Source organism: Leucopleurus acutus (genome assembly GCF_964270905.1).
Source record: "Leucopleurus acutus genome assembly, chromosome: 1".
In the NCBI taxonomy this organism is placed as follows: Eukaryota; Metazoa; Chordata; class Mammalia; order Artiodactyla; family Delphinidae; genus Leucopleurus; species Leucopleurus acutus.
This window is the reverse complement of record NC_139142.1, coordinates 171,862,215-171,976,633: the sequence shown is the minus strand read 5'-3', so window position 1 is coordinate 171,976,633 and position 114,419 is coordinate 171,862,215. Positions and strand designations below refer to the sequence as shown.

The window sequence follows — 114,419 nt, the reverse complement described above, 5'->3', positions numbered from 1 at the left end:
GGCCCCGGCTTTCGCTCAAACTTCCGTGCCGACTGCCCCGCGGTTCCCCTGTCCCCGGGACAACCCCCTTGACGCTGCTCGCTAGTCCTCCAGCTCGCGCGACCAGTGTCGTTTTCCTTCTTCGGGAGGAGCCCGGGGCGGGGGAAGGGGACCCTGGAACCCTGGGCTCAGCCGGTCACGCTGTCTGCGGCCAGCGTGTGAGGGACGGGCACCGGGAAGGCGGCCCGGGGCAGCCGGCAGTGACTGGGATCAGGCGGTCAGCGCGGTGCCTTCAAGGTCGACACTGGGGGAGATTTTTCTCCCATCACACGGTTGTCTGTGCGGAAAGCTTTGAGACTGGGGTGTCCTGCTGCTGAATTCCACGGGGTGCTGAGGCTATTGACGGAGGACGTTGCCCGGCAACCCGGACTCCTCCATTTACTTTAACTTCTACCCTCTTTATTAAACTTTAATGTGGAAAAAGATATTAAGCAAATTACCTTCCTTTCTTTTCGTGCCTATCCTCACGTGTAAAAATACCAGTGAGCAGATAAATGATCAAAAGCCCAGCAAGAGTCAGGCCTTAGTGGTGTGGACCGAATAGGCTATGGACCGAATATCTGCCCGATAATTGCAAAGAACCGGCGAATTTCAGCATATCAAGCGCAGGGCATTTCTGAACTCTTTAGCATGTTTCCGAACTGGAGCAGCCTTTGGTAAGGGGGCTAGTGATGTTTCATTTTGGTAAATCTATTAGTTGAGACTAGATTTTTCTTATGCTTTGAAGAATAAATCCCTAATCCAGCATATTATAATTAATGTCACAGGGAAGCTCCAATGTGGACATATGAATCACAATCATACTGACAAGTGTTGCTAATGGAAACACTAAAGGATTTAAACAAAGATTCAAAAGGTACTTTTTTTTGGAAAATAATTTATCCTGGATCCAGAACCCCACTGATCTTTCTGGTTAACTTGTTTGAGTGCCATATGATTCCATTTTGACCGGAAACCACAATCATACTTTAAAATGTTAAGCCCATTGAGTTATAGATGCTAAAGATAGTGTTGTGCACATACATTTAACACCTTTTTATGAATAGTCCGTGTTTTCTCTACATTAAATGGATTAAAAAAAAAAACTCATAGAAAAAGATCAGATTTGTGGTTACCAGAGGCAGGGCATGGGAGGAAGGGGAATTGGAGGAAGGTGGTCAAAAGGTGCAAATTTCCAGTTAGGCGATAAGTAAGTACTAGGGATGTAATGTACAACATGATAAATATGATTAACACTGCTGTCTGTTATATAGGAAAGTTAGGAGAGTAAATCCTAAGCGTTTTTTTCTTTCTTTCTCTTTTTATTGTATTTGCATGAGATGATGAATGCCCGCTAAACTTATTGCGGTAATCATTCCACAATATATGCAAGTCAAACCATTAGACTGTACACCTTAAGCTGTATTTATACAGTGATGTATGTCAATTACATCTCAATAAAACTAGACAAAATTTATTTTTTTTCCACAAATACTCTTCAAGGAATATGTGGATCTTTATACTGAAACGACTTACTATAATTTGGCTTTTGCCATACAGGTTTTTTTAGGATCTACAACTCTAATAAGTGACCATACAGTCAAAAAGTGGAAAAACTCTGATTTTCAGATTTGTCCTGACTTACCCTGAATTTTAGGGCCTTTTCAGATATGTAATTGTATCAGTCTGCTTGGGTTGCCATAAGAAAATACCACAAACTAGGCGGCTTAAATAACGGAAATTTATTTCTCACAGTTCTGGAGGCTGGGAAGTCCAAGGTCAAGTATAGGCAAGATGGAATTCTGGTGCGAGCTCTCTGCCTGGCTTGCAGACAGTGGAGAGAGCTGAGGGAGGAGGGTTGGTGGTGGACGGGTGCAGGGTATTAGAGAGAGCACACTCTGGTGTTTCTTCTTATAGAGGCATTAATCCTGTTGGATTAGAACCCCACCACTTATGACCTCATTTAATTAATTACCTCCTAAAAGCCCTACCTCCAAATACAGTCACATTGGGGGTCAGGGCTTCAACGTCTGAATTTTGGGAGAATAAATGCAGTTCCTAGCACTAGTCCTGATATCCTTGATACTCTGTACATTCGAAATAGCTGACTGTCTCCTTCTTTGGTTCTGATGTCAGTATTTTGTCCCCTATTTTTCTGACTCTGTTTCCAGTATTGGTTCTCCTATCACGGGGGATAGTGGCATTCTGTACAGATCATTTCCTTTTCCCTGTGAAGAGGAAAAAAAGAGCTAACATTTCTTGAATATCTATTAGGTGCTAGGTAATTAATATATTCATTCAGTCAGTTACCAAATTTGTATTGATTGCTAACTCTGTGCTAAAAACGACTTGGGTCACTAAGAAGACAAAGTTTCTACTTTCCTGCACTTTCACTCCAGGTGGAAGGATATAAAAAATTTATATATAACAAGTGCCATGAAGAAAAACAAATGGGAAGAAGATGAGGGTTTTGTTTTTCAATGGGAGATGGGGTGTGGTCAGGGAAGGCCTTTCTGATAAGATGACGTTTGAGCAGAGATGGAAGGAAGTGAGGGAGCAAGCCAGGCGGAGATCAGGAGGAAGAGGGGTTAGCTGTGCAAATGCCCTGAGGTGCGAACCTGCCTGGTGTGTTCAGAGCAGCCTAATCTAGTGGAAGAAGAGGTCAGAGAAAAAGAAGCCAGATCACACAGGGCCTGAAAATTGAGAAGCTTCTGCAACATTTTGAGCTGAGAATGACGTGATCTGACATTTAAAAATAATCACTCCCCCTGCTGTACAGGTACAGCATGGTAGAAGCAGTGAGACTGAAATGGAGCAGGACCCTACTATGGTCTATGCACCCCATGCCCTCAGCCCGCCTTTTGTCTGCAGGAAAACTTCAGTCAAAGAATAAATTCGATCAGAGAAGTGAGAAAATGCAGAAGCAAAGGAAAACAATCAAACAGGACAAAATAGTAATAGTTTAGTCATTAAGCAAAGTCAAGGACCTTTAGTTCCTCCTCAAGGGCTATGGATAATATTCTGAGCCATATCCTGTGAGCTGTCTTATAACTACTGAAACCCACACCAGGTGGAAGAAGTTAACTACATGATGACCAGGCTGTAGCCATGACATAAGCTGCCACAATTCTGAGAGCTGCCCTCAGAGAAATGGGAACAAACCGACCCTGGAACTAAAGATTAACTGTACTGAAAGCCATCAAGATGACGCTGATCAGACCACCCCATGACCAATTTCAAGATGACTGTCAGAGCTGCCTGTGCTGTTTCTACATGTAGTCCCCTCCTTCGGCTTTTATAGCTCTCACCCCCACAGTGGGGGGGGGGTCGGCCTTTGAACAGGAGTCTGCCCTCTCCCCCAACCCCTGGTTGCTGGCCTCTGAAATCAAGCAAACTTTCCACCAACTTGCCCCCTTATTAGCTTTAGAGCAATGAGCAGCCAGACCCTACTTTCAGTAAAAAGACTAGTTGGGGGCTATCAGAAGAGTCCAGATAAAAGAAAGTGATGGTGGTAGCAGTGGGAGAAAGTGATAGTGTACAGTGGTTAAGTATCATGTCTACAAAACTATACCATTGCCTGAGTGTATGGTCCTGGAAGATGACTATTAAGTCATTTAAAAAATCTGTTTCTTGAGGGGGAATTCTGGGAAGATGACAACAGCAGCATAATTATTCAGTCTCCGCATGAAAATAGAGAAAGGAACTATAAAGCAAAACCAGAGGCCCATAGACAACGTTAACCACAAATCTAAATGGAATGGTATCCCTATGATTTCCAAAATATAGGCAAGTAGGAGCAAACCATAGTACTTACAAGACCTTTGTTATATCAGCAAAGGGAATCAATGAGGCATCTGAAGAATCCCCAAATAGCCAGAAGGTATTTACTGGCCCACCCAGTCAAGTTGAGAAGAGCAGGTGAAGTAGAAAGTGGTGTTTGAGAGTGCAAGGGCTCCTGGTGAGGTCTGAGGGGTGGAACAATATTGCTGTAGGAACTCTTGAAACTGACCTACCATGTCTTCCTTCAAGGAAAGGGACCCACACTGAAGACAAACTGCTTGGCATGGGAGCAAAATTGAGCCAAGGAGAGACAAAGGAAAGAGAGGGTCCAGGTAAAGATGGAGGATCAGGAAATCTCTGAAAGTAAGCTGACTTTACAAAATTTTAATGCTAGACTGTAACAATAAAAAAGGTTCTCTTGGGACTTCCCTGCTGGTCCAGTGGTTAAGACTCCAAGCTCCCAATGTAGGGAGCACAGGTTCGATCCCTGGTTGGGGTACTAAGATCCTGCATGCTGCATGGCGCAGCCAGAAAGTAAAAGGTTCTCTGCAAAGTTAGAAAAACTATCCTGACAACTGCCTCCTTCAAAAAGTTTGAGAAAACCAATTTCACATAAAAATAACCAAGGGAAAGTATGGAAGTCAAATCCTATAGAAAACTATTGTAATGAAAAAGAGAAGAACTGAACAGCACTCCTGTAGACAGTAAAAGCACATCAGAAAAACATGCCCTCAATGCAGATCAGAACCAACGCCCAGCATTTCAAAGAGCTAAAAGACACAAAGAAAATGATAGGAGACATGAATGAATTATGTAAATCAGAATTAGGAATATTTGGAATTAAATGAACAAATTCAGAAGAGAATTAGAAATAAGAGAAAGAATTATTTCAGAAATGAAGACTAAACCAAAAGAAACCCAAGGGTGAATAAACACAATTTGTTATGCCTTAAGAGAAGCAGAAGATTAAAAAGGAGAAAAAATTTTCAAAAATCAATAGAGATTAAAAAAGATTAGTGAGAAAGTGGCAAATATTGAGGATAAGCGGAGGAGATCCAGCCCTTGAAGAAACAATAAGAGCCTTTGTGGAAAAAGCAGGGGAGGAGATAAGGAGACAGACGAGATACTGCAAACTGTATTCAAGAGAACTTCCTTGAAATTAAAAAAAAAAGAGCTTTGAAACTATGCATTGAGAGAACACCCTGCAGGTGAGAACGTCAATCCAGAATTACCAACACTAAGACATATTCTTGTAAAACTATTGGAATTTAAAGAAAAAATAATGAAAATTTCTTTGGGTATCTAGACAAAAAGAACAAATGACTTCTAGGTGAAAAAAAATTAGATTATCATCAAACCTTTTGGAAACAATCCTTTATGTCAGAAGAAAATGGAGTAACAGGAATTCCCTGGCGGTCCAGTGGTAAGGGCTCAGCGTTCTCACTGCCAGGGGCCTGGGTTCAATCCCTAGTTGGGGAGCTAAGATCCCACAGTCTGTGCAGCGTGGCCAGAAAAAAAAAAAAAAGAAAATGGAGTAACATATTTAAGGTACTCAAGGAAAGAAATGTAAAAGGATAATAATTGCAATGGATTGAAACATATCACATGTTTCAGTTCATGCGATCATAATGGTGTGTGTATATATATATATATATATATATACATATATTTAAAAATCTATCAGTCACCTTTGGAAGATGATAAAAGCCAATTCATTATCTTGAAAACTGGCAAATAAATGGGAAAAGTCAATCATTATCCCTGCTGTACAGTATGAACTATACCACTGCATAATCAAATAGTAGGTGAAAGGAATCATCTCTTTATAAAGTATTCTAAATAATAAAAGAAAAAGAAATAATAGGATTCGAGTATTAAAATTTTCAACCTCCTATGAATGAAGGGATCCAGATATTGAGTATGAACAGCTACTGACATCACAAAAAGAGAGGCAAGTAGACATAGATGTGCCTCATGATGAAAGAAGCAACAACACCCAAGTAGCCTTGCCATCAGGATCGAACCTAAGCCTGAACAAGCCTCTCAATGCTCCTGCCAACTTGCAGGCAGAGTGGAACACATCTAACTGCATATGACTGTTCAACCAGTAAAATTTAGGCTGTGGGAAACTTTGCAAGTCAAATGACCCACGTTCTTCAACAGATGAACTATAAGAAGGAGAAACGGATAGAAGGGGAATCAGCAAATTAAAAAACAAAAAAGAGGGATGCTTAGCTATAGTGCTAAGGAACATTCAGGTGATAAAGCTATAATGAAATGCAAGTGTGGGGATTTTAAAGCATGTCTGCAAAATTTTCAACACGCCTCCCAAATATGACCCGCTTCCTTGAGTCTGGGCTGGCCTTACTGACTCACCTGTGACCAAGAGAATGCAGTGGAAGCGAGGTCATAAAAAACAATATTTCTGTCTTGCTCACTGGGACGTTCACTTTTGGAACCCTGAACTGATTCCTATGAGGCTGCCATACTGTGAGGAAGCCCAGGGCACACGGAAAGGCGATGCACAGGTGCTCTGGTGGATGGACTCTAGCTGAGATTTAGATCCCTGCTGACAGCCAGGATCAACTCCCAGACCTGTGAGGGAAGGTGCTTCTGGATGATTCCAGCCTCCAGACACTGAGTCTTCCCAGCTCAAACACTGTGGAGCAGAGACACTGATGTGCTGTAGCCAGTTTGTACTGGCTCACAGCAGCAAATTGTTAGCATTTTCCCCCAAATCCACATTCAGTGACGTCACACGAGTAGCTTGATGTTGGCCAGGGTAGGAATAGTTACACCTTGGAAATCAGCAGACACTACAAATCAGGGACATTCCTGCTATGCCTTGTCTGAATTCCTGACCCACAGGATCCATGAGCATAATAAAATAGGTGTTTCAAGCCACCCAGTTTTGGAGTCATTGTTTTACAGCAAGGAAGTGGTTACTATAAAAGGAGAGTGGTTATTTTTGTGGGGAGGAAGGTGGTTGACACAGGAACTTTTGGAACTTCTGGGGTGGCTGGCAAATTCTATGCAAACGGGTAGTGGTTATAAAGGATGTCCATCTGACAATAATTAAGACATATATTTGTTTTGTGTGATTTTCTGTATCTTTTATAATAAAAATTATCTTTAAAATTGCTTTTTTATGTAGGAGATAGTAAGACAATAATTTCATTTCTCTTTATTTCCAATTTATATCCAGTAAAATGCATTTTTGATATGGAATAACTATATGACAACATTAACGTTTAATTTTTAAATTTTGAAACCTAAATTATGGAAACCTGTAGAAGCCTTGTGGTGATGCAGTTGTATGTACAGAAAGTAGGCAATCATACAGTCTCAAAGGAGAGAGTCACTTATAACGAGGTCTTTGATAGTTCAATTCTTAATTCCCCTTGATAGAAATTTAAAAATGAGTTTTTAAACTTCATATCAAATATCACATCATAACTCATTTATGAGTGTGACAGAGTTTATGGGATATAAGAATAAAAGTCCTCATTATGTTTCTTATTAGGTTTTACATAGAACAGAAATATAATTCTAATTTACTAAGACAGTTCTATGCGAAATGATTTTTTAATAATTTTTATTTTTTTGTTGAAGTATAGTTGGCTTACAATGTTTCAGATGAACAGCAAAGTGATTCGGTTATGCATATATACATTTATTTTTTTCAGATTCTTTTCCATTATAGGTTATTACAAGATATTAAGTATAGTCCCCTGTGCTATACAGTAAGTCCTTGTTTATCTATTTTATATATAGTAGTGTGTATCTCTTAATCCCAAATTCCAAATTTATCCCTCCAGCCCAGTGAATTAATCTCTCTCTCTCTCTCCTCCCTCTGCCCCTTGCCAGTTTATGGCGATGCTGTATCTTTGAACTTACAAGTTGAAGCACACCTTGTGTTTTTAGCCACGAATCGTCTTTGTAGCTCTTGAGAATTCCCACCTTGAACATGTATGTATCCTTTAGGTTTTGGTCACAGCTTTACACCAACCATTGTGTAGACAGAAGTACAATTAATTTGTGTTTGCGATCAAGGACTAGATGACAGCAGGAAAATTCATGTGGGATACTTTATTTTTACACATTAACAAAACTCTTGGTCACCCTACCCTATTACAGTGTGACCTTTGATATAATCGTGGCCTTTTTTTTCCATCGTGTAATTTTAAAACATAAAGCATTAAAACATAAAATAAACAGAAACCCATAAAGAACATATGATGTTTACTTCCCCTTTCCAATTCTCACTTCTTGCACCTCATAGTTTTATTGCTTTTCCCCCACCCCTCCTTTTTTTTTTCATGTTTGCTTTGTCTTTCATTTCCCTTTCTTACATAGTTGCTTACCCCCTTAAGTAACCTACTGGTGTCACCCAAAGGCATTTCTTTGGCTATTCGGTTGCCCCCAGAAATAAAGAGATCGTAGGATCCTGTACACTGATGAAGCCACTTATCGTGACTAGAGCATTATCACTTTCATTGATCCTACTCCAACTAAAAAAGCTAAGTTTACTAACAGGTGCTAACAAAACATTAAGTTTAGTGCATTACATTTTAAATTGTAATGCACTAAAATTAAACTCTAAATTTTAAATAAGTCCAAATTGTCAAACGTTTTTAATGAAAATGATTTCAGAAATGGATGATGTTTAGATGACCAAGATGGGACTCATCAGGTGTTCTGACTGAAAAATCAAAGAAACAAAACTCATTAGCATTCAGTTTCTGAGGAATTTTTCTCTCACTTAACTTTCAGGTCTTCCGTTGTAATTCTGGACACAACTGCTAAGTTACTTACACTGCTGGCATGTCTAGATCTGTCTAAGGTGCCCTGAATGGCTTTAGCATTCCTAGGATGGCCGTGTAAACTTTTTGACCTTAAAGATGGGAATCCCAAAGTTTGGTGTGTTTTCACAGACAGTAAGTTTTCCTTGTCAGTTCTGTCAGTAACAGCTAGTGACAAACGGGAGATCTGAGGGCCTGTTTCAGAAACACAGTTTTCATCTTCGGTGTCTGTGAAATGCCCTTGATGCTCAGCCTGCACTGCCGTTTCAGACCCAAAGGAAGGGATATCCGTGCTCTGAGCACGCATAATCTTTTGAACTTGATACCTCCACTCTGTGGTCCATTGCTCAACCGTGGAGGGGCATGTTTGGTCCCCAACTACACTCCACTTGTTAACCTCGCCGACCAGCTTTCTTCCCCGGGAATATACAAAGCTTCTGGACTTCATTGCTTTACAAGCACTGAACGTCTCATCAGGGTAATAACGGGCCACTTTTGTTTCTTCCAGGGGATAAGAAATGGTGCCTTCTCTCTTCGTTGTTCCCACTGTTAGCTGAGTGCTTTGAAAATCCGAATTGTTCTGTCCATGCACAACATCTGTTTGACTGAAATTTGGGGAGCTCGTTTCTCCTCTCTTAGAGTCTGCCTGCCTTTCATCATCTTCAGCTGAAATCCCAACATCTGGACCTAATTTCGGCTCTGAGGTGCTCTTCACGCTGTCTGATGCAAGTCGATCGCCGTCTGGGGATGCTGGTGTGCTCGTGCTGGGTGGCAGGCGAAGGCTGCCCTGACGCTCTGGGACCAGGTGCGTTCTTTGGTCCTTCTCTTCCTTCACACGGAAGGAACCAACTTTTTTCCTGAACCCTGCCCCTGGTGGCATGCAGCGGGAAGTATCCTCATACAACTCCTCCCCGTTGAAAAGATACCTGTACATGCTGTAGCCATCGGCACTGTTGATGCTGCTTTGCCTTAGAAGGTATGTTGCATCGCACTCAGAAGAAGCCCGGGACCGGGTCTGTATCAGGTCGGACTTGTCGATTCCTGCGAGGTTTTCCAGCGCATTTACCATTCTGCTAGATAGTTCTTCCAGTTGGGAAAGGCGAAGGTCAACAGTCTGCAGGGAAGTTTTCATAAAGTTTTCTCTTTCGTTGATTTCTTCCAACCTCATGGACATATTTTCAACTCTGGCAGATACAAAGGGGTAGGTTTATTACACTGAGGTGAACTAAGGATTAAAACCAAAAATATAATGTTATTGTTGCTGTATGATTTTGCAGGCTTTTGGGAATCATGGGCTGATTGGGGCATATTTTTAAACTTCACACTCTCCTAATATAACTACTGAAAATTACAGTGAGGAGCATCAGAAAATAATAGAAATATGGTTAACGCATATGGTGCTATTTACTGTTCATTGCTCTAAATGCCTTATGTATTCATTAATACGTACTCACCGAGGTCCTATTCTAGGCTTGTTTAACCCTCACAACAGACCTATGAAGAAGGCACTATTATCACCATCCCCATTTTACAGATGAGGAAATCAAGTCACGGAGGGGGTAAGTAATTTGCCTACGGACGCACAGCTGGCAAAGAGTGTGGCACCAGCAGGGGCACCAGCTCTGGTCTCTCATCTGGTACATCACATTGCCTCTGATGATAAAGGGAGACACTAGCAGTTAGGTTTCTGAGTTTTGAGGATAGCTGTCAGCAATGAATGGTTATCATGAAAAAATAAATACAATAACATCCTTATTTGAAGTTCAGGGAATTCGGAAAATGAATTGTTAATAATTAAGTTCAGATTCATCGCTAATTATTAGAGAAATGCAAATCAAAACTATAATGAGATAGCATCTCATGCCAGTCAGAATGCCTATCATCAAAAAATCTATGAACAACAAATGCTGGAGAGGGTGTGGAGAAAAGGGAACCCTCCTACACTCTTGGTGGGAATGTAAATTGGTGCAGCCACTATGGAGAACAGTACGGAGGGTCCTCAAAACTAAACGTAGAGTTTCCATATGATCCAGCAATCCCACTCCTGGGCATATATCCAGAGAAAACTGTAATTTGAAAAGACCCCTATGTTCACAGCAGTACTATTCACAATAGCCAAGACATGGAAGCAACCTAAATGTCCATCAAGAGAGGAATGGATAAAGATGTGGTGTATATATATATACAATGGAATATTACTCAGCCACGAAAAGAATGAAATAAGGCCATTTACAGCAACATGGATGGATCTACAGAATATCATAACTAAGTTAAGTAAATCAGACTGAGAAAGACGAATACCATATGATACCACTTATATGTGGAATCTAATTATGACACAAATGAACTTATCTATGAAAGAGAAGCAGACCAACAGACATAGGGAACAGACTTGTGGTTGCCAAAGGGGAGGGAGGGTGGGGGAGGGATGGATTGCGAGTTTGGGATTAGCAGATGCAAACTGTTATATATAGGATGGATAAACAACAAGGTCCTACTGTATAGCACAGGGAACTACATCCAATATCCTGGATAAACCATAATGGAAAAGAATATATATATATATATATATATATATGTATAACTGAATCAATTTGCTGTAAGAAGAAATTAACACAACATTGTAAACTATACTTCAATGAAATAAATTTTAAAAACAAAAAATTAAGTTCAGATTATCAGATGGTTTACTTCAGAGACAAGAGGTCATTAAATCATCTGAAGAATACCAGTAACTTTAAATTGTTCGCTATATTTAATAATTGGTATTCCCTTATGGGGTTGTAAGAAAGAAAGATCATGACAGATTATAAATATCTGCTGTTAGATTTTTTTAACTCCTAGAAGATCAGGCAGTAGCCTATGAGACCATAGTGTTGCCTGAACTAAAGCCTGCTGGTGTAGACTATATTTTATATTTCAGGAATACATACAGTATGAATTCTTTCCATCGGCTTATGAAATTTAACTCTAAAAGGCAGCAAGTTATGTCCAGGACCTGGGACTACCTTCTAAAAGTTGAATTTGTCCTGGGGTAGCCAGGCAGAGGGGATCCTGGCTCCCACTGAGAGCCTCTGGACCCTCTGCACCCTGCAGTGTGGTGGTCTGTTCACAAGCTCATCCGTGGGTGAAGGCAAACACTTTGTACTTTCGTTATCTGTTGCTTCTTGCCCACCTTTTATCCTTCTGTGGAAATGTATAGGCAGACTTTAAGGTCACCCAGTTTGCTTCGAGTCTGTGTCTAATATGGCTTTGCTACCCTCTCTGCATATCCTTCTAAAATCCCTCACCTGCGCTTGCTTTCCTCTCCTCTACTTCCTGATTACCTGCTGCTCTTCTTGCACCGTTTCCACCCTCCGCCCGACTGCATCTCCTGTGCTCTCCCCACTCTGCTGCTTCTGCAGCTACCTTGTCCTACATTCTCCCAGAACTGCTTTTGCACATGTTCTACTTCTGTTGGCCACATTGACAGCTGCGCTCCGTTGTGTGGGAGGGTCCTTGGCTTCCATTCTTAACCCTTTTCATGGGGAGAGGACTATTTTTATGTCCCTTAGGAAATCACATCATCTGGTCAGGAAGGGTCTGGCTTCCTGGAAGTTTGCCACCAGGAGGACCAACTTCGCCAAATTCACCATGTATGAGGAGACGTGACTTCCTTCTTTAAAAGCTTCCCTACTGGGATTAACAGATGCACACTACTGTATTTAAAATAGATAATCAGGGGCTTCCCTGGTGGCGCAGTGGTTGAGTCCGCCTGCCGATGCAGGGGACACGGGTTTGTGCCCCGGTCCGGGAGGATCCCACGTGCCGTGGAGCGGCTAGGCCCGTGAGCCATGGCCGCTGAGCCTGCGCGTCCGGAGCCTGTGCTCCGCAACGGGAGAGGCCACAACAGTGAGAGGCCTGAGTACCGTAAAAATAATAATAATAAAATTAATTTAAAAAAATAGATAATCAACATGGACCTACTGTATAGCACAGGGAACACTACTCAATATTTTGTAATAAGCTATAAGGGAAAACATATATATGTGTATGTATAACTGAATCGCTTTGCTATACACCTGAAACCAACACAACATTGTGTTAGTTTGTAAATTAACTATACTTCAATAAATTAAAAAAAAAAAAAAAGCTTCCCTACCATAGGGAACCCGACAACAGGTTCTAAGTGTTCCCTGTCCTGTATTTCAGGCACCATCAGAAGAACTTTGCACTCTTAATTTTCCATGACTTCAAGTCCAACTTGGTTTTCTCTGTTAAATGTCATGTCTCCTTGCTCACTTCAAATCTACTGCCCCAAGGATTCATTCCTTTTGTGTTAAAAACCGCATTGCCTCTGGAACAGACTTGAAATCCTTTAACAAACACAACATTTAGAGATTAAAGCAGCTGTGCAAACTTTTAAAAATAAATAAGCTGGTAAAATATAGATACGTATCTTTCCTCTCAAATCTTTTATAATTCTCTGCCTGTTTTTTTCCCTGTGTGACCTAATCCAGATAACAGCATTGCTGGCCACTCACACAGAAAAAGGAAACCTCAAACTCATCTGATTCTGTCTCCTTTACACCTCCCTAACCTCCCTCCCCCCTGCGTTGAATAGGTTTTCAAGCTCCGTGTAGGACCCCTCTTTAGGTGTCCCGTAAATGTCCCATCCCTACTGCCACCCCCTTAGTTTGAAGCTGTGGAAGAAACAAAGCTTCACGATGTGGTTTAGGTTAAGAAAAATTGTCAGATGCTATTTCAAGCTCGTTGTAAACAGCAACCAGGTGGAGACAGCACATTTTAGACAGCTACGCCAAATCAAGGGAAGTCGTATTGAGTTTCTAGAGTATGTGTGAAAGAAGAAAGAAAAAAAAAACTGAGGTGAAGTTCACTTCGATCTGGAATGCTTAACAAAAAAGATGCATGAGGGGCTTCCCTGGTGGCGCAGTGGTTGGGAGTCCGCCTGCCGATGCAGGGGACACGGGTCCGTGCCCCGGTCCGGGAAGATCCCACATGCCGCGGAGCGGCTGGGCCCGTGAGCCATGGCCCCTGAGCCTGCGCGTCCGGAGCCTGTGCTCCGCAACGGGAGAGGCCGCAACAGTGAGAGGCCCGCGTACCGCAAAAAAAAAAAAAAAAAAAAAAAAAAAAAAGGATGCATGAGGAACTATCTCCCATGTCAGCCTTGTTCTGTGACTTCCCACAATGACTTGGACATGTTTCACAAACCTTGACATGACATCCGTAGATGGAAATCCAAGGAGAGATTTCCATTTCAGATGGGGAAAGAGAGGCTCTGTAGGAAACAATTTGACAAGAGCCCCATATCTATTGACACACTGAATGGCAGGAAAACATATAAGAGAAATTTATCATTTACAACAGAGCTCATAGTGAGATATGAGCTTTCCAAACTTGCGACATCTTTTTTTTTTTTCATTTATTTTTTATTTTTGGCTGCATTGGGCCATCGCTGCTGCTCATGGGCTTTCTGTAGTTGCGGTGGGTGGGGGCTACTCTTCATTGTGGTGTGCGGGCTTCTCATTGCAGTGGCTTCTCTTGTTGCGGAGCACGGGCTCTAGGCGCGTAGGCTTCAGTAGTTGTGGCTCACGGGCTTCAGTAGTTGTGGCTCGCAGGCTCTAGAGCACAGGCTCAGTAGTTGTGGCACATGGCCTTAGTTGCTGCACGGCATGTGGGATCTTCCCAGACCAGGGCTCAAACCCCTGTCCCCTGCATTGGCAGGTGGATACTTAACCACTGTGCCACCAGGGAAGTCCCTAACTTGTGACATCTTAATTCTGCTTTCCTTTAGGCACAGAATGAAATAATTTTTCAGCACAGAACAAAAAACTGTTCTAGGTCCAAAGCGATTTGTTTGGCTTTCCCATTAAATAAAGTTGATTTCGTCTAAATGACATATTTCTAATACGTCATATTTCTAACATCATGTTTTCTTTTTAAAACTGTCATACAGTAAATTGACTATTTTTTATTTTGGTGTACAGTTCTATGGATATTAACATGTATAAATTTCGATAACCAATGTCATGATCAGGATCCAGAGTAATTCTACCACCCCTCAAAACTCCCTTGTGCTAAATCTTTGTTGTCACACCCTCCCCTACCCTTAATCCTAGCAACACTGATCAGTTCTTCATCCCTATAGTTTTATATTTCTGAGAATGTCAAATAAAGAGAAACATACAGTAGGTAAATTTTTGAGACTGGCTTCTTTCTGCATAATGTCTTTGACATTCACGCAAGTTGTTGCATGTGTTGTTTGTTCCTTTTCATTGCTGAGTAGTATTACATGATATGGACGAACACTTAGGTTGTTTCTATATCTTGGCTCTTGTGAATAATGCTGCAATAAACATGGGGTGCATATGTCTCTTTGGTAACCTGTTTTCATTTCCTTTGGATAAATACCCAGAAGTGGGATTGCTAGATTGTAGGGTAGCTCTATCTTTAATTTTTTGAGGAAACTCCATACTGACTCCCAGAGTGGCTGAACCAATAAGTTTTCATTTCTCTGGGATAAATACCTAGGAGTGGTTCATATGATGAGCGTGTGTTTAACTTTCTAAGGAACTGCCAAATCAATGCTGGAGAGGGTGTGGAGAAAAGGGAGCCTCCTACACTGCTGGTGGGGATGTGAACTGGTGCAGCCACTGTGGAGAACAGTATGGAGGGTCCTCAAAAAACTAAAAGTAGAATTACCATATGACCCAGCATCCCACTCCTAAGCATATATCTGGAGAAAAATATAATTCAAGAAAATACACGCACCCCAGTGTTCATAGCAGCACTATTCACAATAGCCAAGACATGGAAGCAGCCTAAGTGTCCATCGACAGAGGAATGGATAAAGAAGATGTGGTATATATATATACAATGGAATATTACTCAGCCATAAAAAGAATGAAATCATGCCACTTGCAGCAACATGGATGGACCTAGAGATTATAATACTAAGCGAAGTACATCTGACAGAGAAAGACAAATATCACATGATATCACTTATATGTGGAATCTAAAATATGACACAAATGAACCTATCTTTGAAGCAGAAACAGACTCACAGACATAGAAAACAGACTTGTAGTTGCCAAAGCGGGGGGTGTGGGGGAGGGATGGATTGGGAGTTTGGGATTAGCAGATGCAAACTATAATATTACATATAGAATGGATAAGCACCAAGGTCTTACTGTATAGTGCAGGGAACTATATTCAATATCCTGAGATAAACCATAATGGAAAAGAATATAAAAAAAGAATGTGTATATATATATATATATATATATATATATATATATATATATATCTGAGTCTCTTTGCTGTACAGCAGAAATTAACACAACATTGTAAATCAATTAGACTTCAATAAAAAAAAGAAACTACCAGACCATTTTTCAGAATTTTATATTCCCATGAGCAGTATATGTGTACCAGCAGGTACTCAGTGTCATTTTGGCACTTGGTATTACTGATATTTAAAAATTTTAGCTACTGTGTGTGTAGAAGTATCTCATCATAGTTTTAACTTGCATTTTACTAATAACTAATAATGTTGAACATAGATTCATATACTTATTTGCCAAACTTATGTTTTCCCCGGTGTGTCTCTTCTAATCTTTGGCCCATTTTTCACTGGGTCACTTCCCCCTTATTATTGTTTTGAGAGTTCTTTAGATATTCTGTACCCAAGTCCTACAGCAAATGTATGATTTGCATATGTTTTCTCCCAGTCTGTACCTTGTTTTCCATTGTTCTAGCAGTGTCTTTTGTAGAGCGAAAGATTTTTATTTTGGTGAAATCCAGTTTATCATTTTTTATCTTTTATGGATGCTTTCTGTGGGCTGTGATTTCAGTTTCAGTTTAGTTTCAAAACCTTTTCAGTGAAAGTACTCCCTGAACTCCAGGTGCTGAACAGGTATAGAATGACGTGACCATATGAGTAGGGATGGTTACAAATCTTCAAATATTTTTTATCCGTATCTCAGTATATCTAGTACCTAGGGGTTTTGACTTTGAATCTTATACCACTAAACCTGAAAGGAGTTTAACTAAAATGCATTTTTGTTAAGGCACTGTGAATAATGTTTTCCATTCCATTCAAATAATAGGCACGACAATCTATAAAATTTGTGGAACTTCTGTAGTGACTTCCAAGAGAATATATGCCTATGTAGGGAATAACTTTATTGGACTTTCATAGACTCTAATCTATTAAATATAATGTCCAAATTCACATTCTCAAGGTAAGAGTCCTGTGTGTCTTTCCTAAGAACAGAACATAGATGTTGGGAGCTCTGTGGTAAGCCAGTTATTAAAACTTGTTTTATGTACAGTCATCTTGTCATGTGCAACGATCACCCTTTACCTGCCAGGCATCTCATAAATTACATGGGAACATTTCCTTAATGATAGAGTTAAAAGTTAACACAAAAACTTAATGTTAGTGGAGCAACAAGGTCCAGTTCATACTTGACGAAATCCATGTTTCAAGATCCCATGGTCGCCTATATTGAGTTTTAAGACTATTCCTACCCTGTCATTTAATTTCAGGATCATAAAGTTGTCTCATCCTGTCCAAATTCTACATTCAGCTATTTTAATTTCCATCTGCTTCTTCATATGGGGCTGCCTTTTAAGTTTAGTAATTGTAGAGAGAACAGCCAGGGTAGAACCTGGTTGTGCTTACTTACGGAGTTTTTATATGTGAAAGACTAAACAAAGAACAAGACTCAAGTCTTAAATCTTCTGTCCTCATTCTTTTTAGTAAGCAAAAGTCTGAGTAGTTGCTGAAAGAATATTAAGCTCTCTGGGATTCTACCTCTATGCTGCATCACTTATACACACCAACATTGCCACACCTCAGACCTCCTTGGTTTCTAGAATTCAGATCATCTAAATCATTAGCCTTTTCTGACTATGTTCTCTACTCTGGCCAGACTCGGGTCAGGCACTCAGTGAAGCTTTTGTTGATATATCCTGGGTTGTCTCTCCCTTACTTCCAACATAGTAGTGACAATCCCTAAGCCTTCATCTATCACGACTAGGACTCCAGGGCTGGGCAGGAATAAATGGTGGCTGGAGGCGATGTAATATGTTTATGCTGCCATTTGCAAACCCTGACATCACCATGGTACCCGCAAGGTCCCATCAACCTCCCTGTTGCTGTGCCTCATGCATCACTCATTTTCTGCATCCTTGCCCTTGGGCTATAGTATGTCACGGTCACCTATGAGAGTCACGGAGCCACACTGACTTGGCCCAATACAAAGTCACAGCTGGGTTGTTATTTATTCCCACCAGGCAATCTCTTGGCTAGCAACTTTCCTACTGCATTTTCCCTCGAGGTGAACTCAAATCCTCCCTACTGGCTTCAAGTCTGTCATGTTGCTGGGCGGGTTCCTTTCCACCATTCTTATTGCTGCTTCTTACGTGTCGGAATTTTCCATGACTGTAAAACTCCTGGCCTCTCTCCAGCGTTTCATTTAATCTGTGTACCGGCTTACTTAAGTGGTTTACTTTCTAATTGTGATTTTCTCTTTCGCATAGATTCTTACTTCTTTTCTATTTAGAGAAGACCTTTCAATATTTCCTGTAGGACAGGTTTGATATTGCTGTATTCTTTTAGTTTTTGCTTGTCAGAGAAATTCTTTCTCTCTCCTTCTATTCTAATTGATAATCTTGCTGGGTAGAGTATTCCTAGGTTGCAGAATTTTCCCTTTCAGGACTTTGAATATATCTTGCCACTCCCTTCTGGCCTGCAACGTTTCTGCAGAGAAATCAGCTGACAGCCTTATGGGGTTTCCCTTGTAATTAACTCTTTGTTTTTCTCTTTCTGCCTTTAGAATCCTCTCTTTATCTTTAACTTTTGCCATTTTTATTATAATATGTCTTGGTGCAGGTCTGTTTGGGTTTATCTTGTTAGGGACCTTCTGTGCTTGCTTTCTGTATCTGGATATCTGTTTCCTTCTTTAGGTTTTGGAAGTTTTCAGCCATAATTTTTTTATTTTTATTACACTTGTGGCTGTGGTTTATTGAAGTAAAAGGATAGAAATTAAAAGAGAGAAAAGGGAAAGATGTGTGGGGCATGATTTCCAGGAGAAACCAGGTGCAAGCTTCCAAAACTTCTTTCCCAGGGGAGTTGCGTGGATGTGCTTAATTCTCTGAGCAATGATTTGTGATAAGATGTGCAGCCAGGGAACTAGAGGAGCTCACCTGAGCCTTGGCGTCCAGGGTTTTTACTGGGGATCAGTCATGTAGACATGCAGTGCCAGCATGATTTATCTCAGCTGTTCAGACTCCAGATCCCCAGGAAAATATAGGCATTCACCATGAATCATATTGTTAGCATAAACTATTTGACCAAACTGTTACTGCTTGGCCCAAGGCCTCAGGCATACAACACTCTTACCAGGCAGAGTATTCTTTTTTTATTTTTTGTGTTGTCACATGCACTTTAGTAAAGATGCATCAGTCAGTCTGGCTACAGCTCAATCAGATCCATTTAACAAATGACAATAATTAGTGTACTCAGAGTCACACACTTGCTTTGTGTAGAAGGAAGGGCCTGTTCACTAGAACACAGAATGCAATCCCTGACAAAATCAACATTAATACATGTGAGAGCCCATAATTTCTTCAAATACATTTTCAATCCCCTTTTCTCTTCCTTCCAGGATCCCTATTATGTATAGATTGGCACGTTTTATATTATCCCATAGGTCTCTTATATTGCTTTCATTTTTTTTTTCATTTGGGTTTCATTTGGTCAATTGGCTGATTCAGCCTTTCATTTACTCTTTTTTTAAAAAATAAATTTATTTTTGGTTGTGTTGGGTCTTTGTTGCTGCGCGCGGGCTTTCTCTAGTTGCGGTGAGTGGGGGCTACCGTTTGTTGCGGTGCATGGGCTTCTCATTGCGGTGGCTTCTCTTGTCGGGGAGCACGGGCTCTAGACGTGCAGGCTTCAGTAGTTGTGGCATGTGGGCTCAGTAGTTGTAGTTCATGGGCTTAGTTGCTCCGCAGCATGTGGGATTTTCCCAGACCACGGCTCGAATCTGTGTCCCCTGCCTTGGCAGCGAATTCTTAACCACTGCGCCACCAGGGAAGTCCCTCATTTACTCTTGAGAGAATTAATTTTCTGGCTGGAGTTTGGGGACCAGGACATGAGTATGCTCTCTCTCTCTCTCTTTGGGAGCCAGCTGCCTGCAGGACGCATGGATTCTCACTTTGTCTAGGTCGAACGGTAAGCTTAGCAGGGAAGAAGGGAGGCCTGCAGGCTGCTGGTGCTGCCTGTGACTGGGTGGGGACATCTACGTCTGGGGTGTGCATTTGGCAAGAACTGGACCACACCCTCTAGCACAACATTTATTACTAATAAAGCTGAGATTTTAACCTCTGTCTGATGTCTGCGTCTTTCTCTGAATTGGCTTTCAGAGTCAGGTAAGGGACAAGATTGTCATTTACTAGGCATGTCAAAACTCCACCACTTCATCCCACCCCTCCCCCATCATCCAAGCACCCTTGACTCTTATTAATTTATAAGATTAAGGCATTCAGGTGAGCTCTTCCCCAACCTTCTCCATCCCTACGTGTGTGTCTTTGGACGGCTTTCTCTCCATCAGAGGAATCACCACCTCCTTTCAAAGACTGATCTTTCTTTCAGGTCTTTTTCTAATTACTGTCTTGTTTCTCTCCTTGTCTTTCTTGTCAGGGTCTTTCTTACCATAATCTTCTCTTCCTGGTCACTTGGAAAGAGGACACCAAAGAAGATCTCAAGATCAACTGCTGATTTCCCATCAAGCCGACAGGAAACCCAAGACCTTAACCCAGATCCACAAATATGACAAGAAATCACTTAACCCGGAGGGTTTTGGGGGAATCAGAGCCTGCTATTATAGGTTTGGCTACTCTACGACCTATAGCTCCTTAAGTATAGGACCAACTGCATTTAAAATGTGTGATTTATGAGTTATATCCTGCATACTTTGAAATATCAGACATAGAAAATAAATTTATGTAAATGTTATAAAATATATGAAAGAGTAGAGGAGATAAGGAGAGCAATATACACCACACATTCCCAAACCTTACAATAATACACTTGTTATAATTAAATATTAAGTTTGGTGCTAAGCTTCCTTGAAGCCATGAAAAAAGGTAAACACGCTGGATTACATAATTCTCATTGTTCGAGAAAAGGAAGCTGAATCTCTAACAAAGTTTTGTCAGAAAGGATTCTTTCCAACTCAATTGCTCTGGAACCTGTGGACCAGTGATGGGGATGCCAAAGCACAAAAAGAAAGGTGTGTTCGACAGTGGGTTTGCGAGAGACACAGAGGTGGGCTTCAAGCTCCAATTTGATAGGGATACTTGTTACCAGTTATTAAACTGGTGAGACGAGAATAGAATGTTTAGGTTGACCAGTTCTACCTTGGTCGTGCTGGGAAGTTATTTGTAAATGCTGTCCCCGCACCAGCCCTCTTGCTTATCTGATATTATGCCTTTGGGCAAAGAGACAACACGTACCAACACCAACTCTTGTTTTGATCTTACTGACCTGAAGGATCCTTCCTTTTACAGGGACCAGAATCATTTGCATACTGAGGTTGTTCCTCATCCCTAAGAGTAAAACCAAAGTTTTGAATCCAGAGGGAGCATCGTTGGTTTCCTATTTGATATTCCAGGAGGGAACTCATGGAGGACAGGACAGAAAGTTGCATTCAAATCAAGAGACAAACTTTGGAGTCATTCATTCATTCCCAAAAATCGGGCTCCTGCTAACGTGGCCATGTGCAGGCTCTGGGAACACCGTGGTGAGTGGAATTTGTAGCTGGTCCCTGCCTTCGTAGGGCTTAGACTCCAAGAGCCCTGACCTAGTCTACTAAGGTGGGAAGCGGTCAGGGAAGTTTGCCAGAAGGAATTGGCATTTGGGCAGAGTTCCAAAAGATGAGCAGGTGGAGGGAAGAGGATGTGCAAAGTCCCTGCGGCAGGAAGAAAGCAGTGGCTTTGAGGGGGTGGAAGAGGGCCAGCAAGACTGGAGGACTGAGCATGAGGGGCGGACAGTCCAGGGTGCGGCTGGACGGATGGCAGGGCCTCATGGGCCCAGGAGCAGTGGGAGCCACTGAGGGGGCTTTTCAGGCGAGCTGGTGATGGGGACTGTGGGGGCTGGTTAGAGTCTCTCTGGTATAAAATGGACTGAAAGACCAGGACTGAATTCCGAGGACTGATGTCTGAGGGGACAGCTGCAGGAACCCAAGTGAAAAATGATGCTGGCTTGTACTCAGGTGCTGAGGGTAGAGAAGGAAAGATGTGGGTGGACCATGATTTATACGTGAGGGTAAGTTATCCGACTTGGGGATTGTTAGTGCAGAAGCGGGAGGACTCCAAATGCTTTGCCAGTGACTGTCTTGCTGAATGAGATGGCAGTGGTGCTATTCATGGAGCTCCGGGGGGACGTTTTGGGAGGAAAAGCCTGAGGGCGGTGCCCTGAGACAGCTGAGTGGGCCGGTGGCTGGGGCTTTGGGTTAAATGCCCGGCTGCAACCAGCGCTGTGTTAGCTAAAAACTGAGTCACATGGTACATCTCTTCTTGAGGGACTGAATGTTGTAATTTACAAAATGTTGAAATTCTATTAAATGGTTAGTTTGGTAGAATTTTATATATACCTTTCCAAGCAATAGGGGAAAGCCATGAATTTGGTTCCTGAACCTAAGCCCTCAAAGCACCCTGCATGGAGGAGCACGACACGTATGTAAACTTCCGGTGTGAACACGTTTGCAAATCACTGGCCCAGGTTTTGCAAGGTGCCTGGACCACAGGGAGGTCAGGAAGGGAAAAACACCAACGGTGTTGATCACAGACGCTAACGCCTAACCAGACCCTGCGGTCCGCATGGTGCTGGGGCTGGTCCCACTGAGAGAAGAACAGGAAAATCATCAAATGGCAAATGGTGACACAGAAAATGAAAGCAAGCAAATCTATAAGGAAGATTAAAGAAGTGGCAGAAACATCTGAGTACTCAAAAATTTGATTTTAAAAGTAATCACTGATGGGAGGGATAACTTAAGTATTTGGGATTAACAGATACACATTATTATGTAGAGAATAGATAAGTGGCAAGCACCTACTATATAACATAGGGAACTATATTTGACATCTTGTAATAACCTATGAGGGAAAAGAATCTGAAAAAGAATTTATATATATATATATATGTATATATATGTATGATGGAACCACTATAACAGAACCAATTTGCTGTACACCCGAAACATTGTAGATCAACTATACTTCAATTAAAAAAAAAAGCGACTACAGAAAACGTAGATAAATTAGGAATTTGGGATTAACATATACACATTACTGTACATAAAACAGATAACCTACAAGGACCTACTTTATAGGACAGGGAACTCTACTCAATATTCTGTGATAACCTATATGGGAAAAGAATCTGAAAAAGAGTGGATATATATAGATGTATAACTGAATCACTTTGCTGTACACCTGAAACTAACACAACACTGTAAATCAACTATACTTCAATAAAAGAAAAGAAAAAAAAAGTCATCACTGGTGCCAACAGTTAGGTAGAAATAACTAATTCTTCCCATTCTCCCACCATCTCTTGCTCCCCAGAGGTCCTGGTTAGGGTGAAGGAAAGCTCCCTTTCCCGGACCTCCTCTTTCTGTCTCTGGCGTTCACCTATGATTCAGCCAAGAAAGCGTCAACAAAGGGAACCGGAGGGGCGGGAATGTGCTCCCGTCGCCCCCGGGGAGCTCGGCCAAGGCAAACGGGAAGTAGCCTGCTTTTACTGCCCCGCGCACTTTCATTCCTCTTACATGTGCTCGGAGCCCCAAGGTGAAAATGCAATTTGGTAGCGACCTGACAACCACATCCCTGGAGCCTTGGTCCAGAAAGGGTAAAAATCCAAACACTGCTCTGGGAAGGGAGGAGGGGAGGAGGCAGGGCGAGAGAGAACACCATTTCCACCCATGGTAAATTACGCCTGTGATTCCATTCAAGTTAATGTCCACCTAGAAAGTGGAAGTTAGGTTATCAAGATGGGGGCGCTTTAGCTTTCTCGTAAGGAAATCATGATTATATCTTGAAAGGTTAGTAATTACCAGTAAAATAGCAAAGAAGTGTTCCAAAGTTTTATTGAAAATATACCTTATTAAGGCCGAAGGTTGGTGCAGATAACCTTTGAGTTTGGCTGGTAGGATTGCAAGTTGACTAGGTCTAGGAGGGCGGGAGGGGTAGAGCTCTGCAGCTGCCGGGGGCATCATCCCTCCTGTGGGCTGAGGTGGAGGCACTGGCCTGAACACCCACCACGAAGGTTTCACGGTGTATCGTGAATTCTGCTATAATTGCTGGGTCCCCTGATTGGGAAGTATGTGCTGAAATATTCTCTTGAAGTCCTACCATGTTTTTATGTTTCTCGATATACACACGTATATCAGACGATATACACGGTATCAGAAAACTTTAATGCTGAAGACTCCAGGATAGAATGATGCTCTGGAATCCCCTTAGGCATGTCTCCCTCGCCACGCTCATCCTTCTACATGCATTGTTGATTAAACTCTTTGGAACAACGTTTTATCAATTCTCATGCTCTTTAACAAGCTTCAGTTGCTTTTATGAAGTGACCAATGTTCTCAAAAATTATGATTCAAAAAATGTCTCTAGTGCGGGTTGATCGTTCCTGTCTACCTTTGCTGGTTGCTCTGCAGTTTGCAGCCGCAGGAAAAGCAATACTATAAAGTATGGAACACATCACCCTTTCTGTTCCTCCCTGACCTGCCCTCCTCTGCTCATTTACTCACTGCCCCATACAGGCAAGCCGTCCATTCCCCATGTAGTAAGCACTGACATCTTGATGATGCTGATCTTGCTGGGTACCCAAGACAGACGCCTCTGCCCCTCCTGTACCTCTGCTCCGTGAGGTTGGAAAGGTGTTGGGAAGGTGCAAGGAGAGCACAGGTCAGGATCAGGAGGTCAAGCCGGGGCCGACCACACTTGGCCAAGGCAACAACATATGTCAAGGGCGTGGAGAAACGTCCCCAGCAGTTACACAGCCCTGCACCTGACGGTTCTCTCCATGTATTGTATTGTAAAAGCGCCCACTTTGGGGGCGGGCAAGAACCATCAGGGTTTTGTTTGTTTTGGTTTGGTTTTGGCCTGGAATATTTGTGATAAATGTCATCATTCAATTCTATATACAATATATAACCATCGTTTGGAACTTTCACACTACTCTGGGGGGTGGGGAACACGTTCAAAAGCCAACGTTGAGTCAACAGGAGAACTGGGAGTGAATGTGTAAACGGACTTGGCATTCCCCTTAGACAGGACAGAGGAGCCGCACGCTTTGGCCCTGCGCCCCGCGCCCCGCGGTGGCCATGCCCCAGACGCACCTCTCACAGGTGACACGAATGCGCTCCTCGCTGGACGACTGCTGTTCGTCCTCCTTCTCCTGGAAATGCTCCCGGACACACTGCTCTTCAAACTCGTGCAGCCTCTTCAGCTCCTCGTCGCTGAGAAACAGCTCTGTGCAAAGGCAGAAGCGGTTGCCACGTGAGAAACCAGCCAGGTAGATGCACCCTTTCGAATTTCACAGCCCGCCTTTAACCAAGCTCCCTTCCCCACCCCTTGCAGGCAGCGCCGTGCTCCCGCCACTGGTTATATCACACAAAGACTCCTTGTAATATGCGGCGATCATATTGATATTTCTGGTGGAGCTAAACGGCTCACTTTTTAACACAAAAATCCAAATTACAGCTATTTGGAAAGCGAAACCAAGTATGATTTTCTGGAAAAGGTTTTGCATGTATTTTATGGATACAGTCAAGTGGACAGGAGTATTTTCCCATTCTCTTTAGATGCAACACACTAAAAACATTTTGAGGACGTCGCTGGTGGTGCAGTGGTTAATAATCTGGCTACAACGCAGGGGACACGGGTTCGAGCCCTAGTCTGGGAAGATCCCACATGCCGTGGAGCAACTAAGCCCGTACGCCACAACTACTGAGCCTGTGCTCTAGAGCCCATGCTCCGCAACAAGAGAAGCCACCGCAATGAGAAGCCCACGCGCCGCAAAGAAGAGTACCATCACCCGCCGCAACTAGAGAAAGCCCTCGCGCAGCAACAAGAACCCAACGCAGCCAAAAATAAATAAATAAATAAATCTATATGTATAAAAACATTTTGAAAGGAACATTGGCTTTATAGAGAAAAGTTATTTTCAAGAACTGTCTCAATTTCTCATCTCTTCCTGAGTGGACTTTCAGTGATATGCATTACTAATAAATGAACAAAACTAGAATAAAATCAGCATAAAATGAGAAGCATTCTGCAAAGAATAGCATTTGGATAGAGTGCTGTGTTTTCACACATTTAAGTAGTTTAAGGAGATTTCCATGCAGGTATCCAATTAGAATGGTCTTTCTAGATTAGCCCAAGATAGAAATGAAAGAGTCCTGCACATACTCAATCCACGATCCTGTTCGTCTTGGTCCCCTTCTCTTTTCTTCCTGCAGTGGCGGCTGAGACGCATAATGATTATATAGACGTGGCTTAAAATGATCATTGGTGGAGGCAAGACTGGCCGGTCATGAAATGTCATAATCAGCTGATAACGCTGGAATTTCCACACTTGGTTGGATATTGACTTTACTTCAAAGAAGGTATTGCTTTAAAAAGAATACATGTTTAGTTAGTTGTATTACTTTTAATTGTGATTTCCCAGGGCAATCAGAATTACTCACACTGAATTGAAATTATGCGATCAAATGGCCTTTTGGGGTCATTCCACGAGTTAGTACTGACTCTGAATGACCTGTCTTTTGGTTTATCTATCAGCGTGGCTTACCAACATTCAAGGACGTCTTACTCATATAAATAATTAAGAATTAAGTGTATTGAAATTGCTACACACTGCTTTCTTGCAAAACCACACCACAGCCTACTGACTGCTCAGAAAATTTTATTTCATATATTTAAAGGTATGAGCCATCCCACTAAGCATTTTGAAGTATTTAAACTTTAAATTCAGTCAACTAGCTGACTACATTTTTTTGGAACCGAGTTGATTAATTACTGAACATTTTGATTAAAGGTGGGTTATTTTGGATGTTGGGTAGGTACAGTCTTTGTCTTCTTTGAGTTTCCAGTGGGAGGCAGTAAGCCTAGAATTGTTGGAATCCTGATCAGGCGTGTTGTCTACACGGGGACCTTAGAAAAGTCAGTTAACCTCTGTCAACCTTCATTTTCTCATCTGTCAAGTCCGGAGTGTAACCAGATTCTCTCCAATGCCCTGGTCAGCTCTGAAAGTCTATATTTCTGTGAAGGATTTTTCCCTTATATTTTTCATCTTAGAAACTAAAATAAATTTTTCCAACATTTATTAAGCATGGTCACATCCTCAACATATCATGACAAAAGGGGCAAGTTTTACAAGAAATTTGATTGTGGATTTTAAGCCTTTTCTTTCTTAGGCCATTTTATCTTCTATTTGGTAAGTGATAAGAAAAATATTTCATATAATAGTACAGTAATTGTCACAGCCTATGAAATTAACTTTGCTTTCTGTGCCTCTGATAATGAATTCAAGGCTCAGTTTGATAAATCTTCTCTGTCTCAGGAGACTTTCGTCTAAGAAAATATTTTCATTAGATTAAAATACATGCCAAGGGCTTCCCTGGTGGCGCAGTGGTTGAGAGTCCGCCTGCCGATGCAGGGGACGCGGGTTCGTGCCCCGGTCCGGGAGGATGCCACATGCTGCGGAGTGACTGGGCCCGTGAGCCACGGCCGCTGAGCCTGCGCGTCCGGAGCCTGTGCTCCGCAACGGGAGAGGCCACAACGGTGAGAGGCCCGCGTACCGCAAAAAAAAAAAAAAAAAAAAAAAGCCAAAAGTGTTAAAATACTAACCAAGATTGAATTTAAATGTATTTAAGTGTCAACTCTTGATTTAGGAATACATGAAGGCTGATTACTGTTGAACAAAAAAACGTTGTGAAAAATTCTACGCATTTGAAAGCCCTAGTGGAATTCCATGTAAATCCTGGGCAGCCTGGGAGATTTCTGAGATTACACTGAAAATCTGTAAAATAATAAATAACAAATATACGGTCATCAGCGGTGACACGCACTTGAAAACGGCGATGAGCAAGTTCACGAGCAGGATGTTGGCCACCAGCAGGTAGCAAGCCATGATGGCGGGCGTGAGCCAGGCGCCCGGGATGCAGGGAGGGAGCCGCTTGCCCTCCTCATCGTACTGGTTGTCACCACAAGGAGCTGAAACGAGAGTCTGTCTTTTTGTACTTGACTTTTACATAGAATGAAAAGAATAAATAAACTGACCTATGCTATTAAAGGACCTATTTCTTTTTTACTATGTTTTTTTTCTGATTTCATAAGCAATAATTTTCCATGTGAAAAATATCAATTCATACAAAGGAGATAAGGAACTCATTTCTGCACTCACAGACAGTCATTCTTAACTTGTTATATTTGTAAACATTTTGTCATCTCTGTGTTGTGTTTGTCATATACAGAAGTTCTTCATTTCTAAGCAGACGCATCTATCTATGCGTCTATGGGTTTCTTTACTGTTATCCATTAGAAAGTGATTGGGTCTTCTAATTATTTAACATTAACTTATGTTGTCTTCTTGGTCATTTGTACATTAACTTTGAAAATAATTTTATTGTGAGGTAGGAGGTACGGATCCCCTCTAGCCTCCAATCCATTAACTGACTGTTCTGAGTGATGTTTGAAAAAGAATCTTTTCTCTCTCTGCTCATTTGAAATGCCACTTTGATCATATGGGACTTATTTTCTGACGAAAAAGATAGGATGATCTCAACAGTAATTAGTGAAGTAATATCCATGAATTTATTGTCTATTTACTTTTCACTTCCTTATCGTTTACAAAAGTACTGACACCAGAAAACAAGAGAAATATTTGAAACTGGTATTAAGACTATTGGTAATTAGCTGAGGAAGAAACTAATTAATACACACATTTCATGGACTAGAGTCATCAATTATGCATAAACTTACGATTGATTTCCATGGCGTAGACTATAGAGTGATTGGAAAGCAGCATTTTATTTTTTTTTAGTTTTGACGGGAAGGAAGAAAAAAAATAAGACAGTTGAGAGAAAAGTCAAACAAATGATGAACAACACAAGAACTGTTTTGCTGTCAAGAAATGTAAAGTGTTCAAGCTTGGGAATTACAGATTCACACTTGGAAACAGTGATCTGCTTAGGAGAATTTTACACATTATTAATTATAGGAAATATATGTATATATATATTTCATGAATATTTATTTTACCACGTCATAAGCAATAGTAAAACTCACTAGTGAAAAAAACTGTGAAAAAGACATGAGGCTACTAACAGATGATCATTTTAACATGTAGGTTGACCAATCAAGCATTCCCTGTATCCCAACACAAACACATCATAAGCACAAATAAATATAAAATTATTATGAAATAATCAGACCAAGAATTGAAAACCTACATTTCACGGTGTTACTGAAAATAGCCTCAAGTTTGCCTCTTCATCTTCTCTTGTTACCCAATTTAATAAAAAAAATAAAAATATTACAACTTACGTCTGGATCCAGGGACTTTTAGCATTTATGTATGTTTACTGAAGCTAATATTCCTTTGAAACCAAATTAGATTTTTATGTTCTGGTTTACCAAGCTACAAACACATTCGCTAATTGACCCTGAGATACTCATGATAAGGATGTGTTCTGAATCACGTGATGAAAGCCAGTAGGTAGAAGGCATTGTGCAACTTGTTATCAGTCTCACTTAGTGGAGATATACCAAACAACCCTGCATTTCCTACAAGGCAAGGATGTTCAGAACCTTCTATTCTCAAGAAGCTTCTGCTTCTACTGGAAGCAGCAGCCATGCTATTGTACCTGGTGCTTTTTGACAGAGCACAACATGCAAATTAAGATATTGGTACTAACATGAAAATAGGTCTGAAGATGCTCGTTCATTGGTGAGGCTGTAACTGTCTGGGTTAAATAGCATAAGAGCATTTGAACTTCACTTCCCTACAACACAAGAGACACTGTGACCTACCAGCTCAGCCTGGGCAGAGCTGGGGCCTGCATTCTCCAGAAATCCATGCAGGATTGCAGCTCATTTCCTCTGCTAACATCCAGAATACTGTTGATAATACAAAAATATCACTCCAGGAGTGAAGAGGAAATGGATAGCTATGTGGAAAATGGGCTTTGAAGCCTGAAGAAGAGGATGGCACATGGCAATAGTCACTATCTCATTTGACTGTAATAACACTACCAGCTCTATCTCAGGGCAGAAAAAGATTCAGGTTGAAGAAAAATTAGGATGTTGGCATTGGGACTACATTCATGTGTCGGACATGCTCAAGGGATGTAAGACTCAGAATTCCAGTTAGTGGTTCTCAGAGTAGAAGACAGGACCGATGTCTCAAAACTCTGTATTTCATAATCTGCATTGATTTCTTCACAAAATAATTTGATGCCTATGGCAGAATAAAAAATACTTTATTCCCAAATTAACACAGGCTCTTCCATTAATTTGGAACTGATCATCTGCCTTGGGAAGCAGGGAAGAGAATCTTACTATGAATTCTAGTCTTACGGTCTATCTGGTCTGCAAACACCTCTCCGTAGATCATCCAGTAGGGCATGTAGAAGATGTTTCGGGCCAGTTTCCAAGAAGGCTCCTCATCTGGATGCAAAATGGCTTGACGGGCTACCCCGAAACTCATCAACACCACCAGCATGATGACCACAAAATACAGCATGTCAATCATCTGAGGACAGAGGAAATGGGCCTCTTACTGTCTTGACTCATGGGCCAAGTTCACCTGGTTCATTACACTGTGCTCCTCAAAGACTTTATGAGTGCTTAATTAGGATGGAGGAAGCTTCTTTTCCCTCCCTCCATCCCATCCATGGGCTACTGATTCTTGTACTTCATGCAATGCATACACCTTATTCTAGAACATTGCCATTCTCATCTCATGCTCTCAATCTTTCCTCTCCTCTATTGTTACCCATAAATAAATTCCTCTAGTAACTACAACTGCAAATGGAGAAAAGGGAACAATTATGGAAAATATAGGAATTTGTGAGGGAAACTAAGGAGTAAGAGCAGTAGATATCTAAGGAGGTAATGAGATCGTGAGTTGAGAGCACATACTGTTATTCATTCATTATACAAACAGTGAGTAGTTACAGTGTGAAATGCTCTGGTTACTATGGATACTGACCTCATAGAATTCTTAATTTTGAACATCCCTGAAGATGAGGGCCCTGGCTGGGATTAGCTTAACCATATAGCCCTTTGCTCAAAACCACTTGCCCTACAAAGAGTTATTCCTAAGCTTGGAAGACTTCCTTTCTTCTGGGACCAGTCCCAACATTTGGGCTATTTTAAGTGATGTAAGGATGATCTGCTGGTTCATTTTTAGTTTCATATTTTATGGCCTGTTCTGGAGTAAATGTTGCCATGGATTTGTCTTGACCTCATCACACGAATTGCCTGTGTGCACTCCATGCCAGAGCACGTGAGCTGGAAGACTGTCTGGAGTAGGGGTCGGGGAGGGTGACCCCGGGCCCCCTTCGTCTCTGGCTTCTACTGCACGTTAGGAGGTTATGTATCGGGTTATTGCCAGAAATCCATGGACCTACAGTAGGCCCTCATCCTCATGTTCATCAATTGGATTTAATTAAATTGTCGGTATGTAGAAGAACTAGGTATCTTAAAGCAAAGAACATTTCCTGTAGGAAACCAACTGCAAGGGAAAGGTCAAATGAAATGCAACAGAGCCATGCTGGAGGCCTGGCCTCAGGTCCTAACCACAGTCTCGGTGTCTGTAGTTACTCACGGGGCGTCAGGACTAACCATCTTTCCGATCATCATCACGTAGGGTCCCAGATACTTGTTGACACCAAAGATGTCCAGGACACGGATGTACCAGAAGATGATATCCACGCAGTAGATCACGCGGCCATAGCCCATGTAGGGCTGCTTCTGTAGGCGGAGGATGGCTCCAATCATGAACATGGAAATGGCCACGAGGTCTGTGATGTTCCAATATTCCTGAAGCCAAACTTTTATTTTCTGGCTGAGTTTACCGGGTTCTGACATGAGGATCTATAAAGAAATGCCAAAGAACAAAAAACAAGGGAGTGTGGTATTGGAAGACTTGTCTTCTTAGAATCTTGGGACATTAGGACTGGAGCGGCATTCCAGGGCATCTGGTCCCCTTTCCTGCTCAAGACTTCTAAGTACTAATCTTCTCAGGCAGAAAAACATATCTAGAAAGGGAAATTCCACAAAATCCTCTGTATGCCTGGAGTCAGGGTTTCACAAACTCTCAGGAAATGCCTTCTAAATTATGTCCCTCTGGCTGTAATTAAAGTAGCTGCCTTTTGATCCCTTTTCTAATTCTCTGGACACTTGCCTGTGAGCCCACGTTCCAGAGTTAGTCCAGGAGGAAAACTCTAGAGCAGAGATAAACCTGTGTGGTCCCACAGAGGGGCAGTCCACCCAGGGGAGATGGCAGAACCGGGATGGGAAATGTTTATCAGCCAAAATTGCTTTGTAACTCAGAGATGGGAAGTCAGGGGGAAGCTGAACTTGATTTTCTCCTGCTTGAGAGCTTACCCTTTCAAAATCACCACTGATTAAAGGGACACTTCCTCAGAGTAAACCTGAAAATATGTAACAAGCAGCAGGCACGGGCACACTTAGAGCAAGCCCCACGTATGCAGCTATGGCGTGCAGCAGGGTGGGGGTCTTAAAAGTGGTACCCCTTTACTTACCGAGACTCTGGGGAGGTTCTGGGGGCTCCAGAGGTGGGATGGGGTGGTGGCTATTTATGGGCCAACCCAGAAGGCGTTCACTAGTTTAACAACCTGTGCACTCTGACTGATGGCCGCCCACCCTCTTTCCTATAACTGGGGGTAAAGAACAGTGTCAGTATATGGCTGATGCTCAGTGAGCTCACGGTGTCCCTAGAGATGGCACGGCAGGCCACTTGGGAAATCCCAGTTGTAAAGTGGGCAAAGTTTGAATGAAGCCCAGCTAGAAAAGAAACAGGAGTAGTAGGAGATGGCTTATAACATTTTAGATTTGGCACTCTGCGTTTCTCGGGCTGTCATCAGACTGACAGCCTCGAATTAGCTCTCCTGGGAAGAAGTTGCCAGTGATAATTTTTCAGTTCAGTGAAAGGGTCACTGCTGATTGCAAAATAAGAATATTGGTTCTCTATCAGTGGGAGAAAGAATATGAAGTTCTGCTGTGTGCTTTCTCAAGTTCACTTTTTCTTGGCTATAAGCTTTCCCTTTACAAGCTGACATAAAGAATTAAAACTTGCAGGTGATATTAGAAAGAAAAGGACCTGGCCCATATTTCCGCTGCAGCCTGCAGGGGCTGCCCTCTTGAAGTTACATGTTAGTTTCAAGTCTCCTGTGACACGAGTCTGCAAGAGATGGTGTCTGTCCTTTTCTAACACTTCTTTGAAAATCCTGTTCCCTCTGTTTGCAGCAGTTGCGCTGGCAGCCTGCCCAGAGGCACTGGAGGCTTCCACCAGGTGGATGCGCCCAGCCCCCATCTGCTGCAGGTGCCGCTGTTCGGCTCCCACCTGCCCCCTTGGGCAATTGCAGCCACTTTCCCAGAGATGCTGATGGCTGGCTGATGTGGGTACAAAAGTCTGTTCCCTTTGGTCAAAGTGGGACAGACTCTACAGTATTAAATACATTCAGAGTTCCCTGCAGGATTAGGCCAGGGACAGATTCCACTGAAGCCACACCTTGCTCAGCCCCGTCCCCTCTTCTGACCTGGTCACCCTGTTGCCTCTCTCTGCTCTCCTAGGAGCTCTCCTTTAATAAACCCCTTGCACAAGAATCCCCTTCTGGGTTGGAGGGAGGACAGTGTGGTTCAAAGTCCTGAGTTACAGGAGAAATGTCATCTCCTACATCTCCCTTTCTACTTCCAGCTCTGAGAAAACAGAGCCCAAATTTGTACCCAGTTGGAGTCATTGGTTTATCTCAGGTACCTGGCAGCATTTATGCTGCTTTTCTAGGCACTCAGACTTATTTTTATTACTAAACACCATCTATTCTGCCTTGTGTTTTGATTTTCAAGTTCAAATTCAGTTGGAAGCAGAAGGTGTATAAATCTCAAGCAAGGGAACTGAATCAACTTGGGATTGTGACACCTCGAAAGAAAAGTTCCACGGCACTTGGGATTTGCACAATACGTTTTTAAAATAAGGAGCTACATCTGGGGACTTCCCTGGCGGTCCAGTGGCTAAGACTCTGTGCTTCCACTGCAGGGGGCATGGGTCCGATCCCTGGTTGGGGAACTAAGATCCTACATGCCCTGTGGCCAAAAAAAAAAAAAAAAATTTTTTTTTTTTTTTTAAAAGAAGATACATCTGAATTGAAGTCAGTGGTGGGTGGGGCTGGGACAGGCCTTTGGAGCATCACCTCCCGAATTTTCTCCAGGGCCAGGCTCACGATGTAGGAGATGACGATCCACTCCTGGAGGCAGGGCCAGCGCTCCATCCGCACCAGGATGACGTAGTTGAACAGCAGTAGGTAACCCAGGTAAGATATCTGAAAGGCAGAAACTGTGAGCAGTTCTGGGGAGGTCACGTGTGCCTGAAAAAAGCTTCGAAACCCTATTTACAAGTGGACACATCTTCTAAAACAAATTTTCATTTCCAGATGCACTGAATCCTTTAGAGGAAAACTTCCACTCACATCACCAGTGCAGGCAGAGGACTTTGAGGCAGATGGGGAGGCATTTTGTACTTTAGTGCAATATGGGCACTGACAGTCCATTCTCTAAATGAAGATGCATTTGTTGCTACTATCATCCTCAAGGGGAAATTATAAAGTTGCACGAAATTATGATGAGTCGGGAAACTTTTAGTAGTTGACTGGTGTGCCCTCCACATTCCTGGAAATTGGAAAATGTTACTGACTCTTCCCTGCCTTGCAAATTTCCTTCTTGAACCTTTCCACTGCTGGCGGATGTGGGAGGTTCGAAGGGAGGAGGCTGACAATGAGGTGTCTTCCCAGGTACACACATCTGTCTTGAGGCCCCTCGGTCAGCCCTGATATGTCTGTGATGTGCTGTGCCCACAGCAGGGTGCCTATCCTTGTGGCATGTAGAGTTGGGAGGGATATGGGAGTGAGCTATGAGGTGGAGGGAGGGTGGTCTGAAGATGACCGAGGTTGATTCACTCTGAAGCTGTACGCACCATGGGTACAGGCCCCTTCTGAAGTCTTGGGTAGGTGGGGGGAGGGTGTATACTAGCAACAATATTTGTGATTCGCAGCCTTTTTTTTTTTTTTTAAAAGATGCCTCCCTCCTGATTGTTTAAGTTTTACGAGGATACAGGTAGCATCCCATGTATCCACTATCTAGTCTTTGCAGGAGGATTGGAGCAAGAGGTCTCAAAGTGGGGCTGCACTGGGAACCCCTGGAAAGCTATAAAATGTGCGACCCCCTCCCCACATCCAGAGGCAGCATTTAGAGGCCCTGGGGAGACGCCCAAGGCTCATCAGCCCCCTGGCCCCGCCCTCTACATACGCATCTGTGGAGGCCAGGTATCTTCCTGGTCCTCAGCTGGTTCTGACCAGAACAAGTGGGCAGCTGTGGCTTTGGTGGTATCGCCAGATGTGGCTGCCAAAAGGCTGGGTGTCCAGGCTATAGCTGGCCTGGGTCCCCATGCAGCCCGCTGGGTGCCACGCCCCAGAGCTCTGCCTCTGCCTTCTGCCCTCCTCATCCATCACCCTGTCCATGGCTTTGGACCTGGCCCCTCACATCCCATCACCTGCTCGCACCCAGTCACTAATGGGACTGCAGTGCCAGGATGTGCCAGGCGTGTGCTGCTGCTTGGCATTTGGGACTTCATGAATATTGTCCCTCCCCCGGACCGCAGTGGTTGCAGGAAGCACAGCATGCCTGCCACCCCTGCTGGGACGGCCTGCACCTGAGCCAGTTTCCTCCAAAGGCTTCCAAGCTGCTCCAGTCTCCTCGCCCCACTTTTCCTGCCCATCCACGTGCATAAGGCTGGACCACTCTTGTTCTGGGTGCACCACTCTGCTGGAGCCGTCCAGACAGAGGCCACTGATGGGGCTGGAGGAGAGTGTGTGGTCACGAGGTCAGTGTGGCCTGCACTTGAGAGCAGAGATGCCTTGATTTGCTCCTCTATTCCAGGACTTCATGCTCTGGGTTCAACCCTACTCTTTGAGTAACCCCGTCAGTCTCCTGAAAAATGACATCTGCGAGCTTGCTCTCTAAATTCTAGTCATCTTTGTTCATTGTTGGAATAAAACTCTACTTCCCTAAGTTTGTATTACTAAAGACAGTTGAAAAATCCTTCATCTTGAGCAAATAGAATATGACTATTTTGCTTTATGAAATGTTGTATTTGGGGCTAGGATGGCCACATTCCTATGTATAAATATATGACAAGATATCTATCTAGATCCAATTTTAGCTGAAGATTCTGAGTTAGTCCCACTTCTGTTTTCATAATTAATTTTAATCCATTGATTTTTTTAAAAAAATACTTTTTTTAAGCCCTTGACAATTTTCTTGATTCTGACATGTCTAAAACATGCTAAATGGTGAAGGCTAAGGGCGGGGAACTTACCGTGTAAAACCAGAACTTGACAATAGGAGCGTTGTAGAATTCACAGATCTTGGTCCCGATGGGAACACTTCTTTGCTTTTTTTGTTCATTCTCCTCGTCCCCCTTTCTCGAGCCAGTGTCTGCATTCGCATCCTGGAAACAGAGCAGAGCACGTGGCAAGCAGGCTGCCAGATGGGAAATGCCTTGGACTCCAGCACCATATTTAAGAGACAGGTGCCTCAAAAATCAAGGATATAAAAGACGCAGACATAGAGAATGGACTTGAGGACACGGAGAGGGGGAAGGGTAAGCTGAGATGAAGTGAGAGAGTGGCATGGACATATATACACTACCAAACGTAAAATAGATAGCTAGTGGGAAGCAGCTGCATAGCACAGGGAGATCAGCTCGGTGCTTTGTGACCACCTATAGGGGTGGGATGGGGGGGTGGGAGGGACACGCAAGAGGGAGGAGATATGGGGATATATGTATATGTATAGCTGATTCACTTTGTTATACAGCAGAAACTAACACACCATTGTAAAGCAATTATACTCCAATAAAGATGTTAAAAAAAAATCAAGGATTATAAAAATGTCCCCAATTCTTGCAGTTTCTAAATTCACGGCGAGAGAAATCACAACTATTTTGAAAATGAGAGTTGATGGATACTTTTAGAATCAAGGGTATCACTGACCATATTCTCCTCCTCTTTTTCTTTGCCGTCTTCATTTTCCTTGGATGTTTGATATGAGAAGTCATCACAGGTGCGAAATTCCAAAAACAAGATGGTCGGGGGGAGAAGAATCCCCATGATAACCTAGGTATGATGAGAAAAGTGGATTTTTAAGCTATGGTAATTCTTAAAAATTTTCCCAGTATAGGCAAAAAATTTTTAATTATGATCTTCAGCATTAGTCAGTAATCTAGCAGCCCTGGAACAGGTCTATCTCTGCTCTGACGGTCTGTGGTTTATTCTGTTTGCTATGTTGATAGAATTGCAGACACTGAGAAATTTAAGATCATCCACCAGATTTTTCTAGATGAACAGCAAGCAGTATGGTGTGGAATCCTGACTTAAAAAGCGAAGATCTTGCAATAGTGTTTCAAAGCAGGCAATTTTTTAAAGTAAAATATAGTAAGTAAAAATAAATAAATAAATAAAAGGATACCTCTGGTGAAGTAGACCAAAAATATTTTATATAGGAATAACTTAGATGTAAATGTGAATATATGGACCAAGAGTTGGAAGACAAATGTGACTCATGAATGTAGGACTTACTTGGGCTCTGCCTAGACAGCAAAAGGATGGCCTAGCTCATAGATGGAAACCCTTGACATTTTTGTCAGTGCCATGCAGTGTGTCTCCAATACGGAACTCTGTCCCCAATGTTCAATGCTAATTTTTTAAAGTTTCCCCTCAGCAATCCATTATTAAGAATAACACAAAAGGGGGACTTCCCTGGCGGTCCAGTGGTTAAGACTTCGCCTTCCAATGCCGGGGGTGTGGGTTTGAACCCTGGTCGGGGAGCTAAGATCCCACATGCCTCACGGCCAAGAAACCAAAACATAAAAGAGAAGCAATATTGTAACAAATTCAATAAAGACTTTAAAAATGATCCACATCAAAAAAAAATCTCAAAAAAAAAGAGTAACACAAAAGGGTTATTTCTACCATATACTAAAAATTATATTATAAAGCACCAATAATTAAAACAAAGTGGTACAGGTGCACGAAGAGACCAAACAATAGAGCAGAATGGAAGGTCCAGAAAAAGATTCAACTACACATAGGCAATTAATTTGTGATACAAACACCACCTCCAATGGGAGGAGTAGAGATGACTATTTAATAAACTGTATTGAGAAACTGGGTGATCATCTAGAAAATAATTAGGTTGGATTCATATCTCACACATACACCAGAATAAATTGCATCTAGCTCAAATATTTTGTGAAAGAAAAAAAAGGGAGGGGGCACAGACAGAAGATAAAACAACTAACAATCACCACATGAAATTTCTTTCATAAATGGAGAGTAGGAGAAGGCCTTTCTAATTAGGCTCCCAAATCAAGAAGCAATCAAAATAAAGATCAATATCTTTGATACTGAAAAACAATCACAAACTTCTGCACAATGAAAACATGCCTTAACCAAAGTAAAAAATAACTTCTGGGAAAACATATTTGCAGCTCATGTGACAGGCAAAGGGCTAATCTTTCTAATTAGAAAGGATCTTCTAGAAGTCAAGAAGAAAAATTCTAACAACCCAGCAGAAAAATGGGCAAAGGCAGTGAACTTAGGGACATTTGTACTGAGAGGAAAATGGGCTTGTCCTCACTCATAATAAGAGACATTCAAAGAAACTACACAGAGATCTCATTTTTTACCATTAGATTGGAATGTTTGCTCACACACTGTATTGGTGGAATTGTGGGAAAACAAGACATTCCCTACACTATATGTGGACACCTCCACAGAGGGACAGCTATCAAGATTGCAAGTGCATATCCCCACGGGGCCACCAATTCCGCTTCTGGACATTTATACAGCAGATAAGTGAGATACAGTATGTGTCCAAGAGCACTCATGGTGGCAGTGAGTGTAGCACCCCCAGGCAGGAGTGACCTCCATGGCCTCACTGGGGACTGGTCATAAACTGTGGCCATCGACCATGAAGGAGAACTGGGGAAGCGGGTAAGAATGAAGGAATATTCTGTGTCCCAGAGGAAGTGAAAAAGGAAGGTACAAAACAATAACGATGCCAACCCTGTGAAAAGGAAAAAAAAAAAAGAATATTTACTTCATCATGAAAAAAAGAATATTTATTCATAGTAGCTTTATATATGGAAATATACATAAGAAACAAATATCAGTGGTTGCCAGTGGGTAGAACAAGCCATATGGGGGACAGGAGTTGGGAAGGAGACTTGTCACTTATACTTTAAAATAGTTTTAATTTTTTAATATGTGCATGTCCTTATGACCTATTCAAAGAATTAAATTAAAAAAAGAACAAACCATCCCTGCTTTAAAATAATTATATATTTATGTTGTGAATTAAAAATGCTTGGAAGAAAAAAAAAATGCTTGGAAGGGGGCTTCCCTGGTGGCGCAGTGGTTGAGAGTCCACCTGCTGATGTAGGGGACACGGGTTCATGTCCTGGTCCGGGAAGATCCCACATGCCGCGGAGCGGCTGGGCCCGTGAGCCATGGCCGCTGAGCCTGCGCGTCTGGAGCCTGTGCTCCGCAACGGGAGAGGCCACAACAGTGAGAGGCCCGCGTACCGCAAAAAAAAAAATGCTTGGGAGGAAGTCTGATGTTTACAAATATTTATACCTTTGGGTAGACATTATATCTAAAAGTAGCATTAGGTAAAGAAGGAAATGATAGAAAAATACCCACTGGATTTCAAAGACTTAGTACAAAAAAAAGCCTATAGACTATCTCATTAGTGATTTTTTTCCTTTCAAAAACATGTTGAAATGATAATATTTTGTATATACTGGTTTAAATAAATATATTATTAAAATTAATTTCAACTGCTTCCTTTTTACTTTTTACAATGTACTTAAAAAACATTTTGTAACTATTAAAAATTTTACTTTCTTAACTAGAAAATTTAAAGTGACATATGTGGCTTGCATTTTATTTCTGTTGGACAGCACTGCTATAGACTCTATAGTTTCATCTTGCTCTTTAAAATTCTGGCACGTTTAAAAATTGCTTTTTAAAATATATGTTTCCTGGTTGTTTATGGGTTGAAGAGATAGAACATTTGGACCTGTAGACTTCATCACGGAGTGGATTTGAGGATGCTCCTCTGCCCTTGTTTTCTCCTGCCACTTGGCAGCTGGATGCAGAGGCTGGACCAGACCCAGGCTGTTTTGTAAATTTTATTGAAGTAGGGTTGATTTACAATGTCGTGTTTAATGTCTGCTGCACAGCAAAGTGACTCATATATATATATTCTTTTTCATATTCTTTTCCATTATGGTTTATCACAGGATATTGAATATAATTCCCTGTGCTATACAGTAGGGTCTTGTTGTTTATCCATCCTATATATACTAGTTTGCATCTGCTAATCCCAAACTCCCAATCCTTCCCTCCCCCACCCCTCCTTCCCCCTTGGCAACCACAAATCTGTCCTTTATGTCTGTGAGTCTGTTTCTGCTCTGTAGATATGTTCAGTATGAAGGTTACTAAAAACAGAGTTGCCATATGATGTAGCAATCCCACTCCTGGGCATATATCCAGACAAAACAATAATTCAAAAAGATACATGCATCCCAATGTTCATAGAAGCACTATTTACAATAGCCAAGACATGAAAACAACCTAAATGTCCAACGACAGATGACTAGATGAAGAAGACGTGGTACATATATACAATGGACTACTACTCAGCCATAAAAAAGAATGAAATAGTGCCATTTGCAGCAACCTGGATGGACCTAGAGATCATCATACTAAGCAAAGTAAGTCAGACAGAGAAAGACAAATACAATATATCACTTACACGTGGAATCTAAAATACGACACAAATGAACATATCTATGAAACAAAAACAGACCCAGGTTTGAGCCCTATGGCAAGACTGTAGATGGCATGTTCTTTCATTAAAAAGTATACCGTTTATCTTGGGCTTCCCTGGTGGCGCAGTGGTTGAGAGTCCGCCTGCCAATGCAGGGGACGTGGGTTTGTGCCCCGGTCCAGGAAGATCCCACATGCCGCGGAGCGGCTGGGCCCGTGAGCCAAGGCCGCTGAGCCTGCGCATCCCGAGCCTGTGCTCCGCAACGGGAGAGCCACAACAGTGAGAGGCCCGTGTACCACCAAAAAAAAAAAAAAAAAAAAAAACAAAGTATACCGTTTCTCTTTTGGTGATGTTAGCAGCAGTTGATGTCAATTCATCAACTCACTGGGGTTGAAAATTGGTGCTGTTCTAATGCTGTCATTTGGTTTCCATTTCTTGGCTGGAATAATTTTACAAAGAGATGTTTCCCTCATCTACTCAGTGGTTACCCAGTGGTTCAGTTCATATAGAAAATGCAGGATAAATGCTTGATTCTTTCCCCTTTATGTACCTGTTTTCAAGATAGTGAATTGATTTCCTATCAGCTACTGAAGGTAACTAATTTTTCTTTTAACTATTTCGTATTCCCACCAGCAGTGTAGAAGAGTTATAGTTCTTCCACATGCTTGCCAACACTTGGTATGGTCAGTCTTTTAATTTTAGCTTTTCTAGTGGGTGTGTAGTGCTATCTCATTGTGGGTTATTTTTATTATAAAGTATTCAATTTAGTTAAACTAAAAAAATAAAAACCAGTTCACCCATTTCTCCCACTCCATCCTCACCCCTGCTTCTGTCAACAACCAATCTGTTCTCTGTGTCTATGAACTTGCTTTTTGGTTTTTTTAGTTTTCACATGTAAAAGAGATCATAATGTATTTGTCTTTCTCTGTCTGACTTATTTCACTTAGCACAATGCCCTCGAGGTCCATCCACCTCGCAAATGGCAAGATTTCATTCTTTTTTATGGCTGAATAATATTCCATTTTATATATGTATATATATAAAAAAGTATAAAATATACACTGTGTATATATAATAATATTCCATTGTGTGTATATATATCATTACATACATATATATGTACATATATATCACAATTTTTTATCCATTCATCCATCAATGCACACTTAAGTTGTTTCCATGTCTTGGCCATTGTAAATAATGCTGCAATGAACCTAGGGTGCAGATATCTTTTCAAGTTAGTGTTGTTTTCTTTGGATAAATACTCAGTTGTGGAATTGTTGGGTCATATGGTAGTTCTATTTTTAATTTTTTGAGGAACCTTCATACTGTTTTCCATAGTGGCTGAACACCCACCAACATTCCCACCAACAATGCACCAGCGTTTCCTTTTCTCCACATCCTTGCCAAAACTTCTTATTTCTTGCCTTTTTGATGATGGCCATTCTGACAGGTGTGAGGTGATATCTCATTGTGGTTTTGATTTGTATTTCCCTGATGATTTGTGATGTTGAGTATATTTTCATGTGCTTGTTGGCCACCTGTATGTCTTCTTTGGAAAAACGTCTATTCAGATCTTCTGCCCATTATTTAATTGGATTGTTGGTTTGTTTTTTTTTTTGCTTTTAAATTGTATGAGTTCTTTATATATCTTGGATATTAGCCCCTTATCAGACATACAATTGCAACTATTTTCTCTCATTCAGTACGCTGCCTTTTCACTTTGTTGATGATTTCGTTGGCTGTGCAGAAGCTTTTTAGTCTGATGTAGTCCCACTTGTTTATTTTTGCTTTTCTTGCCTTTGCTTTTGGTGTCAGATTAAAAAAAATCATCACCGTGTCAAGGGCTTATGTTTTCTTCAAGGAGTTTTATGGTTTTAGGTCTTATGTTCAAGTATTTAATCCATTTTGTGTTAATTTGGAGGTATGGTATAAAATAGTGGTTCAGTTTCATTGCACGTGGCTGTCCCATTTTCCCAACATGATTTATTGAAGAGACTATCCTTTCCCTATTGTATATTCTTGGCTTCTTTGTCATAAATTTATTGACCATATATGCATGGGTTTATTTCTGGGCTCTCTATTCTGTTCCATTGATCTATGTTCCTGTTTCCATTGTTTTAATTACAATAGCTTTGTAATAAGGTTTGAAATCAGGAAGCATGAAGCCTCCAGCTTTGTTCTTCTTTCTCAAAACTGCTTTGGCTATTGGGAAACTTTTTGGATCCACCTAAAGTTTAGGATTGCTTGTTCTATTTCTGTGAAAAATGCTATTGGAATTTTAATAGGGATTGCATTAAATCTGTATATTGCTTTGGGTAGCATGGACTTTTTAACAATATTAATTCTTCTAATCCTTGAGCATGGAATATCTTTCCATTTATTTGTGTCTTCTTCAATTACTTTCATGAATATCTCATAGTTTTCAATATACAGGTTTTCACCTTCTTGGTTAAATTTATTCCTAGGTGTTTTATTCTTTTTGATACAACTGTATATGGAATGACTGTTTTCTTAATTTTTCTTCCTGATAGTTCTTTATTAGTGTATATGTTTACTTAAAAATATTGTTATGAACTCATGGATTTAAAGATATTTGCTATTCATTACTATTAGTAATAGTATTGAAGGTCAAACTGTCCTGTTCTTTGGCCAGTGGAAGCCTCTTCATGTTTGCTCCTGGGTCCCCCTGATCTGACTCTAGGGGTCCTTGATAGCTTCTTTAACAACTGGTGTGTCAACTATTCTGGGCTCATCTTGTACATATCCTGCTACAGACCTGGAATCAACCATATCTCCAAGAAGTTCTGGCTTCAGTGAATGGGAAATGATATTTCAAGGCCACAGTCTGGGCACTAGGACTGTTCATGCTTTTGGGTAGGTCTTTGTTCCTAGGCTTTTCGTTGGCCAGAGCTGGAATGAATTCATATTGATGCTTCCAATTAAGTACTATAGGCTTTTTTGCTTATCCTCTTCCAGATTACATCTGTGTTTCCTTTTCTTCCACACCAAGTCCTAGTTCTCAAGGACAGAGGGGGGTGACAGAATTAAAATATCTCACTGTTAATCAGTTGCTTTAACTTAATAGTTTCAGAATAATGATGTTAATACTACCACTATCAATTATGATTACTGAAAAGTTACACTTTTTTTTGTACAGGTGCTCCCCATTCTCCTCTCATTTTAATTTTTTTATTTGATTTTATTTTTTTAAAAGATGTAATTTTATTTATTTTTGGCTGTGTTGGGTCTTCGTTGCTGCGCATGGGCTTTCTCTAGTTGCAGCGAGCAGGGGCTGCTCTTTGTTGAGACGTGTGGGCTTCTCCTTGCTGTGGCTTATCTTGTTGCAGAGCACAGGCTCTAGGCACGCAGGCTCAGTAGTTGTGGTGCACGGGCTTAGTTGCTCCATGGCATGTGGGATCTTCCCAGACCAGGGCTCGAACCCATGTCCGCTGCATTGGCAGGTGGATTCTTATCCACTGCGCCACCAGGGAAGTCCCTCCTCTCATTTTTAAATGGTTCTATTATATCTATATTATCAGAACATATAGCTGTTATATACTATTTTCTCTCCCACTTAACTGTCACTTAGTTTTAACACTACAAGTAAATATGTATCTGATGCTATCAGCCCTGTTGCTGATGCCTCTCTGGTTATTTTGGTTGTTGGAGATTCTTTCTCTAACAGATTCTTCAGAAAGTGCTCATAGGAACAATATTTCCCTGAGTTCTTGCCTGTTGGCAACATGTCATGTGCACCCTTTATATTTGACCATCACTTTTGCTAGATATAAAATCTTTGCCTCAATTTTCTTTCTGGGAGTATTTTTATATGATACACACCATTTTTTTTCCTGACATAAATGGTTGCTATTGAAAGTCTGATGATAATTGAATTTTTTTCCCTTAGAAGTCACTTGATTTTTTTTTTTCCTAGAAGCTCAAAGAATTCTTTTTTTCATTAAAATCCAATAACTTTATTAAAGTGTGTCTTGATGTTGGTTATTCTGGGTTGATGTACTCAGGTTCTCAGTGTGTTTTTTTAAATATATAGTTTCATATCATTTGTCTTCAAGAGAAATTTTTGAATTCTAGTTTGAGACACTTGCTTCTATTTCTAGTTTTAGCTGTTATGGATACTTTCATATTTTTAGCAACATAGGCAATATCTTATGTTGCTATTTCTTTGTTAATTTAAGTACTATCTTAGTCATCTAAATATCTATAGACATCCTATTATTTTAGATGAGACTTTATCTTAATTTATCTCCTTCCCCTCTGCTCCCGTTTTTAACAACCACATCGGTATTTTCAGTTCCTATGAAGTTACCTTTGTAACTTTACACAATAAACTGGAATCTTCACCTCTTGTTTCAACAACTCTTGACAGTTCTGATTCCCCACTTTACAACATGGGGATATTATGCTGTTTACCCCTCTCTCTTCCCCTTCCCACCAGCCAAATTTTCTTAGCTGTACCTTTACTTTCGTAGTTTCATACTTGATAACCTTTGTATTATATTTAGGATTTATATTTAGGTCTTCAATACTCTGTCTATTGGATTATTCTAAAAAACTGAAGATCAATAAAAAGCATTTACATTTTTATTACCGTATAAAATACTGTCTATTGTACAGTCACATGGCGTGCTGTGATTGCAATTTTAATGTAGAATTCTGGTGCTACTAGAGAAACCTGATCATGGTATCAAAGGTCAAATGGTCTTTTTTACCTTCTATCACTCAAAAATCGTACCAAATTTTCATTTAAATCATAACCAAGCCTTAACTTTTGTGTGCAGTTTTTTTTGTTTTCCCTGGTATTTGATTCTACTTCTATTTTCTCATTAATGATTATGAACTCTTTTTGTTTCCCTAACCCATACCCCTGATCCTTTACAGCATCTTAGTCACTGCATCTATTTGTTGGAATCATTTCTATTCTTCTGTGTACTTTCTTCTTGCATATCACTGACTCTTTGCACTCCTTTCATCCAACTGCTTTTTCATATGGGGATTTTTAAAAACTGGGGCTTGTTTCTTGCATTCCACATCACCTGTGTTCTTGCAATTTTGAACGCTTCTTTCAATGGAATGCCTGCTGAAGTACTTTTTCTGAAGGAGTAAGTAGAAAGTATATAACTTGAATCTTTGTCTATCTTAAATAGATATCCTATCCTCATGTCTAAAATAGCTGGACTGGGTAAAAAAAAAAAAAAAAAAAAAAAAAAATCCAGGTTCCAAATCCTCTCAGAACTATGAAGGCCTTGTTTCAGTGCCTTCTAGGTTTCAGTATTATTAACGGAAAGTCTGATGCCAACCTGATGTTCATCGCTTTGTAGGAAACCTGCTCTTTTTAAAAAAAAAAATCTTCAGGATCTTCTCATTATTCTTGATATTCTAAAAACTATTTATTAATATCCAAACTTATGTATAATATCAGCTTAGTGCATTGTGTATAATTGGGCAATTAGGCATGACATTTATATTTTTTTTTAAAGAAAGAAATGGAAATTTTTATTCAAGTCAAATTTGAGGATTATAACCCAGGAAAAGCATCTCAGAAAGCTTTGAGAACTGTTTCCAACATTTTTTTTTTTTTCCTTCGCAGTATGCGGGCCTCTCACTGTTGTGGCCTCTCCCGTTGCGGAGCACAGGCTCCGGACACGCAGGCTCAGCGGCCATGGCTCACGGGCCCAGCCGCTCCGCGGCATGTGGGATCTTCCCGGACCGGGGCACGAACCCATGTCCCCTGCATCGGCAGGCAGACTCTCAACCACTGCGCCACCAGGAAAGCCCCAGTTTCCAACATATTTTTAAGAAACGAAGTGCCTTCTGTATGTCAGAACCCTGATGCCCAGAATAACATATATGGTCTTTTCTTTATCCTCATAGCAATCCCATGAGCTCAGTATAATATTGCCATCACAGAGTAGGTTATCTGAAGGTTAGAATCTCTCCTTAAGATAACCTAGTCATTAACAGTAGTAAACAGCAGAGCTGGGATTTGGTCTCAGTACAATTTTCTATCCCCTAAATCCTTTTCAGATACTTTCATAGCTTCATATTCTCTCATAAACCCCATAGAATGAAAACATTGTCAATTAAAATGATATCAGACAGCAACCTAAGTGTCCATTGACAGATGAACGGATAGAGAAGATGTGGTGTATATACACAATGGAATATTATTCAGCCATAAAAAAGGAATGAAATAATGCCATTTACAGCAACATGGATGGATCTAGAGATTGTCATACTAAGTGAAGTAAGTCAGAGAGAGACAAATATCATATGATATCGCTTGTATGTGGAATCTAAAGAAAGGATACAAATGAACTTATTTACAAAACAGAAATAGACTTACAGACATAGAAAACAAACTTGTGGCCACCAAAGGGGAAGAGGGGGAGGGATAAATTAAGAGTTTGGGATTAACAGGCACAAACTACTATATATAAAATAGATAACCAACAAGGACCTCCTGTATAGCACAGGGAACTCTGCTCAATACCTTGTGATAACCTATAATGGAAGAGAATGTAAAAAAAAGAATATATATATATATATATATATATATATATATATATATAACTGAATCACTTTGCTGTACACCTGAAACTAACATAACCTTGTAAATCAACTATATTTCAGTAAAAGTTTTTAAAAAGTAAAACAAAACGATATCAGACAATTTCAGAGTTATAAGGGCATCTATAGAAATAGAGCTCAGGTGTCCACTATAGTGGCAGGTGGCTGGTCCAGGGATGCATGGCTAGTTAGGGTGGACTCCAAGCCTGTAAGCCACTCATGCTACAGGTCAGGCTCTGGCATTAGACCACGTGGATTCAGGAGCCAGACCCATGCCTTGCAGCTCAGATCCTATCCCTTAATCTTGAAGCTTCCGGTTCTCCTGTATGACAAGGATTGCCATGGCGTCTCCTTCCTGGGGTTGTTCAGAGTCATGGATGTATAAACCACAGCAAGTGCTTAGCTCAGCCAGGCAGGGAGTCAGAGCTCACGGGCGGCACTTGTCACTATACCGTGCTTACCGACCACGTCACCCATACCTTCAGGCCAGGGTTCTTCCTCATCCTCAGCCTTCCCATCCACATGTCAGTCAGCAGCATCTGGCTGCAGGTGTGGGCGATGAAGTCCCGATGTTTGGCTGCGACAGCCAGTTTGAGGCAGGTCGAGTTGCTCCAGTTTTTCAGCTCGTAGGTCAGCAGTTTCATGGCGATCTGCTCGTCATGCTTGTAGGACTGGTCCAAGAGCTCCACAGCAAGCTGGCCAAAGTCTCTGCAGAGACAGAAATGGGAGCAGGGTGGTCACATGCTCTTCATTCGAGAGCTGTGTCCGCGGGGATGTCGTGGAGCCACAGGACACAGAGTCTGTGACTCCCTGTCCTCTGGGAGCTCCGGGGGATGTCCCCAGAGGGGACGGCCAGGGGCCAGGGGCTGTGCTTAGCCATGTCAGGGGCTGACTGCTCTCGCTGTAGATGGAGCTTTAGGTGGAGCCCAAGTCTGCCCCTCAGGCCCCAGGGACAGAGCAAAGACAAAGCCCCTTCCCTCAGGCATTCACGGAACAGGGATGCAGATAGAAAAGATGGCAAATGAGAGTTTGAAAACAGCGCTTGTGGGACCGGAAGTCAGAACAGTGGCCATCCTTGGTGCAGGGGAGAGGTGGACATTGAAAAGGCCTCCAGGAGGGCTGGTGGCACAGGTAGGGTCCTGTTTCTTGAGGGTGCTGGTCAAAGTTGTGTGTTGGGTTTGTGAACAGTCACCAAGCTGCATGTTTTGCACACGTGCCTTCTCCTGTATGAGTGTAATACTTCAGTGACACATGGATTACAAGAGCGCGCTCAGTGCTGTGAAGGAGACAAGGTCTAGTTGCCATGGGGACCCAGAGCAGAGAGGACCAATTGCTGGAGGTGGGGGAGGGGGAGTGATGGGAACCAAGTGGCGGATGGAGAAGGGGACACAGGTGATTTGTGAACATAAGATGTATTCCCTTTCCACATGACCCTGATGCGAGGATTTAATGATAGTCATGAACACTTCTTGTTCCTTCAACTTTTTGTGTGGCATCGATGTGATTAAGGTACAGTCCTATAGGGATCACCTTTCTTTGCTTTTGTTTCTCCATTTTATAGAAGATTTGATGCCAGTTCTGAGTGGAAGGATGAAAAAGGGAGGCATTACTTGTGGGGGATGGAGACGCAGACTCTGCAGTATCTTCTGGCCTCAGGCCCCACGGGTTGCAGGGGGTCACCACGAGGGTCCTCTAGGAAGCAGAGGGACAGGGCTTGCCAACAGATGGAGGCAGGGGAACGCCTCCCTATTTGTAAGAGTCTTGAACACCTGATGTTTAGAAGTCAGCTAGTGATTTTAAAAATCCAGTCCGAAAGATAAGCAGGGTGCTTCACAAAACAAAGATATTACATGTTGGCAGAAGGGCCTGTGTACAATTCAAGTTCACATGTCTGTAAAGTTGCACGGGGACTTCCGGTTTCTGGTTCCACACGTAAGGGACTTGGAAGTTGCCACTCTGTCCTAATAAAAAGTACAAAAGCTCAACAAACTCAAAATCCACGACTTTTCTAGATTCATCAGAGAATTGAGGTCACAGGGCAAATTGCTGTCCACCAAACTGGAAAGACAGAAGGCAGATACTGAGAATCGCAACTTAATGGAGCACAAGCCCGGGGAACCAGTGCCAGGTTGGAAAACCTGAACTGTAATTGATGAATTTCTGGAGGCCCCGTGAGGACAAGTCTGCAAGTTAATAGCTCCGGGTGGCCCAGGCTTAGAGAAGTGTCCACATTTTTGTGAGTTTTACCTCCAGGAGCCCCACCAAGTTCTCACAGAGAAGATGGGGGAAGAATCCTCTCATGCTGCCATCTGGGAGAGGGGAAAGGGTCCATTCTGAACTATGCCCAGAGCACTCTATTCTTCATAACAAGGCCTGCCCTCGGGGGAAACTGGCTAACCAGAGCTTAACCTATTGGTGTTTTATCAGAGCCTCACTGAACTAGAGGGAGGGAAATATCCAACTCCAGCCCCCTGTAGCCGTCCTAAGGGGGGGAAATCCAGAGGTACTTGTGAAGGTCAAGTCCAAGGGCACAGGTTCACTAAGGTTGTTTCCTTATGAAAATTGGTCTCATTGTCTTTGCACTAAAATTGTGTTTCCCAGAAACAGAATCATGGACATAGAGAACAGACCGGTGGTTGCCAAGGGGGAGGGAAGTTGGGGTAAGCTTTCATATATAGAATGGATAAATAAGGTCCTACTGCATAGCACAGGGAACTATATTCAATATCCTGTGATAAACCATAATGGAAAAGAATATTAAAAAAATGTGTATATGTATATATGTATATGTATAACTGAGTCACTTTGCTGTACAGCAGACTTTACCACAACATTGTAAATCAACTATATTTCAACAAAAAACATATATTGATTAAAATTGGGTTTCCATAGTTTGCACCAGAAGGCAGTCAACAAAAACAATGAGAGTCCAGAAACACCTCAGAGAGACAGAAGGAAAAATGCTGACACAATGGACAAAGCACTTGATGAACAAGCTTTAAAGGTAATTGTACTTAAGTGAGAGATACATTTGCCACCCTTCCCAGCAAAGGGACAGTGCTCAGGACCATAGTGTCTCCTGGTCCTTAAATTCCCTCTGGACACTCACTTTGAGTTGTTGTCCAGGTCCTGGGAGATGTCGTCCACCAGCTCGCTCTCGGAGGACTCGTGGGCCATCGACTTGTAGAGCTTGCAGGCCACCAGGGCCTTCGCCATGCTCTCCTCCCCCCGCTGCCAGAGGAAGACCGCCATTTTTTGGCGCTTCATCAGCACGGCCCACACCATCAGCTCGTGGAAGGGGTACTGGAATCGACTCACGGCGGGGTCGTCCACATCTATGTCCAACTCCTCCTCCTTCTTCTTCTTCTTCTTTTTCTTCCCTTTGGCTGGAGGCTCATCATCCTGAGGGGAGAGAAGCACCTTTGCCATGGTTCTGCCATAAACGTGCAACAAAGGGTTTCAAGACAACTGGAAAAAGGGAAACCTCTCCCTCCAAGGGAATAAAGAGAATTCTAAGTACATCTGCGGTTTCCAACCAGTGTACTAATTCTTTTGAAAAGATGCACATGTTTATTATGAGAAGTAAACCATCGAAGACCAAATGAGCTGAAAAGGCATACTACTGTTTGAAGAGTTTATACGCCTGGGTTGGCAGGGTTTTTTTTCCCCAGAAGCCTCTAAAAATTGAAGAGATGCTGCAAAACTAAAACAAAGAAAACACTTCAATCCAAATCACCCCATGGGAGAGATAAAGCCTGTAGCTTATTTCCTCAGGGGAGTCTCCAAGTACCAACACTCGTTTGCCAGATACCGATGAACTGGAGATTAATAGGAAAAATGTAAAAGGGGATGGAGAAAAATGTCTTGTTTCCCTACTAATGGTTTAAGGAAGCAAGCGTTCCATTTTTTAAAATTATAATTTATTTATTTATTTCTTTTTGTCTGTGTTGGGTCTTTGTTGCTGCACGCTTTCTCTAGTTGCCGTGAGCGGGGTCTACTCTTTGTTGCGGTAAGCAGGCTTTTCATTGCGGTGGCTTCTCTTGCTGCGGAGCAGGGGCTCTAGGCCCGCAGGCTTCAGTAGTTGTGGTGCCCGGGCTTAGTTGTTCCACGGCATGTGGGATCTTCCTGGCCCAGGGCTCGAACACGTGTCCCCTGCGTTGGCAGGCAGATTCTTCTTATTTTTTTTAATATATAAAGTAATAGCTTTATTTTGAAATTTATTATGTTTCAGACATTTCTCTAGTCATTTTAGATTTATTTCAATAAACATTTTCCTATATTTTGTAAACCGCATTTTAAAATCAGAAATAATTTTGCAGATCTCCATATACAATGATACCAAACAGAAAACAAAAAAATCAAGTTTTATTAGCAATTCTAAGTAAGAGCTGGCACAGTTAACACAAGCATTAGAAGGTAAACATCTCTTGAATAAAGAAATAGGAAATATTTTAATGAAAAAAGTCAAGGATTGAAGGAAGGAGAAAATTTTTCAAACAGCAGCTGGCTCTTTCTTCACAATCTGAATCACTTGTGCAAATACATCATTAAATACGCACATGATATTTACAAGGTAGAGATAAGAGAAAAAAACCTTCTAAGTATCAGGGTCCTTCATCTGTTATCCCTCTTCCATCTTCTGGATCCATTACTTAACATTCCAACTAAAACTGTGATTCTAGTTAACTACAGTTGAAAGCTTATCAATTAAGTCATCAACAGTGTAAACCAGAAGTTGAATGACCGCTTTTTCCTTCATTCGGTGATCACTATTCTTTCGGAGGAAGACATCTACATCTGTGCTGACTACTCGGTCAGCAACCTGCATGGACGTATGCCATGATACAATGTCATCCTTCATGCCGTGGAGCAATCTTATAGGGCAGTTCACAGGAATAGGACTATGTAACAAGCAGTGGTGCTCTGCTTCTTTAATGACACTGTACTGAATGCGATAAACTCCTCCTTCACTGTATTTTGATGGCATGGACCACACACCTTTCATCTCTATTTCCTTTTTTGCCTCAACAGGAAGCTGATTAAACTGTGTCACTAGGCCATCCACAGCTGTCGCTATGCCAATAAGAGCAACAACCTTTTGTGGCCGTGCGATTGCAGCATGAAGCATAAGCCATCCACCGAGGCTAGATCCAGCTAGTATCTGTGGTCCTTCAGCTAAGTCATCAATTATAGAAAGAACATCTTTTCTCCATTTTCCCACTGTGCATTCTTCTAAGTTACCATCTGAATTTCCAACTCCTGAGTAATCAAAGCTTATACAGGCGTGACCTAGAGATTTGCAAAACTCCTCAATCGCCAATGCTTTTGTACCATTCATATTAATATAGCCAGGGATGAAGATAATTCCTGGACTTTTGCCTTTTAGCCTTTTATGAGCCAGGTTTGGAAGGTCTGGCCGACTAAGGAAAGAGATTGATGTCTTTTGTCTGCAAGCTGGCAGCCACCGTGGTGCCGCCTCGGCCTTCAGTGCAAGTAACGCACTGAGCCCACAGTGGAAGCCGAAGGAGACGGCCATCCAGCCCCACCGATGACAAGGTACCCCGGCAGGCGGATTCTTAACAACTGCGCCACCAGGGAGGTCCCACAAGTGCTCCATTTTGAATGAGCTTTGTCTTTTCATAGACGTGCTATAAATGGAGGGTCTCCCATGACTGGGAGAATTGGGGTTGAAACACGGTCAACATTTCCCATTTCCTAAAGGGATTGTGAGGGATGATTCTGAAAACGGAGAAGGACCCTAAAGGAATGTCTGTCATGACTGGGAGAATTGGGGTTGAAACACAGGAGTGTCATGGAAATATATGGGGCTCAGACTATTCCAGGCTAGGGCTTCAGTACCCAGTAGAATGACAGAAATGGGTATTTGCTCTTTTGCAAACAGTTTTCTTGTCAATGATCCACTTTTATTCTTATACTGACTCTGAGAGGTTGTGAATGTCTTCCATTCCATCAGATGAGGAAGTTGTGACCCAAAGTCTGAATAATTTGCCCACATACACACGGCTGGAGTGGCTGGGCAGGGTGGGGGTGAGGGGGAGACTGGCTCTCCAATTCCTATCACATGTTGTTCATGACTAACCCAAGTTTTATAACCTTATAATGAGTTGTCTGACATTTTAATTGAAACTATTGTATCTTGCCTTAGATTGAAATGTTTTTGTTCAGGGACTTTCCTGGTGGCACATTAGTTAAGAATCTGCCTGCCAATGCAGGGGACATGGGTTCGATCCCTGGGCCAGGAAGATCCCACATGCTGTGGAGCAACTAAGCCCGTGTGCCACAACTACTGAAGCCCATGCACCTAGAGCCCATGCTCCACAACAAGAGAAGCCACCGCAATGAGAAGCCTGCACACCGCAACGAAGAGTAGGCCCCGCTCACCTCAACTAGAGGAAGCCCGTGCCCAGCAACGAACACCCAATACAGCCAAAAATAAATTAATTAATTAATTTTAAAAGTGTTTTTGTTCAAATTTTCTAATTTGTCCCAGTAAAACTACAGTTTCGGTCATTTAGGAAGGTTGGTCTATATAGGTTAAAAATTGACATTATGGAAATTAAAAAATAAACATAGCTTTATTTTCAAGAATATATCCAGTCAAATAAAAATCCACTAAGGACTAATGAAAGGCTGTAAAACAGAAACCCTTTTAAGCCTATCTTTCAATAATACATTGTATTATTAAAATACTAGTTGTATGCAAATTCTGTTAAAGTAATTTTAAGATTGCTAGAGAAAGAATATAACCAACAAGGGATTAATTTCCCTAAAATGCAAGAACAGCCACAAAGCAACATGAAAAAGAAACAACCCAATAAAATAACAAAAGATATGAACTGGAAGTTAAAAAGAAACTGACCCATCCACAATCACAGTAAGAGCCTCTAAACACCCCTCACTTAGAAATCAACTTGAAAAAATTAGTACAGATAGAAGCAAATTGAATAATAACATTACCAAGTTTGATCTGACAAAGACGTATATGTTTTGTACCCAACAAGCCGGGAGTACACATTTGTTTCTAACACACATGAATCATTAACAAAATTCCACCTGGCATTATTCCCTAATTCTTTTGAGATTTTCTATATCAACAAATTCCAGATATCAGAAATCATGTAGTATACACTCAAAGAATAAAATTAAAAATCAACAAGAGTAGGATAACAACAATAACAAAATTCTGTATCTGGAAAATTTAAAATACACTTATAAATAACTTGTGGATTAATGAGGAAAGTATAAACTGTTTAGAAATGAATTGCAATGAAAGTTCTACTTACCCAAACCTGTGGGATACCATGAAAACAATGCTCAGAGAAAAAATTTATACTCTTTATGCATTTATTGGCATACAGGAAAGATTGAAAATAGGCAGGGACTTCTCTGGCAGTCCAGTGGTTAAGACTTCACGCTCCCACTTCATGGGGCACAGGTTCCATCCCTGGTTGGGAAACTAAGATCCCACATTCCACATGGCATGGCCAAAAAAAAAAAAAATGATGTGAACACTATAAATATGGAATAATTTGGAGTCCCTTGGGAAGGGCCTCTTTCTCATACACTCCCAAAAAATCTTCCCCCATCTATCCCAGTGCCTTGACAATCTGTCAGTATAGATTGATTCCTTTAAACTAATTAACTAAAATAAAAAATTTTTTAAAAAGAAAATGGGCAAACTTCACTTTCAAATTGAGTCAATAAAAATAATACAGTAATTCCATATAAGGTATATGGAAGGAATGAATACAAATAAAATATATTAATAAAATAGAAAACAGAAAAAAGAAAGTTGCTTAATAAAGCAAAAATACCAATCAAATCTGAAGGCAAGTATGGTTAAGAAAAAAGGGAGAAGATATAAATATAAAAAAATTGGAACAAGAAATGGCACACAACTAAAGATATTGAAAAAATTAGAATACTATGTAAAGGTTTATACCAAAGTACCTGCAAGTCTAGAAGTAAATTGTTTGCTAGGAAAATATAATTGACCAAAGCTGACTCTAGAAAATAGAAAAGCTCCATGAACTCATGTTATGAAAATTATTATAAAGGCAGTGAAAAATATGCCCCTAAAACACAGGACTGGGACCAGGCTATTTTACAGGAGAGTTCCACCAAACCTTCACCCAACAGATAAAGCCAACATGATGCAACCAACCTAAGAGAGCATGGACTTACGGAAAGCTGCATATCATAACCCTTCTAGTTACGCTGAAGGTCGGTGTCCACTGTGAACACAGAATCAAAACCTACCCTGTATCCATACAGAAATTGGGATGCTATTTGAATCATGAATTTGAGAAGAGTCTTTACAAAAGACAGTCTTAATATTCTGTGTTATGATATTTCTTTCACTCATTTATATATTTTCATGTCTAGTGCTTTTTTTAAAATTAATTAATTAATTTTTTTGGCTGCGTTGGGTCTTCATTGAGGTGCTCGGGCTTCTCATTGTGGTGGCCTCTCTTGTTCAAGAGCACGGGCTCTAGGTGCGCGGGCTTCAGTAGATGTGGCTTGTGGGCTCTAGAACACAGGCTCAGTAGCTGTGGCTTAGTTGCTCACCGCATGTGGGATCTTCCTGGACCAGGGCTCAAACCCATGTCCTCTGCATTGGCAGGAGGATTCTTAACCACTGCACACCAGCGAAGTCCTAGTGCTTTGTTCTTGAGTTTCCTTGTTAAGGTTATTTCTGGATACTTTTGTCCTATTACGAGGAAACTTTGTCAATGTGTCTGGGTTTTCTAGAAACCAAATTTTTTTGCCAATGATAATTTTCCCCCTTTTTAAAGTATCCTTCCTTTATTTATTTTTTCACGTGGTAAAATTCCCAGAACACTTTTAAAAACCAGTGGGGTTAATGATGCCAACAATAATGGATGTGCTTGACTTGTTCTTGATTTTGATAAAAATGAATGGGGTGGCTTTTACCTTTTAAAACATGTCTGTGATCTTTTTTTACATAATTTGACTAAATCATCCAAGTAAATTTTGGTGTGTGGTGTAGTGGATTTATTCATGGAAAACAAACTTGTGCAATTTTATGTGAAATACAAAACGAAGAGGGCTCCACACACTTAACCACAGTATCATAAAGCCATTGGAAACAAGTCCTACTTACTTCCATTCCCAGAAGTTTGAGAGCTTTAGGCTGCATAATGAAAGGGGAGAAAAAAATGAATGGAATCAGATAACTGATGTTATGATACCGGGGGTTGTACATCAGTAATATCTTTAGTACCAATAATAATAGATTAAAAAGTACTTGGTATCATTAACAATTAAGGACAAACCCAAGGAAAGGAAATGCTTTAATATGGAACCTCTGCTTCTGTCAGCCCAGGTCAGGTGAGGAGAGAGATGTGCAGACATGGGACCCGCATCCCAGGTAGAACCAGAGAAGTTCACTCACAGAGGAGACACAGAGCTATGGAGCTCTGAGTGCGGGCGAGGCGAGGGCTTCATGGAAGATCTGACACGTGAATTGGGCTTGCGGCACACGTGGGGTTTTGATAGGGGAAGATGCCGCAGACACAGTAGTAGAGTTTGATTCTGGCAGTGGTACATGGTTGCCCACAACAGGGTGGGGATGGCTAGGGAGAGGCTTAGATGCTGTGATCATGAGCTTGACAGTGCTTCGTCAGGCGCTGGGGATCCTCGGGAATTTTTGAGCAGGGAGTGCACTGTTGGGTCCCTCGTTTTGGAGAACTGGGGCGGGTCCAGCGGCAGGATGGATGGGAGAGGGCAGAGACAAGGGAGCCTGGGAAGAAGGCTATTGCGAACAAAGGATGGGGCAGGGGCAAGTGCTGGGCTGTGCGGCCCCACGAGCTGAGGGAGGAAGGTGCGTGGTGAAGCCTGGGTGTCTGGAGGCATACTGAGACCTCCCACCGAGAGCCACTGCGGGAGGACAGGCAGGTGTGCTGGGGGATGGGGTGATGAGTTCGGCTTTGAAGCGGCTGAGTTATTAGAAAGGCTAGCAAGGAACCACATGTGATTCCGGGAACCACAGAACACCACGTGTTCGCTGAGTCCTACCCTCTTGGGTCCAAACAGGTTGTTGTAAAGGGTCCGGAAGCCCTTCCTTGTGTAGTTGCAGCGGTAGGCGCCCCCCATGAGGTACTCCAGCACGAGCCCAATGTCTATGAGGCTGATGTGGTAATCGGGTGGAAGGTTGCCCTGTAAGAAAAGAAGCTGTGTCTCAGGCCCTGCGAGAAGGGACCCACAGTGTGGATTTCGGCAACACCTCTGCATCATGGTCATTCCTGCCTACGACGTGAAAGTTAGTGGTACCAACGGGGCATTAAACAATCTTCAGTCTGTTTCCATAGGATTGTGGGAGATAAGGGGGTAAACCATGTTCCAGAAAATGGGTTAGACTTCCCAATGAGAAGAATTAGAAGCCCATGAGGCTGGAGGGGAGAGGCCTGGGCTTGTCTGTGAGCTCGGACAGAATGGCCTGTAATGTGCATTTGAACATAAGGGAAAGAAAAGAATATATATATAAAGAATGTATATATGTATAATTGAATCACTTTGCTGTACAGCAGGAATTAACCCAACATTATAAACTATGCTTCCATGAAAAAGAATATTAAAAATGTAGATAAATGTATAACTGAATCATGCTGTACAGCAGAAATTAACACAACATTGTAAATCAACTATGCTTTGATAAAAAAATATTGATTAAGGAAAAAATACATAAAGGAAAGATGGTGTAGCTGGTGCAAAGAGCAGATTCATTTTGTTGAGAAGGTGCTTTGACAGCTGCTTGCAGGGGAGAATCCAGTTTCGGGGGGCTGGCGTCCAGATTTTTTGCAGAAGGAGGGAATGAGCAGCGTGGCAGGCAGGAGGACTCTGTGGAAGACAGTGGGTGGACAGAATATCCCTGGGGTCGGGAACTTTCTAGGGAAAGCTCCACATGGTGCCCTGTGACTTTCTGGGGGACCCCTCAGATTTCAGTAAGAACACAAACACTGCAAACTATCTGATGTGCCCGGGAGTCGGTGAAGGGGCAGAGTCCTGCAGCAGAACGGAAGAGGCTGTGTTGAGATAAAGGTAGCGTGTGGGTGGAGGGGAGGAGGGCAGAGGGGCATCAATGCATCTGTAAGTCGGTCATTCACGCCAGAGGGCAGTTGGCTTATCCAGGAGGGAGAGCTGACTGGTCCATTATAAGGATGTTTTGCTATGTGCTGTTTCCTGCTTGGTTAATTTCCTACGGCTGAAATGATGGTAGAAACCTGGGGTCCGTCCCATGGAGGCTACACCTTCCAAATGTCCTCCCTGTACATGAGGACTGAATCCTTCACTCAGCCATTGCAAGTCTGTTCAGCCCCTACCGTGATCCTTAACCAAGTCGGGGATTCCATATGAGGGGATAAGGAGATACAGCCCTGCCTTGGGGAGCTTGCTGTTTTGGGGAAAAAGGGCCAAGCCACCCGCAGTCCCGATGCAGCAGTATGTTCAGGCCCCCGCTCTGCTAGGGTGGGCAGGTGGGAGGGTGAGAAAGGGCTTCCTGTGGAGGTAGGAGTGGGCAGAACAGGGGCTGTAGGGGTCGAGTGGGGAGAGCACTGCAGATGTGAGACGGGCACGGCCCTGGGACAGAACACGTGTGGTGGGTATGTGTTAGGCCCAGTGGGTGCAAGTTTCTTAGCAGCAGCTTGAATTTCATGAGACGTGGAGGTTTTAAGTGGGGGCGGCCTGTGTCTGGGGAGGGTGGGAGAAGGATGATGGAAGCCACTTAGGAGAGATGTGGTTGGGTCTACACTTGAGTAGCTGTGGCTTTTGAATGTTAGTGCTTCTGAATCTAAGAAATCTGTGAAAGTGGGAAACAAGTGCACTCGCTGGTCTCTCTTGGTTCCCAGATCCACTGATTCTGCTCTGATCCAATGAGTGTGCATAGTAAAAGCCAAATTCTCACATTAGCAGAATTAGATATTTGTATGAGGTCTGACCAGCCTATCTGGGACTCTGGCTGAAGGCCTTCTTCTCTCCTTTGCGTTACTTCCTTCTGCTCAGAACATGAGTACACGTCCTGCACTCTGCATGCCAGGGACTGCATTCTGGCCGAATGAATTGCTCTGCGTTAACCTGGTCTGACCCTCCAGCCTGTGGTGACAGGACCCAAGAAACACCAGGACAGAACAGGGAGTGGACGGGATCCTACAAGAAGGCAGACTCTAAGGCATTAGCAGCACTGGGGATGGGGGAAAGCATCTATCACTTACTAAAGAGGAAACAGAAAGAACCAAGAACTGCTGCACAGGACACACAGAATGACATGAGGCCCATCCTGCTGGGACTTCTGGAAAGAGGCACCGTGAAGGGGTGAGGGGCAGATCTGAAACACGCAGAGTGTGGGGGTTCTGGGCAGCAGTGAGGAGCCCACCCCTTGGCTGGCGCTCCTGCCTTGGTGAGGGGGCCAACCCACCGTCAAACAGTCATTCAGCGCGAGCCCATTGTGTGTGGGATGAACATTTCATTTAAAGAAGATGACATTTTTTAAAAGTAAACTCTTTTCATGGAGAGAGGAATTCACGACTTCTTATGCCTCCAATAAGATGACAACACATTTGGAAATTTTAAAAATTGCTTTAAAAAACGTCTCATTAAGACACAGACAGACCTGCTAGAGAATGGACTTGAGGACACGGGGAGGGGGGAGGGTAAGCTGTGACAAAGTGAGAGAGTGGCATGGACATATATAAACTACCAAATGTAAAATAGATAGCTAGTGGGAAGCAGCCGCATAGCACAGGGAGATCAGCTCGGTGCTTTGTGACCGCCTGGAGGGGTGGGATAGGGAGGGTGGGAGGGAGGGAGACACAAGAGGGAAGAGATGTGGGAACATATGTATATGTATAACTGATTCACTTTGTTATAAAGCAGAAACTAACACATCATTGTAAAGCAATTATACTCCAATAAAGATGTTAAAAAAAAATCTCTCATTAAAAGACGTCAACAGGTAAAGGACTATGAAAGAGCAGACTGACCTTTTTTACATCCCTCACCAGCAAATGAAGTGTGTTCGGTGGACCCAGTCTCTGAAAGAGAAACATTCAGCCGTATTAAATATGTTTTTCTGTTCAACTTTTGGAGTAAAATCCAACTCTACTTTATAGAATTAATGAAGTCCTGTGTCTTTTACAAGACAGGACTAGGACTGGTCATGGGTAAGAAGTATCCCACATGTTCAAAAATATGTTAAATACCTTTTATTGAATTATTTTAAAGAGCATCTTAGGACGTACTATATTTTCTTAACAGTTCATCAAGCTTCCGCAAGCAACCACCCAGGACCACTTGTGCTACTTAAAATTTTAGAATGGGGAAGCAAATGTACATTCTCAAAATTCACATGGTAATAATAAAAGCCAAGAGGATTTCATCCAAACACTTTCATTCTAATATCAGGAGCTCCTTGCTGTGCAAACTCAGTTTTCCATTTTTCACCGAAGCCTCTTAAAACGTGGGAGTCCCCAAGAACAAATGACTGCTCACCCCGGGATCTTTTCACTCTGCTAATGACTCCGGGGACTGGACTCTTTCTTTGTATAAACTTGTCCTCATGCACCACCCCTGAGTTAATGCTACAGACGGGGGTGCTGGCTAGCATGGTGGCGGTGGGTGAAGATGGGACCATCCGCCGAGCCCGCATGTCAGGTGAGAGCAGTCATCCTTAAATGATGGACCTCCCGCCTGAAGCCGTGTTCTGATGGGGATGCTCCTCCAAGTGCATTCTTGCATCCCCAGGGCTAGCTCCCCTCCGCCCTCCCTCCTCCTGGACCACTCACGGTGTTATAAAGCTCTTCCAGCCTCGGGATGGTGAGAAAATGCTGCATGTTGACTCCATTTTCAATCAGAAGCTTCACAAAGTCTACTCGGTCTAAGACCAGCGCGTCCAACATGGCCTGCTCCAGAGCGTTCACCTGTGCGAGCCCAGGAGAGGGGCGTGAGTGCCTCAGGAGGGACAGGGACACTGGGCAGGGGACCCTGGAAGCTCTCGGAAAGCCTCTTCAGGCCCCCAGACCCAGAGCATCCTGAACAAGGCTCTCTTTACCTTTTGTCCTGAGTAAACATGCCCCATTGCCCCCTCCTTCCTTCTCAGTTTGTCCCTAGGTGTCCTATCAAAGCATCACAGATGGATACATTTAACACAAAGTGAAAAATGTTCAAAATGACAGCCAAACTGGTGCTGCTCTCTAGTTATCAGGTTTTTAAAAAAAATTAAAATAGAGTTGATTAGCTTTTCTTGTAATGTAAACATGAGAAGGAAATTCAAAATAAAACTGCAATCAGTGCTTGAGTCTCCAAGCTCGGATCTCCATATACAATGTTTTTTTGAGGTGGCAGACTGTAACATTTTATCTACTATTAGTTATCATTTGTGTCTCTACCCTTCAACAATGGTGGAACCTGCAGCGCTCAATGTAACGTGAGGTTTTCTGGGGCGAATGTTTCCTTGACTGAGAACTACCCCCTGTGGGAATGCCACGGGCCACCAGGGTGAGTGACTGCGATGATGCCATTCACAGGGCACCGCAGAGGCCCAGCGCCCTGTCTTGCTGTGTCCTGACAGCAGCAAGGCCAGAACCACAGGTGCTGCGTGTCTCAGCCTCCCAGCCCAGCCGACTGCAGTTACCCATGCATCCCTATCACAGGCTCCATCTTTTGTCCCTGAGCTGCATTTATTCACGATTGATTTGTTTCCCGTGTTTCCACGCAACAAACATCCAAATGTCTGCAGGCGGAGAAAGGCACTGGGGGGCAAGGTGGCCCGGGCCTCCCCTGTGAGTGACTTCATTCTCCCCCAAAGCAGGACCATTTGGCGTTTGTGACATCCTGCCAGCCACTTGAAATACTGACACTGTTACATCAATGCTTCATCACTGCCTCCTGGGCTCGGGGCCCCGGGTGGGGCTGTGGCAGAGGCAGCAAGAACTGCCCCCTTCCCTGGAGGAGGGTGACTGGCTCCAAGGTCCCCAGGAACCTGGGAAACGGGAGCAGACACGTCCCACGTACCCAGTTCAGCAGCTCGAGCTTCCGGGGGTCAGTTTCTTCCTCCACCTCCTCTTTCACCTTCCCTTTCTTCTTGCCTTTTCCTTTTCCTCTGCCCCCCTTGGTGGTCGCTGTGGGTGGCTTCTTCTCCTTCTCCATGGCCTTGCTATCCGTTGGGGGGGCCAGGCTTCCCAGGGGCTGCAGTCCACAGCAGGCAGAGTTGGGAAAGGGATTAAAGCCAACCCATGTCCCAGGACAAGTGCACAGACCGCCCCTCCCCTCTACATGCACACGCTTGCACACACATGCACATACATAGGTACACATGCACCCACATACAGGTGCACATGCACACACAGGTGCACACACAGATACACATGCACACACACTTGTGCAAACATGAGCACCCACGCACAGACATGCACGCAGGCACACATACTTGTGACTACACACACGCACACATACTCAGCTGTTGCAGGTCTGGCTGCCTGATGGAGAAGCTCCTGATTTCGTGACCGTCTGTTACTTATATGCTTGATGAAGTGCACTCATGTACTTAAAGTGGCTGAAGTTTTGACTGAGCATGTTTTTGCCCGAAGGAAAGGGTGCTGAGAGGTAAGTTTAAAGGCGCCAAAGAGAAGTGTCTGTGACAGCTGATGAAGACCAGAGAAGACAATTGTGAAGGGGTCAGGGCTTCCCTGGTGGTGCAGTGGTTAAGAACCCACCTGCCAATGCAGGGGACACAGGTTTGAGCCCTGGTCCAGGAAGATCCCACATGCCACGGAGCGACTAAGCCTGTGTGCCACACCTACTGAGCCTGCGCTCTAGAACCTGTGAGCCACAACTACTGAGCCTGGGTGCCACAACTACTGAAGCCCGTGCGCCTAGAGCCCGTGCTCTGCATCAAAGAGAAGCCACCGCAATGAGAAGCCCGCACACCACAACGAAGAGTAGCCCCCACTCGCCGCAACGAGAGAAAGCCCATGGGCAGCACTGAAAACCCAACACAGCCAAAAATAAATATATTAAATAAATAAATTTTTTAAAAAAAAGAATTCTAGAAAGACTACAGAGTCATAGGCACATAGTTGATGGAGAACTTCAACTATTAAAGGAAGACCTGAGAGACCGTATACTTGACTGTGCGGGAGACAAAGAAGGACTTTTGGTTCCAGGTTGTGGTCTTGATCTCGTGTTTCCTGCTTTCCCTCTCTTCCCATGGAAATGATAGCAGGAAACACAGGACTATGGAAAAGAAAATTCATTTCAGGGAGAAGAGGCAGACCAGAGCCATTAAGATGTTTCTGGAAATGCTGTTGGGTAGTTAAAGCTGTGGTGAGGCAGCTGAAGCCCAGGATGAGTAATGTGGGGGTAATAGTGGAGGTGGGACCAGATTTCCAAAGAGGGAGAGTAAATGGTGGGTAGAAAGCATGGTGATTAGTAAAGGACTGTCTACAGAGCAGGAGACCACCCATCCCCTCTCGTACGTCATGCCCCCTCCCCAGTGGGTAGGTGCAGAGCAACTCTACTCCTGGGCTTCACCCCAGGCAGAACCCGGAAGAATGTCTGCTGAAGAATTGGGCGGGTCCTTGCACTGTTGGTGGGAATGTAAATTGATACAGCCAATTTGGAGAACAGCATGGAGGTTCCTTAAAAAAACAAAAATAGAACTACCATATGACCCAGCAATCCCACTACTGGGCATATACCCTGAGAAAACCATAATTCAAAAAGAGTCATGTGCCACAATGTTCACTGCAGCTCTATTTACAATAGCCAGGACATGGAAGCAACTTAAGTGTCCATCGACAGATGAATGGGTAAAGAAGATGTGGCACATATATACAAATGGAATATTACTCAGCCATAAAAAGAAACAAAATTGAGTTATTTGTAGTGAAGTGGATGGACCTAGAGTCTGTCATACAGAGTGAAGTAAGCCAGAAAGAGAAAAACAAATACCATATGCTAACACATATATATGGAATCTAAAAAAAAAAAAAAAGATTATGAAGAACCTAGGGACAAGACAGGAATAAAGATGCAGATGTAGAGAATGGACTTGAGGACATGGGGAGGGGGAAGGGTAAGCTGGGACAAAGTGAGAGTGGCATTGACATATATACACTACCAAATATAAAACAGATTGCTAGTGGGAAGCAGCTGCATAGCACAGAGAGATTAGCTCGGTGTTTTGTGACCACTTAGAGAGGTGGGATAGGGAGGGTGAGAGGGAGACACAAGAGGGAGGCAATATGGGGATAAATGTATATGTATAGCTGATTCACTTTGTTATAAAGCAGAAACTAACACACCATTGTAAAGCAATTATACTCCAATAAAGATGTTAAAAAAAAAAAAGGGAGGGTCTGCATAGGGAGGTCCAGCGCCGCACCAGCCTGCTCCAATCTGCAGAGAACAAAGAAAAGCTGTTCAGTAGACAACCCCCTCCTAAATGGGGAACTCTTGGTCAGTCCTCCCAGGGAGGAGAAAAACCTATTTGTAAAATAGGCTCCTTCTACTAATTATTCTGTCCCATCCCTCACTCTGAAATGGGGATAGGCAAGCAAGGATCTGCAACAGAAAAGGACAAAATGAACAATGGTAACAGCTGACCAGGGAGAAAATAGAGATAATTCAGGGAACAGGAGAAGACTTAAAAAAAGTACAGTTTGTATCCTCAGATATTGCATTCATGAGATGAAAACAGGCTGACATGAAAATGGAACCATCAGAAAACAAGAAAGCTTTCTCAGACATCAAAAATAGGATTGCCTGGGCTTCCCTGGTGGCACAGTGGTTGAGAGTCCACCTGCCGATGCAGGGGACACGGGTTCGTGCCCCGGTCCAGGAAGATCCCACATGCCGCGGAGCGGCTGGGCCCGTGAGCCATGGCCGCTGAGCCTGTGCGTCCGGAGCCTGTGCTCCGCAAGGGGAGAGGCCACAACAGTGAGAGGCCCGCGTACCGCAAAAAAAAAAAAAAAAAAAAAAAATAGGATTGCCTACATTTAAAAAAATAGCACAAAAAAATGCTAAGGAAAAAGTTGCGATTTCCAAAAACCTACAGCAAAATGATAGAGAGACAGAAATGATAAAATGGAGGATCAGCCCAAGGGGACCAACATTTGCTTAACTTATAGGAATTCCAGAGGAAGAGAAAGAGAGAAAATGAAGGCTGAAATGCTCAAAGAAGCGGTAGAAGAAAATTTCACAGAGCTGGGGAAAGACTTGGGTCTTTATCATAAAGGGGCCTCTGACAGCCAAGCAGAATGAATGGCACATGAGTGGCCATATGAGTCCTTGAGTTTGCTGTCTCTGTACATTTCATTCTCATTTGTTTGAAATAGAACACATGTCCTTGTGAAATTTCTAAACACTGAAGATAAAGAGCAGACCTCAAACTACATCTGAGAAAAGACAGTGGTTCATCTTAATTGGAGGAGGATCACATGGCAACCATGAGCCTGGTGTGTGGCAGAGTGTTTTCAGACGTGTAAAGACAGAGAATGGTTATCTTCCCACACATGTTCATGAAAAAAATTACTTGAAGATCTACTGCAGCGAAATGAAAAAGAAATCTGAGAGAGAGGAAGACGTGGAATGTGGGAAGAAATGAGCCTGTCTGACAACACACTGCAGGGGTGTCTGATGTGGTCAGCTGCACAGCAAACTTTGAGAGCATCCAGAGAAACACGAGGCTTTGAAAGATTCTACAAGAAGAAAGGGAATTGCACTCAGTGGACAGTAATAATTAAAAGAATAGATCGTCTTAATGATGTGAGGCATATGCTATGAAGAAAAAAGAGAATCAATTTGGAAATGCAAGGGAAAGCAAACATCTAGCTATTCAAATAAGTCATGGTCCAAATATGAAGGAAACTCAAAGGTCCCATAATTTTAAACAATGGATGGACTGTAGAAACCTTGATGCTTGAGGTATTTTCCTTTGTGTGGCCCAGGTGATTGACCCAGGGCTACCTTTCTTTCTCTTTGAGTTCAGCCATAATGTTAGGTTCAGCAGTGAACAATCTGTACAGAATCACAGTAAAGTCTTCTGTTTTCTCCATTTTTAGAATCAACATAAAGACCTAGTATGCGGGGTGGGGGTGGGTGAAGTGGATGAAGATGGTGAAAAGATACAAACATTCAGTTATACAATAAATGTCTTGGGATGCAATGTACAGCATGGTGACTACAGCTAATAATACTGTATTGTGTATTTGAAAGGTGCTAAGAGAGTAGATCTTAAAAGTTCTTATTACAAGAGAAAACACTGTAACTGTGTGTGGTGATGGATGTTCACTAGACTTATTGTAGTGATCATTTCATAATTTATACAAATATCGAATCTTTACTTTGTACACCTGAAACTAATACATCATACGTCAATTATATCTCAATTAAAAAATATAAACAGTGAGGACCTACTGTATAGCACAGGGAACGAGATTCAATATCTTATAATAAGCTTTAATGGATAAGAATCTGAAAAAGATTATATACATAATAACTGAATTATATATGTGCTGTACATCTGAAACTAACACAACATTGTAAATCAACTATACTTCAATTTTTTAAAAAAGAAAAAATATGCATGTCTTAAATGAGAATTATATTAGAAATTTATTTGAAGCTTGTCCCTCCTTCATTGAGGTTAAAATATATCTGATCATAAATAAATAAATACCATAATGAGATACTACTACATATCACTAGAATAGTTAAAATTAAAAAAAAATCTGTCAATACCAAATATTGGCAAGGACATAGAGAAACTCTCCTTACGCTGCTGGTGGGAATGTAAAATGCTACAGCTGCCTTGGAAAACAGACACGCAGTTTCTTAAGAAGGTAAACATACATTTTCCATCTACCTGGCAAATCCATTCCTAGCTATCGACTGAAGAGAAATGGAAACATACGTCCACATAAGACCTGCACATAAATGTACACAGCAACATAATTCATTGTTCTCAGTCAAGAACTGGAAGCAAATACCCACTTAAAAAATAAAAATAAAAATCCAGGTAAAAAAATAAAAATAAAAAGGACCACTATGAAAATGTGATGATTAAAGAGTGAGACATAAACAGACCTGAGTGAGGATTACAGAACGACATGTAAACATCAACCATCTCCATCATGTAGAAGATGAGGTTGACCCAAGTAGGAACATTGACGGTGCAGGGAAAGGAAGGTGATGTGTAGAGCCACTAATTTCCTCATTTTACAACGTGGGAGCCTAACGCTGATGAAGCAAGTTGACGTTTCAAAGCTATCATGATAACCAATAAGAGAATTAAACATACAGGCATCAAACGCAGGAGGGGCAAAGCAGGCAGGGCAAGCGAGCTACTGCCTTCTCTTTCCAAGTGGAGAATTGAAAGACACATCTACACGTGATTAATCGAGAAAGTGATAAAACGTGTTATGTCAACGAACAGAGGCCACCGTCAGGAAAACAGAACACGGGGACAGTTGAGTGCCTTTGGGAGGTGGGGTGTGAGGGCTCTGTTTTTCATGGTACACTCTGCTCTGTTATTTGCTTTTCAAACCGTATTTATGCGTCCACTGGATAATAGAAAGCAAAAAACACTAAGCAACATGAAAAAGGAGGTTGGAGAATATTTAATGCCAACATAAGAGTGAAAAAATGAAATTATAAAACATACATGGTATTGCTGAATTTTTCTATGGGGGGGCAGTCATGAGTGATTGTTTCTTTCATCTTGCCTGTCTGTATTTTCTATGCTTTCTGGAAATTACTTATTGCTTTTGTAACAAGAAGACGGACGAAGGCCGTTGCTTCAGGCCAGGTAGGGCCTGCGTGTGTGGCCCGTTCCCTGGGTCAGGTCCTTTCTGTAATCTTGAAAGCCTGGCCCTCTCTGTGTGGCTGATTCAGGACCTCGTCCTCAGAAAGCTGCCGCTCGAAAAGAAAAAAAAGCAAACAAAAGCCGGGATCCCTCTTACTGAGTAGCTGGTCTTGGGAGCTCATGACAGAGCCCTTTTTTGCAATCCTTTCTGGAATCTCTTAGATTCTCTGCCACAGCAAGCTCCCTCATAACCATTCATGGAGCAATTCACTTTGCTCTCAAGTCCTTTACCAAGAGTGTTAAAACCAGGAGATTCAAAAGGAATTAAAATATTTAAGGTGTTGTGCTATTCTTCTTAATTTGCGTAGTTCAGTAAACAACAGGCACAAACCACACCCCCCAACCCTGTATCTTATTCCTTTAATACACTCATCTGATTCCTTAAATTCTTCACGCTAATTAAATAAAGGGTGAGTGTGAAAAATGAAATGCCTTTTGCAGGGATATACCAGGCCGGTTTTGAGAAATATGGTTTTTAAAGTCCAACATGAACCCTCTAGATATTCCAAACTCCTTTTGAAGCAGCAGAGCCTGTTTTGCAAACAAAAATTTACCGAGTCCCAATCTACAAAACCCATCCAAGAAGCCGCTTTTTTAAAAAAATTAATTTTTAAAAATTGAAGTATAGTTGACTTACAATGTTAATTTCTGCTATACAGTTATAAACATATATATACACACTCTTTTTCATATTCTCTTCCATTATGGTTTACCCCAGGATATTGAATATAGTTCCCCTTGCTATACAGTAGGACCTTGTTGTCCATCCATTCTATATATAATAGTTTGCATCTGCTAATCCCAACCTCCCAATCCATCCCTCCCCACATCCCTCCCCCTTGGCAACCACAAGTCTGTAAAGAAGCTGCTTTGATTGAAGGAGTGGGAGGCTCAAAGCTGCTCATCACCTCACACACACCACACCACACCCACGTACAACCACACACACACACAGATCCCACGGACATACACCACATGCACGGTAAACCACAGCACAATCACACACCACACATCCACACACACATTTAACAACCTACACACATGCTACACACAGATACACACACACAATACACCACATCACACACACACACACACCACATCCCAAAGACTATACACAAAGGTCACACTCACAGAGTCCCCTAGGCCTCCGGGGTTTCATGGAACATAATTTGAAAAATTAATGCTTTCAATGCAATCATTGTATTTCATTTTAATGAGCTATTTTCTTTCTTCTTTTTCTTTAAAAGGGTAAAAACCCATGTTCACCAGCAATGATAAAATATTTAGTGCTCTTTCTTCAAGAGCACTGGTTTGAATCTGAAGTTAGTGCTAGGAGCTCTTCTTGCTGGTTCTTTGAAATGAAACAGCAACATTTCCTAATAATCCTAAAGATTAGACATCGGGTCATCAGAAAGCCCAGATAACTTCCTGAGATCCACGACACAAGGGAGAACATATTAATGCATCCCCTGTACAAAGTCATGACAAATGGTATGAATTGAAAAACACTCAGTTTCACCGGCCAGCGGGGCCCAAAGACGAAGATCTGGCTCCGAGCTATGTCCACGCGGTTCCAAGCCAGCGCCAGGCTCAGCTGGTCCCGAGCCGATGCGTTTGTGCCTGGAAGGCAAGAGATGGGGCACTACTCACTCCATGCCTGGGTCGCCTGGGGGTGACAGGGGCTGGGTGGGGAACACAGGCTTCCCCAGGCTGGTTCAGCATCAGCCTGGAAATAAGCACGGCTGCCTTTTCTCTGGCCCCTGAGGGATCACTCAGGCCCCAAAGCCGAGGACCAGCTCAGCACTACCAAGCAGCCAGCCTGATGGTGACCCCCGCCCCTTTCCTCCAGCCCCCTCCCCTTCCCAGTGGAGCAGAGAGGTGGCCCCATGAGCAGCCAGGTGGCAGCTGTCATTAGGAGTGGGCCAGGGAAACTGGACAGAGCACTGCGAGAGGCAGGGATCGCAAATGAAAAATAATTTCACGCTTACCCTCTGTGAGTTCAAACCTGTAATGAGCTAGTTACAGACGGAAACTGGTTCTTGACTTCAGCCCATCATGGTCCATTGGCCCGCCAAGAAAAGTCCCCCTCCCAAGAAACCCATTTCGAGCCCGATCGTTTTACCACGGCTTTATCCTGAGATAATTTCTAGGCAGCCTGGCGGGCTCGGGGTTCCATCCCCAGCAGACACAGTTCCCGGCGGGAGGAGGGGGGAGGGGTTTCCCAGCCACAAGCAGAGCTCCGGGGAGGCCAGCACGAAAGGACAGGAGTGGCTGTTTCCTGAGAGCTCACCTTTCAGCAGGGCAGTTAAAATTGCCATTTCGATGTCTTGCTGACCCTCGGAACCCATTCTAAACACAGTGACCTGAAAACAGATTAATCGTGAAAAGACTGAGTAAAGCAAAGTGGAAAACAAGAGGGAGAATTGGGGAGTTGCTTAAAAAGGACCACAAACAAGATGTGGCATGACAGATGAATGGATAAAGAAGATGTGGCACATGTATACAATGGAATATCACTCAGCCATAAAAAGAAATGAAATTGAGTTATTTGTAGTGAGGTGGATGGACCGAGAGTCTGTCATACAGAGCGAAGTAAGTCAGAAAGAGAAAAACAAATACCATATGCTAACACATATATATGGAATCTAAAAAATAATGGTTCTGATGAACCTAGAGGCAGGACAGGAATAAAGACACAGACGTAGAGAATGGACTTGAGAACATGGGGAGGGGCAAGGATTAGCTGGGACGAAGTGAGGCAGGAGCATGGACATATATACACTACCAAATGTAAAATAGATAGCTAGTGGGAAGCAGCCGCATAGCACAGGGAGATCAGCTCAGTGCTTTGTGATCACCGAGAGGGGTGGGATAGGGAAGGTGGGAGGGAGACGCAAGAGGGAGGGGATATGGGGATATATGTATACATATAGCTGATTCACTTTGTTATACAGCAGAAACTAACACAACATTAAAGCAATTATACTCCAATAAAGATGTTAAAATAAATGAATGACTAAATAAATAAAAAGGACCACAGAGTCTGACGCTAATGCAGCAATCCCGAGAGCGACATGATTTTGCACCAGGAGCTTCTGATTCAGAAAGAACAGCATTGCTCGTCCTGATTTTGAATCCTTGCCTGGATCTTATTTTATTCTTTACCTCATCTGGAGCTGAGGGAGCTCATGCAGGATGTACATGTCAATATCTAAATGGCTCTTGAAGATGACAAAGTCATCTCTACTCAGATTTGATATATCTGTAGGAAACTTATAGATTTAGAATTTCGAAGAGGCTGTCTTCTGTGCGACAAGAGTGCCTCTTCCTTATAAGCGTAATTAAGGAGGCAAAGAGTGGGAGAAAATGAGTGTATTTGGTAGAATTTTGTAAGTACACCTGAAAGCATGGTATATGTCACTCCTTGATGCTTTGAATCTGATTGATATCATGAGCCTCAGAATTGTGGGATGTGGCCTGAAGTGCCCTGACATTTACAAGATCTGAAGCACCCGTGTCCCTCTTCCGAAGAGAATCTGCCTATGCTTAGCCTGCTTCCCGCACATGGACAGAACCACCAGTTGGGTCAGGATCTGTAAAATGCCTCTTGGAAAAGGGTGAATGGAAATAGGAACTACTCCATCCTGCACACATGGGCAGAATTAGAAGGGAAACATAATTCTCTCTGTGGAGCACTTGGGAAGTCAACTCAAGACACTTACAAGTTCTTTCTTTTTCATGCACTCCATGATCATCGCAAAGAGCTGATGCGATTGTGTCTTGTTGTAATTAAATGTTTTCTGAATGGTAACTAGAAGCTGGTCTCTGAGGGAGTCATTGATTATCCTGTTCGAAGGAAACGGGAAAGAGAAGAAAACAACACAGGTGAAATCTGTACATGAATAAATCAGACATCTCTATGCCCGTCTGGTACCTTTGATTTGAAACTTTATCATTGGAGGATATCCCAGGATAGCAGACCCAAAAGGACTATAGTCAAAAACTGTGTTCACACTTGTCCTAAATTCCAGGCTTGTTGAAAAACTTACAAGGGAAAATGCAGTTGGGAGAGAGCATTTTCCCTCCTGAGAAAGAATCCGTAAGAAACACCATGCTCCTCAGAGCTCCCTCACTTGCTGACCTTGGGAAGTGGGAGAGGAGGGCTAGTAAATCTTCCTTCTTTTACATTTTTGGAACAGCTAAATGGATCACGATTTCCTCTGGGCCTAACAAGAAGGCATTCAAAACCCCACCTTTTGTAACATATCAGAAATCTTACCCTCCTTCTTCAGAGTACTTGTGTGCAAAAGACAGGATGTCCGAGGCCCGGCCACTGCCGTCGCAGACCACCACGGGGACCGGAGGCTCTTCTCGGAGATACTCCAGGACCATGGAAACCACGTTCGGGCCCCCTTCCGCCACGAGGCCCACGACGGGCACACCCTGCCCCAGTCCTGCAACACACACCACATCTACCTTCAGACCACGGTCACGGCCCCATCCAAGTGTTACCGACCAGGGTTCTTGGCCTTCCCCAATCAATAGAAATTGACCAGAAGCCAGACAAGAAATTCAGGCAAGGCGTTATTGGGGCGCCTGCTGCAGCAGCGGGAAGTGGGAACAAACAACAGGCTCCCTTGCTCCCCGAGGGGGGGGCAAGCTTGTTCCTTATATGGGGTGAGGGTAGGGGCGTGTCCATGGGTCAGGCTGGAGGGGTGGCTTAGGTGTGTTGTGTGCAGGGGGCATGCGCAATACCCTGCTTTTGCTCGGGACACCCTGTTTTTGCTCCAGGCTCTTCAAAAGTAGCTGTGGGATTTTTTGGTCTCTTTGTATCTTTTAGGTCCAGAATTTGCCCCAACTGCCCGCATGAAAGCAGTTATTTTCAGTCCCATACAGTTTCTTAGTATTTTGTTGCTCCTGGAGAGGTGTGTCCATGTGCAAGCATTGCAGCACTGCAGCAAAGGGTCCCAGGTCCCAGCAAAGAGTCCCAGGTCCCAGCCTGTCTCAAGAGCACTCACTCTAATTCCTGAAACATGGTGAAGAGGAAAACCTTTAGGCCTGGAAGTATGCTTATATGGAGTTAGTGTTCACCAGGAGACTTGAAGGAACTCAGGATGTGATGACTGTTTACATTCTTTTATTCAAACCCCATATTATAGCCTTACTGGAAGAAGCAGAGCCTTTAAATTACAAACGTTCCAAAACATGTGGTTCAACTCCATGTATCACTCAACTGGCTTACGGACTACTTCAAGGTGAGATGTGAGAAACACGGGAGGCTCTTCTTGCTAAAAGAATACCTCCCTGCTGCCTTGCCCCAGGTGAAGTTCCCACCCTGGATGGCTGTCCCTTCAAGAATGACACAGCGAAAGGTGTCTGGACCAGCGATAGGAGAACTCCGTTCAATGCCTGGCCTCACACGTATTAGCCTTATGACATGGGGCCAATCACCAGGCCACCCTGAAGAGCAGGGAACCATCCGTAAAAGGTGAATCACCACAGGGCCTCCTCTACCTCCTAAAAGAGCAATAGATATAAAGTATAAGAAACTGTTCAGCTATCAAGGTCCTTGTCAACCTCAAGTGGTGTGTAAATATGCAGTGTCATAGTAGGTGTTGATTCAGCCTCCAGGGGCTGGAATAGGCAGTGAGTTATCCAGGAGGGCAAATCTGTAGACCATCATTAGCCCACCAGTTAATACCTTGTACCCAGAGTCCTCCCTCTGTCTCTATGAGATGATAGGACTCTTTGGGAACACGGTAGGACAAGCTGACTTTTGGTGGCAGAACCCGAAGGGAGGGCTCTGGGAAGCAGGAGGTGGCAAGAGCATCCCAAGAACCCAGGATTCCAGGGCAGGGGGAGATAGTGGGAGTGAAGGAGCAGCAGAGGCTGTTGCAGCCAACATAGAAATAAGACTTTTCTGATAGAAAAGGAAAACAAAGAAACAATGAACAGACTGGGGAAACAGCATAAACAGGCCTGAAAGAGTTAAGTGATCTTGGTTATTTTTTTAGCTGTTACTACTAACAAACACTTGTAGCTAGACTTATCCTTCATAAAAATAATTACTCTCTGACTCCATGTGAATTGCACTCTGCACTTGGCATTTCTTCTCCCCCTACACTCCCTTGTAGCACTGTTCATTTCAGGACGAAGATCATGGGCCAATAACTTCAGGGACACCAGGCCTGGTTGCTGAGCTGCCTGACAACCGCTTTGGCTATAAATTTGCAGAAGAAAAGAAATGCAAGACCTTCATTACTTTGAGCCTTATCACCTACCCCGGACCACAAGCCCTGGGCTATAAAACCTCTCCCTATTCCCCAGGAAGGGGGCACAGTTCTTGAGGCACTAGCCTGCTGTGTTTCCTCTTTGCCTGGCAAAGAATAAAGCTACTCTTTCAATTCTCCTCCAAAACTCTCTTTCCATATCTCATTTCGGCATTGGTGTACAGAGAGCCAATATTTTGGCATCAAGACAAATTTACCTATTTCACAATTTTACCCCAAACTGGCTAAAACAGATTATATTCTGAGCATGTTTCACCAGGTGTCCGTTAGTTGTGATGGGAGTTATTTGATCAACATTAATAGATGGTGAATAGGAGATGTGTCCTTGGTCTCACAATTCTGAAGGCCTTTGGATAAAATCTGCCAGCACAGTTAGGAGAAGGTCTAAGAACTTCAAGTGGGGAAATTCAGAGTTTCTGGTTTGCTTCCACGATGCATTTCTACAGTCAGGAGCTCTTAAATATTCTGAACAACTCTGCCATCTCCTACCAGAATAATCTCAGTTAGGTCCATTTCAGCAGCTATGCGTTGACGGTCTGCTTTGTGCCAGGCAGGCGCCTGGCCAAGAGATGCTGGAGAAATAGACCAAGATGACATGGACCCTGCCCTTGAGATTTCCAACCCCAGCAAGGCTTGACATTTGAGACCTTCGGGACTCCAGTGGCCAAATCACCTTCTTTTCTAGAAACAGAGGAGAACTGGTTCTTCGTGGTTTAGGCTGGACCCCTGAAACTCCGTGCCGTGGGAGGTGACAACTGAGCACCCCTTTGCTGTCCCTGCCCCACTCAGAACCCTAGGCAAAGGATGACAAAGGGAAGCCCACAGGTCACACGGCCAGGGGAGGCTGGTCGGTGTGAACGCGCACACGGCCAAGACAGCGAAAATGTGCGAACCATCAGCCAGGGAGCTGATACCCAGAAACCCACCACTTGTCATGGCAGACCGTCATTCTAACCACGTGGCAGTCTCACAGACCCTTTAATTATGCTTTAAAATGACCATTTCCCAGGCCTAGACTGTCTTTCGCAATCTTACCAGTGATGGTTACAACAAAATACTCTTTAAGATCATTCAGCAATTGCTTGACAGTAAGAATCACTGAGTTATGAACTCAGTGCCCCAAGAGGTGACACCAGCTATTTTAATTCTAACCAGTTGTTATGATCGTTTCATCTGACTGAGGTCCATTCCTTTCTCTCTAGCTTGACCTCAGCATCCTCCTGGACCAGCATGGGGGGGAGGGGGGGCGCCCTATTGGGAGCAGCCGGCTCCTGCAGGCCTCTCCAGAGGCCTCCCCACCTGGCCCATCTCTGGTGAGAGACCCAGAGCTACTGAGATATTTAATTTAATGAACTCAGAGCATGTAGTTGATAGAAGGAATCATACCAATCCTTTGAGTGACAAATGTGTTTCCTGTTCAGACATTTAAAAAGTTTGGGATTAGCAGAGGCAAACCATAATCAATAGGATGGATAAACAACAAGGTCCTACAGTATAGCACAGGGAACTATATTCGATATCCTGGAATAAAACATAATGGAAAGAATGTGAAAAAGAATATATATATGTATAACTCAGCCACTTTGCTGTACAGAAGAAATTAACACAGCATTCATTATAAATCAGCTATACTCCAATAAAATTTAAAAAACTAACTAAAATCATTATAAGGAATGAAAACCACTGGCAACGTGGCGGGAGATGCCACCACCGTGAAAACGGCTGTGGGGCTGTTTCTCGGGTCCACTCTCCTCGTGAACTTGAGACAAAGCATCACAGCCCAGCCCAGTGACTTGGTAGGTGGCTAAGGGAAAGGGTCTTGCTAAGTCATCTGCTGATGGTCACAGAAGAGTCCAGGCGAAGGCTCTAAATACCCTCGGGTGCTCTCTCTTCCAGCCTGGTTTTCAGGGCGGCAGCAGCAGCCCAGTGGCCGTGGCCAGAACTTACTTGTGTTGATCTTCTGCAGAGAGATGTGCTTCTCCAGCTGCCTTCTCAGCATCACCTCGGCACCATACTTGCCCAGGGTGCCATTGTCAGCCAGGATGAAGTGCGTGTGCGAGTTGTTGAGCACAGACAGCTTACTCAGGGGGTTGGACATGGTCTGGTACACCCGTGTCACCTGACGAAATACACAGCACAAGTCAGAGCTGCAAAACTTGGACAGTAAGACAGGGGAAGCAAGAATATATGGATGTGGAGCGACAGCTTCACCTAATTGTGCACTTCAACCTACTCTCTCTTCCCTAGCCTCTCTATTGAAGGATTTTTTTCTGTAAATTTTTATATCAAATTAGAAAAAATTATTTTAGATCATGACAACCCAACAGATCATGATGACCCAGCAAGTACACTCCCGGGCACTTATTGCAGAGAGAGGAAAACTTACATTAATACAAAATCCTGTACGGCAGCTTCATTTGCAGTAGCCAAACTGGAAACAACCCAGATAGGCTTCAACAGATAAATGGTACATCCATACGGTGGGACCCCACTCAACAATAAAAAGGAGTAAAACTATTGATACATGCAACCATTTGGATGGATCTCCAGAGAATTAAGTGGCAAGTAAAAAGCCAGCCCTCAAAGGTTACATACTGTACGATCCCATTTACATAACATTCTTGAAATGATACAACTGTAGGATGAAGGGCAGATGAGTGGCTCCCGGGGTTAAGGCAGGAGTGGAAGCAGGAGGGAATTGGGTATGGATATTGAAGGGCAACATGAAACAACAAGGTCTTACGGTATAGCACAGGGAAGTATATTCAGTGTCCTATGATAAACCACAATGGAAAAGAATATGAAAAAAAACAATGTGTGTGTGTATATATATATATATACACACACACACACACATATACAATGCGTATGTGTGTATATATATGCGTATATATACATATATACGCATATATACATGCAACAGCAGAAATTAACACAACATTGTAAATCAACTATACTTCAATAAAAAGCGAATTAATGAAAAGGGCAACATGAGGGCTCCTACTAGATGTTCTGCATCTTGACTAGACTGATATCAATTATCCTGGTTTTGATCTTGTATCATAGTTTTGCAAGTTTTTACTTTTGGGGAAAAGATAAAGGCTATATGGGACCTTGCTTTATTATCTCCTACACCTGCAGGTGAAATCTAGTTAAAACAAAGACTTTGATTTTTGAAAATTGCCCATTTCTGGGGAGAAAATACTTACATCCCTTCCAACCAGATCTTCTTTATTCTCCACGATGCCCCAGGGAGCAATTCCTATAGCACAAACCCGGCCTCTGGACTTGGAGGAGTGGTCTTTCAAGGCATCCCCCACGTGGCTGATGACACCTGTGAGAGGCCATAAGTCATATCTGTAGGTCCCTTACCTCCCATCAAACCACTATTCATGAACTTCAGGGACCCCAGCTCTGAACCACTCCATATTTCCTACAGAACAGGGTTAAGACACTGAAAGTCTGAGCTCATAATAGCTAGTCATCCTGCATTAGCTCCTAGAAAAGGGAAAACCAAAACCAAAACCAAAGCAACTGTGCAGGAATTGTCTTTACAAGTTTCCAAGACCTAAGGATGGAAGTATGAGGGGTCTCTCTGGCAGGCCTTGGCTGCGTTCAGCTAAAGTTGAGAGTCAGATGGCCTGCCATGTTCCTCAACCTCTCTGGGCCTTGGTGACCTCCTTCATGTGATCAGGAAAGGATTGTCAGGGGCCTCAGTGAAAATGAGGCTTGTACAGGGCTCACTTCAAGGAATGACACATAGTAGGTCCCAGAAATGTTGACCATTATCATGATCATACTGAAATAAAAACGAGCTACCGAATAAAGATTTCATTCTGCCATAAATATTATCAGAATGCAGTATCTTCTGTTTTTTAATCATAATTATCCCAAAGCTCTTTGGGAACCACGATGAGCTCTGGGTTTGTACATTTGCAGCAAGGGATACAGCCTGCACTTACCTGTGCTGATGCCCCCAGTGAAGATCCAGGCCCCAGTGGTCACAGCAGCCTTGATCAGACCTTTCCCAAAGACCTGCTTCAGCTTGGACTGCATCTCAAAGTTCTGGAGGCCTCCGTGCACGGATATTAAGAGCTTGGGGAGTTCCAGCTGCCAGTCTCTCACCATGAGATGAAGCAGTGAGTCTGGCTTCGTGTCATAGGAGACCCGGATATACTGCAAAAGAGGGTGTGACCCTCAACACTCGTTCTTCGATTTGACTCTTGTGTCACGGGGAACAAGGCTACTGTTCCTGTCCAAGCAACAGCCGCCTGGCTTTCTCTCCCATGGGGTTCTGGGGCCCTCTGTGTGAGTCTGTGGCCAAACGATGGAAGGGAACTCTGGAGGGTTCCCAGATATAGCAAATAAAAATAGAGAATGCACAGATAAACTTGAATTTTATATGAACAATGTTTTAGTATAATTATGGCTCCTGCAATATTTGGGATGCATTAATACTAAAAATTCATCCGTTATTTAACTGAAATTCAAATATATCTGGGGGTCTTATATTTTACCTAGCAACCTTAATCTTTTTTTTTCATTGCCTTAGGATGATTTATTTTATCAAAGTTCCCAGCTAATTTTCATGGTATCAGAACTTCTATAATGACAATAGTTAATACTGAGACTAAAAGGAATCCTGAAAATTTCCAATAATGATATACAGTAATATTAGCAAAGATTTATTTTAGTTATTTAATGAGTTCATCAAAAATTATGTGCAGTCACACACATGCATATATGTGCAAATGTCTCCAAATTAACAAATTTGTAGGAAATTTGTAGAAACACATTTGTAGAAAATAAAACTGGAGTTTAAAGGAAACACATTTTAAAATTTGAAAGCAAAGACCATTTATAGTTCTAAACAAAATCTGAAATACTTCTTCAATGTGTCTGGCATTCTTAGGAACACAGAAATTACTCCTGTTTGATTTTATCTCTGAGTACTTTTTGCTCTTTTGAAACTTCTAGGAAATATACCTGCCAGGTTTACACAAAATTTAGAGCAACTTATGAATTTATGTACTTTTAGGTAAAACTTCTTAACAATTAGTCATTGTTGGGCTATGTAAATCACAGGTAAATCACAGTTCAGAATTACCTGAAATTATATACACTTTAGATGCAATCAAAAGCAAACATGTTCCAAAATAGAATATTGTTCACTTTATCCAACGGCAACCCTAATCTTGAAGGCATCAATTCCAAAGCTGGAAAGATACATGCTCCCCAAAGTTCATTGTAGCACTATTTACAGTAGCCAAGACATGGAAACAACCTGTCTGCTGTGAACAGATGAATGGATAAAGAAGATGTGGTACACATACACACACACACACACACACACACATGCATATACATACATGGAATATTACTCAGCCATAAAAAAGAATGAAAAAATGCCATTTGCAGCAACATGGATGGACCTAGAGATTGTCATACTGCGTGAAATAAGTCAGACAGAGAAAGACAAATATCATATGACATCACTTATATGTGGAATCTAAAAAAAAATGGTACAAATGAACTTATTTACAGAAATAGAGTCACAGGCGTAGAAAACAAACTTATGGCTACCAGGGGGGAAAGGCGGGGGAGGGATAAATTGGAAGATTGGGATTTACATACACACACTACTATATAAAAAATAGATAACTATTGATAATAAGGACCTACTGTATAGCACAGGGAACTCTACTCAACACTCTGTAATGACTATATGGGAAAAGAATCTTAAAAAGAGTGGATGTATGTCTGTGTATAACTGATTCACTTTTCTGTACAGCAGAAATTAACACAACAGTGTAAATCAACTATACTCCAATAAAAAATTTTTTTAAAAATTCCATAGCTGGCTCAGCTAGAATGTGGATCCAGAGGTTGGCCAGGACGATGAGGAAGGAGTGGGTGCTGGGAATGGGGATCAACAGCCAACCTCGGGGCTGGACCTTCCCCTCAAGGTGAAGAAGAGGTTAATGAGCAGATGCCTTGGCCCCTGTGAACAGCCTCTTTGTGTCCAGGCCAGTAGGCAGGGTGCCCTTCCAGAAGACCTTACGTTGTGGTCTTTGGAACACAACTGAATTTTATTTGAACAATGATGTTGGGCCGGTGAAATAGAATGAAATTGCAAAAATGGTCTCACTGGGCACGTGAGAGCATTATTCAGAATGAGCTGAAAGGGATCACAGTGCTGACGCCTCCCCTCTTGGCAGGGCTCATCAGAAAGGCAGAGGGCATTCCCTGTTTACATGCAAATGTGAAAGGCCTCCGTTTTCTTGGGCCAGCTGAATGCAAGCCCAGAGAGGCTGTGTGTGGACTTCAGAGGGAAATATTTCCAGAAACTCCTAACCCATGTAAGGGGGGTGGTAAATGTCCACTGTGAGAAAAAACAAAGTCCCAAACAACCCTAAAAAACAAACAACATAATTCGTCTCTCATCACTGGAGATGGGGTGGTATCTTTGTAGAGTGGGGCTGGACTGTGATGTATGAATTCACAATCTTGGTACAGATTTAAAGGATACTCCGTGTTCTCTATCATAGTGCCCAGTTTCCAAATCTCATGGCTAAAAACTCGAGTGTGTGGATATATTTCCTGTCTTTGCATTGAAAACTCTAGGAAGATAGAGCCACACCCCTGAAAGAAGACCCAGGTGTCTGCAGTCCGGGAGGCGGGGCCTCTGATGGAAGCTGCGGCTCAGTGGCATCCCTTCCCAAGGCCCCTCTTACCATGGCTTTATTGGAGTATCCGCCACCCTGGAATTCGAGAATCCCGTAGGAATCTGTTGGGTAGCTCTGGGTGTGTTTGCCAACAGACCATTTTTCAGGCTGAGTCTCCACCTGCTTGCTCTCCTCTCCATTTTTGCTGGCTGTTACGCTCGGCAGAGGGGGGATATGCTGGTTGGTGAGCTGGCCACAGCAACACCTGAAAACAAAGGCAAAGCTCAGTCTTTCTATAACATTTTCCTCCTTAAGATGAGTTAAGCTCAACAGAAGCAGCCTAACACCTTCCTTATCCAGCTTTACTGCAGACAGAAATGCCCCTTACGATGTCCTTTTCCAGATAATCAATGCATATCTATTTCCATACCAGAAAAGTATAAATACCAGACTATTCTAAACACATTGGATGGTTGCCCTTCCCTACTGAACACATTTTTAGTCTTTTTGGTGTCCTGACAACATGACTATGGCCATCAATCACTGAATATTCTGTGACAAAGGACAATCACGCTCCCCCATGCAGAGTTGACCTGCAATGATTTTTCAATATTATTGAATTATCCTGTTGCTAGAGAAATGTAAAACATTTCTCTACACAAGTAACATTGAAAGTATATTTACTTCAGTTTTAGTCAGAAACTGGCTGAGGTAGAATCCAGGACCTAACCATTTTAAAGCCTAGTTATTCAGAAGCTGGTTAGGGCCTAAATCCATTCAGTTTTAGGCAGAAACTGGCTGAGGTAGAATCCAGGGCCTAAGCATTTTAAAGCCTAGTTATTCAGAAGAGGGGGGCTTCCGGGAAGATGGCGGCAGGGTAAGACGCGGAGATCACCTTCCTCCCCGCAGATACACCAGAAATACATCTACACGTGGAACAACTCCTACAGAACACCTACTGAACGCTGGCAGAAGACCTCAGACCTCCCAAAAGGCAAGAAACTCCCCACGTACCTGGGTAGGGCAAAAGAAAAAAGACTAAACAGAGACAAAAGGATAGGGACGGGACCCGCACCAGTGGGAGGGAGCCGTGAAGGAGGAAATGTTTCCACACACTAGGAAGCCCCTTCGCGGGCGGAGACTGCGGGTGGCGCAGGGGGAAAGCTTCGGTACCGCGGAGGAGAGCGCAGCAACAGGGGTGCGCAGGGCAAAGCGGGAAGATTCCCGCACAGCGGATCGGTGCCAACCAGCATTCACCAGCCCGAGAGGCTTGTCTGCTCACCCGCCGGGGCGGGCGGGGCTGGGAGCCGAGGCTCAGGCTTTGGTCGGAGCGCAGGGAGAGGACTGGGGTTGGCGGCGTGAACACAGCCTGCAGGGCGTTAGTGCGCCACGGCTAGCCGGGAGGGAGTCCGGGGAAAAGTCTGGACCTGCCGAAGAGGCAAGAGACTTTTTCTTCCCTCATTGTTTACTGGTGCGCGAGGAGAGGGGATTAAGAGCGCTGCTTAAAGGAGCTCCAGAGACGGGCGCGAGCCGCGGCTAAAAGCGCGGACCCCAGAGACGGGCAGGAGACGCTAAGGCTGCTGCTGCCGCCACCAAGAAGCCTGTGTGCGAGCACAGGTCACTAACCACACCCCACTTCCGGGGAGCCTGTGCAACCCGCCACTGCGGGGTCCCGGAATCCAGGAACAACTCCCCTGGGAGAACGGACCACCCGCCTCAGGCTGGTGCAACGTCACGCCGGCCTCTGCCGCCGCAGGTCCGCCCCGCACTCCGTGCCCCTCCCTCGCAGGCTCGCCTCGCACTACGTGCCCCTCCCTCGCAGGCTCGCCGCGCACTACGTGCCCCTCCCTCGCAGGCTCGCCACGCACTACGTGCCCCTCCCTCGCAGGCTCGCCGCACACTCCGTGCCCCTCCCTCCCCCCCCCTCCCTGAGTGAGCCAGAGCCCCGGAAGCAGCGGCTCCTTTAACCCCGTCCTGTCTGAGCGAAGAACAGACGCCCTCCAGCGACCTACACGCAGAGGCGGGGCCAAATCCAAAGCTGAGGCCCTGAGAGCTGTGAGAACCAAGAAGAGAAAGGAAATCTCTCCCAGTAGCCTCAGGAGCAGCGGATTAAAGCTCCACAATCAACTTGATATACCCTGCATCTGTGGAATACAGGAATAGACAACGAATCATCCCCAATTGAGGAGGTGGACTTTGAGAGCAAGATTTATGATTTTTTCCCCTTTTCCTCTTTTTGTGAGTGTGTATGTGTATGCTTCTGTGTGAGAGTATGTCTATAGCTTTGCTTCCACCATTTGTCCTAGGGTTCTAACCATCCGTTTTCTTTTTTCTTAATAATTATCTTTTAATTTTAATAACTTAATTATATTTTATCTTACTTTATTTTACTTTATCTTCTTTTTTCCTTCCTTCCCTCCCTCCTTCCTTCCTCCCTCCCTCCCTCCCTTCTTTCTTTCTTTCTTTCTTCTTCTACTAATTCTTTCTTTCTACTTTTTCTCCCTTTTATTCTGAGCTGTGTGGATGAAAGGCTCTTGGTGCTGCAGTCAGGAGTCAGTGCTGTGCCTCTGAGGGGGGAGAGCCAACTTCAGGACACTGGTCCACAAGAGACCTCCCAGCTCCACATAATATCAAATGGCGAAAATCTCCCAGAGATCTCCATATCAGCACCAGCACCCAGCTTCACTCAACGACCAGCAAGCTACAGTGCTGGACACCCTATGCCAAAAAACTAGCAAGACAGGAACACAACCCCACCTATTAGCAGAGAGGCTGCCTAAAATCAAAATAAGTCCACAGACACCCCAAAACACACCACCAGACGTGGACCTGCCCAACAGAAAGACAAGATCCAGCCTCATCCACCAGAACACAGGCACTAGTCCCATCCACCAGGAAGCCTGCACAACCCACTGAACCAACCTTAGCCACTGGGGACAGACACCAAAAACAAAGGGAACTATGAACCAGCAGGCTGCAAAAAGGAGACCCCAAACACAGTAAGATAAGCAAAATGAGAAGACAGAAAAATACACAGCAGTTGAAGAAGCAAGGTAAAGACCCACCAGACCTAACAAATGAAGAGGAAATAGGCAGTCTACCTGAAAAAGAATGCAGAATAATGATAGTAAAGCTGATCCAAAACTGTGGAAATAGAATAGACAAAATGCAAGAAACATTTAACAAGGACCTAGAAGAACTAAAGAGCAAACAAACAATGATGAACAACACAATAAATGAAATTAAAAATACTCTAGATGGGATCAATAGCAGAATAACTGAGGCAGAAGAACGGATAAGTGACCTGGAAGATAAAATAGTGGAAATAACTACTGCAGAGCAGAATAAAGAAAAAAGAATGAAAAGAACTGAGGATAGTCTGAGAGACCTCTGGGACAACATTAAACACACCAACATTCGAATTATAGGGATTCCAGAAGAAGAAGAGAAAAAGAAAGGGACTGAGGAAATATTTGAAGAGATTATAGTTGAAAACTTCCCTAATATGGGAAAGGAAATAATTAATCAAGTCCAGGAAGCACAGAGAGTCCCATATAGGATAAATCCAAGGAGAAATATGCCAAGACACATATTAATCAAACTTTCAAAACTTAAACACAAAGAAAACATATTAAAAGCATCAAGGGAAAAACAACAATAACACACAAGGGAATCCCCATAATGTTAAGAGCTGATCTTTCAGCAGAAACTCTGCAAGCCAGAAGGGACTGGCAGGACATATTTAAAGTGATGAAGGAGAAAAACCTACAACCAAGATTACTCTACCCAGCAAGGATCTCATTCAGATTTGATGGAGAAATTAAAACCTTTACAGACAAGCAAAAGCTGAGAGAGTTCAGCACCACCAAACCAGCTTTACAGCAACTGCTAAAGGAACTTCTCTAGGCAAGAAACACAAGAGAAGGGAAAGACCTACAATAACGAACCCAAAACAATTAAGAAAATGGGACTAGGAACATGCATATCGATAATTACCTTAAATGTAAATGGACTAAATGCTCCCACCAAAAGACACAGATTGGCTGAATGGATACAAAAACAAGACCCATATATTTGCTGTCTACAAGAGACCCACTTCAGACCTAGAGACACATGCAGACTGAAAGTAAGGGGATGGAAAAAGATATTTCATGCAAATGGAAAACAAAAGAAAGCTGGAGTAGCAATTCTCATATCAGACAAAATAGACTTTAAAATAAAGAATATTAGAAGAGACAAAGAACGACACTACATAATGATCAAGGGATCGATCCAAGAAGAAGATATAACAATTGTAAATATTTATGCACCCAACATAGGAGCACCTCAATACATATGGCAAATACTAATAGCCATAAAAGGGGAAATCGACAGTAACACATTCATAGTAGGGGACTTTAACACCCCACTTTCACCAATGGACAGATCATCCAAAATGAAAATAAATAAGGAAACACAAGCTTTAAATGATACATTAAACAAGATGGACTTAATTGATATTTATAGGACATTCCATCCAAAAACAGCAGAATACACATTTTTCTCAAGTGCTCATGGAACATTCTCCAGGATAGATCATATCTTGGGTCACAAGTCAAGCCTTGGTAAATTTAAGAAAATTGAAATTGTTTCAAGTATCTTTTCCGACCACAACGCTATGAGACTAGATATCAATTACAGGAAAGGATCTGTAAAAAATACAAACACATGGAGGCTAAACAATAGACTACTTAATAACGAAGTGATCACTGAAGAAATCAAGAGGAAATAAAAAAATATCTAGAAACAAATGACAATGGAGACACGACAACCCAAAATCTATGGGATGCAGCAAAAGCAGTTCTAAGAGGGAAGTTTATAGCAATACAATCCTACCTTAAGAAACAGGAAACATCTCGAATAAACAACCTACCCTTGCACCTAAAGCAATTAGAGAAAGAAGAACAAAAACTCCCCAAAAGTTAGCAGAAGGAATGAAATCATAAAAATCAGATCAGAAATAAATGAAAAAGAAATGAAGGAAACGATAGCAAAGATCAATAAAACTAAAAGCTGGTTCTTTGAGAAGATAAACAAAATTAATAAACCATTAGCCAGACTCATCAAGAAGAAAAGGGAGAAGACTCAAATCAATGGGAGAAAATATTTGCAAATGAAGCAACTGACAAAGGATTAATCTCCAAAATTTATAAGCAGCTCATGCAGCTCAATAACAAAAAAACAAACAACCCAATCCAAAAATGGGCAGAAGACCTAAATAGACATTTCTCCAAAGAAGACATACAGACTGCCAACAAACACATGAAAGAATGCTCAACTTCATTAGTCATTAGAGAAATGCAAATCAAAACTACAATGAGATATCATCTCACACCAGTCAGAATGGCCATCATCAAAAAATCTAGAAACAATAAATGCTGGAGAGGATGTGGAGCAAAGGGAACCCTCTTGCACTGTTGGTGGGGATGTAAATTGATACAGCCACTATGGAGAACAGTATGGAGGGTCCTTAAAAAACTACAAATAGAACTACCATATGACCCAGTAATCCCACTACTGGGCATATACCCTGAGAAAACCATAATTCAAAAAGAGTCAGGTACCAAAATGTTCATTGCAGCTCTATTTACAATAGCCAGGACATGGAAGCAACCTAAGGGTCCATCCACAGCTGAATGGATAAAGAAGATGTGGCACATATATACAATGGAATATTACTCAGCCATAAAAAGAAACGAAATTGAGCTATTTGTAATGAGGTGGATAGACCTAGAGTCTGTCATACAGAGTGAAGTAAGTCAGAAAAAGAAAGACAAATACCATATGCTAACACATATATATGGAATTTAAGGGGAAAAAAATGTCATGAAGAACCTAGGGGTAAGACAGGAATAAAGACACAGACCTACTAGAGAATGGACTTGAGTATATGGGGAGGGGTAAGGGTAAGCTGTGACAAAGCGAGAGAGAGGCATGGACATATATACACTACCAAACATAAGGTAGATAGCTAGTGGGAAGCAGCCACATAGCACAGGGAGATCAGCTTGGTGCTTTGTGACCGCCTGGAGGGTGGGATAGGGAGGGAGACACAAGAGGGAAGAGATATGGGAACATATGTATATGTATAACTGATTCACTTTGTTATAAAGCAGAAACTAACACACCATTGTAAAGCAATTATACTCCAATAAAAATGTAAAGAAAGAAAGAAAGAAAGAAAAGAAAAGAAAGAAAGAAAGAATATTTGTTTTGCTGCTTTTGCTGCTCATACTTTTGGTGTCATTTCAAAGAATTATTTGCCAAATCCAAGGTCATGAAGATTTACTCCTATGTTTTTGTTTAAGAGTTTTATAGTTTTATCTCTTACATCTGATATTTGATCGATTTTGAGTTAATTTTTTTATATTGTGTTATGTAGGGACTTAAATCCATTCCTTTGATGTCCAGGTGTTCAGCACCATCTGATGAAGAGACTAATCTTTCCCCATTGGTTTAGGCAACCTTGCTGAAATATCAGTTGGTTGTAGATGAATGGGTTTCTTTCTGGACTCTCAGTTCTATTCCATTGGTCTGTATGTCTACCCTTACTCCAGTACCATACTACTTTGATTAGCGTAGGTCTGTAGTAAGTTTTGAAATCATGTAAAGTGAGTCCTCCTACTTTGTTCTTTTTTTATTAGATTATTTTGGCTATCCTGTGTCCCTTGCAATTCCATATCAATCAGTTTGTCAATTTCTAGAAAGAAGTCAGCTGGAATTCTGATAGAGATTGCTTTGAATCTGTAGGTCATTTTGGGAATATTGCCATCTTAACTATGTTAAGTCTTCCAATCCATGAACATGGAATGTTTTCCCAATTATTTAGATTGTCATTAATTTCTTTCAACAATGTTTTATAGTTTTCAGATATAAGTTTTGTTATTATTATTTTTTTTTGGTCGTGCCACGCAGCTTGTGGGATCTTAGTTCTCCAACCAGTGATTGAGCCTGGGCCCACGGCAGTGAGTCCTAACCACTGGAGCACCAGAGAAGCCCCTCAGATATAAATTTTGTAATTCTTTTGTTAAGTTTATCCCTAAGTGTCTAATTCTTTTTGATACTATTGTGTATGGAATTGTTCTGTTAGTTTCATTTTCATATTGTTCATTGCAAGCTTATAGAAATATATATGATTTTTGTATATTGATTTTGTATGCTGCAAACTTGCTGAACTTCTTTAGTAGTTATAATAGTTTTTTAGTGATTCCTTAGGATTTTCTATATACAAGATTATGTCATCTGCTGATAGAGATAGTTTTATTTCTTCCTTTCCAATACGGGTGCCTTTTATTTCTTTCTCTTACCTAATTGCCTTGGTTAGAACCTCTAGTAAAATTTTAGTAGAAGTGGTAAGAGTGAACATCCTTGTCTTGTCTCTGATGTTAGGGGCAAGCATCCGATCTTTCACCACTAAGTATGATGTTAGCCGTGGATTTTTCACAGAAGCTCTTTATCAGGTTGAGAAAGTTCTCTTCTAGTCCTAGTTTTCTGTTTTTTTTTTAAATCGTAAAAAGGTGTTGGATTTTGTCAAACACTTTCTTGGTGTCAGTTGAGGTGATCATGTGATTTTTGTTTTTTATTCTATGAATTTGATGTATTGCATTAATTGATTTTCTGCTGTGAAAACAACCTTGCATTCCTGGGATAAATCCCAGTTGGTTATGATGTGTAATTCTTTTTATATGTTTTTGGATTTGGTTTGATAGTATTTGTTCAAGATTTCTGCATCCATATTCACAAGAGATATTAATCTGTAATTGCCCTTTCTTGTGCTGTCTTTGTCTGGTTTTAATATCAAGGTAGTACTGGCCTCATAAAATGAGTTGGGAAGTGCTCTCTCATCTTCTATTTTTTGAAAGAGCTTGGAAAGAATTGGTATCAGTTCTTCTTTAAATATTTGGTAAAATTCAACTGTGAAGCCCTCTGGACCTAAGCTTTTCTTTGTAGGTAATTTTTTTTTTTTTTTTTTTGTGGTACGTGGGCCTCTCACTGTTGTGGCCTCTCCCGTTGCGGAGCACAGGCTCCGGACGTGCAGGCCCAGCGGCCATGGCTCACGGGCCCAGCCGCTCCGCAGCATGTGGGATCCTCCCGGACCGGGGCACGAACCCATGTCCCCTGCATCAGCAGGCGGACTCTCAACCACTGTGCCACCAGGGAAGCCCCTGTAGGTAATTTTTGATGACTAATCCTGCCTCTTCACTTCTTATAGGTTTCTTCAGATTATGTATTTCTTCTTGAATCATTTTGGCAGTTTGTGTCTTTCTAGGAATTTGTCCATTTCATCTAAGTTATCTAATTTATTGTCATTGGTATACAGGTCATAGTGTTCCTTTATACTCATTTCTATTTCTGTAAGATTGGTAGCAATGTCTCTTCATTTCTGATTCTAGAATTAAGATTTTAGATTTAGAATTAAGTCTTCTCTCTTTCTTCATCAATCTAGCTAAAGGTTTGTCAATTTTGTGGCTCTTTTCCAAGAAACAGCTTTTGATTTCATTGATTTTTCTCTATCGTTTTAAGATTTTCTATTTCATTAGCTCCCATTCTATTCTCTATTATTTCCTCCCTTTTCTTTCTTTCAGGTTTAGTTTGCCCTTCTCTTCCCAGTGTGTTATAACATTAGGAACTCTAACAAAAAGGCCAGAAGATACCCTGGAAATCTGTCTAAAGCCCTCAGCTCCTTGATCTCACTAAGTCTAAGAGGAAAGTGTGGGCCCATCTGCTTGTGAAAACTCACATGAGTGAATGGAGGACAGCGCCTCTCCCCTGAGGCTGTCTGCATCTTGACAGAGGAACTTATAGCCCAGGTGACTCCCTGGTTAATGACTCACATGGGGCATAAGTTCTAGCTGTCCTTGACTTCTTCTCTCCCTCCCCCAAACACCAGAATAGTTGCTGGCAACTGGCAAAGAAGTGCAAGTTTGAATAATGTCTTAATTATGGCTTCCAACTTACCTGTTAGGATCTTTAGTGCTGGGAATTACAAAGATACATTCTCGTTTGCAAAAGGTTTTTTCTATCCAAGATTTCTGTCCCTGGAAGAGAAAAAAAGTGGAAATTAGACCAAGATATTCCCAAGCCATCCTCAGAGTTCATTCTTTTGCTTTTATAAAATGAGTAGTAACAGGAAGTCTGTCCAAAACATCTGAATAGACACGTCCAAGAATGGTGGACACAAGTCTTTCAGGATCTTAGCTCTGGTTTCTTTTAAGAGAAATGGCTCAGAAGTATGTATTCATGGTTTCCATAGGGCTACAACCTGGGTTTTGTATGCTAGTCAGAGTCTGCAAAGGGAGAACGATGATGCCCCTGGAGTAAGCCAGTGCCCCACGGAGCCTGGTGTGGACGTGAGTTACTGGAGAAGCTGACAAAGTCGGCCAGTCTAGGGTCAGGTCTTTGATTTGCTCTCAAGACCCCATCTTCTCCAGACTCTCAGGCTCCCCACACACCATAGTCATTTTTTATTAATTAATTAATTTACAGGTAATTTTTCTAACTGGTGCTCAGATTCACTGAATGTTATTTTTAGAATTAAAAATATTGGAGGTGGGATCCGAGAGCTGAGGGCAGGCTTGATGTACCCCACCTCGGGGTGGTGCTCTGACTGCGGCAACTGTTGTAGGGCTGCCTCCGGGGAGACAGCGAGGTGCCACCGACCCCTTAAACATCTTCTTCTGAAGTACATTCTACGCTAGGAGGAATGACTGCACTATTTTCCTGTGCTATGGCCGTCAGACCTGGTAGAGGTAACATCTCTACAGAAACCCCAAACCTGGCAAGGATGGTTCAGATTTTGGCAGATTGTCGCTTCATCCCCACCCAACACTGATAATATCAGCAGAAGGACCTTCAAGATGGCGGAGGAGTAAGAGGTGGAGATCACCTTTCTCCCCACAAATACATCAAAAGTATACCTACATGTGGAACAATTCCTATAGAACACCTACTGAACACTGGCAGAAGACCTCAGACTTCCCAAAAGATGCCCTCAGATGACCTCCATGCAGAGGCAGGGCCAACTCCAAAGCTGAACCCCAGGAGCTGTGCGAACAAAGAAGAGAAAGGGAAATTTCTCCCAGCAGCCTCAGGAGCAGTGGATTAAATCTCCACAATCAACTTGATGTACCCTGCATCTCTGGAATACCTGAATAGACAACGAATCATCCCAAAATTGAGGCGGTGGACTTTGGGAGCAACTATAGACTTGGGGTTTGCTTTCTGCATCTAATTTGTTTTTGGTTTTATGTTTATTTTAGTTTAGTATTTAGAGCTGATTATCATTGGTAGATTTGTTTATTGATTTGGTTGCCCTCTTCCTTTATTTTAAAAGAAAAATATGTATTTTTTCCTTTTTCTCTTTTTGTGAGTGTGTATGTGTGTGCTTCTTTGTATGGTTTTGTCTGTATAGCTTTGCTTTTACCATTTGTCCTAGGGTTCTGTCTGTCCGGTTTTTTGTTTTTGTTTTTTTAGTATAGTTTTTAGCACTTGTTATCATTGGTGGATTTGTTTTTTGGTTTGGTTGCTCTCTTCTTTCTTTTTTTTAAATACTTTTTAATTTTTTTATTCTTAATATTTTTTTTATTTTGTATTTTAATACCTTTCTTTTCTTTCTTTCTTTCCTTCTTTCCTTCTTTCTTTCTTTCTTTCTTTCTTTCTTTCTTTCTTTCTTTCTTTCTTTCTTTCTTTCTTTCTTTCTTCTTTCCTTCCTTCCTTCCTCTCTTTCTCTCTCTCTCTCTCTCTCTCTCTCTCTCTCTCTCTCTCTCTCTCTCTCTCTCTTTCTCTCTTTCTTTCTTTTTCTCCCTTTTCTTCTGAGCCAAGTGGCTGACAGGGTCTTGGTGCTCCAGTCTGGTCTCAGGGCTGAGCCTCTGAGGTGGGAGAGCCGAGTTCAGGACATTGGTCCACCAGACACCTCTCAGCCCCACGTACTATCAAACAGGAAAGCTCTCCCAGAGATCTCCATCTCAACGCTAAGACCCAGCTCCACTCAACAACCAGCAAGATACAGTGATGGGCACCCTATACCAAGCAACTAGCAAGACAGGAACACAACCCCACTCGTTAGCAGAGAGGCAGCCTAAAATCATAATAAGTTCACAGACACCCCAAAACACACCACCGGACGCAGTCCTGCCCACCAGAAAGACAAGATCCAGCCTCATCCACCAGAACACTGGAACCAGTCCCCTCCACCAGGAAGACTACACAAACCACTGAACCAAACTTACCCACTGGGGGCAGACACCAAAAGCAATGGGAACTACGAACCTGCAGCCTGCAAAAAGGAGACCCCAAACACAGTAAGTTAAGCAAAATGAGAAGACAGAGAAATACACAGCAGATGAAGGAGCAAGGTAAAAACCCACCAGACCAAACAAATGAAGACAAAATAGGCAACCTACCTGAAAAAGAATTCAGAGTAATGATAGTAAAGATGATCCAAAATCTTGGAAACAGAATGGAGAAAATACAAGAAACATTTAACAAGGACCTAGAAGAACTAAAGAGCAAACAATGATGAACAACACAATAAATGAAATTAAAAATTCACTAGAAGGAATCAATAGCAGAATAACTGAGGCAGAAGAACGGATAAGTGACCTGGACAATAAAATAGTGGAAATAACTACCACAGAACAGAATAAAGAAAAAAGAATGAAAAGAATTGAGACAGTCTCAGAGACCTCTGGGACAACACTAAGGCACCAACATTCGAATTATAGGTGTCCCAGAAGAAGAAGAGAAAAAAAAAGGGTCTGAGAAAATATTTGAAGAGATTATAGTTGAAAACTTCCCTAATATGGGAAAGGAGATAGTCAAGTCCAGGAAGCGCAGAGAGTCCCATACAGGATAAATCCAAGGAGAAACATGCCAAGACACATATTAATCAAACTATCAAAAATTAAATACAAAGAAAAATATTAAAAGCAGCAAGGGAAAAGCAAGAAATAACATACAAGGGAATCCCCATAAGGTTAACAGCTGATCTTTCAGCAGAAACTCTGCAAGCCAGAAGGGAGTGGCAGGACATATTTAAAGTGATGAAAGGGAAAAACCTACTACCAAGATGACTCTACCCAGCAAGGATCTCATTCAGTTTTGTTAGAGAAATTAAAACCTTTACAGACAAGCAAAAGCTAAGGGAATTCAGCAGCACCAAACCAGCTTTACAACAAATGTTAAAGGAACTTCTCTTGGCAGGAAACACAAGAGAAGGAAAAGACCTACAAAAACAAACTCAAAACAATTAAGAAAATGGTAATAGGAGCATACATATCAATAACTACCTTAAATGTAAATGAATTAAATGCTCCAACCAAAAGACATAGACTGGCTGAATGGATACAAAAACAAGACCCATATATATGCTGTCTACAAGAGACCCACTTCAGACCTAAGGACACATGCATATTGAAAGTGAGGGGATGGAAAAAGATATTCCATGCAAATGGAAATCAAAAGAAAGCAGGCGTAGCAGTTCCCATATCAGACTTTAAAATAAAGTATTTTAAAGTCTTTTAAAGTATTTTAAAGTATTTTAAACTGTTTTTAAATAAAAAGCAGTTCCCATATCAGACTTTAAAATAAAGACTATTACAGGAGACAAAGAAGGACACTACATAATGATCAAGGGATCAATCCAAGAAGAAAATATAACAATTGTAAATATTTATGCACCCAACAGAGGAGAACTTCAATACATAAGGCTAATGCTAACAGCCATAAAAGGAGAAATCGACAGTAACACAATAATAGTGGGGGACTTTAACACCCCACTTTCACCAGTGGACAGATCACCCAAAATGAAAATAAATAAGGAAACACAAGCCTTAAATGACACATTAAACAAGATGGACTTAATTGATATTTATAGGACATTCCATCCAAAAGCAACAGAATACACTTTCTTCTCAAGTGCTCATGGAACATTCTCCAGGATAGATCATATCTTGGGTCACCAATCAAGCCTTTGTAAATTTAAGAAAATTGAAATTGTATCAAGTATCTTTTCCAACCACAACACTATGAGACTAGATATCAGTTACAGGAAAAAAATCTGTAAAAAATACAAACACATGGAGGCTAAACAATGCACTACTAAATAACCAAGAGATCACTGAAGAAATAAAAAAATACCTAGAAACAAATGACAATGATAACACAACAATCCAAAACCTATGGAATGCAGCAAAAGCAGTTCTAAGAGGAAAGTTTATAGCAATGCAGTCCTACCTCAAGAAACATGAAACATCTCAAATAAACTGCCTAACCTTACACTTAAAGCAATTAGAGAAAGAAGAACAAAAAAACCCAAAGCTAGCAGAAAGAAAGAAATCATAAAGATCAGATCAGAAATAAATGAAAAAGAAATGAAGGAAACAATAGTAAAGATCAATAAAACTAAAAGCTGGTTCTTTGAGAAGATAAAATTGATAAAACATTAGCTAGACTCATCAAGAAAAAAAGGGAGAAGACTCAAATCAATAGAATTAGAAATGAAAAAGAAGTAACAACTGACACTGCAGAAATACAAAGGATCATGAGAGATTACTACAAGCAACTATATGCCAATAAAATGGACAACCTGGAAGAAATGCACAAATTCTTAGAAAAGCACAACTTCCGAGAGTGAACCAGGAAGAAATAGAAAATATAAACAGACCAATCACAAACACTGAAATTGAAATTGTGTTAAAAATCTTCCAACAAACAGAAGTCCAGGACCAGATGGCTTCACAGGCAAATTCTATCAAACTTTTAGAGAAGAGCTAACACCTATCTTTCTCAAACTCTTCCAAAATATAGCAGAGGGAGCAAGATTGTTTTGGTTTTCCTGGGTCCCTTGTATTTCCATATGAATATTAGACTCTGCTTGTTGATTTCTGGGAGGAAAAAAAAAGCAGCTAGGATTTAGATGGGGATTGTGCTGAATCACTTCATCAGTTTGGGGAATATTGCCATTTTAATTATGTAAGCATTCCAATTTGTGAACATAGGCTATCTTTCCATTTGTTTAAATCTTCTTACTTTAATTTCTTTCAACAATGTTTTATAATTTCAAGTGTACAAGTCTTGCACTTCTTTTGTTAAATTTTTTTCTAGGCAGCACATTGTTTTGAGTACTTATTTTCTTTCTGTTACAAGATACTGTATGCCTGTCTTGTTCACTTCTTCACCCAGGCTTAAAGTGAGCCATTTCTCCAAGGAGCCCTGGTTCTGTATAATGGGTAATAGTATTTAGAAAACATTTTCAGTGTGCTCAGTGTGTTCTAAAATACTCATTGTAGAGAGGAAACTAAGGCTCTCTGAGTTTAAATATCTTGTTTATTGGCCTTCTGCAGATACTATTGTCAACTAAAATGAGCCAGAATTGTTTGGAGAACACTGCATTTATGTTTGCAGCCAGCATAAATAAGACTGGTCTAGAATATATTATTGTTGTGAGAAAGCAAGAATACTTCCCAAGATGTTTAGAAGTACTGACAAAGATGCCAACTTCAAAGACCTTTTATTGACTGAATTTTGATAATTTAAATATGAAAAAGAAGACCATGATTATAATAACTAGAACTAGTTGAATCTGTAAAAAGCCCTAAGTCCATGATGATGCTCAAAAAGAACAGATTGTGTTCCATAAAATCATACCTATATATGTCTGGGGAGTTATGATCCCCAGTTACAAAATATACAAAAATACATACCTCATGGTTACTGGCTAAATAACTCATTAAGGATCAAGGAGTAGACTGTGGAGAAATGGATTTGTAACTGTGGTCCTTAGACCATGTTCAATATAAGAACCTCCCAAACACACGTGTGGTTGAACATATGTTGAGGGAGCCTTCAAGGAAGTCTGGGGCCTAGTTCTGGACAAATGCTCAGGGAAGCTTGAGATTTGACCTATAACTCACCTACCTCTCAGTAAATTCCTCCATGCTAGATATACCTTGTATACATATATCAGGTAGTTGGCAAACACTTTCCAGAATCTCAAGCAGTGGGAGAAGTCAAGAAGCTATAACACTCCCCTCCTTCCAGAAGTATAAAGTAGGTGCTACTTATCCCTGGAAAAAACCGTCATTCTGTTTGGTTAGTATCACTGGCAACTGTGTATTTCCACGAGGATTCTAGGGACCCAGGATGCTGTAAAGGATGCAGTGTTCCCTAATTTCTATTTTTCCTATTTTAATGAAAACCATATAGTTCTTTTTGTGTTTATCTTTCCCAATTGAGACATTTATAGAAAAGAAAAAGTAGAGAATTTTGACAGCTGTTGAAGATTCTTTATGTACAATGTGAGTCTTTGGAACTAGCAATTAGAAGGTTACAATTTGTATATTAAACTGGTAGAATAATATAAACTAACTAAATGATAATCCTTAAGTATATTCACAGTTGCTATACTCTTTGATCTTCGGCATTTTTGAAGTGTGTACCATAAATCCCATTGTTTGATTATAAGCACCTATATTTTTGAGCAAAATTACTATTACTATTTTCTTGCCAACCAGAAAACTATTCTCATATCATATGCAAAAGTTTAGAATGTTTATTTATGGAAAATTAGATAGCAATATTCACTATAACATGATAATGATATATTAAAACAAAAAGGCAAAAGGCAAAGGGTTCCTGGGATGAGTGTGACGGGAAGAATTTTCAGGTCACTGTGAGGTCTGACAGCACGATTATATACTTGGACATTTCCTAAGCGAACCATTCTAAGAGGAGTTGAACAATATTAACATGCAATTGGGATTTGTTGTTTTATAAAATAATTTATTGTTATGATTACAAACTATATCCATGAGAAGTGGCTGTTAGTGAAGAAAATACATGGTGAAAGCCAATTAGCATAAGCATATCCAGTCTTCGATCTTAGTGATATATTTTCTTTACTATGTGAATGCTTTGTTTCTATTAGTTTGACCAATATCCTGAGTATCTCTGAGCAGATGTTCATGTTCACCTGTTGAGCAGGCCTCTGATGACTGCAGGAAGACTGGACAATTTTTTCTTTTGTCTAATTGGTGAAATCACCCCGTAAGTTCTAACTATCCTATCTGATTTGTCCTCTTCTTTTTAAAATTGGAACTTTTATCTCTGAATTATTTAAAAGGTATTATATTAATCATTTTAAAAAGGACTTAATGTAGCATCTTCTAGAATGGGTCAGTTTTTGATGTCCTATGTAGCTACTAAGTTTTTTCTATCTTAGTGTCTATCTCTCCTTCATGTATTTTGGTGTTTTTTTTTTTTTTTTTTGGAATGGCTCTTTGGGAGAATTAAAGTATTTTCCAAGAAAAAAAAATATTGGAGGTTGTGAGGAAATACGTATTCATATAACACCACTGCTGGGGCTGGAAATTGGTACATTCTCCATCGAGGGTGATTTGGCAATAATTTGTCACAATTATGAAGCTTATACCTTTTGACGTGCCATTTTTAGGATTTTATTCTACAGATATGCCTGAACAAATGACGCATGTCCAGGGTTATTTACTGCGTCACTGCTTATGATATCAAAAGGCTTGGAGTCACCTGCTGTTTATCAGTAGGGGATTGTTACCTGAATCATAGAACAGTTGTCAATTTTCTGAAACTCTAAAAAAAAAAAAAAGAATAAGACGTTCTCTGTCAATAGAAAAAGATCACTGAGCTATAGCAAGTGAAAAAGCAAGTCATGGGTTAATTTCTAGAGTATCATCATTCTGTTAGAGGGGAGAAATGTAAATATGCAAGTACACTTGCTGGAAAATAGGCACCACATACTGGGAAGGATCCCCCCAGGAGCAGCTGACACTCGTTCCCCCAGGGGGAGATCTTGAGGCCTCAGGGACCTGGGTGGGAAGGAGATGCCCATAGCCTGGGTGCCTTTCTCAATTTTTCTTTTTTTTTTTAAGATTTATTTATTTTTGGCTGTGTTGGGTCTTCGTTGCAGTGCGCAGGCTTCTCTTGTGGTGGCTTCTCTTGCTGCGGAGCACGGGCTCTAGGCACTCAGGTTTCTGTGGTGTTGGAGCACAGGCTCAGTAGTTGTGGCTCGTGGGCTCTAGAGCGCAGGCTTGGTAGTTGTGGCGCACGGGCTTAGTTGCTCTGCGGCATGTGGGATCTTCCCCGACCAGGGATCGAACCCATGTCCCCTGTACTGGCAGGCGGTTCTTAACCACTGCACCACCAGGGAAACCCGCCTTTCTCAATTTTTTAAAAGACTTAATGTTTTTATCATACTAAGTTAAGTAAGCCAGACAGAGAAAGACAAATATAATATGAGATCGCTTATATGTGGAATCTAATATGTGTGTGTTTGTGTATTATGCACATGGCACGTGTGCTGTGTATTATGTGCTGTGCACACAATGCGTGTGTGTCCCGGGCTTGTGGCGGGGTGGGTGGACAGGCACGTGGAGTGGCCGGGCAGAGTCAGATCTTGGAGAAACCACAGTGGGCTACCCACAGCCACTAGACACCCCCCCCCCCCATCCTGGGCTCTCTCCTGCAGCTGCCAGGGGGAGCATCACGGTGCGACCTTTGACCTGTGACCCGAGGTGTCTAGTGGCTGACCCCACCCACCTGGCAGCAATGCTGATCTTGGGGGCTCCCTTGTCTCCTGGGAGAGTGGCAGTGACAGCCCAGGGTCACAGAGGCCCTCCCCAACGAGGGCATGTCAAAGACCCGAGGCCGCTTTTGTGGCTCCACAGAGAGTCCTGGCCCCAGTCCCAGCCATGCAGGGACGGTCCAAACTGGGTTTGAGGGCAAGATAACGGGAACATCTGCCCTGGGGATTAGGATCCCACCCGAGACAGTGCACAAGGCTGAGTGAGGGACCGCGGGGGCACTGCCCACTCCACTGAGCTGAGACTTTCCCTGCTCTGAAGGGGGCACTGCCTTGCACACTTCTGAGCTTCAGCTGGGATAACACTTGTACAATATTTGGGAAACACTACATTTAAATGGAAATCCTCATACGTTCCAAGACCCCCCGTGGATGCCCAAAACCTAGATGGTACCGAATTCTGTATATACTATGTTTTTTCCTATGCATACATACCTATGATAAAGTTTAATTTTTAAATTAGACACAGTAAGAGATTAACAACGATAAGTAAAAATAAAATAGAACAATTATAACGATATATTGTAATGAAAGTTATGTGAACGTGCTTTCTCTCCCTCAAAATATCTTCCTGTGGTGTACTCACCCTTCTGATGATGACGTGAGATGATAAAATGCCTATGCGATGAGATGCGTGAGGTGAATGACACAGACACTGCGACATAGCATTAGGCTGCTAAGGACCTTCCGACCACAAGTCAGAAGGAGGATCGCCTGCTCCAGGTGACCCTGGATCATGCAGCAGCCGTGACGGTGTCTGTGGCTGGATGTCAGCATCAGACCACATCCATGGCTGGAGATGCTGGATGGGATGGGTCAGGTCAGCGTGAGATTTCATCCTGCTACTCAGAACAGCATGGCAACTCAAGACCTGTTTATTTCTAAAGTTTTCCATTTAATATTTTCAGACTGGGTTGATCGCAAGTAACTGAAACTGCAGAAAACAAAATCATGGATGAGGGGGGACGACTGCATTTCTATCACGGGGTAGTAAGATGCAAACAGAAACAGAGGCCGTGTGTCAGCAAGGCTTCAACTGGTGGTTCAGAGACCACCAGGGGCTGGGAGTTCAGGGGGTGGGCAAGTGCAGGGAGTTAAGTCTCAAAGGGTGGGCAGGATTTGGAGAGGTGGGTGGAAGACGCTTGGGGCTGGGGCGTGGTGGGCTGGGTGGAGCAGCAGGTGGGAAGCAGTACAGTGAGGACAGGTTTGGAGAGCGGAGGGGGAGGGGTGGTACCAAGGAGCAGAAAGGAGAGGGAACGGGGTTTGGGGGGGGAGGGCAGATGCCTTGTGCCACCCTGCATCTGAGTAGGAGGGGGCTGGGCTGTGGAGCGGCAGGAGAGGACCCAGCACGAGAGGAGTGTTTGAGTGGGGGCTTCTCTTGGTAAGGGAAGAGCAGGCACAGACCAAGCTGCCATATCTTCGTACACCCCGTGTTCTGTGGGGGCCCGTTGTGTGGCCAGTGTGAGGCTGCGTGCAGGGCCACCGGCTGGGGTGGAGGTGAGCCAGGCTTCCATTGCCGTCAGGTAACAGCTCATGGCCAACGAACAAGGCAGCAAATAAGCCAGAGCACTGCAGATTGGGGAACGGTAGGAAGGGACAAGAGAAGAGGGTACGAAAGAGTACGGGGTGTGCACATGGGGCCGGGGCCTTGCTGCATTGGGAAGTCTTTGCCAAACACGTTCCACATTTCAACTGAGAACGGAAAGACTGGCAGAGAATTCTAGGGGGAGGGAACAGTGTGTACTGAGGGAACAGTGTGTAGTGGGAAGAGCTGTGGGGTTGGGGGGTGGCTGAGGGGCTTGGGCTGGGAATGTGGAATAACTGGTGACTGGGGAGGCAGGTGGGGCTCATTCTGCAGGGCCTTTAGGCCACAGTGACTGGTGAGCAGGGAGTGACATAAGCTGGTGAGACTGGATTATACATGGGCAAAGGGGGGCAGGGCACCCGTGGGAAGACCGGAGTGTGGTCCAGGCCAGAGAGGTTGGAGGCTGGGGCTAGGCTGGGAGTGGGTGGGCGGACAGGAGATACTCGGTGTGCCTGGCAGGCGGGGAAGGGACCTGCTGCCCGTGAGGATGGAGGGAGGGGAGGAGCCCAAGCACGACCCTGGGTTTCTGGCTGGCGGAGCGGGCAGCTGGTTGTGTGATTTGTGGAGGGGGCCATGCAGGCCCAGCCTGAGGAGGAGAGCCAGCTCCCAGCAGTGGACACTGTAGGCTCCAGGCGCCCACTGGACCTGCAGGGAGGGCAGAGGTGTCGTGTAGCAGCTGGTGGCACGAATGGGACTCAGCGCACAGGCGATATCTAGATAATGCTAGACAGTGAGAGTCACTGGGATTGCTTGCTGATGGAGAGACTGCAGGAAGAAGAGAGGAAGGCGGCGGCCCTGAGCCCCCAGGAGCAGCGGAGGGGGCTGAGGATGCAAGGCCGGGGAGGCGGAGGACAGACACAGCGTCTCGGGGGGCCTCGGAGTGCTGTCTACCAGGGACCGTGTGCCCACGATGGGCCGGAAGGTGTGGGAGGGAAGTGAGAGAGGAGTGGGCTGATGGGCGTGGGAACGGGCCCTGACAGCTTGTTTGTTTGTTTTGCGGTACACGGGCCTCTCACTGTTGTGGCCTCTCCCATTGCGGAGCACAGGCTCCGGACGCGCAGGCTCCGCGGCCATGGCTCACGGGCCTAGCCGCTCCGCGGCATGTGGGATCTTCCCAGACCAGGGCACGAACACGCGTCCCCTGCATCGGCAGGCGGACTCTCAACCACTGCGCCACCAGGGAAGCCCTGTTTGTTTGCTTAAAGAAAGGAAAAAAAGAAGGAAGTATCTGCTACAAACATGACCGAGGTAATCTTTGTACGATCCGGGGGGTGGTCACAGGATGCTCGATCGTCCTCTGGATTTTTATGTGGCTTTAGGGCAAAGGCCTGAGGAAGTGTAGACAGCCAGCCTCACCCCCGGGAGAGGTTCACCGGGAAGCAGGGGCACCAGGACATTCTGGAACAGGTCCACGTAGACGGGGAGGAGCCTCTGGGGAGGGTGCAGGAGGGTAGGGCAGGCTGCAGGGGGACACCCTGGAGAAGGCAGGGCTGGGATGGGGGGACAGGGGAGCTGGGGAGGGGAGGGTGGGACCGAGGCAATAGGGCAGCCGGGCCTCGGCCTCAGGAAGTGGTTTGGGAACCTAAGAGCTGGTTTGCTGCTGGGCGAGTCTCTGTTTATTCAGCAGCCCTGTTTCGTGGACCAAAATTAACAGCAAATGCCACAGTGAAATGACTGATTTGTGGACCAATTTAGCTGAAAGAAACCGCTGTCTTCATGTGTCTATTTAGAGCAGCCGCCTCACGCTCTCATTCCACAGCTGCACTTGGCCCACACGTGGACTTGGTTTGACCTTGTATTAAGAGAAGAATTAGCTGTTGTTATTAACCGAGAGGGAGAGTCCTTTGTGAAAACCTTGACTTCCGGCTGCTCTGGACCGCCCTGGGGACGTGGGGACTCTGACTGATGTCCTGCAGAGCTGCAGGGGGCAGTGGGTCACCACACACCCCGCCCTGCTCTTGCCTGGCCACTGGGGGCACCTGCAGGCCCCACCTGGGGCAGCACCTACGTGCCTGGGAGCTCTCCAGAGTGCTGGCACAAACCACCCATCTTCACGTGCACAGAGGATTAAACCCACAATCCTTCCTTCCCGCCCCACACTCTACTCTCTCACCCCACCACTGTAGGACGCCCTGCCCCCAGGTCCAACAGGTCGCTTCTGGGTGGTTTGGCTGCGACTCCCCACTGTGGCCCTTTAGGGAGACCCCACCCCATCATTTTAGCCCCAGGTCTGGAATCTGAGCATAGAGCTCCTGCAGGTCACACCCCTGCCTGGGGGTCAGATGTCTCTGCTCCCCATTTACGGGGTTGCACAAAGCTAAGCCAGGCAGACACTCCTCAACACAAGCTGTGCTTTACAGCTGTGGGTGGTCTTCCTTCCCCATCATAGGATGGACTCAGGGACAACCCCTGCTTTTTGGGATCACACTTTTGAATGAGGTCGTGCCCTGGGACATGCCTTGTTCTGTGAATGGGGGAAGCCACCAATTTCTGAGCACCAGAACCTGCGCCACCCTTACAGCCTTCTTCTTCCAGAGCCAGAGACCCGTATCTAGGTAGTGTGTATTCAGGCCAGGGTCCACCCCTCTCCTGGAATGGGTTAGCAGGTGCTGAGTGGAGCCAGCCCTCCTGATGGTACCTTCCCCTGCCCCTACGTACAACCTGGCCCAGAAACTTGCTTCTGGAAAGGTGTCCTCAGAGTCTGGGCCAGTGTTCCTTAAAGTGTATTATGGGGGAGGTTGTTAAAGATGCAGATATTTGACAATTATGGGATGTGAGGAAATATTTACACATCATATATCTGATAAGGGATTAATATCCAGAATATATAAAGAACTCCTACAACTCAACAACAAAAATAAACAACCTGATTTTAAAAAGGGCAAAAGGGACTTCCCTGGTGGCGCAGTGGTTAAGAATCTACCTGCCAATGCAGGGGACACGGGTTCGAGCCCTGGTCTGGGAAGATCCCACATGCCACGGAGAAACTAAGCCTGTGCACCACAACTACTGAGCCTGCGCTCTAGAGCCTGTGAGCCACAACTACTGAAGCCTGCATGCCTAGAGCCCATGCTCCGCAACAAGAGAAGCCACCTCAATGGGAAGCCTGTACACTGCAACGGAGAGTAGCCCCCGCTCGCCACAACTAGAGAAAGCCTGCACACAGCAATGAAGACCCAATGCAGCCAAAATATAACTAACTAAATAACTAAGTAAATAGGGCAAAGGACTTGAATAAACATTTTCCAAAGAAGATATACAAATGGCCAACAGGTACATGAAAAGATGCTCAGCATCACTAATCATTAGAGAAACGCACATGAAGACCACAGTGAGATACCAGTTTACAGCATTTGGATGGCTACTATCAAAAGAAAAAAAAAAAAAACCCAGAAAATAACAAGTGTTGGTGAGGACATGGAGAAATTGGAACACTTGTGCACTATTGGTAGGATTTAAAAATGGTGCGTTTGCTGTGGGAAACAGTGTGATGGTTCCTCAAAATTTAAATATAGAATTAAATACAGAATTATCATATGACCCAGTAATTCCACCCCTGAGTATATACCCAAAAGAATTGAAAGCAGGGTCTTGAAGAGATATTTGTACAGCCATGTTCATAGCAGCGTGATTCACAATAGCTAAAAGGAGGATGCCACCCAAGTGTCTATCAGTGGATGGAAGTGTGGTCTATCCATACAAGGGAATATTATTTAGCCTTAATAAAGGAAGGAAATTCTGACACCAGCTACACTATGCATGAACCTTGAGGACTTTATGTGAAGTGAAATAAGCCAGTCACAAAAGGACAAATACTGTCTAATTTCACTTATATGAGGTCCCTACAGTTGTCTAATTCAGAGAGACAGAAAGTAGAAAGGTGGCTGCCAGGGGCTGGGGGAGGGGAAATGGGAAGTTAGTGTTTAATGGGGGCAGAGTTTCAGTTTGGGAAGATGAAAAAGCTCTGGAAATGGATGGTAGTGGTGGTTGCACAGCAATGTGAATGTACCTAATGCCAACGAACTGTACCCTGAAAAACGGTTACAATGCTAAATTTTACGTTATGTGTACTTGACCACAATTGAAAATAAAAATTAAAAAATCAAAACTACAATGAGATATCATCTCACACCAGTCAGAATGGCCATCATCAAAAAATCTACAAACAATAAATGCTGGAGAGGGTGTGGAGCAAAGGGAACCCTCTTGCACTGTTGGTGGGAATGTAAATTGATACAGCCACTATGGAGAACAGTACGGAGGGTCCTTAAAAAACTTAAAATAGAACTACCATACGACCCAGCAATCCCACTACTGGGCACATACCCTGAGAAAACCATAATTCAAAAAGAGTCATGTACCCTACTGTTCATTGCAGCTCTATTTACAATAGCCAGGACGTGGAAGCAACCTAAGTGTCCATCAACAGATGAATGGATAAAGAAGATGTGGCACATATATACAATGGAATATTACTCAGCCATAAAAAGAAACGAAATTGAGTTATTTGTAGTGAGGTGGATGGACCTAGAGTCTGTCATACAGAGTAAGTCAGAAAGAGAAAAACAAATACCGTATGCTAACACATATATATGGAATGTAAAAATAAAAAAAGAAAAAATGGTCATGAAGAACCTAGGGACAAGACGGGAATAAAGACGTAGATGTAGAGAATGGACTTGAGGACACGGGGAGGGGGAAGGGTAAGCTGGGACGAAGTGAGAGAGTGGCATGGACATATATACACGACCAAACATAAAATAGATAGCTAGTGGGAAGCAGCCGCATAGCACAGAGAGATCAGCTCGGTGCTTTGTGACCACCTAGAGGGGTGGGATAGGGAGGGTGGGAGGGAGGGAGACGCAAGAGGGAAGAGATATGGAGACATATGTATATGTATAACTGATTCCCTTTGTTATAAAGCAGAAGCTAACACAGCATTGATATCCTGGAATGAAGGCCTCATGGGACCAACTCACATCTGCCTATGCATATGATATCTACTTATGACATCTGCTTATGTCGGATATAACTCTAATAAAGATGTTAAAAAAAAAACTGCGGATATCCGGGCTCCACTCCAGGCCCTGGAATCAGAATTGGGACCGAGGACTCTGTATTTTAACAAGCTTTTGAGCCCCACTGCCCGTGCTGCGCTCAGCTTCCTGCCCCTCCGTTTGGGTCTTTCCTCTCAAGGAACTACATGTTCCAGTGTAGGAGAGACAGGTCAGAGGAGATGCTTCTGAGGGCAGGCCTGCCTCTGGACCCCGGGGAAGAAATCCGGGCTCACTCAGAATCTGCTGAGTGGGTGAAATGCTCTTGGACCCTTCTCGGGTGATGGGCGGGGGCCGGGGTTAGGGTGAGGCCAGTCAGGCACTCATGTTGGGGCACCACAAATTCAGTGACTAAGGTAAATAACATTTCACACAACATTAAAAAAATAAAATCAATGCAAAAAAATCCTTGGTGAACACAATATCAGTATTTTAAAGGCAGGCTGTGTTGTTGCTTGCTTTGTGACCTTGCAATATTGTGCAAAGGTCATTTCTGATCAGCTCAGAGTCCTGGGGCTGGGAGTCCCCTGGGTGGTTGTGTGAGGGTTGACAATGACATGCCAGCGTGTAGGGCAGTGCCAGGCCTTATATATAGTCATGCTTTTTGATCGTAGAGTTCTTATCAACTTTCCCCCATGCAGTTCAAATCAGGGGAGCATATTCTGAGGAGTGCCTATAGAGGGCGCGTTGGTCCTTCTCCCTCAGACTCCAACATGGCTGGCACCTGGCCCACAACAGTGGCTAGTGACCCTGGCAGGCTGACCCTCCTGCTGGCCACTCGGCTGCTGGATGGCAGTGGTGAGGTCCATGTTGCGTGGACCTGGGCTCACAACCCAGAAGGCACGTTCCTGGGGGCATGGGGATGGGGATGGAGACGGGCCTGAGAGCCACCCTGGGTTCCTGTGACACAAAGAGGCTAGGGACTGCTGGCCCGGAGGATGGTCACTGCAAGGCCAGCAAAAAGGAAAGTCTTTTCAACAAATGGTGCTGGGAAAATTGGATATCCATATGGAAAAGGATGGATTTGGACTCCTATCTCATACTATATACAAAAATTAACTCAAAACAGACCAGTCCTAAATGTAAGAGCTAAAACCATCACACTCTTAGAAAAAAACATAGGGGTAAATCTTCACGACCTTGGTTTTAGCAACGGATTCATAGACTCCTGCTTTTGGTATAATACAATAATTGAAGAAATAGATAAACTGGATTTCATCAAAATTTAAATGTTTGTGCTTCAAAGGACACTATCAAGAAAGTGAAAGACAACCTACAGAATGAGAGAAAAATATTTGCAAATCATATATTTGGCAAGGGTCTAGTATCCAGAACATATTAAAAAGTCTCACGGGCTTCCCTGGTGGCACAGTGGTTGAGAGTCCGCCTGCCGATGCAGGGGACACGGGTTCGTGCCCCGGTCCGGGAAGATCCTACATGCCGCGGAGCGGCTGGGCCCGTGAGCCATGGCCGCTGAGGCTGCGCGTCCGGAGCCTGTGCTCCACAACGGGAGAGGCCACAACAGTGAGAGGCCTGCGTACCGCAAAAAAAAAAAAAAAAGTCTCACAACTGAAAAAGAGAAACAATCCAATTTTAAAAATGGGTGAAGGACTTGAATAGATATTTATCCAAGGCAGATGTACAAATGGCCAAACACATCCCTACTAGGATGGCCATAATAAAAGAGCTTCCCAAAACAAAAGGAAGTATAGCTGACCATTGAACAACACTGGTTTGAACTGCACGGGTCCACTTACGTGAGTATTTTCTCAATGAATACAGTATCTGTATTTTCACTTTACAGATCTTTAACTGCATGTGGGGAAAAGTTTGTGTTTGATTGTAGATCATAATGTGTGGAATCAAAAGAACTAGGGTTTGAGTCCTGATTCTAGCCAGACTTCTTCATTTCCTGCCCTTGGGTGAATCATTTATCAATGCCTTTGTTTTTGAGGCAGAGATAGCAGTATGTGGATAGCAGACTGTGCTGGGGGGTCAGCACCTCTAACCCCCCACATTGTTCAAGGGTCAACTGTAATTAGTATTGTCAAGTATGTGGAGAAATTGGAACCCTCATACATTGCTGGTAGAAACGTTAAAATGATATGGCTGCTTTGGAAAAGAGGTTGGCAGTTCCTTAAAAAGTTAAATGTAGAATTACCATATGACCCAGTGGTTTCACTGCTAGGTAGATACACCAAAGAATTGAAAACAGGTACTCAAAGAAGTACATGTACACTCATGTTCAGAGTAGCACTATTCACAATAACCAAAAGGTGGAAATGGCTCAAAAGCCATTCAGGAAATGAATGGATAAGCCAACTGTGGTACATACATACAATGGGATTATTATTCAGCCACAAAAAGGAACGAAGTACTGATGCAGGCTACAATGTGCATGAACCTTGAAAATGTTATGTTGAGGGAGAGAAGCCAGACACAGTAATTCACCGTATGATTCCACTTAGATTAATGATTAACTAGAATAGATAAATCCATAGAGACAGAACACAAACTGGTGGTTTCCAAGAGGGTGGGGGAAATGGGAATGGGAAGAAGTCACTTAATGGGTGCAGCATTTTAATTTGTAGTGATGGAAATGTTCTGATCAGCTAGATAGAGGTGATGGCGACTGCACAACATTGTGAGTGTACTAAATACCACTGAGCTGTTCAGTTTAAAGTGGTTAATTTGATGTTATATGAATTTCATCTCAATAAATTATTTTTTAAACTTAAAACCATGTCAACCTCAAAGCAAAACAAGAGAGAAAAGAAAAGTAAAGGGGTGAGCATCACAAAAGTCAGGGTGTTTGTGGGAGAGGAGAGGAGAACCAGGGGGGTCCGAGTGGTAATACACAAGACTTGCTTTGTTATTCTTCTTTAAACTCTATGCAGATATACACTTCTTATAAATACTGTATTTCATGATAAAATATTTTAAAAGAATAAACAAAAGGAGGAGAGAGAAAAAGAATCACGTAGCAGGGGATGGATGCTTGGTTCAAGCTTCCCTTCCTCCCATTCACCAGCCCCTCCCTGGTTGCCTGGGAGCCTGGGGATGAAAACAGGGATCTTGGGGGTCCCTCCCCAGTCCGCCTTCCTGGCTTGGCCAGCATCACCCGGACAACTTGCTTAGAAGGGCAAGTGAGTCGGGAAGGTGCTGTTTACAGGGACTCCCTGTAGTTGCCTGAGATCCCGATCTGGTTTTCAGTGGTGGGGAGGGTGCAGTCCTGTGCCCATGGAAGAGAGGGTGGCAGGACCAGGCCAGTCCCCCTGTGCCCACCTGGCCCCGGTGGGGGATGCCCTCTCCTTTTCAGGGGTGCTTTCAGTCCTTCAAACCCCTCCACGTTCCTGTCCCCCGGGCTTCCTCTCCCAGGATTCTCGGGACCTGTGAGGATGCCCAGAGCATGGGTGGCATGCGTGAACACAGACCCAGGCCGTAGACCTGTGAGGTGTCGGCTCCTGGGTAGCCAGCACTCCTATTCCCTCAGGGACTGTGGTGTGAACTGGGGCCCCCGGGGTGGGAAAGGGTACGGGATGCCATGCCCTCAGGAGGCATGCCCGAGGCTGGCAGCTGAGAAGCCTGCCTGCCTGGGCTGTCCCTTGCCCCGCTGCCTCTTCGCTGTGACAACACTTAATACATGATCCCGTATCAATAAGAATTAGTGTAATCGTAATTGTACAAATAACAGAGTTAGGGTCTTCACTGAGTGTTGTCTTCTGACCTCAGTCAAGGTGGTGCGGAGCTTGTTTGCTCACCTGCCCTCCAAGCCAGCCCTGCTGAAGGTGACACGGGAACCTCTCACCCACATACCACTCTACGCGCCAAACGGATGGGCTGGAACCACCGCCATGACAGCCACGGAGCTGGGCATTCAGGAACTCAGGAGCGTTTAGGCCAACCCTTAGGTTTTACTTCGGTTTTAAGGGGACTGAGGTCCAAATCCCAAGGCCAGTTGGTGGCCAGTTTGGCTGAGAGCCGGCGTCCCTCTCGCAGACCTCTGGCAACACGTCTTTGGAAGGGAGTGGGACAGCATCTGTCGAGTCCAGTCACACACCCTTTGACCAGCACACCCACTTCCAGGGACCTGTTATCTGGAAATACCTTTACGTGTACGAGGCCATATATGGGTGTTTGTTGCAGTATCTTTTGAACTGAGTGAAAAATTGGAAAGCACCAATTTTTTATTCATCTACTTTGGGGACTGGTTGAACCAATTACGATGGACCGTATCATGCACTTATTAAAAAGACTAAAATAGAACTCTAAGTTCTAAAGTGTAACTGTCTCTATTATGAACCGAAAAAAAGTTGTAGTAAGACCTTTCTGGTACTATCCAGCTGTGCAAGAACCAACCTTGAGATGTAAACGTCTAGAATCCAACGTGGTAGCCATTGGCTACATGTGGCTTATTGGGCATCTGAAATCCAGCCCGGTCTGAGTTGAGATGTGCTGTGAGTTTAAAACAGCAAACTACCATTTGCTATGTCTAACATTAGACCTCAAAAAGAAAAGATGTTTGGCTGGATTTTGAAGACTTTGTATTCAAAAAACAACACAAAGTATCTCACTAATGTGCTCTTTATGTTGGCTACATATTGAAATGATCATATTGGGGATATATTGAGTTAAATATGTTTTTATATTAATTTCACTTATTTTGACGTTGCTTCACCTCTTTTGGATGCAGCTACTCTACAGTGTAAAATGATATCTGTGCCCCAGGTGATCGGGCAGCCCTAGTCCAGAATGACAGACATCAAACCACCAAGCGTGGTCAGCAGTGGGGAGTGGATTAGGAGAAGTGTGTGAAGCAGGACCTATACTTGGCTCTTCCACATGGTTGTACAACTTTACAGATTCATATATCACTTTTACAACGAGTAACAAACAAAATAGGATGCTGTTGTCATGCTCTCTGGCCGGCATGCTTTCTACCTCACCATGCCTGATGAATTTGCCCGCTCTGATGCCCTGTCTCCACGGAGGCCATGGCCCATGGAGAGAGGCCATCTGCTAATTCAGCATTACCTTTACCTTGGGGCATATCAAGCATGACCAACCCTTGGGGAACAGAAGTGGGACACTCTGTCCTCCCCATGTTCATGGAGAAGGCAGACCAGGGGGGTGACAGCCAGAAGCAGTGGCGGGGAGGCACCCAGCAACAAGAAGGCCCCAGCAGCTGCGGACAGGAGTTCTGTGGGCTGACATTAGCTAGTTTTCTTTAAGCATCTCTAGCATAATAAATGCATTCTTCCCCCCTCCTTGGATAGCAATTGAAGACACAGTTTCTGGAAAACGGAAAGATAAATTCTAGTAGGTGCTTTCTATGGGAGCCTAGGAAACTTGCTGCTGTGTGTGACGTGTGCACCAGCCGTTTCCTGGACCCTGGTTGCTCCCAACGGATGCTGTCATTCATTCACTGACTGCTGAGTCTACCATTAAAGCTAGAGAAAGAGGGGCAGGTAAGATCCTTCTATGTCTCAACGTATCCCTGGTGACTCTTTTTGTTTTTCTTAACATCTTTACTGGAGTATAACTGTTTTACAATGTTGTGTTAGTTTCTGCTGTATAACAAAGTGAATCAGAGACTGTCTTTTTAACGGAGGTGTTAAGATGTTGAACCCCATTAATCTCTAGGTCAGAGACTAGGTCCAATTAGTCCCCTGGTTGAGGGCTTCTATGTTCCCAGGTCCAGAACTTACACACACACACACACACACACACACACACACAGAATTATAGGACATCTTGAAAACATTTTCAAACAGAGCAAAAGAGAATTTTCTAAAAATACCTAACGCTCCAAGTTGAGAGGATTGTAAGTTAATAGAAAGTCTGTTTTGTTTTCACTTAGTTCAGAATGACGACTAACCACTTAGGATGCCGGAGCGTCATTCTGTGTCTTGTACTTATCAACTTTGCAAAGCAAATAAAGGAGGTTGCAAAGAGCCAAACCAAACAAAATCCCAGACTTTTCCTGGAAAATAACCAATAAAACATAAACAATGACAGCAACACCCTCCACATTCATTGATGTTTCCAATTACAGTTTCTGGGGCCTAAAATACACGGCAGGGAGCGACCACTTTATGCTACAAATATCACTGCAAACGCCACGAATTAAAACTGCTGCGTGATGGTTTGCAAAATGTAATTTGGCGAACATTCCCAAAGACAACCCTTCCCAAAAATCAAGCCCATATTATTCAAGTCCACTCCCAGAGAGGCCTATCTCCCTTCTTCATTCCTCCCTAAATACTCTATTCAGACAGAGCAAATGTGTCTTGTCTTTTTTCTCCCGACCTCTCTCCCCTGTTTTATTCTCATCTCCTATCCCTGGTCAAACAGGAACAATTCCCGTGAATATTTTCATCCTTTCCCACATCCCCACTATTTCTGCTTATATTTGCTAAGGTTAAAAAAAAAAAAAATACAACTTCTGGTAACAAAAGGAAAATGTATTTGTTATAGAATATTGTTAAAGTAAAAGAAAAAGAAATGTACAAAGGAATAAATAAACATCACGCATACAGCCTTCATCTAAAATATTGGCTAACATTTCAATGTATTCCTCGGCTCTTTCCTATAAATAGATTAGACGTGTCTGTGTGTATGTGTGTGTGTGTGTGTGTAATGAGAAATGTGATCATCCTACATTGTCGTTATGCATTCCTCTCTGTCATTTAAAAAGTGACTACATTACATTTCATCCTGTGGATAGACCATGATTTATGTGCCCAATCCTCGATTTGGGGCATTTGGATTGTTTCCTATGTCTGACTGTAGCAAACGACGCTCTAGAATGTTGGCTTATTTTTACATTACTCCTTTAGGATTATTTCCTTAGGATGGATCCCTAGACATGAAACTGTTGGACTTGGGCACCTACTGCGGAACTGCCTTCCACAAACCCGCTCCCACTACCCATGGCAGTGAGAAGGAATCTCCACCTCTCTTCACAGCCGAATCAGTCTTTCCCCTGAGGTTTTAACTAACGGTTAAAATATTGGCTGATAAACGCCAGGAACTTCAGCGCTCTCGGAGGCTCTCGGGAAGACTCACATTCTCCGGGAAGCAAGAGTGGAGGTGCTAGGGACTGAGAGGCCAGGACGCTGAGCCCTGGAGCTGGGGGCTTCCCAGCAGACCCCCGGCACCTGCATTTAGATGCTGAAGCTTGGTGATGGTCAGCTACAAGGGGCCTGTCCCCTCAGGGAGCATGGATTCGTTGGTCATTCCCATATGACCTTGTCCAGCCAGCCTGAGCTTACCCGCATCGGAGCTTACCTGCCGCAGCAGCGGGGTGGAGAGGGTGCAGCCGGCCTCCTTCGGCCTCCTCCTCTGGCCAGGCAGGAGGATGGCTGAGGAGGGCCCGCCCTTTAAGAGGGAACATCCGCAGGAAGAGCATGTGAGCCCCTATGCTGATCCCTCATGATCCCCATGAGGCTACGGTCTCGTGACCTTGCTCCCAGGCCTGGAAAGGAAACCATGGCCAAACCCACGCCAGGCTGCTCAATGGGGGATCCCACAAAAGCAGCCTTGGGATCTGGGGGGAGGGGAGGGGAGCGAGAGCTTTCCCTTTGAAGTGACCCTCCCCCAACCAGCCCTTCAGCTAGAAATGTCAGCACTATTTGCATAATTGAGACAATTGGACATAATGGTTCTTTCAGAAGCCCCTCATCAGGCGGGCGGTGCCCAGCCCTGGGGAGCTGGGGGAAGGCAGCACATGGCACTAATCATCACTAATCCTTTTCAGATCATCTGAAGCTGGACCAGAGGTTGAGGTGAACTCCAGTGCGAGGGCAGCGTGAGTCCCATGTGACTGTCATCCTTGTCTAGGCGCCCCTAAGACTCACGGTCCCTACTCCATCAGCAGCCCGAGTGACCTGAATTGAATTGTTTCTAGGTCTTTTCAGTAGTCAGAACTATGAAGTTTATGTATATATAAATATATAGTATAAACAGTTCCCAAGTCAAAATTGCAAACAAGATTTATTTGGAAGTGTCTGGCTACTATTTCTATATCCCCTGTAGTAAACTTTAGGATCTCCCCAAGATTAAACTTTAAAACATTTTTTTTGTTTTAATCTGTCTGCTTTTGAGTATTAGTATATAATATTAATTCTGTGTCTATATAGATACATGTATCTTTTTCACAGAAATGGTAGAGGACTTTACACACTTATTGCCACCTTGCTTTTTTTGCACTTCTCCACTTTTCCTGGGGATTGCTTAGCCGTATCTCATTTCTTTTTGTAGCTGCGCAGCCCAGATCCTTGAGTGAATGGATGAAAAATTGATTCAACCAGATGGACACTTAGGTGGGTTTTGGTCTTTAGAAATCACATAGCAACAAAAAGCCTTGTCACGTTCCTTTTGCATTTTGCCAGTCATCTCTAGTTTCGTCACAGTGAGATTACTGGGATTAAGGGTAAATGCACATGTAATTTTGCTAATATTGCAAAATTCCCCTTCATGGAGGTTGTACCATCTTGCATTTCCACCAGCATTTTACGAGAGTTCTGTTTCCCTGCAGCCTTGTCTACACAATGGGCTGTTAAACTTTTGGGTTTTTTGCCAATCTTATTCAGAAATGGTGTCTCAGTAGAGTTTTGGTCTATAGTTTTCTTTTCTTGTGATGCTCTTGTCTGGTTTTTGTATCAGGGTAATCCTGGCTTCATAGAATGACTTGGGGAATGTCCTCTCTCTTCTACTTTCTGTAAGAGCTGGTGAAAGATTGGTATTAATTCTTCTTTACAAGTTTGGTGGAATTTACAAGCGAAACCATCTGAGCCTGGGGTTTTCTTTGTGGGAAATTTTAAAATTAATAGTTCAATCTCTTTACTTTTTATAGATCTATTCAGA

At 43.0% G+C, this 114,419-nt stretch overlaps 2 protein-coding genes across 2 annotated transcripts; both read right to left on the bottom strand.

Annotated features, from left to right (window-relative positions):
* Positions 1 to 8,556: 8,556 nt before the first annotated feature.
* TRPM1 (transient receptor potential cation channel subfamily M member 1) lies at positions 8,557 to 90,384 on the bottom strand (the record flags this gene model as incomplete). The annotated part of the gene is made up of 26 exons (XM_082838656.1): positions 8,557 to 9,784; positions 25,016 to 25,148; positions 26,088 to 26,290; positions 27,749 to 27,893; positions 28,662 to 28,682; positions 30,240 to 30,432; positions 31,527 to 31,778; positions 34,118 to 34,246; positions 36,298 to 36,429; positions 36,974 to 37,096; positions 47,885 to 48,113; positions 50,515 to 50,807; positions 56,551 to 56,580; positions 57,465 to 57,605; positions 60,425 to 60,475; positions 61,226 to 61,360; positions 62,454 to 62,627; positions 69,824 to 69,924; positions 70,595 to 70,667; positions 72,027 to 72,150; positions 72,584 to 72,758; positions 76,542 to 76,713; positions 77,804 to 77,928; positions 78,557 to 78,770; positions 81,329 to 81,524; positions 90,257 to 90,384. The coding sequence occupies 26 exons, from the start codon at positions 90,382 to 90,384 to the stop codon at positions 8,557 to 8,559; spliced, it is 4,920 nt and encodes a 1,639-aa protein (XP_082694782.1).
* On the bottom strand, positions 52,084 to 53,046 carry LOC309961428 (palmitoyl-protein thioesterase ABHD10, mitochondrial-like; the record flags this gene model as incomplete). Its single annotated transcript, XM_082838672.1, has 1 exon — positions 52,084 to 53,046. The coding sequence occupies one exon, from the start codon at positions 53,044 to 53,046 to the stop codon at positions 52,084 to 52,086; it is 963 nt and encodes a 320-aa protein (XP_082694798.1).
* Positions 90,385 to 114,419: the final 24,035 nt, after the last annotated feature.